Source organism: Myripristis murdjan, chromosome 18 (assembly GCF_902150065.1).
Source record: "Myripristis murdjan chromosome 18, fMyrMur1.1, whole genome shotgun sequence".
Classification (NCBI taxonomy): Eukaryota; Metazoa; Chordata; class Actinopteri; order Holocentriformes; family Holocentridae; genus Myripristis; species Myripristis murdjan.
Genome location: NC_043997.1, coordinates 16,806,816 through 16,950,994, shown reverse-complemented (window position 1 = coordinate 16,950,994; position 144,179 = coordinate 16,806,816). Strand labels below are relative to the sequence as shown.

At 40.8% G+C, this 144,179-nt stretch overlaps 3 protein-coding genes across 4 annotated transcripts; 2 read left to right on the top strand and 1 right to left on the bottom strand.

Moving 5' to 3' along the window:
* The first annotated feature begins 55,830 nt into the window (after window positions 1-55,830).
* On the top strand, window positions 55,831-61,375 carry LOC115376365 (5,6-dihydroxyindole-2-carboxylic acid oxidase-like). The gene is made up of 7 exons (XM_030075904.1): window positions 55,831-56,396; window positions 56,625-56,947; window positions 57,695-57,899; window positions 58,751-58,918; window positions 59,137-59,316; window positions 59,465-59,611; window positions 59,711-61,375. Exons 1-7 carry the CDS (start codon window positions 56,042-56,044, stop codon window positions 59,896-59,898), a joined length of 1,566 nt encoding a protein of 521 aa, XP_029931764.1. The 5' UTR covers window positions 55,831-56,041; the 3' UTR covers window positions 59,899-61,375.
* Window positions 61,376-61,900: 525 nt separating this feature from the next.
* Window positions 61,901-67,301, top strand: lurap1l (leucine rich adaptor protein 1 like). The gene is made up of 2 exons (XM_030075905.1): window positions 61,901-62,580; window positions 65,673-67,301. The coding sequence occupies exons 1-2, from the start codon at window positions 62,371-62,373 to the stop codon at window positions 66,060-66,062; spliced, it is 600 nt and encodes a 199-aa protein (XP_029931765.1). The 5' UTR covers window positions 61,901-62,370; the 3' UTR covers window positions 66,063-67,301.
* A 21,856-nt stretch (window positions 67,302-89,157) lies between these two features.
* Window positions 89,158-143,766, bottom strand: mpdz (multiple PDZ domain crumbs cell polarity complex component). 2 transcript variants are annotated; one of them, XM_030076912.1, is made up of 51 exons: window positions 143,648-143,766; window positions 141,468-141,574; window positions 140,544-140,629; window positions 139,642-139,656; window positions 139,045-139,211; window positions 135,411-135,572; window positions 134,842-134,981; window positions 133,371-133,584; window positions 132,753-132,875; window positions 132,197-132,397; window positions 129,690-129,792; window positions 129,003-129,091; window positions 127,945-128,164; window positions 127,042-127,119; window positions 126,638-126,717; window positions 126,226-126,372; window positions 125,509-125,679; window positions 124,571-124,759; window positions 123,954-124,163; window positions 122,707-122,868; window positions 121,479-121,628; window positions 118,235-118,558; window positions 117,729-117,840; window positions 116,667-116,865; window positions 115,893-115,934; window positions 114,346-114,453; window positions 113,519-113,599; window positions 112,929-113,106; window positions 112,591-112,701; window positions 110,948-111,034; window positions 108,374-108,433; window positions 106,967-107,138; window positions 104,905-105,101; window positions 104,613-104,704; window positions 103,428-103,506; window positions 102,549-102,617; window positions 101,722-101,817; window positions 101,553-101,627; window positions 101,264-101,465; window positions 100,850-100,995; window positions 99,434-99,517; window positions 97,136-97,329; window positions 96,516-96,530; window positions 94,921-95,068; window positions 94,115-94,201; window positions 93,897-93,993; window positions 93,297-93,460; window positions 92,235-92,339; window positions 91,780-91,874; window positions 91,054-91,177; window positions 89,158-90,875 (listed from the first exon to the last, which is right to left on the bottom strand). In XM_030076912.1, exons 3-51 carry the CDS (start codon window positions 140,557-140,559, stop codon window positions 90,729-90,731), a joined length of 6,327 nt encoding a protein of 2,108 aa, XP_029932772.1. In that variant the 5' UTR covers window positions 140,560-140,629; window positions 141,468-141,574; window positions 143,648-143,766; the 3' UTR covers window positions 89,158-90,728. The 2 variants fall into 2 exon arrangements, with proteins under 2 accessions (XP_029932772.1, XP_029932773.1); XM_030076913.1 differs by lacking the exons at window positions 122,707-122,868; window positions 141,468-141,574.
* Window positions 143,767-144,179: the final 413 nt, after the last annotated feature.

Below are 144,179 nucleotides of genomic sequence, written 5' to 3'. Positions count from 1 at the left end.
GCAAAAATACGTACATTTCCAAGGTGTCGGTTTTCTTTGGCTTAAAAAAACTATCACTAATGGATTTGTTGCAATCCATGTTTAGATTACATTATCATACAGTGGAAAAAACACCCTTTGTGAATAAGGCATCTGTGTGAATGTTGTAAAATACATTGTGTGCTTCTGATTATCCTTCGTGTTGCTACAAAATGCTTTTGCAATACCTCGGGGAAGAAGTTGTAGAATTAAGTTTATTCTATACCTGCTGTCTGGTGTAACAGCTCTTGAAAAATACAGTGGATTGACAAAAGATGTAGCAGAGGTTTAGTTTCGCCAGGGGCAGCAACCTTTATTCTGAAACAGAAAATATAAAATGTGCCTCTCGTTTTGAGGAGTGTAAATAACCCTTGGGTTGCCAGTGTCAGCTGTGACTCGCCTGTTTCTAAAAAGACAATTTCAAGGAAGATAGGAAATGTAGAATGTGCTACTGCTGTGTAAAAAGCATGCAGTGATGTTACCTATCTATCTATCTATCTTGCAGTTGTAACTTAGCATCAGTACTTAGCATTAATCTTAAAATGGCAACTTTGTCACTAAGCTCTTATGAATCAAACCAGTCAAAACCAAGTTCACTTTTTGGTCATTTACCACATATATCTGTGACATATGGTGACGAATGAGGAAACTGACCCTTAGGGCTTCTTGCTCAATGTCAAGGTCACCAGCAGTGCTGTCAGACCTACAAGGAAAAATCCATTACTGAAGCAAAGGGAAAGGTGCAGTATTTGTCATTCTCAAATGAACATCAACTCCTCCATCCCAATTGATTAGGAGCTTCCCCTTGGGGAGTTTTATCTGAATATAGCAAACTCAATAGCCTTCTATTCTGAGGGGAGCCATGCAGTGGGCTGAAACGTTCATTTCCTTCAGTCTGGGAGAAGCTTTCAAGGCAGATGAACTATAGGTGGGTTTTCAACCAATGCTTTGTATCTGTACGCACCACTGCTTGCGTCTTGACCACTGAAGAAGATTTGTAAGGATTAAATTTCCAGACACAATCCTACAAAGATTCAGATGCAGCTTTCTCTCAGTATGTGGTACTGAAGATCATGACTTGATCATTATTTATCGTCCTCAAATGGTGTATCTATTCCATCCATGTCCACTACTATCAGGATTAATGGAGTGATATATCTTGATATAGAAATGACAGAGTGCCCTGAAGCTTAACACATTTCTAGTTGTACCAGCAAAAGGACAATAGGAAAGAGACTGGATCACATATAATCTCTGCAGTTCATGCCCGTATTAACAAATCATATAATTTTTTTATTGAGTCTTTAAACATTAATTTTCTTTAAATTAGTGATGAAAAGCTGTCATTGTGGTGAGATAACAGTACAAATCAAATCAACTTGCATTCACATTTTTGTTTAATCAAGTAATATTATCTTGTCATTTAATGTGTTGTATGCAAGTACTCACCCAACTGGCATTTTTAATTGTTTCAGGAAAATAAGCTTTTCAGACTAGATTAAATGACTTGATATCAGAGTCATTGCAGTAGCGATAATACAGATAAAAGATATAATTTGAGATACATGTACACTGTCAAAAACTCCATTGGTAGCAAAAAAGAATATCCCAGAAGTCTAAAAGATTTAGTGACTGGTCCGCGAACCTTTTTTATAACAGGCCTATTGTGTAATGAGATGAAATGATTGCAAAAGAGAGACATTTAAAACTGGGTTACACTGACAATTCCCTCTGAGAACTGCTTTGACAAACATTCAAAATTTAATCTGTTTATATTTAGCTGCTTCATGATTGAATAATGCACCCCTTTTACATGCAAAAACAACTGCAGGGTGTCAGCAATGATGAAAAATGGATACATTCTCCATAGTTCCACAAAAAAGTTCTCCTCTGCATCTCTCTTTTACAAACTCCGCCAACCAAATCCATCATTAACAGCATTAAATCCATAAGACAGCAACCAACCTGAGAGAGAGCGAAGGGAAAAGCCAGCAGAATAGCTTACGATTAATTCCATCACCAGCTAAATCCGTTTGTAAAGATTTATGGATTTGTAATTAGCATAAACATGAAGGAGATCGATAACAATGACATTATCTCTGCTGAACTAATCGGTTTATTCACACATCAAAACAATACGGAGCAAATCTTTTGTTTGAAGACTTATCATGCCTACTGTATGTGGCTGTTAAGACACTTTGACAACAAAGTGTTACAACGCCGAGAGCCCACACAGATTTGTGATGGCTGTAAAAATATACGTTGTACATGCAGATATTAGGCTAATCTCATGTGGCATCATGATATTGGCTGATCCTACTGTCAGCTGCACTTGGAAACGAGGGACGAAGCCCACAGCTTTGGCAGGCCCTCATCGTTATAAGACCATTTGTTCCACTTAGAAAATGATTGTGAAACCGTGTAAGCTGCAGCCACCTTGCAGGGAACTCTGGGACTTTGTCCTCAAGGCAAACTGTCCTAACAGACCACTAAGCAGATCCGGAAAGCAAAATTAAATCACTCTGTGTTTCCACTAGTTGAAGTATTGAGGAATTGGTGTGTTATCATGTAGAGAGGACCACTCTGCAGTGACCGCCTTAGTGAAAATTTCTGCACCAGCTCGTGATTGACAGTGTCATCTTGTTGTCAAGTGGAACTCAAGGGTTGGATTCCCCAACAGCTCGAAGCCTGCAGAGAATTGCCAGGGAGCCAGCAGGCACTTGTGTTTTTAATAGAAACCATGGTCAAAAAAAGATCTGTCACTTCCTCATTCACTATATGGGTGACTTCTGGAGACCATTAGGACTAACTTTTCCCTCCCTTAAACCGATTCCCCAAAACTTTCAGAGGCACTGTACTGACAGCACTCAGAGCACCTGCTTTACCGGAAGATTCCATTTTCAGAGCTATTAATTGAACGGGATGACTTGCAAATGTTATGCAAGAGCATCTGTCCACATTTACATATCACAGTGTGCATGTGTGTGTAGGTGTCTGTGTGTTTGTGTGCATGCATACACGTGTGTCCATGTGACCGTGTACCACACAGACTGTGATATGGGCCAAATGAATTTTATACGCTTATGCAGGATTGAGTAATTCATCAGCTTCCCATGCTAATGTTGGTTCACCTTGTTTTGATACATGTTATAGATTATATGATGAGGAACATGAGCGAGAGATATATTTTTGTGTGTATGTGTGTGGAAAAGAGGCACGGAGGTGGGACATAAATGAAAGTGTCTTTGCTCTGTGTGTGTAGGTATGAATGCATCAGAGAGACAAAGTCAGAGAGAGGCTGAGTAAGTGAGTGAGTGAAATAGAAAATGAGACCCTTGATCGTGAAGTACAGTGCGCAGTTATTTCATCCTCAAGTGAGAGCCACTCCATCTCTTCCTCCGCTGCACGAGTCTGTTTCACTACAGAATGTGTGCAATTACGCCTTGGCCATGAATAATGTTCCAATTATTAACACAACATAGCTGACATTGTGTGAGGACAAAATGCGTTGGTTGGTGAGCTTGACAGAGAGCTCAAGGAAATAATATTTTGGTATAATGGAGGTGCGTCTATGACTATTCAGATGTTTCATTACACTGAAGCCACTGGGAATCAGGCATTGACCTTAAGGATCAGCCATCAAATAAATACTTCCTTTGAAGTCAGTTATCCCTGCTACGCTGTCTGTGTTGCGCTGCACCCGATGACAGCAGCCATAAGATAAAGTAAATTAGTCAACGATCAGCTCATGTAATGACTAATGAAATGCAATCTACATCTAGCATTTTCAACTCGCTAAATGTTGTAAACTCTGCTGACCTCTGTTGATGCCTGCATCAGCGTCCTCATCCTCAGCGTCCCACATGCTGTCTTTCATAGGTTGTAGAAAGCTCAGCATAGTTTTTAAGCTCCGGTGAAGATACATATGAAACTAGACAACCTAGAATCCACTGGCACCAAGCATGTCATGCTAGGCCATCAGCAATAATTCTCCAAAGTTAGGCTAAATTTTGGCCAGGAAAGTGTCTCTTGTTGTCTCACCTCACCTGACCATGTTTATCAATCTCGAGTGGTCAAAAATGGTGTCAACCCAAATATTGTTGCACCAGGTTATGTTTATTACAGGTTTAGAAAAGGTCCTCCCACCCGTACTCCCTTAACATGGGTCTTAAAAAGGGGTGGAGTGGAAGAGGTTAAAAAAATATAGTATTACTTTGCATAATGGATCAGGAACAGCTCATGTTATCGTGGAAGTAGACCATATATTGAAAGAAGTAGAAATGCTGGGATCAGAATGCTGTGGAGTTGGCTGCTGCTGTGTGTGTAGATGCACTTCCTCTGGTGCAACTTCTCTGTTAATCCTTTGTTTCTCCGGCAAAATCCTTCCTGCAGGTCAAGCAATTAAGTTATTTGCTATGCTATTTAAAGGGAAAAACAAAACAAACACACAACAAAACCCTCCCAATATCACATCCATCTCCGGCAGTTCCGATATTACATCCTCTAGTGCCCACGTAGTAAGAACACTGAAGTAATTGCTATGTTCATTTTACTAGTTAGAAATTAAATATAAATTCTCTGCTACACTTTCTACACTTTGAAGAGGCAAAAATCAGATTTGTCAGTTTGCATAGTAACCTCCTGTAAGTGAAATCCAACTTTTTCTGATCAATTTCCAGCTATTTTCCTACACGAAATTCTCCTTCTGACTTGTTTCTTTGCACTAGGAAATGGTTGGGCAGCAGAGCCCACAGACGAGATAGCAAGCTGTGGCGACTTGCCACGGACTCGCCTGTGTTTGCTGACTCAGGAGAGCCCATTAGCATACAGCTGCCATTAACCAGACTGCAGCTGCTGCCACTGCCTTCTTTGGTTTGCTAAAAGGAAGAGATGGTATGTTCGGCTAAGTCTCCCGGGTGAGACGGGGAGTCATGAGCCATGTGCTCACGGTCTTCAGAGACCTTTCCTAATGGTCTCTTCATGTCCTGGTGACTGATAACGCAATGTTATTATAAAACACCGCTTCCAAGGCTGAGGGATGATCTCTTGTACTTATGACATGATCTATGGCTCAAAGAAAATGTGAATCTTGTTATGTAAATTTGGTAAAGCCCTCTGACACACACACACACACACACACACACACACACACACACACACACACACACACACACACACACACATACATAAATCCTACAAATGTTAATAAATAATGGTCAATATGGTTTGGTCCTAGCACACGCAGTTCTCTTCAACGCTGCCTTTGAATTGATTACTTCTTGTTCCGACCCACTCTGAACGCACCATTCTTTCATGTCTGGTTGAAGCTGAATCACATTCTGTCAGGGCTGAGGTGGTGTTGCAGGCAGATTGCTTATCCGTCAGGATCACGGCGGACACAAACAGGTTGCTGATGCTGCTGCTTAAACCTGTCTCAGTCAGGCCGCGATCATCAAATCTGTCCCTGTCTCCCATGATATATTGACAGCATTGCATTTGTCTCCCCCTTCCCTGCAAGCTGAATTCCTGGCCAATCGTGCGCCCGGTTGTCGGGCCATCATAAAGAATGTATGACAGGACCTTAGAGCGGTGAGGGATGGCTTCGGTGAAGCCAGAAGGGCCGTTGAAGATGGAATGACGCAGGTGTAGCGGCAGATGGCAGCTTGACTTACAGCCTTGATTCGTTTCACAACTACCTTGAAATCTCAGAGTTTAGATGGCATTTGAGAAGTTATTGAAATGGAGACCGAATGGATGGAAAATTGGTCATTTGGTTGAAGGAAGGACAGTCAAGTTCAGGTTCAGTGTCCAAACATTTGAATACCATTTTTGCAGCCTAATACTGCCAGCTGAATCTTAATCTGTGAACTCATCAAGATTTAAATAATATTACTTTTTAGCAAGTGGAAGTTGAACATATTTTTTTATTTGTTAATGCTGTTTTATTCATGGCCACCAGAGACCGAGAGAAGAAGCAGCTTTTCTGTATAACAAGGGTGTAACAGTTTCCCAGAATCTGTTGATTGGTCATGGTTGGAAAACCTCATGCTACAAGTTCTCCCCACAAATTGTGATCTCAAGAGATGGACCCCAGACCAGGATCAATCCAATCACCAGGCTGGTGACGTCAAAACTAATTAAGATTGCCCTGGTGGCACAATGGTACCAATCTTTGCTGGGTGGGCCTGGAGTCAGTGTTGGCTACCCCAAGGTGATTTTTCTTCCATTGTTTGAGGCTTAGAGACACCTCCAGAGGGATCCCTGGAGCCAAGACACTATTATCTGGCTATAGTTTGGGTCAATCACACTGTCCCTCTCTCCCTTTTTTGTAGAAGTCCCTCTTCAATTAATCTGAGAGCTAGATCTTTTTATGCTCTCCTGTACAGACCTCATCAAAAAGAGACTTTTTCAAAGAAACTCATAAGCAGCTGGCTTTCTGTGTTGAAAGCGAACAAAGAGGGATTATGTCATGTTGAGTTAACCTTGACGGGAGAAGATGTGACTGGATGACTCTGTTTATGTCCACATAATGTAGCAGTGTAGTCAAGTGTAGAAAAGTCAGTATAATATGTATAAAAAAGCAAAACAAATATATCAGTAAATTCTCCGCTATAAAAAGAAACTAGAATAGGACAACCTTTTTTTTTTTTAACTAACTCAACTCAAGGTGTTTCACAGTTAAATGAATTCACAATCAATTTATTCGATTCTAATGCAAAAATTTAGACGTGCGTACAGTTTTTCAATATTGGCAACCCAAGCCAGCACTGAAGTCATTGCCAAGGTAAGTAAATAACAGCTGTCTTTGTGCTAACATCAGACTCAGTGTGTTTTTCAGTGGTCTTGTTGTTCTTGTTCTGTAGAGAGAGCCAACAAACACGCTTGCTTCCTGTTTGTGTGTTGGCTTGGTTAGACCTGTACAAAGGACAGTCCGACTACACTGAGTGATCTGAAATTTCAATTAAATGTTTTTTTCTACGTATCGATCAAACTCATTATACTAATTACAACATTGCAAGTATTGTTTAAGTGGGCAATAAATGTGAATCAACTCATCACGATAAGGAAAGTGGGAAGAGTGGCATAAATTTTAAAGCTCTAGTCCGGACCTTTTACATATAAATGCATGTTAATTATGTTCTATCTAATGCCAAATAAGCTGGCACAATGATTATAAAAGCCATCATCCATCAACAAACCTTATCACTATCACAGCTATTGAAAAGCTGGTGTCGGTTGTGACATTCCTGCACTGGCTGACCTTTAGTGACGTGCATTTCACAATTTCTACTGCAGTTGCAAATGTGAACTTATAGCACTGCTTATTAACCTTCCCCTTCGCCAACCAGAAGTGCATTTTTCAAGCAGCGTTTAATTTATAGCCACAAGAGGGAGACATATCATATGTAACGGGAAAGTTCCATGTAATTTTAAACAATAAAGTGTTGCTTTGATCACTGTGAGAATGTTTTTCTCCATGAAGAGACCACAACAAGGCTTATTTTCCCAAATTTTGTGAAATGAGCATTCAGTCATTTTCCAAACCGCTTATCCTCATAAAGGTCGCAGGGGGGGTACTGGAGCCTATCCCAGTGCTCAGTGGGCGGAAGGCTGGAGAAACATCCTGGACAGGTCACCAGTCCATCACAGAGCAGACACACACACATTCACACCAAGGGGCAATTTAGTGTCTCCAGTTCACCTATCTTGCATGTCTTTGGACTGTGGGAGGAAACCGGAGCTCCCGGCGGAAACCCACACAGACACAGGGAGAGCATGCAAACACACAGAGAGGACCCTGGCCTGCCGCCCAGGAATCAAACCCAGGACCCTCTTGCTGTGAGGCGACACCACCGTGCCGTGAAATGAGCATATTGTTTTAAAATGCAAATGCAGGTGTCATGCATGAAACCATGAGAGAACTGCATTTCCCCAACATGAAAAGACATATTTCATGTAAGAGACCCAACTTGATACAGGTAGTGGCCTGGCAGCACAGTAAACTAGCATATTGAATGGGCATGTACTGTACATTTGCTCTCAGCTCCAAAGGTTTGCGTTCAATTCCCAGCTCCCACCATGCAAGGTCCTTCAGTTGAAGGGCAGTCCTCCTCTCTAAGCCCTGTTGCTGTGACTGCTAGCTGTTAAATCTGCTGATAACAAGAGTGCCATTCGTGGATGGCAAAAGTTATATCAAATGGCAATCACGCAGAAAGAGGGACTGCAGCGTTTACAAAACAGTAACTTGCACCACCATGGAGATGAGACAAATTGAGACCAAATTGGAGTCTTCATCAACTACATTATGAACTTCTAAATTAACCTTAAAATGCCCCGATCCTAGCACTTGCACAAAATGAAAAACTGCTTGTGTGTGTTGTAATAACATAAACATTCCCTCCTTAACCAACCTTGCTTACATGTAATCAATTCAAAATAACCTTGAAAAATGCAAACAAGGCAATTGTGTTGGGGTGATTAATTCATTTCTGAATCTCTCTGCCTGACTGCATGTGGAACACAGTAAGATTAATTTTGTGAATTTATGTATTTCGCAAAACTGCTTTGGGAGTGCAAAGATGAATGTTTATTTGGAAAGAAGCAGCCAAGATATAATGTTACTCTCTAGCCTGTGCAGTGTACACACACACACACAGTCGCAGTCAAAGTTGTTTTAAAGTCAAATGGATTGTAATAGGAATCCGAGATGCACTCTGTTCCTTACTCTGTGGAATAGGTAATGTGTAGAACAAAAGAGATATGAATAATTTATTGGCCATTGCATGCATTGCGGTCATACACATACAAGTGTTAGTTTCCGAATCTGTGTTAAAAACTCTCTCAACATGTTTATGACAGATTTAAAAAGGACTCCTAGAGGATTTGTTAGCGCGAGTTTAGTACACACACGTATATACACACGCTCACTCTTTCCCTATTCCCTATATATTATTCACTTTTCACCGCTACATATTATCCAGTCCTACATTATTGTATTGCATTGTATCTGTCTTTTCTTATTGATGTAAAATTGAATTTCCTACAATAGAAACAACACAAAAAGGAGAGATAATAAGTTGTTTGCAACACATTCTACATGCACAATACCAATCAAGCATCACAAAGCTACTGACAGACAACAGCTACAGCAGCGACCCAGCTCTGTGAATAGTATGTGGCTAAACACATCAGTCAACCTACAGGCGTTCAGAGTTATTATAGTTTTCTTTTTTTCTTTTTTTTTTTTTTTGTTCACAATTCAGTTTAGTTTCAGTTACTTTCTAGTCAGTGGGTTTGCTTAAATCAATTTAGTTTTTATTGATTAAAAATCTGTTTTTTTTTTCAGTTTCCATTTTATTTTATTTTATTTTTAAGACTTTTTCTGCTTATTTTATTTTATATTAGTTTGGTGAGTACACAATAGCATTTTCATTAGTTTTTGTTTTTTTTTCTAAGATCTAGTTTATATTTTTTTATATTTCAGTGAACTAATTTTTTTCACTCTTAGTTTAGCTTGTGGTTTAGTTTTAGTTTTAAAAGTATAATAACCTATGGGCCTTTAGCATGCATGTTCCTGCACAGTGTCTAACCAGGATCCTGAGGTTTTTCGGTGTTTATAGTACAGCTTTTAGCTTCATCTGGACGTACAGAATGATACATGTTCACTGCTGAGAGATGTGATCTTTCATGTCGAGGAACTGGGTAGAAAAGAGCAAGAGCTGTATCCAGGCAGTGATGCAACAGTTGTCTGGCCTCTCGAAAGACTTTGTCCTTCCTCTGTAAACTCCGTGAGAATGTAGAAGCACTTGCAATTGTTTAAAACAAGTCCGTTTCTTGAGCCTTTGTGAAAACTGTCAGCTTTCTCCGGCAAACAATGGAACTTTGGAAGACCTTAGCAGTGGCCCGCAGTGCTTGTCTCACACTGAAGCCTTTCTCCATGTTCCACAATGTGACTGAGGAGTATTTAGCACCCTCCTCGAGGCTTTTGATACTGTTTATTGAATTCTCATCGGGGTTACTCCTTTGGATTAAAATTTAAGTATGCAATTCACTCAAAAGGCTGTCTGTCTTTGTTCACTCGACAATAAAGATATGGCTGAGTCAATACAACATGTCCAGAGTTTTTGATAGCCGTCATCAGCATAGGCATGACGGTGTCCTTTGATGCCTGCAGGTCTTTCTCAAGTGAGTCTGATGCGTTGTGGCCTGGTTTGGACCAGGGGTGCTGAGGCGTTCATTGCTAAAAAGTGAAAAGAAGACTCCAAAGGAAAGTAAAACTTCAAACATCTACTGTTTTATATCCTCAGTTATGGCCGGCATAGCATATTTCAGAAAACTGAGAGTGATATTGTGTGCATCAAGCTCCTCCTTCTCGTCACATAGATGCACTGAAGCATTTGATTAGATTGATCAGTGGTTTTCCAGCCACACACATGCCCTGTCCATTAACTAAATCAAAGACACCTAGTTATTTTGCACAAACCGATTTGTTTTAACTAACTCACATGATTTTTACTGTCCAAAAGTAATAAATCTGGCCTTTCAGTTCATTTCTTTTTTTGTTTCAACCACTACTATGCATCTTCAGAAATGATGGGCTTCATTTATCAGTATTTCTGTAGGCCTTTGTATAAAATATTGAAATTTAATCCAACACTGCACCACAACCTATGTAAACCCCACAATACATGCAAGCTGTTTCCAGGGACTCATTGTGATCTAATTAGGTGGAAATGAGTGTATGTTTCAATGTATATTAAAAAAGCTGCCTGTATTTGTGCATTATGCTTCCTAAATGAAGTTTAAACAAGGAATCACAAGAGAGACAATGTGGTATAGTAGCATAATGAATCAATAAAGAGCCACATTACAACCACTTCATAACAAGCTCAATGCAAATATAACCTTGACACACTGAACGTACTCTGCTGCTGCAATGTCTGTGTCATCTTTAAAGAAGCTCCTTTTCTCCACAAACGAGCTACTCGAAACATGCATTTTAATATTGTGCTGCTTTGTTTGCTAGCTGTGCTATAGGCTAATTAGGCTGCTCTCTGCATACAGCTGTGAGGGCTTGAGTGGAGTCGTGGTGGCCGTTTCCTTCAGTGAGTCGTCCAATCAGAATGCTCTGAATGAGATCACAAGGCAACAATTGGCTGCGATTTTTAAACAGGGAAGCTGGTGGAAGGCGATTGAGAGCAAAGGGAGGTGTAAGCATGACGTTGCATTGCCCTGGAGTTAAAGCAGTTGTCTGGTGATTGAAAGGTTCCTGGTTCAATCCCTGGCTGGTCAAGAGAGTGCGTTGAAGTGTCCTTGAGCAGTTCCTAACCAGAGTTGGAAATAACTAATTACTTTTACTCACATTATTGTAATTGATTCGCTTTTTTGTCGTTGTACCCCGAAAGTTTTGAAATCATATCCATCGCAGAGAACAAATGGTCACTGACAGATTGTGGAACCTTTCACAATAAAAGCTCAGTCAGCAAAGATGACAAGAGGAATCTGCTTCTACTTTGCTGGTTCTACTTTTTGCCATTTCCAGACTTCACAACAAAAGCTGCAGATGATCGATGCAGATGGTCGATGGGAGGGAGGACATTAAGATTCAAAAAATGTAGAATAAGTGTGATTAAAGGGTTTTGACAACAAGTAACATGTAGGCACAACAATCATATTATGTGTTAATTCCATATTTGACAGTTGCGTCTACAGGATGCTCACTTCAGTTAACCCGCTGCAATTTTGCGCAATGCACCTTTAAAAGAATCCAGTTTGAACTCTGATCCTTTTAAAGCTGAATGGAAAATATCTCATCTAACACTGTTTATTGTTTGGAGAAAGTAACTCAGGAACTTTTAAATGTGCTACTTTTTACTTAAGTAGATTTCCACAGCGGTACTAGCAATTTATCGTCGTCTTTCCACCACTGCCCCTCACCGATCCTGATGGGCAGCTTGGCACCTTACACGGCAGCCTCTGCCATCAGTGTGTGAGTGTGTGTGTGTGTGTGTGAATGTGAGGCCGACATTGTAAGGCACTCTGAGTGGTCGGTAGACTAGAAAAGCTCTACAGAAATGCAGTCCATTTACCATTTAAGCAAGCTCTGAAGTGACTGAAGAGGAAGCGGACAAATGTTTGCTCTCAGCTCAGTTTGGTCGTACAAATTGAAAACTCTCAAAGATTTGTTCATTTTGAATTATTTCTTGGTGAATCGGCCTTTGTGAGCGCCCAGTCAGCTTTTCACAGTTTGCATGAGAACGGCTTCCATAGGCCCCAGTCTTAGGGTTATACATAAAGGCACTGTTGGACAGGGATATGTGTGCTTTACATAATGCTCCATTGTTTCCCAAAATTTAAAAAAAAAAAAAAAAAAAAAAAAAAAAAATGCATGATTGTTGATTGTTTGAATTCATTCCACCTCCTCAAATGCCATCATTGCCATTTTTTTTTTTTTTTTTTTTTTTACACAGGAACAAACCAAATTATGTCTTCTTTATTGGTAGTTGCTCTTTATCAGCAAATTACATTTAGCACCCTTACCTGACATTGGAGCAGATGTTTTCACTGCTTTTGAAATTTTCAGCTGCACATTTTTGCCGTGTGAAACGACCTGTATGTGCCTTGTATGTATGTAGCAGCCCTAACAATACAACTTGAGCACAAACCGAAAATGCAGAGGTGTATGTTTTAAACGACAATCTAAAACCAAATTCACCGGATAACCCACCGAGCCCAGTGAATGAATGGTGTGGTAGCACTGTGAAAATGCATTGCCTTTTGCTTGTCATGATTGTTAAAATTTCCATTACCATGACATCCATGACCTTAAAAGCAATTAAACCGCAGGGTATGCAGGGTATTCCGAAACACTAGGATGCGTTCCAATTTCACGTTTTAAGTAATCATTGTCTTTGTATTCTAATGTTTTCTGAACGTGCAATTTGCTCAGACACTCGTCTGTCGAAAGGTCCGGGTTTGCTGCCTTCTGTTGTGCTTGCAATCAAAACATCCTCCGCCTGCATCCATACAATTACAGCTCCATGATTCCAAACAGGCAGAAAATGTAGCGAAATCATTCTTTATTTTTTAATGAGACCTCATGTCATCGCACAGTGGGAAAACGCAACTGTCTACGGTGGCGGTGTCTCGGAGTTGCTGAACAATGGGATTTTCAGGTGTTTCATGTGATTAATTTTTTTCAGTTGATTTGACAAAACTCTTTTGCTGTGTGGAGAAAAGGTTCAATATGATGTGACCGTAGCTCCCTCGGCCACATTGAGACCTATTTTTTTTTTTTTTTTTTATGTAGAAACACTATAATGGGGACTTCATTTTTTTTTCTTTCGGGGCTATTCTATAAAAAGAGGCCAGCATCTGAGGTCCCAGTGGTACCTATTACAGCAGCCTAGTAGTCATTAATCACGGACAAGTAAGCATTTCAACGCAGCATCCGCCCAGAGTTTCCAATAGCCATTCATTAACAGTTTCCACCATCATCTCTTTTCTTAGCGTCGGCCCCCTCCTCTCCACCACTCTCACCTGGGCTCCATGGAGTTGGTCCTTTTCCTGCTGACATACCCGCTTTTTTTATTTCCTGTATTATGTAGAAACTGTGGGAGAGGGTTTGGCTCACTCTTCGGGGCTTTTATATTGTATGAGAAATATCTTAGGCTGGGCGTTTTTTTTTTAGAAGTTTTCCGTGACTACATTGCCTCACTTGATTCCTCGCAGCTAGACGTTCAATGGCCAGAAAAGCCTGTTCTTGTTACCTACAGTACCGCACAGGACTCTTGTACAAATATCGCAGTCTGCTGGATACTGACAGCATCATACTGTGAATGTTTTTTTGAGTCTTTTGTTGGATACATCTGTTTGGGAATATAACCATGTCTGTTTGATATACTCAAGAAAAGTCTTGAGTCTAGCTCTTCATGCAGCAGTGAGGTTGATCTTTTGGGAATTTGTTTGTTCCAAGTGAAAGCCTGTAAATACTTTCAGGCTTGCTATAATAAATATAACTTCCCATCTCGGCGCTCTGTTAATTAGGCATAAATTATGATAAAAGCAACAAGGTATCATTTACTCCTATCTTTGACAAGGCTTGCGTTCATATATGCTGCTGTTTCATTTTGCTCGGCATGGGGAAATAACCTGTCAAGCATCATGCAATAGAGTGGCCAGTGGGAAAATTATACCCATTATTAATGATCTCCAAGATCTCTTGAGGGCCTTCCATTATAATTATTGACTTTTTTTCTTTTTGTCTCATACAGTGTTATTACATTAAATTAGGCCAGGGTCAGCATCCATTAAAGTAGCCGCAAACTGTCTACAAAGAGTAAACCAAAGCATAAATAAAACTTTGTGGTTGGTGAAGGTATTTGCATCAATGGAACTGTCCAACTTAGAAACAGTACAGAGTTTTCACCCAGTTTTTTAATGCTTGTTTTCATGAGAGGCAGTAACTGTGAATAAAAGAGCACAAATGTTTATGAGCAGTGATCATTAAAACTTCAAGCTTTCAAGGGCCTTCAAAGTGTGTGCTCTGACTAAAAATATCCTCATTTGCCTTCATAAGCAATCCTTTTAATCTACGATGGTCGTTCGATGCAGCCTCATGAATGTTCACAGATTTTCACCACGAGTGGGGCACTTATGAAAATGCAGACAAAATATTTTATCTCATCTCAGTTTAGAGCAGTTTGCCCTCCAGCAAAAGAGCCGCCACTGTTTTAAAGGACCCACCTGATCGCACACAAGAATGGTTGTTGACCTTCTACTCGTCGCATTCGACCAATTGGCATTAGTTGGTGAGGAATATTAGTGCTGTCAGAAAAAAAAAAAAAAAAAAAAAAAACTTTCATTTTGAAAGCCTTATTTTGAAATAGCCACTATTTTTTTCTTTTTCTCATAGATATCAGTAGGGTTCATGAGCTGTAGGAGACATAGAAGGTCAACCATGTTCAGTAAAATTGAAAATCTGTTGGTTACTCCACAAGAGCAGCAGTATACAATTTTCTACTTCTGCTAATGCTTTAAAATATTACTCTCACGGTGGGTGCTAAATCTTTTGACAAATAATGAATACAAAATGAAGAATGTGGAAGAGGGTGTCTTTGATGGTCAAAAAAAATTGATCCTGACTGCACATTGGTTTCCTGAGCTGACTGATGAAGTGCGAGTCTCTACCCCACTCGCCGCTGTGAGTCGGGGAGGCAAGTAACTGCCTTCATAAAATAATTTGGCTGCGATTACGGTGAAGCTTCCACCTGAGCAGCACCTTACTTAATCTCAGTCTCCGGAGGAGCGATGACGCCAAGTGCTGATCAGCAGATAAGGAGGGGGATCCCTCCTCCTCACCTTACTTTGTGTCACATAGGACATTAACCTCGAGAGTTAGATTTCCCTCAGCAGCAGCCTAAATGATGGCTAATCATTTGTCGTCTGTGCTGTGGAATGCTGTGGGTGGGAGTCCACATTGATTAAATGGCAAGAGGGAAAGTGAGAGAATGAGAGGGAGCAGCCCTCCTCTCTCCTGACTGATGCAAATGATGGGTGATAGTGTGACAAATGGCAGAAACAGCTCATACGAGGTCACCTGAGGACAGCAGTGAAGTCTTAGCCATAACTGTGAGCATTTAATGACTCATCCTCTAAATGTGTTTGTTTATGCTTAGAGGGAATGCATAGAGGCAGACCATTTTCCTCCTGACATCACCAATTAACAGATTTTTGATTTCCTGGCAATTCTAAATTAATGTTATAATTAGCGCTGCGCAAACAAATCGATACAGCCGAGTATTGCGATATTAGTTTTCATAGCGCAGTATCGATTCTCTTGCCCCTTTAATGAAAATGTATCGTGTTTGCACTTCATTTTCATATGATGTTATGCCGCCGACATTAGGGCACTGGGTTATGAAAGTGTATTGTGCTAATTTTGGTTTCATAATTTGGAATGGGACTTTTGAATTAAACTGTTTGAGATAGGTCACGTGATTTATCATATGATGTGTACATTTTATTAGTCTATCCAAGTGTTATGCAACAGGTTGTATTTGAAGCCCTGTTTATACATTTTCGATCAGTTCCTTAGAGAAGGGGTCATCAGCCACATATGTTCAACTGTGAGATCAAGTCTCTCAAGCAAAAAAAAAAAAAAATTACTTCTTTGGGCCAAATTAGCCTTGTTTAATATTTTCACGTCTTTATCCTGTACCAGTGTAAAAAAAAAAAAAAAAAAAAAAAAAAATGGAAATCCATAATAACAACTGGATACTTAACTAGAAAATCCTCTCACTAGAGAGCAGACCTGAAGAGTGATGGCTAAAATCTGTAATTCTGGAAACACATTTGCAGAATGCAGACCTGATTGGCAGGAAATATTAATCAGCTTTAACCAGTTTTGACGCTGTAAGGCCGTGTTGCGATTGGTGCAAAACGCTTGCAGGAAGAAAAGCCTTTGGAATGGTTTGTCAGGCAAGCAAAAGCCAAAAAGTGTTTTAAATGAGAGCATGTGGAAAACAAATAGCGAACACAAAATGTTAAATGAGTATTGTGAGTTTGTCTCCATGCTTGCATGAAGAGCTGCATTCCATTCATAAGAGATGGGGATTGGTTTCAGGTTCGCTTGTCCTCGGTACTGCAATTCGGAGCACAACCAGCGAAGCAAGCGCAGCTAATAAGCTGACAGGTGGATTTATAACATCTTTAAAACCCACAGGTTAAACGCACATATTTGGGGTTGGTAAATCTAAATACCGGAATATATTTTTTCCTCCTTGCATTTTCAGAATTCATTAATATTCTGCAAGCTGGATGGGAGGTTTTGGTGGGCCAGATGTGGCCCGTGGGCCACCCGTTGAGAGTCACTGCTTCAGAGTATTACATGGGAGGTTCTTGCCAACACCCAGCCCTAGTCATCATTGTACTTTGCACATTGTACATTCTACTCTTCTCACTCGAAAATTTCACATCAGGCTTGTTTTCATGGTACGAATGTTACATTCTAAAAACACAGCTGACACAGAATTGGATGATATGAAGTTTCTCTTGTTGATGCATGATTAAGAAATCGAAGGTAAACAGCCCTATGGCTACATAGAAAATGGCACAGTCATTACTCATATCCTGGAACGAAATTAATAGGCCAAAGTCTACCATACTGCAGGTGCATGAGTAATGTAGGGTCTTGGCTGCTTGTTTGTTTCAGAACAGAAGCTAACAGTACTTGCCAATTCCTCGATAAATATCAAATTGTCTGGCAGCACATTTTGGAAATTGAGCTTCATGATGGGGTGGAAATTGCCAGCGGGGTGATGCATTGTTAAAGACAAGCGAGAACAGCTGGCGGCCTTTTCGAAGACAATCCAACTCTTGATGTTTCTGGATTTCTTGCCGGCGATAAGAGTCCGTTTTGCCCTCGACTGCTCTTCTCAGCAATAAACATTCCTAATTGACTTTATAAATCAAAGTGCATTTGACTCGCAGACAGACCTTTTTTTCTCGCACACATGCTTGCCATGCAGCGTGCAAAGCCTGAAACAATTTGGACAGGGAGTTTGCGTTTACGCAGGATCTTAACTACTGTGCCATTAGCCCGCAGTAATGATGCATGCCTGCCTTCTGTTGGCCTGTCGAGGCTTTCTACATGGCACACTGTTGCACAGCGTATGCCCCCTCTTGTGCTGGCCTTAATGTGAAGCTTCAAAATCTGGAACAGTAATGCTGTAAGCAAGAAACTGAAGGTGCAACTGAGCTGTAGAGAACAAAACGGTCTGTCCTGTTAAGAGCACCGTGTATGTGTGTGAGTGAGAGAGAACAGCAGAAAAGATGGGGTGTGTGTGTGTGTGTGTGTGTGTGTGTGTGTGTGTGTGTGTGTGTGTGTGTGTGTGTGTGAAAGCCCATTGTAGTGCTTTCCAGTGCCGTCGGAAGGCTCACAAAGCAGCTTGACGACTGAAGACATGTTTTCGTTGTGCGAGAATCAACCCCTGCGATACACAGGGAAAATGCTATTTTTTACCCCCAACTGTTGTTTATGGGAAGCAAGTGTCAAAAAACACTTCATCCTCCAGAGATAAAAGAAATGATATGAAAAGTGTGCGCTCTTATTTTCGATCAAGTTGGTGTTTGTGTGAGAATTCAGAATTGTGCTTGTGCAATATTAGAAGCCAGCTTTAAGCTTTCAAATGTGAATGTGTAGAATGCATGCGGCACTCTGCAGGCTGGCAGATGGATTTCTCAAGTGAATTTGCTTATTATTAAATTATATCAACACATTGAGTTGTGAGGTGTGCGGCCTAATTACAGTTCTTTTGGAAAAACACTGTTCTTTTTCAAGCCTCATACAAAATTGAGGATGGGGTTGAGAATAAATTTGTGTCCTAAACTCAATGCAGAGAAAGAGCAAATGTAAGAGAATACATAATGCATGCGACTTTTAAACATTTGCAGGCGTGCGATTCATTTCTTTAGTCAATAATTTAATCTCCTTATTTGCTTATGAAGTCGCGGCATTAATAACAGCTTTCACTCATGTTGTAGTTATGCTAAGTAATGGGCAGTAACACATACTGTGCTCAAGTACATTTTTAAGTATCTGTACTTTGAGTATTTGTTTTTTGAAGGATAACCATATTTTTAAACCCCCAAACCGGGATCCTTAAGTTCACCAAGTCCATCTCAAACACACAAACATAGATATGCACTTATGCACGCACCCTAGGAGTTTTCATCAGGATGGGGGATGAGTATTTCAGCTTTCAGCACACCTGCCAAGTGTACCTTTCAACAGCATGAGCAGCGCCTCAGCAGATGAAAAATTGTTTTGTCTCTTGAAATCCACCAAAAGTTGCTGAAAACTATGTAATAACACTAGTAACACAAGTAAACACAGAACACAAGGATGACATTGGTGTAATGTAATGTATGTATTGATCATCAGATACCTTATAAAATAAAACGCCAGGTACTTGTCAGTGTGCAAAAGCGCAGGCTGCCAGCTAAATGGCTGACTGTGACACATGAACGCTGCCAATTAATCTGTGTTGAACATGATGTCGCCTGCTTCCGACGGATGTAGCGTCGAAAGTAGAGGTCAGGTTACCTCAATCCTGGCACCATTATATTCAGCAGAAAACACTGAACATTTGGTATATAATATGTGTATGTTCAGTTTAAATTGTACAATTCTGGACAAATTCTGGTCACCATATTGTTTTTTTTTTTTTTTTTTTTGATACGTATGACTAGTACTCCACTACATTTCAGAGAAAAATACTGTTCTTTTGACTGCACTGCATTTCTATGATACTTACTTTTAAGCACAGCTTTGAAGTCAGCTGCTGAATTTATTTTCTTCACTAAAATGCCATTGGCTGCACGCTGTGTTCTTCACAGGAGAAAAACCAATCCCAGTACCTGCTTTCAAATGTGCTTGAAGTGAAAGCAAGACATCTGCTTTCAAAATAAAGTGCCTCAATTCCATTTTGGTAGCAAAGCCTAACTCAAATAAAAAATTTCACTGCATTCATTAAGGTGGTTTCAGAGAGTTACCAGGTTGTGTAAATGCACTGTGAAAACAATGCAGCAATGTGTTGATATTGAAAAGAAAATGTACTTTTGAAGTATTTTTCCAGTACTTGTTTTCAAAGTTTCACTTGTAGTGGAGTAATATTTGACTTTACTTTGACTCAAGTAATGTGATTTTTTTACTTTGTCCACCACTGGTTATGCTGGAGAGAAGAAAAAAGCCATATAGGAACAATACCACATCAGATCATCATTCTATGAATTGAATAGTAATCTCCAATTTATGGCCCACACCCTCACCAGATACAGTCTCCAGTGCCATCTTGATGATCTGTGCCTCAGTGCTGTGGTCTCATGCAGCAATTATTACTTGGGCTGCCTTTATCTCCACAGCAAGTGCTCCAAATACAGTTTTCCCTGCTAAGATAAGGGCCATATAATATGTTTGTTGTGTCAGTTCCTGGAATTACCTGACTTTCCTATTTGTCTCTGACAAATGTTTCTGGATACTTCTCTGGATACAGCTCTGTATCTCTCAGCCTGTAATTAATCACCAGTGGTACCATGCTATCAACCTCCCTTACACTTATCTGGGCGTTTAGCCTAATGTAGACGAAGGAATTACATTTTGCCCTTATGATGCCGAACGGTTGATAATGTGCATGCTCGGTACAGAAGAGCGCTATTTACTCCTGGGATTTTCAGGGATGCTTTGCTTGTCGTGCCAAGTTATTTGGTTCCCTCCTAGGACATCTTAGCATAATAAATATTGCTGCAATTTCCGTGTTGGTCATTTAATTTGGCAAAACCTCCAAAAAAGGACTAATTTCGGAATGTAAACACTTGTTGCTTAACACTTCAGTAAACAGAAAATGCATTTTCATTGCAAATGGTACGGCCTACTCTAATACACTAATGGAATTGGCAAGCAAAACTATCGGAATCTATTTTAATGGCTTTTAATGCATTTTTTAAAATTGCTCTTAGTCATAGTCAATCACGGAGTTCATTCACTGTCACAAGCAATTTTGTCAGATTTAAAGGAGCACTGTTCCAAATTTAGGGTTGATTGAGGTGACAACCATTTAAATTCAAATGACAAAAACATGTTCAATAGAACTAGTCAGACAGATGATGAGAACCATATAGACTCACATTCATTTTCCACAATTTTGCATAGTGCACCTTTAAATAAGACTGAAAAAGAAAGTCCTACTTTCTTGCAAAGGTTTCCCTCTCGCATTATTCATATTAATGTTATTATTAGCATTATTTAATGAGAACAATTAGTAACTAAAAAGCCCAATTTGACACTTTGGATGCAGCTGCCATGACAATAGCGTGACGGCATCCCATCTGGACTGGCGGTCGTGGAAGACTGCAGAACTTCTACATGAAGAATATACCACAGGGAGCCAAACAATGTTGTGCATCATTGAGCTGTAACATCTTATTATCAGCACCTCTAAACTGCATTGAATTTGTCAAGCCTTTGGAAACTACTGTTTCCAGTGTTCAATGTTCCCACCTTTTGCCGAGACCAGCTGACAATGTGTCTTCCTGCCTCGGGAAGAAAACATTTAGTCCTCAACAAAAGATAGATTTTGTTTTCCATGTCAAGGACAGGGCAAACTCAAATCACAATGGTATAGTGAGATTTCTGAAGGACTAATGCTTCACAGTCAAGACACAGAATATCCAACCTCTGGGATTATGGTATTCTTCTTTACCAGTTCCCTAGAAACTAGTGTGGGAGTAATGTTATATAAACAAGCACAGAAGGTCATGTAGGAATCTTTACTCTTTTAATTGACATCACTGGGGCAAGCAGTCAAATTGCATCAGAGAAATTTGCATTATCTGTCCTTACATTAATACAAGCCACACAGGATTTCCAGTAAATATATTATTGACAAATGAATTTTGATAATGCCCATTGGAACATCCTGCAGCCCCAGCAAGCTGCTATCTCATTACCGCTCTCCCTGCTGCTTTTGATGCACCACTTACCGCTCTGAGAAAATCCCACAAATACAGTGTATCTTTAACAGCAAACATCAAAACGCTCTTCACGACACACCTTGCGACCCTCGTTGCTTTGGGCGAAAAGATACGCTGTAGTATCGACGCTCCGCTCCGCCGCTGCAAAGCTGAGCCTAACGTGCACCGGGGAGGGAGGACAGACACTGCAGCGGGGACCAATTTACATCATGACACTGTCAAGCTGGAGCCTCCGAGGTGATACATCTGGAATTGACTTGCATCGAGCGGTCTGAAATTATGCGCACATATATTTGAATATTATCACAAAATTTCATCCCGCGCCGCTCTCCAAAGCCACAGAGGCCTGGAAAAGGTTTCCACGCAGATCAGTCGGCGCTGCGAGTGTGAATGCTTTATGCAAGTTTTTCAAACAGGAACTTTCTTCAGCTCATTGTGATATTGTGGAGTCACAAGTTGTGACAGAACAAAGAGCAAGGATATTGTCTTTAAACCTAATTTCCTTCCAAAAAAAAAAAGAAAAAGAAAAAGAAAAACACCCGGATCAAAGGGCATACTAACTACACCATACTGCAAATTATTTCTTGACTATTTCATATTTGACTAACAAGCAATACTATTCTCTCATGTCCTTCATTTACATTTTAAAAAGTTAGCTCTTGAATATCAGATCTCTCCTAATGATCAAAATATGCGTGGAACCAGAACAAAGTGTTGTTACTATCATACCTTGTTATTTATTTATTTATTTATTTTATGCTTTTTTTTTTTTTTTTTTTTTTTTGAGAACATCAAGCCTTCTTTTGAGGCTTTTTCGCTCTGCTCTTCATTCAACAGCCGATTTAAGACTCGACCCAGTTTCTCCCAAGGTTCTCTACTGGGACACAACCCAGAAGTGTCATACGGCAGAACCAGAATAATAAGGGCTTCACTCTGGAAATAAAAGTGTGCGATACCCTGTTTATGTTGTACAGACAAGCATGCGAACACACTGTCATCATCCTTCGTGATTGCAGTCAATGATCATGACAAAACAGAAGCGTGCTGTCAATATAAGTACAGTATAATCCCACACACAAGTCCTGTTTTGAAGGCTAATTATGCACACCCTGCCCCTCGGATCGTAGCTTGATATGGAAATGACAGCCAACAATTTCATGCGACCCTGAGGAGTGTAATTAGTATTATAATATAATGTAATTAGTGTTACCAAGCCATGTAATCACACAAGGCATGGCACATCAATAGTTAATGTGCAAACTGGATCACAAACAACCTGATTAAATTTTCTAAGTTACTTTCAAAGAGCAAGAAGGAGCCTGCCAGCAGGTCTCCGAGGGACTTTAATGTTTTTACTGAAGTTAGTGAAGTACATATTGTCTCTAAGGTGAACTCAGCTGGCACAACTACCACTCACCCAATTATAGGAATGCTGATGTGTCTATGTTTAAACTAAAGAAATCAAGCAATATGAATATTTCAGATTACGTCGACCTTGTGGATCTAAAAGTGGAACCTTTGAAGGAAGTGGGTGCATCAAACAAATAGATAAAATGATACAACCAGTGCTGTGTCAGTGAAGGTCAGAGACTCCCAAACAAAAGTCTAGTTTCCATCGTGTTTTTGAGTGATGCACATGCTTTTATGTGTGTAAATATCATTGTGTCTTACTCAGTTGCATGATAGTGAGACTCAAATTCTTATTAGCGCTTTATTAATGCTAACGCTGATATGCATGAAGCATAATGAAGCAAATAATTCCTCTTGATGCTTGTTGTGATGTTTTAATAATGTCTCCAGCGCTCTCATTTCAGTGATGCGATTACTGTGGTTAAAGAAGAGTCAAATAAAGTTCTTCCGAGTTTGTAAATGGCATTTTTTTTTTTTTTTTTTTGTCAGCGAGCACAGGCATGAATATTCAAAATGAGCTGCCTTCCAGTTGAGAGAGTCGACACCTCACCTGGAGTGCTTTTAGAACGAGGAGGAAAAAGTGCAAAGTGAACGATGTATGTATGATACATTCACAAGCACAGCAGAGCCTCTGTTATCTAGGGCATCTTGCTGTAACTCGCACTGCCTGCCCGATTGTTTTGCAGTGTTTTCTCTCTCATAGCACGTTCCCTTTATCCAGTCTCCAAAGTGTTACAGCCATAATTAGCCTGGATTAATGAGGGGGCCACTTTTAAAACGAAACATATGAATATTAAAGGTGTTGCTAGACAAACACCATTTCATCTTTCATTGTAATCTTGCACAATACTCATGCGGGACCGCAAGAGGCACGTTATCAAATTCATTAAGGCCACACTGACTATTTGTGCCTGTGAATATTCATCGTGGGGAGAAACCACACAAGTGTTGTAAGCATCACAAGAAAGACCTATCCCATGTCCAGCCTAAAAACCACAGGTGATTTTAGTCAAAGAAAAGTGTTTCATTTGAAATTATTAATGTGATATAAGGTGTAGAAAATATTTAAGTGTCAGATAAGCATTCACATAAATTAGTCTAGATGAATTCTCTTTGTGGGGACTGATACTGACGCTGACTTTTTTTTTTTTTTTTTTTAATTTTTTACTCTACCATGCAGGATTTGGTATCTCCCCCTGACTGGCGCTGTGTATTGACACTGGTCAGAATGCATCAAGACTGCCCCCTCTCTACCGTTCCCATCACTTACAGATAATTAAACCCATGGGATACGATGCTGAATCTACAAAGAGATCAAAATGGCTTGGGGAATGAGGTTGTGTTGCTCTATGAAATGATCAGAGTACAAACATTGGCTTGTATCTGCTCACTCGGGCAACGGAGCCTCAAAGAATCCTCGCTAGGAAATAGTGTTTGAGGGAAAGTTAAAGTGCCCTTACTTTACATTTATATATTCTGTCTCTAAATAACTGTGCCGCAATCAGACGGATAATTTCATCGTCAAAGAATCCGGTCATTTTCTCACTCACTGCGCTCGGCGTATAAAAATCAGAGGGAGTTTCTGGGTGGCCTGGGTGGTGGTCGTCAAACCAGAAGACCTGAGGTGATGCTGTGTGTTTGCAAGCGGCCACCCTGTTTAATCTTTCCTGATCAAGACGCCACATCTCTACCCAGATGCTTAGGTTCCTCAAGGGAGGGAAATAAATTTAGAATTTCCCTATGGGTAATAATGAAAACATCACATTATGGCATTACTATACATGCACTCAGCATTCTGAGTAATTGCATCGTTAAAGTCTGATTTAGGATGTGCTATTTATATGTATCTTAATATATCAATCACAGATATCCCCGTATGAATGGATAAAGGGGACATTCAGTAATTTGCAATGGTTATTTTAAAATAGTATTAGTGTTAATAATATTGCTGCTGATGGGACACAAAAATCCAGCGAGGATGAATGAGTAGGAGTTTCCTCTGAAGCTGAATGAAAGGGCCTATACATTTCCCACAATTACTACATCTGACAGCGATAACTCCCTTGATGGGCCAACATTTCAAAAAGTAGTTCTGAAAACAGTCGCTGGCAAAAGAGAATTTCATATTAGTCTTTCTTCTTGTGTTCACTGTTAAGGCTTCCTAAAATGAGAACCACCGCCGTTCAGTTCCCAGAAAAGGTTGCTTTGTACTGTGTTAAATTTAGCATGACGGGATAAAAGTTAATTTCCACATTAAACAAATGTGCTGATCTCTGATTTTGGAGCAACAAACACAAAGCACTCAGAGACCAGTGAGAAGTGGAGTGAAAGTGGAACAAACTTTTCCTCAGAATCCAGGCCAATGCTTTACCCCTCTGCCAAGTCTTGTATTTTTTTTCCCTTCTTGTTTTCCAATACACAGTGATGCTGTATGATTAGTTCTTTGTTCAAATTGAGTAGAAGCCCACACACAAATGCTTTCCTCTTAATTGGCTTTTTTTTTAAGGATGAGAGTGGGTAGGAGACAGAATGGGAAAAAAAAAAAATCGAATAAAAGAAAGCTAAATTTGATCTCCAGCAAGTAGGAGCATGTGCGACTCCAGGAGGAGAGATAAGACTAATACGCTATCATTCAGTACGTGAGGCACTTGATCACGAGCATGGTGCGTCTTGCAAGTATAAACAAAAAAAAAAAAATCTTTGAGAGCTGGTGATACCTGGCCAGCAGGCATTAAGAAAGATAGTTCATGCGTTTGGCAGCAAGGATCCTGAGGGCCTTGGCAATTTAGGCCCAGTGCTGTTTGATCTATAGAGAACACACCATGGATGTCAGTGCTGGGAATGGTTATTTCCCTGGGGAGGCAACCAGTGGGGACTTGCAGTTGAATCCAAGAGGCTAAAAATATAAAGTCAGATGTGAACAGTGGAAAGGCTTTGAAATGCTAAATTAGTGTCCATTCCCCCCTGCCTGTCACTGATATATCTCTCAAAAAGGCATGATTGGCATCCTTTATGATCTGCTGCATGTGATGCCTTGATTTAATGTGTCGCTCGATAACCAAGTGGCATAACTTCATCTAGAAATATTAGTGTGAACGATTTGATGCATCCATTGCATGACTGGACAAGGACTAATTATCTGCAGTAATTACCACCCAGTTCCATTTGTGAAGCAATAAAATTGTGCTCTGATTTGTTTTGTGTTTCATCTCCAGCAATATTGGACGTTTGTTTTTGTTTTTCATAAACGCCATCAATTTCACCGCTAGTAGGAGTCTAAGCAAAAAGATCATTTCGCCCAACAGCTGGAGTTTTGTCTGAAATGGCCGAGCTAAAGCAGAATACATCTGCATTAATGTGCTATACCTTTTTATCTGGCTCTCATACGGCCGAAATTGCCTATCATTTGTAACCCTGCATGTAAAAAAAATGTTAGACAGATGCTTTCCTTATCTGCAACCTCTCCAAATTCTTTGTACGTTCCACCTTCTCTTGATTAAGAGTAGCCCCAGACACAAAAGAGCAAACACACTTATCAGATGGGGATCAGGGAAGAAAAATAACCCTCGCTGTGAAAGTGCCTCTCCTCCCCCTTTTCTGTGACTTCCCCAGCCGGCAGAGGGAGGGGACGAGCGGTCGAGGAGGACAGATAAGTGTGGGGATGAGGAACAACTTGTCAAGATGGTGGATGATAAACGCAAAGCTCCATGTGGGTGGAAGAACTAAGTGATGCCGCTCGCCCCTTGGGTGGCTTTACCTGTGTTTGTAACGAATGCAACTTGTGTCGCATTGGCATTCATCATTCAGACTTTTTGGCAAGGTTTTACCTCACATAAGTCACAGTTTGCACAGGGTGCGGCGGGCAAGGGCACCGCCATAAGAACTTCAAACGGTTTGTCAGCGCGCCAAAGCATGTTGAATAATAATGTAACTGACAACAGTGCAATTTCCTTCATGCTTATTTGCGACAAAATAGGCCTTTGTGGAAACTGAGCAGAAACAAGTTGTTAAGAAGTCAAGGGTACTTTAAAAATCCGGGCAAGAACACTTTGGGTGTTTGTATTATTCACAGTCTTTCAGTTAACTTTGAAGGGCGAAGCGATGTTCCAAAAAAATGACATTGGCAAGATGCAATGTGGTTTCACAGATCTAAGAATAAACCGAACTGTTGCCTCGCCGCGCCTGCAAGTTGAGATGCATTCGATTTTTATTTTTTTTCGCTAATGAAGTGTTGAGTAGCCAGAAATGAATATCACATGTCACCTCGTCTCACCTGCCCCTCTCGCTCTCTCTCTCGGCTTCTCTGTTTTTCACTGGGCTATATTCGCCTGCTGCTGCAAAATAAACACTAAATTAATCAAAATCATTGTTCTCATGGCGCTGAACATAAATATCTCACCCTTACAGAATTTGTCATTTCAAACGAAAGCAAATACTTTCAAAAGGATGATCATCATTTGTTTGACACTATCAATTATCAGCTAATGATGATTCTCTACATGAGGAATTAAAAGAAGGCAGCCGCTGACTCCATCCACCTTGAGATTTTCAGCATTAGGGCGCAATAAAATCTTTCACTTGATTAAAAATGTTTGCATGATTACTTCACTTATAGTAATCCTTGAGTCATTTTTCTTGAGTGACTGAAATATCTTGAGCGACTGAAATATCCAAGGCACTATAAATAGTTGGGTTGCAGGCTAAGGTTTAAACAACCCATACCCACATAATAAAGAGTTAATGAACTATTTGCCGAAGTGATGCATATTAAGCTCCGTTTAACCATCTGCCGGGCCGGGTCCCGACAGCCACTTGGAAGGAGTGATAGATTTCAAAGCGGGATGAGACATCAATCACTGTCCTGTGCTGATTGGTTGTTTGTGTGTGCGGCAGTGGCCCTCCATCTCGGCGAGGCGAAGGTTGGCTGATTGCTCCCTCTCCCCCTCTGCATTCATTGTAGCTACCTGACACCATGTTATACACCCAGTGCTGAGCTTGGAAATGCTTATTTACACTTCACTAGGCTGAGGCTTCACATGCGCAATATCATTTGGGTGTCTTGATGCTGAATTGGCCGGCGCGCTTTCAGTTAGGTGTGAAGGGAGCAGGTTTAGTAGTCCGGTTATTGCCTCCCTTGCTGTTTTTGCCCATTTATTCTGAGATAGGCGAGATGCAGGAGTGCTGGTCCTTTGTTTTGTTGGCCTGCCTGTCTTTTGGCCCATCAACTACGATAGCTGACTGACAAGTGGTTAAGATGTCTCTTTGCGCTTATCAAAAACTTGGCACATGCAGGTGAAAAGCTGCACTCCCTATCTACTTCAAGGCTGCAGCAGCACTCAGGGTGTGGAGCCACAGTGGAAGTTATTTAAGGACATCTGCCATTGTAATGCTGTGCAGCAACATTTATACAATCATCGCCTCTAATGCATGTCGCCACCAATCTAAATTGAGTCATAATGCTCGGAGATTAACAGATTAATGCACTTATTATGAAGTTTGCACCGACTAATGTTTGGTATTGCTGCCCCGCTTTTACCTGTGTGGTTTTATTCACTGTGCTGCATTCCATGCTGTGGCCGATTGCTGTTTCTTTATGTTGTTGTTGCTGCTGCTGTTATTTTTGTCTATGATTTAGTGCTTGTCCACTGTCTGCTCAATTAAGAAAAAAAGCTTCCCAGGTCTGAACATTGCATGCTATTACTTCAGGCTCTGCAGTATGTCTAATACATAAAGCCCAGGTGGTGTCACCAGCCAAAAAAATCTCTCTCTGGTAAAGTACACAGTGAGGAGAATTCTCCCTTTTGTGAATATTGCTTATTCTCAGAGGAATTTCTCACTGATTTCAGATGTGATTAACCAGTCTTTCTTTCATACAGCACGGGAGAAACAAACAACAGCAACTTGATAGTCTTTCTCTAAGTGAGTTTCTGGTGAGGTAATGCCTAAAACCTGACATCATTGTTTTATGACTGGTTCAGACTGGTTTCCCCATACACACACACACACACATTGAAATAGCTCCCAGTAAGTTTGCCTTTGGGCTCCTTATCTCCACTCTTTCCAGCAACAAAATTCTTCTTTCTCATTCTTGTAAGATGCCCAGTGTTTTTCCACTTGTCTCTGTGTAAAGGTGCAGAAAGTAATGATTACACAAGCGCATGAGATTATGATTACAAACAACAGCGTACTATTAAGAAAACCAGGTGAGATCTGCATATTTCCCCTGCAAAACATAACACTTTAATGTGATAATACATTACAAAAGCCTTTGAGGAAAAGTGAAGAAACTTCAAACTATTAGCGTTATCGGAATTATAAACAACAAGACAGATCGAGCATGTTTACTGACTCGATTTATTTGCCAGGCGAAGAGAAAACGCTGTCATATCACAATGCTCTGTATTTCGTCTTGACAGAAATAGCACACCAAAAGACAACAGAAGAGACTACAGATTGAATAGATTTCTTCAGGCAGCATGACTTATGTTGACATTGACTGTTTTCATATACTTCCATGTAGGCTATCTGTCCCATATGGCACAAGTGACATTAATTGCTAAAGGAATATTATTCTTTGGGTTTGGCTGGTTTGAAGAGTAATCTCCTGGTGAGTGGCACACATTTCCTTGTTTCCAAAAGACCGGAGACGAAACTTTCTGCCAAGGAAACTAAGAAGCGTAAGGCAAATTCAACAAAGATATAGTGCGGCATATTTGACTTAGTTAATGCTATAAATAAAGGCTACTTGTGTAAAAAATTAAGTGTGGGAAGATCTGCACACATATAATCCTGCTTATGTATATCTCATCCCCACACACCAGTTTTTCATTCAAATTGGCTTTTTTCAGGTTTAGGGGATTTCAGACTCTTCAACCTACTTACATACACTTACCATCACAAAATATCCACTGGGAATTCAGATCACGGGATATAGCAGTCATCCATCAACATAAATTCGCTCAGTGGGTAACACTGTCGCCTCACAGCAAGAAGGTCCTGGGTTCAAATCCCGGCCGAGGCAGGGCCTTTCTGTGCGGAGTTTATGCGGGTTTCCTCCGGGTCCTCCAGTTTCCCCGCCATCAAAAAAATCATGTACGTTAGGTTAATTTTCCAGTCAGTGCCCTTGACCAAAGCACTGGCTCAGAACTGGAGTTGATCCCTGGGCGCTGCACAGTAGCTGCCCACTGCTCCTTATACTTAGAATGGGTCAAATGCAGAGTACGAAGATCCCTACGGGGATTAGTGAAGGATAACTTTAAATTATTCAAAATACGTGATTCCTTTAAGGACAAAATATCGTCAGTGCATCAGTATAAAATATATATTCCATTACATATGCATCACAATGCAAACACACAATAAGCTGCAGGATTAAGCACAATCCTTCCATGGAATGTCAGATAACAGGCACAAACATGCCACTATAACTCTATAATGCATATTTTCAACCTGATACGTATAGAAAAAAAAAAAATTCACACCTCATTTTACCGCCATGCTTGCCAGCCCACATCTATTTCCCCAACAAAGTTACCATTATTGTCACTTAACTTCATAGCGAGCTTCACAGAGAAGCCGGCCAAAAATGTAATAAAACCGAGAGACGCTCTAACATTGTCACCCAGACATGATCTTTGCTGGCGCGGCAGAGCACAGCCCTCTTCATCATACATATTGAATGGTGGATTTCCTCAGCAGTGCATAAGAGTCTCATCATATAATACCACATATTTGTTTCAAATACTCAAGCTGTCAAGTAAGTTTGCATCAAGAATTCAACATTTCCAAAGCAAGGTTTCTGTAAATTTTGAATGGAAGGAAATGGTGAGGAAAAATGTTTACATATGAAATGAACAAGCTTCAAATATATATTTAGCTCATAGCTCTGCAAGTTTGGTTTTGTTAATCACATGTGCCATATCTCATTCTGTTAACACACTTTCTTGTCCTTTTCATAGTGTTTAATGCCACCATTTGCATAATTTTATGATGGTGATAGAGAATGCATAAACACCATTAAGCTCAAATTACAAGCCAATCATCATGCGCAACCTGAGAAGGTACATTTACTCATGTACTCTAACATAAGATGATGGAACATGGTGAAACATGACATCTTTTGTTGCTGCTGCTCTTTTTGGACCATGTATTTTGTGATCTTTTCTACTACATGCTATGAATATTCATTATTAAAAAAAAAAAAAAGAAAAAGAAAAAGCTGAACATGATTACTGATGTAGGTGCTTGCCAAAGATGATAATACGCAATGCAGAAAATATCATTTGTGTGCCATTCAAAACAGCCTTTGTACCAGACAATGAGTATGACCTCCCGTGTTTGATGGGTGCCAATATTATTGGTATAGTCTTAGCTGTAATGCCTCCTCCAGATGGCCCTTCTCAATTGAGCCATTCTTTTCCAACACATTGAAGCAGGGAATGTGGTGCACACAGACTCTGGAAAGCCATGGATATTTTGAGTGTTTTGCTGCGCCCTTCACAGAATTAGTCATAGGGGTGTGAGCGATATTAGAGTCAAATTAGAACCCTGCTGTCTTTGTAACCACATGAATAATTGAGGAATTTCTAATCATTATTCGCAAACACTGAGGCAGATCCACTGGAGAGGTCATGTTAACCACTGAATGACCTTTCCTGACGCAGTGAAATTTCTGTGAAGTCGATCAGGGCCTTGAGCAGAACCCTAGGCACCGGTATCAGTGCATAAATAATATAAAATTCATCACTATTGTCATGATCATAACAGCAAATTTCACTGTTGGCATCATAGTCCAGGAGGCAAGAGCGTAATAGCTGTAGTGGCAGAAATAAAATCTGTTTTGGTCATTTTGACCGTGGTAAAGAGTACTAATGGAGCAATCGATAGCTAACAGGGCATTTTTCCAATACTTTCGGCATGTCTGACGTATGAGTGACAGATTTGTAGTGCTTGGGAGAATACATTCATGTCAGCTGGCACTTCAACAACCCAAGCACAGGGGGTTAAGGGAAAATGAAGTGCTAATATCCCCAAAGGGCTGAGCTCTCTTGCTATGCGTAGCATCCCTGTCCAGATGACCAATAGATTCGCTTTAGTTTTGTCTACACTGCGTTCACAACATCCGTGGTTCCCTGCTGTTAAATCACTATATGGCGTCTGCCCGACTGCAACGCCCTTTCGTTCTCACAGGGGTCAATGATAATGATGAGATTAATTGACTGCAGTCTGGTTCAGCCTCTCTGTAAAAGAGGAGTCAAATTGAAGTGGCTCCCTAATTTATGTTTTGGATTTGTCTCTATCTTACCTTTTTTTGTTCCGGTTTAGTATTTTAGCAATGCTCAGAATGCAACCTGAGATGGGAGCTTCACGCTGAAGTACAACAGCTTTCAACAATAGCTGATGGCTCTGCACTCTCTAAGCACCCCCCCAAACGTACTCTTTAAGCATTTTTGATGGTATCGTGATGAAAGGATTACGGTCTACTTGATGCAGAAAATTTCTCACGTACGGCGTGCATGAGGTACCCTCTCAATCCAGGGAAAATCCATAGTAAAGAACACATAGATCCTGCTCGAGCTAATGAATGTGAACAGAGATCAAGTGCTCATTACACAATTAATCATAATCACTATCGTCATTACCACTGAGGAAATATAGGTTGGTTGGAATTCAATATACACTTCTCTTTGCCATACATAAAGCAGCACTGCAAATACTTTCATCCTCTGAACTATCACCTTTCAGGTTGCCTCATTACATGCCTTGATCTTTTATGCAGTTGGGTAAAAACAGAAGCCTTGATCTCCGGCATAACAGCTCCCCACGAACCGACAGATTGTTTAAAGATGGAAAGCGCATTAGATAGGCCTCATTAGACTAAAGTATTGTTTGATATTTTGATGCATTATTGACCGTGAAGTAAAAAGCAAAGTATTGACCTCATCAAAAGTGGATGGGGATATGACAGCATGTACAGAAAAAGGATGTACTCCCTTCTGTGGTGAGGAGGGGAGTACATCCTCATACCAGCGTGTGAGACAAATGCAGAAACAGCTTGATTTCGTTTAGCTGGACATTTCTGGTGCTTTGTTTGTGTTACACCTGCTCTAACCAAATGATACTGTCGTAAGTCGCACTCGAGTGTGTCTGCCTGGGAAATTAATGATTTCTTCAAAGGTACCGACGGATGCAGAATGATTTGTTCTCACATGTGACATTTTCTCCCCAACAACCAAAGATCATACCAGTGGGGGTGTAGGGGGAGGTGTGTGTGTGTGTGTGGGTGGGTGGTGGTGGGTGGTGTATCGTTTTCCTGGTTTTAGAGGCTGCCTTACAGTGCGGGGATGCACTTTTCTGACCTTATTAAAACTGTTGTAGCTGTTCTGTTATTTGCCTCCACCTGCTTGGTCATCATATCCACATTACTTAAAAACTATGTAAAGCCATTCATGCGTACAATATGAAAGCACCAATCGTCAGTCGTACAGTATATCATCACAACATCATTATCGAGGTATTTGGTGGAAAACATTGTGATATTTGATTTTATCCCCTTTGCCCAGCATTACGACCAGGCCAACAGGACCCTGGACTCAATATCTTGAACACTGCTGGGTCAAATTTGTTCAGCCTTTGGGGAATCATGTCTTTTCACATTGATATCCATTCCCCACAAAATGAAACTGATTGGCCCACCAACAGGCCAAAAATTCCCCCAGCTTCAAGCAGCAGGGTCTCACACACTGGACATCACACTTATAATTAGGCCCAAGGGAACTTAAAGGAATGCAATGAAACTGTTGAGTTATTTTTGATATAGTCACTCTTTTCCACTTTGTTGGTCGAGCTTGTGCTTGAACAGTGAAATCTAAGGCCAAACAATTATTCATATGAAGTAATAAGTAAAAGCAGTGTTATTTGTCATTTGTCCCAGCATACAAAATAACACAATGATCGATTTAGTTGTTGCAGTAAGATTCTTGTTTGTGTGTTCGTTTTCTCATTAAGGCAAGCTGTGGAAAGGACATTTTGAAAAAAAGAAATCTATTTAAAAGATAGACTTTCCCTCCATATTTACTGTAATTATTACACTGAATGTTTTGATACAAGCTGATACATTTTTTTCAAATTTATTTTCAGCGCATCTTAATCGTCTTTTGAAGGAAAAATCTACATATTTCCGGTTGTGCGTTTGTTATCTTTGGCTGGCTCGAGACAGGTCGCACAGGTGTTAGTAATCACGGTAGTTAGTAAATATGCGCCGCCTAATTAACATGTTGATTTTCATTGGCTGTCACCTGGACTGTCGCTGAGAATAAGGCCACGGTAATGTCAGGGTAATCACAACCCTGGTAAATTCATAAATAAGTTCAAATTACAGCAGCAGCTGATTTTGCTGTTACCATGGAGTTCTATGAATACGAGCCATTTGTGATTCAGTATAATGAAAAAATAAAGGAATAAGGCTGCTAAGGGCATAAGAGGATTTTGTAGAAGTATATTTGATTTCAATTTGCTCAGCAAATCGTGCTGTGGTAATGACATTATCTCATTAATTCTTTCTCCAAGGCAGCAAATTAAGACATCTATTGAACTCTGAATAAAACTACATTTGCAGCCCACACGTGACCTCCTACACATTGTCACGTTGTGATGTGAATGAAGCTAAATGACCCACACGCTTTCATTTAGAACAATGCTGAAAGTTATGTGGAAAAAAAGAGAAAAAAACACAAGAAAAAAAGGGGTTTCTGCTGACTCGACAGAAAGTGTAAGGTTTATTATCTCTGGCATAATTGCGATCATCCATCCACTACCATAATGATTCCTGATTCCTGTTTCTGCTCATCTCCATAAGCAGGTCATACTTCATGCAACAGCAGCACACTACATCATAGAAAATCACATTGTATTACATTAATTCCCTTCTATCAACAGTGTAGTGCTCCAGATTCAGAGGAACGCACAGTGTCTCTTTAATTGTTTACCCTCGTTCTGCTTCATTCTGTTTGAATATGCATGCCAGGGAAGAACACTTGTACTCCCAAGGATATATACTGTGAGAGTTTGGATCAAAACAGAACTGGCTTAAACTGGATGATGCTCAAAGAGGAGTTAACCTCATTTCTGCCTTGATCTAATTCAAAGCGTTTTACAAAGAAGGTGAACATCTTCAAACTCCACATACATTAGCTTTAATGTCAGAATTAAGCTAAATCTAAGTGTTTTGTTGCCAGGACACATCTCATCAAAGCCACATTGGATATCTTTAAAGTATCAATTTTACCAATTCATGAGCAATATAGTGCATGATGGGGCTGATTATCTGGAGGTAAATGTGATGTCATCTTTCTGTGTCACAGTAGGGAATAAGTCTCTACTCTTGCGCGCTGATGGGAAAAAAAAATGAAATGAACTCCGAAGCTGCGTTTATTGTAATGGAAATGTAGCATGACATCTGCGCTGCATTAAGGAGAGAGATCTCTTTCGGGAGAGCATGAGGAATGTTGAAGTATATGAGTTTGAATTTAAGTCGATCTTGACAGGATAGGAGAGTTTGCTTTTAGCGTCTCCCTCCGCTGAAATTTCATTCATCTGATGTGACTGACATCGATTGCCAAAGCGGCTCTTTAAATCTTTCTCTCTTAAATTCACTTTTCAAGTCCAAAGTGATGTTTTTTTTTTTTTTTTTTTTTTTTTTTTTTTTCCCACCGGGCAGTTCCACGATATGGTGACTCAAATGGAAAATCCACCCTATAACCAAATTTACATATCCATGTCGGTCTTTGCACAATAACATGAGCATGAGCGAGAATACAAATATATTCCCTTTGATAGGAACAACACAGAAGATGGAGACAAATATTGCGACTGTTCTATTGACAGTGAAGGAAAAAATGACTTTGTGAAGACATAGAAACACTACCTTGAGCGACTTTATAAATGCATCGGTACGTTTCTCAGTGATGCAGTGTTCTTGGTGAAATCACAGATTAAAGCATTTGATATATAATGGTTGAGCTGTCTGTGGTCACAGGAATACCTTTACGTGAACTCTAGTTGGTTTTCATTAAAGAATACCATTGAACTGCACTGCACTCAAGTTATAATTTGGTTTGTATGAATGTATCTTCATTATTGTGGCTCATGGAAACTGGTTTCATGAGTTCTATACTACGCTTTTTCTACTGTATAGAATACCCTTGTAAAAGCCAATTCTCATTTACCCTGTGACTCCAGTGTGTTTCAGAGTTTAATCTGTGCTGTTAAAGGCAGACAGGCACATACCTTCACTGCTGTGTAGATGATTATTCCTACTCAGATCAGCACCTCAGAAAAGCATGACTTTACACAGGGCACCTACCACCCAAGATATGACTCTTACATTTACTCCAGTGAAAGATTTATGACAGACCATGAGGTTCTGAAAGAGATGGATGAGGGTGGGCTGGTTCGTGAGCCGATTTGGAGAGAAAGGATACCAAGAACATTGTGTTGAACAGCTGACTGAGGCCATCTCTTGATGACTCATGTGACAAAGTGGGAAGTGTGGAGGACAGCGGATGAAACAATCCCTGTTTGTCTCGGATTTCTAGACCCCTGCTTTGATTTTAAGTCTATACCTTCAGTATAAAGTCAGTTTTAGTTTTGTTTTAAGTCTGTGGCCAATGTCAGTACCTGTGTTTCCAAGCAAATTTTAAGTGAGCATTTGAAATGTCGCCAAAAAGAGGTAAAAAAAAAAAATGCCGTTTTTCCATTAACTGATTTGAAGTGAATAAACCAGGCTACACAAAGTTTTGTCAGAAGTTGGCAGTATAAGCTATGTTACGCATGTCTGTGATTAACAGAGGGGAAGAAGTAGTGGTTGCGAAACGCAAACAAAACCAGTCGCCTTGGCCATCGACAAGAGAGACATGGATTGAAGTCTTCAGGAATTTGTTTCAGTTGGGCAAGTTGTAACTGTTCTTACATGTCAGCTAGTATTGATCATGTTTGATGCTGTCTGGAGATGAAGAAAAAGAAACGCAATAACTCCAATGCTGGACAACAGAAACAGCTGATCGGTCAGGTGAATTAAATGTTCGCTACTTCAGAATTTATTTGGCAAAGGTGTTTCCATCTCCCATTTAGCACATCAGGTATTTTTCAAAAGTTGGAAAAACCACCTTAAGGGCCCATAAAAACATTTTTTGTGAAATTGAGTACGTTTTCCTCAGATTTTGCAGTTCCAACCAACTGTTTCTAATGCCGTACTTTAAAATGTGCATAAAAACATGTAGATGGAAACATGTCTAAGGACTAATGCTCTTCCCTGCCTCAGCAACTACTGTATCAAAACACCATTGAGCCCCTCAGTGTCTAATAGTAAGAACTTGTGGGTTTAGGCATCTTAAAAGTGTGTAACTGTGTGAGTCTGTGTCATGAAAAAAAAAGCATTTATGCTCGGCAAGCTCTGTCTGAGTGGAATAGTTTTTCTAAAAAGTTGGTATACCACTTTGCTTTGTGTAGACCAAGATACATTATAAATATTTCATGGTGAGGTAATATTTACCACTGACTTCAGTCAAGATGTATGACAAAATCTACCTCAAATGTCTCCATTTTCAGTCAATTCGTGGTGCAAATACAAAACTGCGACAAGCACATTTACATGCTGCGCACTGGCTCAGTGGTTTGTGCTTTCACTTCACAGCCAGAAGTACCCAAGTTGGATTGCCTGTCCCGACCTGTAGCTGTTGTATGGAGTTCACATGTTCTCCCAAGGTTTAAAGGGGTTCCTCCTACAGTATGAAGACTTTCACTCCCTGTTTTCCACTCCCCAGAACCCAGGATTCTTTTAGAGACATCAGGAACCCTTACTCCTCTTTCCACCTGGAACCAGTCCCTCTTGTTGTCCTAGAGGTCAAGTTCTTGGCCCCAAAACAGTCCCTACAGCGGAGATAGTGCTCCTCAAGTTCCCTGGGGCCACTGTGGTGCAGATTAGGTGCTGAACAATCCCGACTGACTACAAATACGATGCAGGCAGCGTGAAAGTATCATGACTGCACATACAAATTATTAAAAGATCTTTCTGACAAGACATTGCTCAGCTAATTGAGAGAAAAACATACAGTTTGTCTTTGCTAGCGACTGCATGCCATGTCACTGTTGACCTCATCACTTCTGTATGCACAAGCAGTTTCTTCCTTTCAGCAGTTTCTTCTTTTCAGTTGTTGTTCTCCTCATGTCCTCGATCTTATTTGGGACCACTGTGTATCTCTTCTCCAAAATCAAATGCAACATCACAGAGGCACCGCTGCAAATAATCATGAACACAATGACAGCTTCAACATCTTGTTGTCAGTTGCACACAGAACGACAAGGCACCTCCTCCTTATTTGCATGAAATTTACTTTTCTCGGGGTGCGGTGGAATTGCAAACACACAAGGGCTTCGGCTGCTTGCTTTGCTTCCTGAAACTTTCCCCAACAGCAAGACCGAGGAACTTTGGAAAGTTTTTTTTTTGTGTGTGTGTGTGTGTGTGTGTGTGTGTGTGTGTGTGTGTGTGTGTGTGTGTGTGTGGAAAGGGGCATTAGGTTGATTGGATTCTCTAAATTGTCCATAGTTCTGAATGAGTGTGAGTGATTGTTTGTGTGCGTCAGCCCTGTGATGGACAGGTGTCTGCCTTGTTCCCTTTTGCCCAAATCATTCTGGGATAGGCTCCAGTCCGTGAGTCAGTAAAAAGAATTAAACTAGTAAGAAAATAACAGAATGAAAAATCATTTCAAACAGTAGCGTAACAACTGCAGTACAGTATCAGTTGGCACCTTCATTCATGTATATTCATAGAAATCAGCAGTCATTGATAAACAGAGACAGACATCAAAAGCTGTCTGTCCTTGCTTGACAGAGCCGTGATATGAACGAGTTACTCTTGCTCCACCAAAATACTCCCATTTTCTTTTTGACCCTGTCTGGCTTTTTGATGATAACTGAACCTTAAAAGGGCTAAGCTTATCTATCAGTTGATGTATTTCAAGGACAGATGTCTCAGAAATTGGAATACCTTGTCTGTCAATAAATGGTAGAAATTTTAAATTTCTGATCATCATTATCTGTTGTGTCTTTGTTCTCGGGGCTAATGCGCCCGGAATGCTTCAAAGGCATGTTAATCAGGGCCTGTGTGTGGATGCCAAGAGACCAATTAGACTTTTGAGCTGCACTTCAGCTTTCTCATTTTCCTGAATCCTGCTGCTCAAATGTGGTTTTAGCCCAGATTTCTTTTCCATGCCGATGAAATAGTTGACCTCGACAATACACTAAAATCTGGGGAGGAACTGGTAACATGGAAATGGCATGGGAGTACCTCGACACTACGCAGCAGTATTGTACATGCGCAACAGTGGGTCTCTATTTTAATTAACAGGAGATGGAGTGCTTTTGTCACCCAAGGCTTGTCGGAATGTAACGACTGATTGAGTTTGTACAATTCATTGAGTCCAACATTGTGAAAAGAAGTTGAGACTCCTCATATTTGCTGTGATTTATTGCCTTGACAACCTGGACTTAGTAATATTTAACAGTTGTGCTTCAAGGTCCAACTGCATGATACAGGAGGTGGTTTTCATCACTTCGGCCAAGGTCACTTTAATCATCCAGTCCCAAAACTCTGCCAACCAAGTGGTCGGGGCATAAAGCCAGTCTTCCTTCAGAAGTGCAGTTTGCAGAGAAACAGATGCAGGCTGAACAATGAGCTCTCCATCCCTCCAGCTGTTTCCCATTTCACTGTGGTGTGGACTGACGAACAGAGGAATCCTTCACCCAAGGAAGCTGTGTCCCAGTTGGCCTTAAGCAGCTCCAGCTTCCTCCTAATCATCATCCATCCGTCCATCTGCCACGAGATTGATGTGCCCCTGGATGTCGTGAAAAGCCCCAGCATGCCCCTTGTGTCCACCAACCAGTGCGGGCCTGCCTTTGCTCGGCTGGCACCGCGCTCTGTTCACACCAGGACAAACTTGATCTGACCAGAGGGAGGCTGTTGTGATTGATGATTCCACCACGTATCTTCAGCCACAGCAATCTGGCCAGGCCCGAACCGCTGTGCATATGCTTGTGAGCGCGTGGACGTGCATGCGTGTGGGTGCACGTGCATACAAGTGCCTGCATGTGACTGTGAATTACAACTGCATGTGAGCGTGTGACCATATTTAAGATCGAAAGCGATTGTGTGGCTCTATGTTGGTTATATATGGACAGTGTGTGTGAGTTTCACATAATGAGGCGAAGCAGCTCCAGTTGCTCCCTCGCTGTTTGTGGTGCAATTTCACAAGCATTTGACAAGCTCCGAGCGCGCTCGATCCCGTCTACCTTAGCAGCTTTGTTAAAGAAAGCTTAAAATGGCAATGGGTCCCCCTCACACCCACAGGTTCCCTCAGCTGTGGCAGTAATCAGTGCAGAGAAGTGCTGTCCACGCCTCAGCGCCCAAGCCACAAGCTTTCTGCTTCTTCCACATCTATTCTTTTTTTTTTTTTTTTTTTTTTTTTTTAAATGTCATCTCCCTTCGTGTTCATCTCCCATGGTGTTCCTTAGGCTAACAAACATCGAGGCATCATCTCATACTCCCTCACTATTGCAGTACATTGTGGATCAATTCCTGCTCTTTATGGTGAGGTTTAGGATTACAGGTTGACAGAGGGTAGATGCACTGTGCGCAAGCATGCAAAACACACATGCGCGCACGCCACTCTGTACACAAACTTACACTAAAAATGAACACATGGACACAGGCACACATGCAAGCGCGCACGGACACAAGCCAACCTTAATGACATAAATGGCATGTAATGGTGATGATACGGACCTGAAGGGAAACATAAATCACTGATGTAATATTTCTGGTGAATACAAGGGTGGAACTATTAATGAAGCCAATGCAAAGGGCTCCATCTACTGTTCTGTTATGTGTAGTTCATGTATCCTCCCACAGCCCTGGCTCACTCACTTCAGCTCCTTGCCCGTAAACGAAAAGGGACAGCCAGACTCAGCAGCGAGGCTTGAGGAAGTATAATTTATGCCTGTGAATTATGGATATACCAGACAAGTGAAGGCCAATATATGTTTTATACCATGCTCCAATCCATTTATTTAGGCTGGGGTTATGACTTGATAGCTGGCAGCTCTATTGATGATGGACTGGCTGATTTATCTGCACACGTCAGGCCAGGCCATCCATTAAGGCGCCTTGCCAGAACAGACATGTCAAATGTAGTGTCACCTGTTGTTTATGACTGAGTGAGCTCCGTCGACTCAGCTTCCTGCAAAACACTGTGGTTTCCCACTCATGCCGCTCGCCATCATGATAACCTCCTAACAGGATGCAATAAAGTCATCGTTATTCGAAGTATGCAGCTGCCCGAGAAATTGTACAGCCATTAAATTGCCAGTATGTTTTCGTCCCACTTCTATCAAATGTGCCCTTATTACTAGGACTCCAATAAATATAAAGTGCAAGAAAACTCCTCCACAAGCCATTGCTTGATTTCCTGATTTTAGAACCTCATAGAACATAATTTCTCACAGATAGACTGAGATGTATATACTATCCTTTCCCCTGGAAGCCATCACCAGCAATTTCCTTTCTCTTTCATCATTCTAAATGCGCCTAAATGGTTTGGGTGGGGTGGGGATGGTTGGGGGCAGGGGGAGTTGAGCGGCAATACCGCAACTTTGTGTCAGGAGGGGAATTTGGAATCTTTGATGCTCTCCCTGGCATGAAATGTATTTACAAATACCTTTGTGGGAGCCAATGAAAGGTTTAATATTTAATTAGGCCTAAGGGCATCTCACAATAACGGGCACACTTCTGATCAATGGTATGATGGAGTAGTCTTTCCTCTGTGTCAGATTATATGAGGAAGAATCCTGGCTCCCTCCTTTAGATGTTACTACAGTTACACGCAGACTGCACTTTGGGGAGCACAGTTAATCATCAGCCAATTACAATGCACCTCCTGGAATGCTGAGCAGCCTGTGTGAGCCGGCGTATTCCTGTTTGTATGAATACGAGACCGTTAAGGCCTCTGATTTCAGCGTGATTACCAAAATAGTGAACAATGATTGCAAACGTGTTTAGACTCTATTTGTGCCCAAGCTGATGAAACTTTTGTGATCCCCATGGAAAAATTAGGCATGAGATAGTGCATTGTGAGATTGAATTGCACAATCAAGAGTATAAGCTCACTATAGCCATGATTGTTTTTTTGGTTTTTTTGTTGTTGAAGGGCCCCTTTTGTTCACTGTTTTCTATAATAGCAGAGAGATCAGACTGCCATTGTCTGCCAAAATAAGTCTGAATTTCTCACTCACACACTTGAGTTTGGTAGACCTTCTTTTTAATATGGATGCATTTATCTCAAGCATGCTGCTCACTGTAATTTTTTTTTTTTTTTTTTGCGGGCAAATTTTGATTGAGTGAGTGTGATGATCCTTTCATAGGTTTTGTATTCTACTGTGTGGCATGGCACACCCAATTTTGCATTTATCTCAGTCAGCACTTATGTTGGATTATGAATATGATAATATATCATCTCCTTCAGATTTCAAAAATCTGACAGAATTTAGGAGAGAAATTTGGGCTTCAGCAATCCTAATTGAAGTTTTGCAACCAGCGTTGTCCTCTCTCCCCATGCTTGGTAGGTTCTGAATTCATATGAAATGCCAGAGACAATTCAGTTAGTCATGGATGTCAAACAGTTAAGCAAGATACATTTGTAATGCAGTTTCCAGGGGCAAATGATTTACTCCAAAGCCCATTGTAATAAAAAAAAAAAAAAAAAAAAAAAAACAGCTTCTGCAGGGCACTTGCAGCTTGATGAAATATGACATACTCTGCAAACACTGTCAGTGCAACTCTCATGAGTGTCAACCAGCCGAAACCTTTTTTGACACATATACCTTAGAATATATATTTTGCGCCTAATGTACATTTTGATTCAGATTTAGTATTTTTACACAGTATTATACTTAAATTGCATGGCTGATCTTTATTCTTAAGCTCTGGACAAATGATATACATGTTAATGCAGTGGGTTATTTTAGATGAGCAATTGACTGTCCAAGATGCATGTGATTTTATTTGTGTTTGTTAGCTGTCCTTTCTCCAAAGCTGACCATATGTTGAAAAGAATTGGGTTTTATGAAAACTGCCGTGGTAACCAGGACTCTTACTTTACCCTTTTAGTTTTAGGATGGATGCCTGTTATTCATCATCCCGAATTGGGGGAGATCCCTTTCTGCCAGCCTTTAAAAAACAAATCACACACATACAAGTTGAGATTCTGTTTCACTTGAAAGCCAATAGTCTCCCCCGTTAACAATTCGTGCAGCCAGGCTTCTATGATAGCAATGCCATTTGGATTGGAGACATACATGGTGCATGGTCCACCAATAACAGTTCCGCATACAAAACCTTGAAGAAAACTTCATGCCGATACGTGACAGCACTCATGCATTGAAAACCATTGCAGATACACCGTAATGCCCAAGAGTGAGTCATGGTGGGTGCTGGTGATGCTCACTGTACATGACTGCTTGGCCTTGGTTGCATCACCATCATAGCCAGTATCAGAATATAGAATTCCCTCGTGGATATTGTTGCTATATGATTACATAAGGAGGAAGGAGTGCACTGATGTCATGCTGGCAAAATAATGTGCCACAAAAGTGACCTTGCAATTTGCAAATACTGTTGCGACGGGATGTTTCCAAACTAATTTGTCAGGGTCCGTGTTGCAACACATCGGCTACCTTGGCAGTGATGCGATGTCACGGCATGACGAGCGCTGAAGATCAGCTATACCTCACTGCTGTGTGTGTCAGTCACCACACCTGCACCGTGGTGCCTACACCTGACACGTGTTGCCATCAAAAATACACAAAGGCTGAGCAACAGCTGTCCACCCTTAATGATGGCTGTCATGGTGTGAGCACACTTTCTGCTACTGCCGCTGTGAGATATTTCTCCAAGACTTTTGCAGTGCTGAAAAAAAAGGCAGTGTGTCACATTCTATGTCACATTCCCTATGACAAGATGAAACCTCTCCTGCTTTCGTTTTAATCGGAGATCCACACTCTACCCTGAAGCCACGCAGGAATGAGGTGAAACGTGTCCTCTGCTTGGAAACCCGTGTCAAAGTGCATCGATACCACAGAGACAAGACACAAAACATATTAACGCCCAATTATTGTAGCTTCAAAGAGAGATGCATTTAAAAATTTATAACAGGGCCATTACATAATTCACAATGGTTGGTTATATAAGCGGCCCAAATATGAAGAACAGATCGGGTATTGTCTCCAAAGTGTGCATGCGTTTGTGTGAATGAGCGTGTCTCTCTCTTTGTAACCACGCGCATGTTAGCATGCACCCGCTTGCTTTTGTTATATATGTGTCTGTGAGTGTATGCGTGTGCGGGGGTGAGGCGGGCGTGTACAAAGAGGACAAGACAATTCTGAAGGCAGTGAACAGTCCCTTTGAGAACTCAAAGTTGCTCTGGTGTCAAGGTGCTTTCAGTCAGCCTCGCTCCCTGAAGATGTCATCCTGCAATGCTCTGTCTCCTTGTTGCTTCAATTCAACATCAAGGCTGCTCTCTCTCAAGTATGAATGGCCGAAGCACAGCGCCAAAATTCCCTCAGAACTGTATTATATAAACAGAGTGTCCAAAGCATTAATGAATTAGTGTCCCTGCTTGCCATTCTTGTGTCTTCCACTGACGCAGGTTTAAGTGGCCATCTGTGGTTTGCCCCTTCAGTCTTCCGATTTATGTTTGAAATTGTAAATATTTAAGATTTAAAACATATCTCCTTTATCTTAGTCAAAAAAGGAGAATTTAATCAACAGTAGTCTGCATGGATTCCCATAAAAGGAAACAGAATTGGATAGAATTGGTAAATTGAATGTGATGTGGGATACTACAAAATTGCAAACGACAGTTACTAAGAGACAAGGGGATGGTCTGTTACAGAGATGAGTTGTACAAAAATAAGTGCCCATCAAATTGTCCTGTGAGTCCTTGGGCAGTGTAGTGCTCCAGTGAGACCCTGAGCATATTCTCGGGTCAGTCTTGGGTCTCAGTTTTATTCTTTCTCAAATAACTGAATTAATCAAGTCCTCGAACAAGAGCTTCTCCAGAATACCCCAGGGCAAACTCACAACTTCGCAGAATTTGCCTTTACTACGTTGCAAAGTCAGTTTTGCTTACAAGGGCATTGGGTCAGCTATATTGCAGAATTTTATGCACCACTGTCTTTGTAAAGCTTCTATACAAAACCCCCTCATATAAGTAAAATACACACTGGAGTCTAAGAGTGTTCCCTATTGGCGTACTCTCCCAAAGGACAGGTCCTACGCCGCTTGTTGATAGCCTAAGCAACAAGTTCTGAGAGTTTAAAAAAAAACATTGGGGGGCCTGAGGGTGCAGCATACTCCCTCATGCTAACTGCAAACACCTACTGCTGCTGTAGAGAGCTGAAAGTCTCTGTAACCTTACCTTCATAACAAAGCAAATCCATCTTTAAATTGAGCTTGTTCCTTTCATATATCTGTCTTTTGGCTTCAAAAGCAATCCGCAAAGGCAAGTTTGACAAATGCCTGTGCTCCATGAAGAGGTCCTTAATTAGTAAGAATCCCAGGTGCATAGGTTTTCAACTGAGGTCTTGAAATGCGTTCCTTTTCTCACTGTTTGATCACTATGAGCGCTTAATGCGATTCAAAGTGACTGCTTTTTGCATCACTTTGCAATTTTGCTTGGCATCGCTTTCCTTTTTCTAATTTTTGCTTTGCTCTTATTTTGTCTCATTGCCATTTGGTTTCATTTCTTCATAAATGTTGATGGTGTAGGCCTGTGTGTGTGTGTGTGCGTGTGTGTGTGTGTGTGGGTCCAAGAATTTGAGTGTTTGCACAATATCTAAGAACACCAGCAGAGCTACTTTAACTTCAATCATTTTGAAAAAGCCTCTAATTCTCACAGATGGCTGCATTGGAATTGTGAGCTCTGTACTGCTTTGACCAGGTAATAAATAAATAAATAAATAAATAAATAAATAAAATAAAACAAGAATACCAGGCAGTGTGAAGTCAGACAGCTCAGGTCTGGCCCAAATCTATCTCGTGACAGCACTTAAGCGCCTGTCTAGCTCGAAAGCTAAGAAACCGGTTTGCTCTTTTGACTAAGGATTAGAGAATGAATGGGCGACACAACAGGCAGATAGTGCTCTATTTTTTGGCAGCCTCTATTTTTGAATCGCTTGAAAGTACTCAGTAATGTGATCGCCTACAACTGGGCATTCAGTGTATCCTCAGCCTGTCAGAATTCACTTTACATGAGGATTGAGATTGAATAGGTATGTTAAACAAAATGACACCTCAGTGCTATCACATTGTCACTTCCAAAATCTTTAACCAGATGCAAGCAGTTTACTCTTACACACATTCTACTGGGAGTAGAGTTCATATTCCTCCGACTGCACTGACATTATCTGTTCGGTAAACAGAAACTTTTAAGCCAAAAAAGAAGAAGAAGAAGAGAAGAAAAATCCTGGAATGGTTGTCTTCATCATGTGTAAATATTTAGCATGTTGGGCAAAGTGGCAAATCCCCGGTTACACTGTTACATTGACTCTGTTGCATTACAATGAAATCCCCTCAAGCAAGAGGCATGTGTTATTATCACATCGGCTGTGTCACGCATGGTTTCAGGATTTGCCTTGGAAACTGTTTTGTAAAATATGTGAGTCCTCTCTTAATCTCCAAACAAAGAGGATTTAAATATGCACTGTATACCTTAAAATGACCACAGTATATCCATATTGTCATTACAATATAAGCTGTTGTGCTTATTCATGCTGTGCCAGGGTATTATTTATGTAGCATCCATTTTTATTATAGCTTGTTACAGTGACTAGCCATGGGCTGCCACGCTGGGTGTTCTTGCGTAGTTTCCCTTGTGGTTGAGCTTGGTTTGTTTGCCCTGGATTATGCTTCAACCCGTGTGAAGTTGCTAATGATCATCCCTTTCCGGCACTTGACATCAGTGCCATTCTACTTGCAGAAATGACACAATACACTCAATCTCTCTTCTATTATGATGGCCCAAGTTTTAAAAATGTGTGTTTTTTTTTTTTTTTTTTTTCCTAAAGCAAATTCCGACCCTCCCCGGTGCACACCTCAGCAAATCCTCGGTGTTTCCCAGAAACGTCCTAGGCTTCCTTTCCTCCTCCAGAGACTGACTGTGATTCCAATTACGAAGAAATATGTACAGGAGATGGGCGACTGTCACAGGTCCCATGGAAATTTCATTTTAATTAATCTTGGGCAGAAATTGGCAGCTTGGGCATCACGACACTCATCACGGCTCCCTGAAGTAGATCCAATTTTCTGTCTCAATAGGCATTAAATTAGCAAGAACATTTCCGCCGTCGTCACCCCTGCACGCATAACAAATGAAATACATTTGGCTCCGTGACATAATGGAGTGCTAACAAATGACTCGCCACCAGAGCAACGTACAGGGAGACGGTGGCAGGTGAATCGCATTTGCCAGGACCTCATCACATCTGGGAGTGTTTAAGAGAAAAAAAAATGTGCAGAAAGGCAGATTTGGGAGTATGGAAATGGAGGTGCGGACATTTCTGCTTTCTGTGTGAATTTCCTCCAGTTAGGATGTTATCAAAGACAGTTTTTGACTACTTCTGAGAAGACCGGAAGACACTATTGAATGATGAGCCCTGCGCGTTTCCTTTGAGATTAGCGAAACTACCTTGACTCATCCCCACGATTGTGGGAATATGCCAAGCTTGATTGACAATGTTTTGCCTTCACGTAGCGGTGGCTGCATAATGATAAGCATTATGGTCTGTGAAGGGCCCATTAGCAAGTAGCCTAGCCTTGGCTGACTGATCTATATCACATTTGAGATTGCTTTCATAAATTCAGTCTGCTTGTCTGTGAGTATTTCTACCCAGGAAAGTAGATCCACACCACCAGGATGTTATTATTCTCAAGGAAAGTTGCATTTTTGTTGCGTTATGTGGTTGGACCGTTATCCAAGATTCCATCAGACCAAAGGTGGCTTGCTCCAACAGATCAATGCGATTTTATATTGAAATGTTCTAATGAATAAATTTCCTTTAGTTGTTAAGAAAACCCCAAGCTACTGTGCACTTGTCTATGAGAGAAATATTATTCAGTGCGGGGAAATATTACCATGTTGCCAAATTCATTTCAGTAAGCCTGTGAAAAGTTGGTATCAGTCAGAGAGCTTTCATTACCGCCAGTGTGACATGGCACATCGGGGAGGATGAAATGACATTTTCTTAAAAACGTTCCGACCTCAAATATGACTGTAATCAGTGGAGAAAGAGTCAAGAGCTCATTTCAGATTTATTACATGTTCGTGTGTGCCTCATGCTGACAGGCTGAGGTGCTCTGAAACGCTCTTGCCACATCAGTAGCAGAGTCTCATCCACCCACAGAGTGAGATGATGTTGCTCGATGCTGTGAATGACATGTAAGTATCTGCATTACGGAAAAAATTCTCCCTTTTGCCAAGAAAGAAAATATATGAGATTTTTCAATTAAATACGTTGTCTGCAGGTTGTGCGCGTGAAGCTTGCCATCTGTCCAGAAGAGGCTCAGTGGAATCCAGGTCAGGGAATTTACAAAGCCTTGTCCAAGGCCTTTGATCTTCTGTCTCTTTCTTCCAATCCCTTTGTTCATGGTGTCTGTGGGCTTTAGGTAGCTGCGATGGGAGGCAACGTGTGAGGGGACATCTAATGAGAGTATCAGTTGGACCAGCAGTACCAGGAAAGATGAGGAAAGGTGTATGTGCTGTGCGCCTCCATGTACGAAGTGATTGGACGACAGCACACAAGCTTTGTGACATAAATTCAACACTAATAAGAGCTCGCCGAAATACCACAGTAGAATCAGTTATATTGTGAAGTATAGTATAGTTATAGTTGAGATTTCAGGAATGCAACAATGGGGCTTTGAAAATCATGTATAAAGCATAAGAAAACTTAAACTAGTAAAGCCAGGGTAGTGTCAACAAGCATGGACACCACAGTAAACCACGGTAGTTTAATGGTTAAGACTGCAACAACCATGTTGCTGTGACATATCATCGTAAATCCCTGGTTATCATTTTAGAAACTACAGTGAACCATGTTGAATTTTCATGGAGATTATCATCGAGCTGCTTTGCTGTTCGTTCATCAAATCCGACTTGATACGACCACTAATAGTGCCTCGCTGGATTGCTGAGTAACCACTAAGCCCCCCTGTCTTTTTCACAACCTCTTCCTTACCCAACGTGGGTTAACTGAGAATTAACTACTTTGCGGCGACACTGTGCAGTACATGCCTCAGCACAGCCTTAATCCCTGTCATCATCCCTTTCTTTCTGCCATTTTAATTGGGTGAGGCTGGCACAAGCTTCCAGCCCAGCCACTTCCCCGCGACATCCTGGAGCGATGGCGGCATTCCTCACTAATTATCACTTCTGTCTGCGAGGAGCCACAAGACTTCCGGCTCCGACTGAAATATCCTCACCTCTGCTGTTGACTTATCAATAGCTTCTCTCATTTTCATATATTGGTGAGAAATCTATGAGGTAGAGCAAGGGATTGACATAAAAATGATGCCCTTTCAAGAGGCTCGCGCAAGACTAATGACTGTTAAAAAGCAATCAAGCGGTAGCAGCAGTCTGGGCGGTAGATCTCGGTATTTTATTGCTAACGCCCGGTCATGGCACCTCTGCTGTTTAAATTATTGCTATGTAAATCACCTGAAGTGCCTTGATATTGGAAAGCAGCAGATTTAAGATGCTGGTGCATGTGCTAAGTAGACAGTATCCCAATATTCAAGGGGGCCTTCGTTTGAGGGACTAACTCCTGCTATTCATCAGCATGTCAGTCTACCTAGAGCTGGCACTACATTCTGAGAAGTTCCCCTGGCGGAACAAATGAAGTTCTCTCTTCCTCACGCGGTTAAAACGCTTATTCTGAATTTCTGCGAGCCGCTGTGAAGTACGGCCTCAAAGTTCTCGACTAGTTAGCAGTGGAAACATTTTTACTGTAGCTCTACCTTATTGCTCATTCCTCTTTTCTGTCTCGTGCTTTTCCTCAGTCTAAAACCCCCTCTGAACGTTTATTCCAATGTGGGGGAAAAAAAAAAAAAAGTCTTTGACACTTTGGTATTTGCAGTGCCAGGGAAGAAATTTGGACTATTAATGTGCAAATTAGACATTAACAGGCGGATTTGTAATGGCAGTGTTTTGTCCACTGTTGAAAGACCGTCACCACCATCTATCGGCTTTGTTTAGATAATAATTTACCGTGCTTTAACTATAAAATGCACTGTCTTAGCTTTTGATACCAGATTTGACAGAATACATGAGCTAAACAAGACTCTTCAGTATATTTTAAGACTATAAAAGTTTTGAGTACATTAATAATATTTCTAACCCAGGAGGTAAAACAGGCATATCTTGGTTTAAAACCCTCCTAAGCACCTGCCTGTTTTTCAAACATTAATCAAATTCTTCAAGATGACATGACAGCATATCTAAAATGTAGAAAGTGGAATAAAATCCATATTGTATCCATAATTTCCAGTGTCTGTAGAATGGAGCAGTCCCCACCCAGTTGTTCTTGTCTTAAAGTGGGCACAGATCTTTACATGAACTATCACTGCTCTCTGCTGGTTAAAATGTTATATTACATTTGAATACACTGGCACTGAGAATGCAGTTTTTTGTGAGCAAGGTGAGGTGTCATTTTTTTTTAGAAAATGATGAGCGTTTCATGTCTTATTTATTTATTTAGTTTCCCCAGCTGTTCAGTATTTGGGTATATAGGGACTTTGTTTATTTGCTCCATATGCACTCAGTATGACAGGATTTGAACAAACCTATACTACTAACCGTCAGCATGATTACCTTGAAGAAGCGCTATTTTCAGTGGAACACACGACTGCTGATATGCTTAACAGAGATGCAGTGTATTATGCTTTATTCTCTTATTCCCCTGCTTTTTCATTTGTTTAATTCCTATGCGGTTTAGTATGAAGCCTCATATCTCTTTGGTAATCAAGGATGCAGGCTGGTTCCTTTTCAGCACTAATTCATGGATCAAATCAATTTCAAGGTGTATGTATGAAATTTTGTCAATATGAAAGTGAAGCGCATACCTCTATGTCACATTATTGCCCTAAGAATTAGTTTTGAAATTTAATGTGACAGGCAGGTAATAGATCCATAAAATACATTCTCTCTCATTTTCTAGTGACAAAATAAATAAATTAATTAAGCAAATACATAAATAAAACCTTCAAACATTAGACCAGCATGGTTATTGTATTAGCTCTGCTGTACTGTTTTAAAAAATGTGATATGCATGCAGTTTTTAAAATGTGGGCAAATGTGGTTGAATCATCAGTTGTATGAACTTTTCTGCCTCAGTTGCAGCCGTTTTCCAACTAAAGGTGTCCGCCGTCCAATTAACTTCCATTTACAGGAGGATCCGGCGAACAGGATCCCACTGCGCGTGTTTCATTGCAGCCCAAAGTGCATCGTTACTCATGGTTTTCTGATGGCTATTTTGTCTATGCAACCTTGCACTGCGGGGACCTCGAGAGCCATAAAGTGAGATATGAAAGAACTGGATGTTGTGTGCAGGGGCAGAATAAAGGGAGATAAAACCAACCCCCCTCCACCCCGTCTGCCCCAGGGCTTCAGTCATGAGCCCTCTTCACTCTGTCAGCAGAGCATCCCGCAGGACAGCCCTCCATTCACTCTCCGCTAATAGGAAGTGAACTTCCCACACCATTTTCAACTTTTCTCATCGTGACAAGGTTTTCATATTCAGATAATGAAATAATTACTAGCAGATTACTTAGAAATTCATAAGAAATGGCAGTTTCAAATTATGTTTAAATTGATATAACAGAAAGCGAATGGAGCCCACCTCTGGGACGCTCTCTCAGTTTCACAGTGGAGGGCTTTAAAAAGAATAATTTTTACCTTCCCTCCTTTCCCAGGTAATTCTATTACTCCACATGGCAAGCACGCATCCAAAGTCGACTATTTTATTTCTGAAATTGAAACTTTTAGTATCATGGGTGATTTGTTGTGTGCAGGGCAAATTGTGATGTTCATCCGTCAATATATCCAGCCGATTGTGAATTAAAGTTTGATCGCAAACTTACATTTTGCAGAGCGTTTTATAGATGCCGTTGAGAAGCATCCACACGCCCTAATCATGTAGTCGCATAATCACTCTTTCACATGCGCCCACAGAGATTTTTGTCTCAGGTTCGCCCCGCTTTACTTGATAACCAGACGAACGTGATGACAGGCAGTAGCTGAAATCAAACGGGCGGCATGAGGATGGACTGTGAGGGGAAAGAGAACGAGGATGACAAGGACTTGCAGGCCCCGTCTCAGAGGAGAGACAGTCATATGAACAGCTCATATATCTCCCTCCTAATGACTCCCACTGTGCCATTTTGACCAAAGGCAAGGATTACCATTAAGCCCCAGTCACATCTTCTCACATGATCCTCTATCCTGCACAAGGTTTACACACACACATGCACCCACACACGAGCACACACAGAATAGTGGAGGAGCCGAGGAGGAGGAGGAGGAGGGGGGTGGGAGGGTGTAGCGGTTGAGCAGCCCTCAAAAGAAAGGTTGGCTGGTCAGTCACGGGACGTATGCATGAGATAGGGACATGTGTATGACTCAGTTCAAAAATGAGTCTGAGTTTTTTTTTTCTACCTTTTGAACAATGTTTCCACAGACCAAATCAATTGATAAAGTCTCCTATTGTAACCAAGCCAACTGTATTTTTTATTACAGCTAGACATCTCACTGGCCCAAAGCGAACAGAATGGAAATTGGTAAACATAAGAGCTTTTCACAGACTTGATCAAAAGACAATCACTAAATACCTGGCTCTGCCGCCTCTGAATATATGAAATTACAAACACTGCAACTCAGGTCAATACCACTTTAAATGATTAACCACCCAGTGGAAGAACATTATTCTGATAAATTACATACATTTAATTTAGGGGCACTGCAGGACTCAGCTAAGGTTAGATGATTTACTGTCATCAAGAAATACATTTTTAAAAATCTTACTCATGTGGATGAGGTCTCGAAATAAATGATGTTTAAACGATCGTACAAAATCTCTTTAGAGTCATGATACTAATAGGCCTTTCCCTGCTGCTCACGGGGAACCTGGGAACTTACAAACATGAGGAATGCGGTTGTGTATTTCATGAGAATGGGCTTAGGGCTAGCTTTGTGTAATCCTCATCGTCACGCCCCAATTATGAGACGATACATGCAGGCCGGTATTATGATAACCAACGTGAACCACATGTGACTGGGTTAAGAATCTCCCCTGTTGGCTTTGTGGACAACATGTTAGAAAAACATGAGAGAAAAGAAAGAAAAGAAAAATATCTGCTTCTCTTGGTAAACTGTTTCTGATGCAGGTGCTCGTTTTTTTCCTGTGATTTACCTGTGATGCAAATTCTGAGGCTGAATACTTTGTACCTCACTTTTACCTCCAAATCATTAATGTTGGCAGCATCTCTGATCACGTCTTTTTGTGAACAAGGTGTTGGCCGCATCCATGTTTCATGACTAAACTGCGTAACTTTCAGAACAAACCGCATTAGACATATCCCTGGACAAATCATTTGACAACTAAATTTCTTCACCGTTTCTTTTATTCAATATTTGGCTGCCAGCTGCTCGGGCTGTTTAACTATTGATGGTCGTCATACCTTAGTGGCGGCTGTGCAGTTTTCAAGGAATGTTGGTTCTCTTCTACTTTGCTTTTTCAAAAAAGAAAAAAAAAGCCTGCTCTTTGAAGTGAAAGCAGACACATGGTTATTTAAAGCTGAAAACCTGACATTGAACTTTTTTTCTCTCTTCCCCAAAAGAACTCAACTCCATTTTGCCCACCATCATTTGATGTGTGAAGATGTGAGGCAGCTGCTTGCTAATTAGTGAGAGTTGATCCCCTTGAGGATAGATGGTACTGTGTACGTCCTAGTTGTTAAGAAATAATGACTAGCAATTAATGCAACTACACAACTATTGTTTGTAACATCAAATGCCCTCTGTGTAACCTACTGCAAAGCTTGCAGTGTATTATGGGAAGAATGAAACTGCTATTACTGATACGTTGTAAAATCAACCCAACCTTGCCCTAGATTTTGACCCTTTGGGGTTATTGCTGTAGCTTTTGTCAACAATAACAGTCAGGGCTTTTCGCCCATCACAAAATAGTCTTGAGGTTACAGCGGCGGTGCGCCAAAAATCAGAGTTTGCCACCGGTGTCAGCTGCTTAGTAGCAGAATCAAAGGTTTTCTGATTTTCAACCCACTCCTCCAGATGCAAAACAATGAAGCAAATGAGTAAACAGTGCATGTCTCAGTGGCTGGAGGGGTGATCGGAGGTAGAATTCAAATTAATGTTGCACAAGCGCTTCATAATAAAAAAAAAAGGCAAAGTAGGGAACGAATGCTGGAAGCAGAAGAGACTGTTTTCATATTGCTATAACTCACTGTAATTGAATGCTTTTTTGTACTTCCTGACTCCACTTTCAACTCATCTCACTGTAAAATATTATCTTGTAAAATATTACTTTGACTGAATGCTGATGGTTCTCTTAAGTCGAGTAGCCTTTTTTTTTTTTTTTTGGAAGAGTAGTTAATCCTCCTACAAATGTGTGGCCTGTGACAAATATTAACACTTGCCTTGCTTGATGTTGGTGCAGCAGCCACAAATGACTGTAAAGATGGAGCACTGCACTGCTGGAATAAAACATCTTTCACCAACTTTCCAGCCTGTGAAAGTAGCCGTTGGCAGTATGCTTCAAAAGTCATAACTCACCACTGTTCATTATGTGTCCAAAAACACACCAGGAAGCAACAGTTTATCATAAATCAAAATGAATACAAATATATGATTTGGGAGCAGAAACAACCGAGGCAAGAATCCATTCTTGGGAGCTGTGTTTTTGGTGGAACACAGCCCCTTCTTGTTTCTGTGTCTCACGTGCCTATGGCAGCACAAGTAGCCTAGAGGTTTTTGGTGCTCACAAGGAGAAAGGTGGGGGTGGAGGAGCTGGTGCTGGAGCAGGGGAGCAGAAACCTGAGAGGTCAAATGACTTGAAATATGATTTGTTATATGTGTGCATGAGCCTTGGAATCTTAATAACAAGAGAAATGATTGTGGGTCTTTTTTTTTTTTTTTTTTTTTTTTTTTTTTTTTTATCAATACACTGAAACCGACAAAGTATTCACAGATACAGAGTCAGATTTGAAGTAATGACAAAGGAAAAAAGTACACTAACTGTAGTAAATGCTGTAAGCAAAAACCCATATTTTATTGCTAAAGTAAAATGAAGAAATCTGAGTCAAATTTGATTATTTAAGTGGTATGAGAAACACCTGTTAGTGTGCCAAGGCCCCCATTTTATTATAGGCTTTCACCTCATAGCAAATTGATTTTCGTAGTGCTCATGAGGTGTGTTTGAAGGTTGTATAGGACCAATCAATTAATCATAAATAATTTTGCAAGTAGTTTTTCCATTTGAGAAATCACAATTTCGCCAGCTTCAGCCCGTAACAAACCTCAAGTCTACTTAAGAAGAATAACAGTGTGCATGACTGAATCACACTCCCCTGCCTGATTTCCTTCCATGTCCAGCAGGAAATATGATGTTATGTGATGGGATCACGCGGCAGTCAGAAATCTGGGTAGTCATGCGCTAATCCGGTATTTAATGTTGGAGGCTCACTGGTGCGGGGCAATTAGAAGCAGGGGTCTGGGCGCTTGGGAGGGGATGTTTTGCATCCACTGAGAAAGTTAGGGCTGTGGTGTTGAAGTGATGGGATTTTGAACTTGATTAAGTGCACAGTTGCAGACGAGGTACTGATTTGGAAGTGGGACAGTAGTGGCGCAGAGTTGATTTGGAATCAGCCGCACCCGTGCGTAAATTTGGCAACTTGTTTTTGGATATGTGGAAGTGCGGCTTTTTGGTGCTTTTTGGCGCGGTGGCAGTGAGCGCCCAGTTCCCCAGGGAGTGTGTGACACCAGAGGGACTCAGGAGCGGAGAGTGCTGTCCGTCTCCCTCCGGCCTGGCCACCGACCAGTGCGGCTTCAGCTCGGGACGCGGACAGTGTGTGTCCATAACGGCGGACACCCGCCCGCACGGCCCGCAGTACCCCCACGACGGACGGGACGATCGGGAACGATGGCCTGTCCGGTTCTTCAATCGCACCTGCAGATGTAATGGAAATTTCAGCGGCTACAACTGCGGCCGCTGCAGACACGGATGGACTGGAGCCAACTGTGACCAGCAGGTCCCTGTTGGTAAGTGCGCCTTCTATTATGCAATTTTATTTCTGATGGACTAATGAAAACGTCAGCTTTGGTTATCAAATGTTACCAAGTGCCTTAAGAAAACCCGCATAGGAAAATGGCAAGAAATCAGCCGGTTACGCATTATTATAATTTCATCTTTTGTTCTGTCATTAAAACTGAGCCCTCAATAACGCATGATTGGTTGAGTTAATCCCATTTTCTCCGGTAATCCCCCAGTAAGGAGAAACGTGATGCTGCTCAGTGCTGAGGAGAAGAGGGCGTTCGTGAACGCGCTCGATCAAGCCAAGCGCACGGTGCACCCGGACCTGGTGATCGCTACGCGGCGCTATCCGGAAATCTTCGGGCCGGATGGCAACACCGTGCAATTTGAAAATATCACCATATACAACTACTTCGTGTGGTCCCACTACTACTCAGTCAGTAAGACCTTCCTGGGTGCGGGGCAGGCCAGTTTCGGCGGAGTGGACTTCTCGCACGAGGGGCCCGGCTTTGTCACGTGGCACAGGTACCACCTGATCCAGCTGGAGCGCGACATGCAGGTGAGGCCACTGTGGAAACAATTATATCAACTTTTCCAAAGAGAACACGTTTTAATAAGCTGAGAAGAAGCGCAGTATGTGTCAGATCACAAACACCAAAGTTTTAGCCTCCCAGGATCAAACTTATTTATGAAGTTCTATGAGATCAGCGCACTTTAACACCATATCACTACCCAATGGTTTTCCCCCTGCATATTTCTTGTATTTAATCATCTGCCCTAACAGCTTCACAGGCAAAGAAATCATAATTGACAATATAAATTCATACAATAACAAGCAAGAACCGCACAAAATGTTTTTTTATGCGTTTTACAAGCTCAGATTTAATCAGCTCATATTAGCCATTTCTGGCTTCTCTTCTTACTGACATAGGCTACTGTTTATTGCATTTAAAATAAGTATAGCTCCTAAAATGATTATTTCTACAAATGGTATTGAACAACCACATTTCCTGTCTTGCAGATTTCATTCTGTTAATTAATAGATGGATCGCTTCCAATACTTGAACAAAACACATGGTGCATACACTTTATGGACACTTTGACATCATAACTGTTGGCAGCACTTTGAAATATGGCTCATCTGTGTGTAAAGTCTCAAACACTCTGAGTTGTAACTACACTTTCAGTCTATCAGCTACAGAAAATGTTTACTGCTTACATCTCAGGCCAAAATCTCTATTCTCTGCATTCTAGTTTAGCCATTCACCAAGAGTGATTTAAGTGTCATGTTATTTTGAATGACCAGGATATGCTGGGAGACCCATCCTTTGCGCTGCCGTACTGGAACTTTGCCATTGGTGGAAGCACATGTGACATCTGTACAGATGACCTGATGGGAGCCAGGAGCTCCTTTGACGCAAATGGCCTGAGCTCCAACTCTATCTTCGCCCAGTGGAGGGTCGTCTGTGAGGGTGTGGAGGACTATGACACACTGGGAACCATCTGCAACAGTAAGACCATTGCTTTTGCTTTATTTTCTTTTTCTGATTTTACAGTGAGCCTCCATGGAGTTTCACCAGGAATACCAACACTTGACATAAACATGAGGCATGAAAAATCAGATAAAGTCATTCCCTCTCCATATACACTTTAATACACAGAAAGCAGTTCGAGATGCTGCCAGTTATATAAATATTTCTCAGAGGCAGAGCTGCTCTGAGGCATAAATAAGATAATCTCATTGGTTGATTTGGGCCTAAGTGGGCGGGGCCAAAACCACACTAGAGCCTGAAGCCCAGTGAATAAAGTGAAAGGTAACACGTGATATAGGCTTGTTAGTAGTCTGAAGTCTAGCCCTCTTTTACTGATAAACCAGTCTAGCCATTATCTAGGTTATCTGGTTTACTGTTATCCTTCAGAGATCATTTAAGACATCATCATGAATTAATGGCTCATTGCTGTTTCTTTTTTTTTTTTAATTTATATTTTGACCAAAGTTTTATTTTTGCTATTCAAAGTTACCAGTTATGTGGCTTGCACTCTGGAACAATGTTGTTCTTTGACTCTGCCCATTGAAATTTTACTCAACTGATAAGATGATTTCTGCATCCAGAGCTTTTTTGAAAGGTTTGTATGATCTAAAAACTCGAATCTACAAATGTTAAAGGATTTTCACTTTGCAAAATGCTGGCCAATGTAACAGGTGTGTGAAACAACATACAAAATATGGAGAGATAAAGGCATTGGCACATCGCTCTATTGTCGGTAAAAAGGCATTTTTAAAATGTAACATAGCACTCTGTCAAGCACATCCACTTCTCCAGCTCTTTGAGATGGATTTCTTTCCCCCATCTCCTCCCAGGCACCGAGACCTCTCCTATCAGGAGAAACCCAGCGGGAAACGTCAACAGGCCGATGGTCCAGCGCCTCCCTGAGCCCCAGGACATCGTTGACTGTCTGCAGGTTAACGCTTTTGACACGCCGCCTTACTACTCAACCTCCTCTGAGAGCTTCAGAAATACGATTGAAGGTGTGTGTGTTTGTTCATATGAGCGGTGAATTTATTGTATTTGTCTGGACTATACTGCATAGCATGTATAATATGCATATGCATTTGGCACTGGTCTACAGCCTGGAGCCAGATGGATGGAAGGATCTTGGCACTGGTCTGCACCAATTTATCACATATTCTAAGTCTCTCTATCACACTGCTTTTTCTTATAATTGCTGTTTGAATTCTGTGGGCAGGCTACAGCGCCCCCCAGGGGACTTATGACCCCGTGGTGAGGAGCCTCCACAACCTGGCCCATCTGTTCCTGAACGGGACAGGGGGACAGACTCACCTCTCCCCCAACGACCCCATCTTTGTCCTTCTCCACACATTCACTGATGCCATTTTTGATGAGTGGCTGAGGAGACACAACCCAGGTATTTCAAAACCAAATTTGACTTTCAAAACCACTGATTTCCCATCTGTTCCAATCAGTATTTGCTCAATGTAATTGCCTTTTTTTTTTTTTTTTTACCAAGCAAGTAGAGGCTGTTCGGCTAATGTTACTTTCCCATTGCTTTACAGAATCAGTGGTGTATCCCACAGAAAACGCCCCCATTGGCCACAACAGGGACTACAACATGGTGCCTTTCTGGCCGCCTGTGACCAACGCCGAAATGTTTTTGACAGCCCCCGAGAACCTTGGGTACTCCTATGAAGCTGAATGGCCAGGTAGGACTGCTTGTATTAGCGGCACAGTTTGTAATCATCCAATCCAATTTGAATACATCCGGATGACAGGCTAGTAACCGCTGACTTGTATCCCTCTAGGTCAACCTTTTACTCTGACTGAGATCATCACCATTGCGATTGTCGCTGCCCTCGTGGTCGTCGCAGTCATTTTCGCTGCCACCACATGCGCTGTGCGTGCCAAGTCGTACAAGATGGAGGGCCGCCAGCCTCTGCTCGGGGACCAGTACCAGCGCTACGACGATGACAAAAGCCAATCTGTCGTCTAGGATCTGTGTTCACACATCCGCCTCGGCTACATGCCTGTTATCTCTCTTTACTTTTGTACTGACACACAGCCACACAAGTTTGATAAAGCCCAAATCTGGAGTTTACACACATAATGCATATCAATAAGAACCATAATATACATTATAGTCATGTATGACGCAAGGTGCTGAAATCAAATAATCTTTTTTGCAACATTTATATCTCAGCATGACTAAAAATGCTGGTACATTTTATATTTATGTTTGAGGAAATGACTTGTGTGAACAATCAGGTTCAAAACAGTATATTTAAATCTTGCTTAGCAGTTATTAGCAGTCTTTTTGTCACGTGCCACATCAATCAATTTTATAAGGAGAAACATTTCCACAAAAATGAATTGTAGACTTAAAACGGCTTGCAAAGTGGTGTACCAAGGTCAAGCTTTTCCACAGGTAATCTATTATTGAGGTTATTTGAAAGAAATGACTTTATTCCAATAAAATGAGCATAAATGAAGCAGGTATTGGTGCGGCAGTGGTGCCACAGGTGGCACTGCACTCTGACTCTAGTCAGGCCTTGAACAGAAATTGGCATTCAACAATTTGAAATTGAGATTTCCACATAGTGTGTTTGATCCTGTCTTGTATCCTGTCCTGCAGGCTATTAGCCAAAATAAGGTGTTTTTAGTTTGTTGTATTGCTTATCATTGACTCCCAGAGTGCCTTAACATGGAAGAAAATAGATTCCAACAGGGACTGAAGATGTTATGTGAATTTGTAAACACATTTTAAAGCAATTCATTAACATGAAATAGGCTAGCACACACAAAAATTATATATATAAAAAATAACCTTATAATCTAGCAATCCTGCCTCTGCTTGAAGATTTCATGTTTTTATACTTTCTTTGAGTTTTTACAGTTTAGTTTAGATGCACAGTGACAAAACAGGCTATAAAGCTGTGACAAAATGAAAAAAATATGATATGCTACAATCCATGTAACAGCTAAAATTTGCAACCAAGGATACACAGGCTCTTGTGCACATACAGGTATATACAGCCACCCATCCACAAGCTGGAGCTGTGACACCCACAAGAGGGTGCAACAGTGCAGCCTCTGAAACTGCTCCACTCCTTCTGGAAGTCTGCATTTGTTGAGTGAATTAAAGTTTATGAACATGCTTTTTTACATTATGCATGTAGATTGTTATGATCTGAGAGGGCTTAGCTGTTTGCAAATTAAATCTAAAACGGGGAGAATCAATCCTGGATGACAAGAAGGAATGAAGCTGTAGGCGCCCGGTGACACTGACACTTGAGGCTGCGGTGCTGTGAACTCGGTGAACTACGCATTCCTGCGACGCACAGTCGATAGACAAACTTTATGTAAATGCCTGGGTTATTTGCCTGCCCTGTTTTCACATTTATACATTTACCAAACGCTGTTGGGTCTGGACGCACATGATTTGATGACTGGATTAAACTTTTTGTCTCCAATTGCTGTGGTTTCTGCTGCTTTTGCACCGATTTCGCGCAGCGATGTTGAAGTGACAAAAACACATTTCGATACCTGTGTTATGTTGCAAATGTACGTCGATGTTAAAAATCTATACTGATTTTGCTTGTCTTTGCAGAAATACATAAGCCATGGAATATATTCAAATGTACCGCGTCAGAATTTATTATGGAAGAATATATCACCTCTAAAATATTCAGTCATATCAAAGAGTATACATCCCAAAATGAATTATTTATTCAAACACTAATTTTAAAACATAGATTTTTCATCTCAGGATAGATTATGCACACTGTACACTCAGCTTTATTATAATTAGATCGAGTTATTCATAGGCTACGTCAGACTCTGTTGAGTAAACTGTGTGGCCTGTTGGCCGCGCCCTCTGTGGCATATGGTGGCGCATAACTTCCCATAAATATTCCACTTTATTAATCTTTATGAGTCTAGCCTTTTGCCCAGTGAGTGAACCCTACTGTTCACATTTGTCTCCCAGGTGGCTTAAGGGGGAGGCAAATGTTGTGCAGCAGCCGGCCGGTCACACCTCACCTGTGTGGTGTCTGGTTTCAGAGGAGAAGCTCCTCTTGGGAGGGTCCAAGCGGAGCACGTTGTCATTAAAGTGTCTGTCCCATCTGCTGGCCATGCACACGCTACAGTGCGATGGGAGGTGTAGCTCAAACACAGGCGTTGGTTGCTGTGGACAAGTATTTGTAGGTAAAACTCTTGACCTGAACTTTTTTTTTTTTGTCGGAGTGCTGGCAGCAGTGAGAGGAGTTTGTGTTTTTGTTCCTGCTCCTCTTCACTGCCTCGTCTTCTTGCTCGGTTACTTTGAAACTCCCAGGATACACAGTCTCCGTCCGTCCTCTCTCCACCGAGTCACTGGGACTATTTCCGAGGTCGGGGCCCCGCTAATTTGCCGTTGTGTCTCCTCCAAGTCCCGCAGTGAACACGTATAATTTCCACCGCCACTTTAAACATGGACGAGGACAGCGCCGTGCCCGATTTTAAGGATATCGAGATAAAGCTGGGGCGCAAAGTCCCTGAAAGTCTCATCCGCTCTCTCGTGGGGGGGAAACACCACGACAAGCACGAGAAGTCGGCGGCGCCGCACTGCGTGAAGAACCGAGCCAACTCCGCCGACCTGAAAAGACTGGAGAGCAAAATGATGTTCCTCAAGCAAGAAATGGTGAGTTTTTGTCTTGTTCTTTAATTGAACGAGGAGTTCAAGTTAAGGTTAGCGTGTGCTGTAGCTAGTTTAGTTTGTTTGTTTTTTGTTGTTTTTTCCCTCTCAAAGAAGCTGCCAATATTGGTCTCCGAGTGAGCCATACGTCCAAGTCTACAGCCCATATGGCGGACGAGGCACAGCCAAGAAACTGTGGCAAAGACCCATGTTTATGTTCATTTTAGCCTTCTATTCAAAGTTCACCGACTTGTAATTGCAAGGGAGGTCACTTTGCCCCATGGAGGGACTTTCTTCTCCTGTTGAAGCCACAAATACACACACACACACACACACACACACACACACACACACACACACAGGCTAGCTGTCGTTATTATTTACTAGAGGTTTATTTTTGGTGAATGCTGTTTGAATTGATATTTCAGGGGCTGCTGTGGTGCGTTCAGGGCAGCCCAGTGCGGCGTGCACACAGGAAATTCCTGCGCTCCGTCAGTGCAAAACAGGTCTTTGTATCAACATGTGATTAAGTGTAAAAAAGCGCTGATAAAGTGTCGTGGCTCGTTCTCCTAGAAAGTCTTGTGAAACCGCCCAGTTGGTGAGAGCCATTCACACCTGTTCACCACACTATTCAATGCGAAGAGCTGTGGTTGCGTTCACACAGTGGCTGAAAGTGACCCAAATCTGATTTTTTTTTCTCAGATCTGATCTGTGAGCCCACATGCTCACATACATGTTAATAGAGAATGTCATCAATACCTCCATCATCACAGTGAAGAAAATAGAGGCGCAGACACTCAGTTGTTGAATTGTTTGCTATGGTAACAGTGGTGTGGTGGCAGGCTGCGGGCATGAAGGCATCTTCCCATATATCTATTAAATCTCTCCTTGTCATCGTTGCTGCTGTCCTCAATGTTGTGTCTTGTCCACCACTGCTGAAAATGAATGAATAATGGCGCTCTGACAGAGATGTGAGCGTGCTCAGTGAAAAAAACAAAACATGAATTCTGGTGTGAGCATTCATACAGCTGTCAAGTCAGCAGGAATCGGAAACATATCTGATTTCAGACCACATATGAAAGTGGCATGAGTCAGAATTGAAAATTAAAAAAAAGAAAAAGAAAAAGAAATCAGATCTGCACCACTTTTTACTGGCTGTCTGAATGTAGCCTGTGCTGTCCAGTCGTCCTCACCTCAGCGAGTGGCCCTCTCTCCCTTGTGATTCACACTAATCAAACTAATTCGGCCTACTTACCCACCCATTCATCATTATATGGCTTTATTTTCTAACACATGCTGTTAAAAATTCTACTGATTTTTTTGCACAGCACACTTGCTTTGAAGCCATATTAGCCCTTCTCAAGTCTAAAGGTCACGGAGGGTATTAGGATTCCCGAGCAGATGGCCGAGGTGACCGAGTTTTGCAGACTACAGTTGGCCTGCGTATCGTGACCTGACTTGTTAAGGACAACTGCTGTCGTCGGACTGAGCCTCCGTCCATGTGCTTCATTTTATATTGATGCCTTTGTGTCATCTATAATGCAAACTATAACACCATGCTTCTTTGTTCAACTAACATTTTTCCAGCCTTTCAACATTTATATCATGCTGAAATTGAATCTTTTCCATCTTGAAAAATCCCTGTCATTGAGAATAATTCCATCAGTGGCGTCCTGTTGCCACACATTGTTGATGTCTAATTTGGGCCATCTTGGTCTTTTATGCGGCCGTCACTCCTTAACCTACAGCTTAATCTCTAATCCAATCAGACAGCTCTTCTGTGGTGTGCCTTGTCAGGTTTGGCCCACTACCAGACATTCACACCCATGTCATATGCCACACCGTAATGGCGGCAGTGTTGTGTTTTGCTTGAAAGTGGTTGCAGCGTATCAAATGAGCAAATGAACCCTGACTAGCTCTATTCAGCAGGTTAGTGCAGCCCATGTCGGGCCAAACTTTATTGGCTTCATATGATGACCAAAACATCTCATCTTGTAAGTTCAGTAACACAACCCAGTACACAAAATATAATCATCCTGTGATATCCACCCACTGGTTCAATCTTATTAATTCGCGATGGCTGTTGGGAGTGAAATTCCAATATAGCTCCATCTGCTTGGCTTGCACTTGTGCATAAAGCGGGTGGCTGTACTCACAAAGCAAACACACTACCGGCATTATGAGCTAAATAGAGGCTGGGTGCAAATCCACTCCCAAGAAAGGCTGTTTTATCAAGCCAGCTGTCTGGAACATTGTTTCAGTCCTGTCTGCCCCCATCTGGCTTAATTCGTTTTGACTGCGGTTGGCTCTTACCACTGTCCATTTACACATTTCACTGGGTGTTTGTCACCAGCTAGAGGCAGGGGGAATCCTTTTGAGTGACACCACAGGCTGCTGACCACTTCCATCCCCAATCAATGGCATGGTTGTCATGCAAGGGAGTTAAATCAATGGCCATACTGTGTATGGTAGGCTTATTATTCAGTATCCTGCAAACTCTATAAGTACACATCCTTTTCCGGTGCCATGTAATAGTCTTTTTTTCCACAAGAAAGTCTAATAGTATAAATAAAAAGATCAAATGGCGCACTATCCATTAGAGGGAAATGGAAACAGATGTTTCTGTTAATAAATAGCAAAGACACATTTTGTGTGTTAAAGGGGAATTTACTATTGCTGTTTGTGCTGTGCCTGCAATGGGAATAAGAATCATTATCTTTTTATTAATGCCTTATCTTACACATACTTGTTGATTAAAAATGGACCATTACATCAGTATCGGCTGATATTAGGTTTAAAAAGCTAGCCTATATCAGTATCAATTGTGAAACTGGCACCTGTTACCTTTTTCTAGCAGAATCAATTAGCACAACTGGAAAATTAGCAACAGTTAAGAACTAACATGGCCATTTATTTAAAAACAAGGCTTGGGGATCTGAAAACAGACCTGTCTGAAAAGCTGAGCCTGTTTTGCACCTGTATTTTTATTACAGTTATTACAGGTGTGAATATATTGGATCTTGGTATCAGCTGTGTTATATGTTGAATCACCCTCATGTGCCCCGTACTGATGTGACTCCTCTCCCTCCAACACCCAGGCACACCTGCGAGCCATCGACGTGAAGCTGATGCAGCAGCTCATGACGATCAACGAGGGCATCGAATCCATCCGCTGGATGATCGACGACAAAGGAGGTGTGGCCAGCCAGGACGGCAGCCTGACGGGCAGCTTGTACAGCCTATCAGATAGCCAGGACGGGGCTTCACTGCGGGGCAGTTTCAACAGCTTGAATGACGGCCAGAGTGACGGCCTGGACGGTATATCTGTAGGCAGTTATCTGGATACTCTAGCGGAGGACCTGCCAGACCAGCCCTCGCCCACGGACCTGGACCGTTTCGTGGATAAAAACGTTATCGACGGCGACACTTTCAGCAAATCGCCACTGAAACTCAGGGTGGAATCAGACGAATACTACTGCTTTGGATAACGATGATAAGCTCACAACAGTGATTGCAGAGACTACTGAGAAATTTTGTGAAGACAGATGTACAAAACATACATGTTCTTCACTTATCAAATTTACTTGGTTGACAGGATTTTCTTTTTTTTATTGTGAGTTTTCCTCATTCTCTGGTTTCTGATGTCATTTCATAGTGACACCCAAGTCGGTGGAAGTTGCTGAATGACTCGTATTACTCTTTAGCTTTCCTCGTTTTGTGAATTTAAAACACCTTATCAAACCATTGCCACCAAACACAAGGGAAAAAGTTACGTTTTTACGTCTTAATATTTTATCATGCAGATTAAACTGAAAAAAAGCTCCATTATGCACTAAATTTGTATTTATTGCTTATTTATTGTGAGGATATTCATACTGTTCTAGCTTAAAAACATTTAATGAAGAATGGGTTGATAAAAGCATCAATTTCAGGACTAATTCAGCATCAAAGTTATGCATCCTAGTGGGAAAGAGATTTCCTGCATGCTGGTCCTCTCTCGACACACACCAGTCCTGCAATGTAAACATCTGTGGAACTGCATGTTCCTTTGCACAGTGTGCTAAACTCGGCTTGGACTTTGTATGGGGTCAGCCAGAAATCATTTGATCTAAGTAATGGAGTAGACTAGGATTTAGCAGCCATTTGGAAAATTATAAATTTCATGCTGTGTGGTTTAAGAGGGCATAAACTCTTAAATGTGGCAAAAAAAGTGGTTTGTCCAAGTGTTACAGCAAGTGCAATTTGCTTCCATGCCAAATTTTGAGCACCATCTATATTTTGTTCAGCTTTTACGTTTTCATTGTAATGTTTTGACTGATGGCTTTTCTCAATGTAGAACATGTAGTTTTAACCACAAAAGAGATCCATTATTTTTTCCAAAGCACAAATACTTGATTGATTGAGTACCAAAGCAACTTGATTGTCTTACAGATAATTTAGGCCTTAGGCAACAGTTGTTAGTACCATATGGGAGATTTATTCCTCATGGACAGATGTCAAACACATGTTGGCTCATAGTGGGAACATTTTAAAGCTACTTCACTGTTGTCAAAATGTTTGACTGAAGTTTTAACAAGAGCTGTTTTGTTTTTATTATTTTAGCTTTAAACTCCATGTCGATTCATATGCCATGTGTGTTGTGTTACATGCTGCCTACTTTTCATTGTAAATATTGTTTTCCAAAGTTTCTGAAAGGCATGCTGGGGAAATGAAATAATATATTGCGATTCTCTTGGTTCTCTTTATTTCTAAAAACAACCACTCGCATGCAGTCTCCTAACTGACAGGTAATTGTATATTTTCGTGCCCAAAAACACATTTTTCTCCGACCTCATCACGGAATTGTAATGATACAGCACATGAACTTTGTGGTTCTTGCCTTTCTTGGTGCGTTTAAGCTCGAATAATCTTGTAATTATCAAGTCCCAACTTGTTGTGCCCCTGTGTAATGTAGCATGTCAAATTGCCCTCATTAACTTTGTTGCCCTACTTCACATGACTTTGAGCAAACACAAAACTAGGAAGATTAAGAATTCTAAATTCAGGAAACGATCATTTGTTTTGGCAGAAGAAGGCCATTTGGGATAATATTTAAGGGGCACAGCAAAAACCATCACAGATTAATTCTGTTACCGCACAAAGGCCCTGGAGTGTCTTTTATCTTTGTACATTGCTTGGCCCAAGTCAGTTAGAACAACACCCACCAAACACTAGGCAATAGGAACAGAAAATTGTCACACAGCATATTTTATTCTATGTTTGCATTTTTATTCATCTCATTGGCTGCTTTCTGTCTTTGCTGGCATAATTGAAGTTCCAGACAGGCAGTTTTAAAGGGAAAGTCATCACTGGAAAATTGCATTCCCAAGTGTCCATGGTCAGCAAATTATTAAGTACCAGTGGGGTGCACTTCACAAGTTCCTAGAGTTTTAATTTCTCGTGACCGTGGGCCTTGGCTGTAGAAATATTGCCTTGTTAGTTCAGTCGTGTTTTTGTCACTTGTTAATGGGATTGCCATTAAGCCCTCTCACCAGTGGTTCTCACCGCTTTTCAAATTTGCATCAATCAAAGTAGAGGTAGAGCACTTTGTCAGTGTTTTGCGGGTGTTTTACGTGACAGCCCTCTCGCATATGATGGAGCGCGCAAAGTACCCACCGGTTTTAGTATTCATGGAAAGACGGGACGCGAAGGACACTTTTCATTATTCATCAGTTCCGCACAGATATAATCGCTCAATGTAGCCAGGCACATTAAGCATACTTGTAACTTTGTTTCACTTGAAGTGCAAAGCAGCTTTATTTGGTTTACGCTGCCTTGCCTTATCGCTCCCTCCCAGAGCTTTTGGCATGCTTAAGCTCCCTGTCAAGCTAAACCAAGCTGAAGTCACTAACCAAAGAGCCTTGTGAACGGCAGCATGACCTCTGTGTCACCAATTCAATTAAAAGTACAAAAAGTCTCAACTGCTCACAGATTTCATGTCAACAGATGTAACCATGTAATCATGGACTGGCACTCTGTCCCTCAAGGAAAAATGTTGAGACTGGAGCTAGTGGTCCTTGAAGTAATTGGACATACAGAACAGGTTCTGCAAGTTTATGTTGTAATAGCTCTTGAGTCGAAATTCCTCAGAGCAGCATGGTACACTACACATGAACAGTAGTCGCCTCTTTGGTCTTCCCTTGGCCAAATGAATTTTCTTTTCTCTCATTAAAGGCAGATCTTTAACATCTTATCAGAGACCTTTGTGATGAAGACCAGACTTTGTGATGATCTGTGCCATCTTTCATCAAATCATTCAGCGTCAAGTCTGAAAATACAGGCACAGCTTAAGCATGTCTTTCTTGTTGCAAGTACAGAGTCTTCACCATGAAGATAAGAGGGAAATAAACAGCAATCCTCGAAATGCAGAGTTTATTTGCAAAAACAAATGCCATTCCTTGAGAGAGAAACTGACGATTGTATGTAATGCTTCACATAACATACTTTGAGTCAACAAATCTAAAATTTTGTTGCAGAAGCCATGATGCCTATGCATTAGCCTACCAATGATTTTTTTTTTTTTTTTTTTTTGGTGTAACCGCAAAAAAATATGGTAAATTGATAAACCTTGAGGTATCTGTTTTTGCAAATGAACTCCTGAAATGATTTACACAGTTTAACCTAATGCAACCAAATTCTGATACCAGAAAGACACCAGAAAATCCTGGAAATAAGTTCATTAGTACTGGACACAGAATTGGTTATCTCCTGCGAGCCCCTTTTTCCCCACTTGTTTCAAAGCTGAATTTCACTTCATAAGATTTCACATTTTTTTTTCTGCATCGTCTTGGCGTTTCACACAATAATCACACTAAACAAAGTTTGTCTAATCCCTCTGTCACCAGTTACAGGCACCCTATTGTGAAGGACATGCGGGCCTTGAGCATAGCAAACAAACGGAGAATCTGCTGCGGTCCCCTGAGCTCTGGAGCAGAGTGCAAAACAGTGATTCATTCATTCATAGTCCCAAGTCACTTTTCTTGAGCACAAATAATTACACAGCCATACAGTGGAGAGAGAGAGAGGGGCTTCCAGCAGGGATCCATTAGCAAATTAGACACTGGGGTCGGCCCTTTGCCACAAGATGAAGGGAAACCAATACCGTCTGGTATCTGGGAATCTGTCACCGTGCTACCCAGTGAACACACAGGATACAGGATATGGGTTACTGGAGTAGGTTTGGGGGGGATCAGAAGAGGCATGGACACAGTGGACCCCCTCAGACAGGAAGCCACAGACACTGAGTAAATAGACAATTTCGAAGTTAATTTAGACCGGTTTAGTTAGGTTTTCCCTCTGTGGGCACGGGGATTCGCTTGCAGAGCCGGGCCTGCTTAAGCTTATGTTACTCGTGTCAGGTTTCCAATAACTTCACACACTGGAGAATGAGGCAGAGATCGCTGTTAGATGGAAGAGATTGTATTCTCTATGCATTATAAGCTTAAGAAGTGAATGTTTGTGTCCTGACTCATGTTCATCCCATGATAGCTTTGACGAATGCTTTGCTGTCTTGATAGATGTAGCACATTAGATCCACGGTGCAAGCCTTATTGCATTTCCAGACATGGGTATAAGCTCCATGTTGGGAGATTTATGAAGCTGTGGAAAACGTAATAAGGCCCGTCCCTTTGCATGAATATCTTGTTTCGTCTAGGAAAAATACTTAATGAATGTCAAGGTTAGCCACGTTCCTAATGTTGTGTTTCTCAGGAGATTTTCTGCACTGCCGATGAGATGATGCTGCTCGACTTCAGCTTCACTGAATATTCCCATTAGATTACTGCGTAACTGGAAATCCTGGGATCTGCCTACCTGATACATCAGGAGAAAGCCCCAGTTTGGGAGCTGAGGGTTTCTCATGAGTTCCCAGTTGGCCTCTTGCCAAGCTGCAGACCATGCCAAACAGTCTCATAAAACTTTGTTGGTCTTGGGGACCGTTATAACCAAATATGGCAGGGGAAGACACAAAACACTTTTTTTTTTTTTCCCTCAGTGCAAATATTAGAGATCAACAATGGTGGTTTCTCACTGTGTAAATTCCTTCGCTGAGATTTACAAGAACAGCCTTTGTAAGATACTGTTTAAAAAAAAACCAAAAAAAAAAACCTCTGAGAATACAGAAGAAATCCAAATGTCTGGAGACTGTATGTGTAATTGTAAAATAAATATATAACCCATGCTTGATGCAGTAATTATTTAGTAGATGTAGTTCTGGCTATTATAGATATTACAGATCGCCCCATGAGTCTTGTTCTGAACTGTTTCCCTCGCAAATTTGGGAGCTCCATGGGAAATCTTTTTAAAATGTTAAGTGTCATTAACTTATGCACTCATAGTGTCGCACTGGCTCACTGAGTTTGAGGTATGTATTCTCATAACAAAGCGTAAGACGGGGGTTTCAAACTTTCTCATGTGCTTGGCCGGCCCCCATGTTGATGTTCATGAAGCCACAGACTCCCATGTGAAGTGATTTTGCCCAACAGGAACTATTGCAACAGCCGGTGTAATAACAACACTAATTGTCCCTCACGAAAATGTCACATGTGAAATACGCCTTTTGTGTGCTGTCTTCACACGATTAAAATTTTCCACATGTGAAAAGAAAATTGGTCACACAATCACGTGGGATTAGCATTTTCACATGTGACTGGCCTCTCAACTTGAATTTCCATGCGTGAAAAAACATGAAATCATATGTGAAATATTTTGAAATACATGTTTTTATGCTTTGTTTTTTCACATGTGAAATAATAAAATCACATGTGGTTGTACATCATGTGTTCCAAAACCACATGGTTTATTTCACATTATTTGTTCGTAAGGGCTAATAAACCATTAATTAAAATTAATAACAACGATTTGCACTGTATACCGTAATAATCCACTTAACGTAATACATTTCTTGCAAACATAATAAATGATACCTACCATTAATATAATACATTTTTTCCTGTTAATGTGATAATAATTACATTAGTGGGCATTACATTGAAGTTGCATAGTTGCATAGACATCTGTGAATGGAGAAAAGTTATCTGTTGCATTTTCGCTGTTAACTAGTTATCATTTTAGCTATTACATTTTTGAAAACTGGAAATTTCAACCTTTGTATTAATGTAATTAATCCCAGTTTTGTTCTAATTATGTGATAAGAAGTCTAAAAAATACTTAAAATGAGTGGAAGACAGTGCTGAAAAAATACAGCACTGTCATAATTGTCAGTTTAATTAACATTAATACAATCCATTCACCGTCCATTCACCGTTTAAAGACTCTGAGTGAATTTTTCAGTTTGCAACCTGTAGCGAATATGACGAAGGACACCATATATATATTTGTGTGTAATAAATGAATGTTTGTTTTCTTTTAAAAAAAACCTATTGAGAATAACTGAGTGTAAAGGAGAAGCACTCAAACACCTCGTTCATGCAAATGATTGGGTTACAGCTGTGTATTAAATTTTGATTCCTATTATTATCGCTTTTATTACATCTTTGAAAACCGAAATATTGAGGCTTCCTGTTAATGTAATAACCCCCATTAAATGTAATTATTGACATTAACAGGAAAAAATGTATTACATTAATAGTAGGTACCTTTTCTTACATTTGCAGGACATTTATTACGTTAAGTGGATTATTGAATTGTTATGATATAACAGTTTAATATATTGGTGGAATGTTATTACACTACCAGTTGCAACAGAGACCCTGATATGAAAAGATGTTTTGGTTAGTTTCAGGTATTAAATCATTTAGATCTCATACTTAAACACAGACAAATGGTGAGACTCAAAGTGGTGAGACTGAACAATGTTAAAAAATAATTTGTACATTTTTGGGTAGTCATAGCAGTTATTCTGTGTAATTAGACTACTCCTCATTTGGCTGATGACCCCCCCAGCAGTTCCTCAGGGACCTCTTGGATCCCCGGACCCCACTTTGGAAACCACTGGCATAAGATATTCTTGTAGACAAGCAAAATGAATGTATGATGTGCACAATGAATATTAGTCCCTGCAGCTAATGGAACTGGCCACCCCATCTATCTGTGATAGTGCCACTGCAGAGGTCCTGCTTTGAAAACACAGTCCAAAAAGTCATATTTCTAACCCATACAGAGACTCTACCCGAGTTAATACTATTTCTCAGTGTATTAAGTCGAACTTTTCAAGAGCCAGGCTGTTATTATCTACAAAGAGAGAAAGGCTAAGACAGTGCTGCTCGGGACCTTGATATGGATTCCAAAATTTAATTGCTTTACCAGAGTGAATTAGCATTTTAATAACATTTTTTCCCCTGTCTCTTTTCAGTTCCTGGACACATCCTAGATGCAGCCGCCAAAACAATGGCCGGGTTTGACACGACACACTCGCTGTTGCAGGCTGTAACTGGCGGAACCTGTATGCAGTGTGACCAGTGTGCTAATGTCAACATATTTCTCAACCGCTGCGCTGTGTTTCCATGAAGGTCTGCCTATAGTACCTGGAACTGAGGATTAGCTAATTTGTCTTTATTAGTCACATGCCAGGGTGTGACCTTTACTCTCAACATCAGTTGAATTGACTTGCAGTCCACTTTGAGCTGAGTCAGAGGTTAAGGGATGGCTTTTGTCATCACCTTCAAGCCCTCATCTAAACTATGGGCTCGGTGGTATAGTGATTTATGTGCAGCTATATTTAATTACATAAGAATACTCTGTCCTGATGCAGCGTTAGTGATCTCATGGATTGTCTGAAATCCCTATCAGTAGTAGTACTTTTGTTGATATATATCTGTCTTTTCAAATTTCTCCTTTCTCTTTGTGCTGCACCTCCAGCATTTCTATCACTGTGAAGTCTTGTGGGTCGTCCTGTGACACCCCGGGCCGTGTTTGATGTGTGTCTGGGACGGGTGCCTCTCTCCCTTAACCACACTACCCGACAGAGCCGGCCGAGATTAAACAGCAGGCTACATCAGCCAGGAAGCTTGAACTGTCAGAGAGGAGAGAACAAAACAAACCTCTATCCAATTTGATCTCTTTTTTTTTTTTCACTCCCTCTTTCTCTCTATCTGGGCCTGGAAGCCTTTCTGTGGCTATATTAGGAATCAAAGGGACTTCTACATAAGGCACTGACCCTGTCAGAGCTTTTGAACTTTTGCTTGGCTGTTTGACAGCCAACTTGTGAGTCAAGAGAGCGAGAGAGGGAGAGAGAAAGCATGTGTTATCTGGCTTGCTTTGAAGTATGGTAAAATTGTGGCTTCCTCCAATTATTTCAACCATCTTGCAAATCTGTCTTCAGGGTTACTATGTCATTCTCGAGATGTGTTTGTTAGGCGCGTGGTGCGAGACTGGAAGGTTTTACAAACAGTTTTCTCCGTGTTTCTCACGCTTATGATTCACTGACTAATTTTCTTTGGGAAATGCAGTGATATATAAAAAAATGCTTATTTTGTGCACATAATTGTTCAAATGCAAACCATCCTCACGCAGACGTAAACAGTTTCTAGGACCATGTCACACTGATATGACTGGTTATCTGAGCAGCATTTTTCAGTAAATACTGAAATGTAAAAGATGTACAAAAAAAGAAGAAGAAAGATGGGCACATAATTGTTCACATGTGAACCTTTTTTTTCCTGCAAGCGGTGCCAGTGAAAAAGAATATCCAAGTAGCTGTCAAAGTCAAGTTTCTTGTGATTACTGCTAGTATGTTTCTAACTTTCTCAGACCTTACAGAGGATTCTGCTGAGGAATTTCATGATGAAGTCAGTGTTGCCTCAAGCAGGGCAATCACAGCAAGACTGTGCTGTCCTCCCTTCAATCTATTCTCTATTTTGCCAATCCAAGAGCTTTTTTTTTTTTTATACATTGCCTGTCTTCATTAAATGATTATTATTATTTGTCCCAGAGTCCCTTGTCAAAACAGGAGCCCATCTTCCCAACAGGCCTGTCTGCACTCTCTCACAAACTGTCATCTGTCCTGGGAATGGGATGTGATCCTCTTGGGAAAGAACAAACAGTGCTCTTCACCATCACGGCTCTTCCCACGAAGACTCTCCATTAGCACGACAGCAACTGTAGGGGAAAATTTCTCTTAAAGTGGCGAATCATGTCACTTCTGTGGCCTGATATTCTTTTGTCTTCTAATATCTGACATATCTCTTGTATTGTGCAAAAAATGTACGTGTAAGTTTAATCATGTCACTGTCTTCTTAGCTGTCGCCCAGCTTTAATCTCCCCTCCATCAGTATATTTCTCGCTCATACTCGATCTTCTAGGTGTTTCTGTCTGATCAACATGAGATGTGTGTGAGTCGGACGATTCGACACTGCCAAACAGACAAAGCCGTGCTTGTCCGTCTTCTTGGCCCTGATGTTTGACCACAATGAAATCCCCTTGTTTGACCAGGTTGCACTGATGTGAAGGGGGAAAAAAAACAGCTCCCAGGGCCATCCAAGTTCAAACATCCAAAACTGCCTCTAAAACCCTTCTGCGTTTCAAAAATGGTGTAAGAAGAACCTTGAAGATTTCCCTTCAAGTGCTTTGGTTCAAGAGGTAAAGGACCTATAATATCCGGGGGAGATTAGGATGCAAAACTGGCAAAGTTTCTTTGGCACCCTCTTAAAGCCCTCTCATTCAAATCCAGAGCTTCAATGAAAACACAAGATCATTTCTACTTGAGTGGGATTTGGACAGTATCCACTGCGGCGGTGTAATTTTGTAAGGTTTGAATTACCGTCAGGCCCCCGTCTACCTGAAGGTTTGCACGCCAAAAAAGGAAGCAGATTTTGAGTTGTTGTCTTTATTCATATTGAATCATCTGATATTAGATCTTAAACTGAGAAAAATTGTCGGCACTGAGTAAACAATAACTCCCCTAAATATCTTCCTGACAAACTGTTGTGTAACTGTTGTGCAGATGTTGCATTTCACAGAGGCTTTTGTTAGAAATTATTCTTAGATTACTTTGAAACAACCCCAAATCTACAGTAATAAAACTGCAAAGGATTGATATAAATGTCCCAACACTTGAAGGCATATATAATTTATGCAAGTCTATTAAACACTTCTGTGATGGTTTTCATAATAGACATAGGTTTTATTCTGCTCCACCGATTAATCATCAACATTCAAAAGCAAATGTCATGATTGGAGTGCAGATCAACCCCACATGTGGCCCAGGAACAGATTGTGATGAGACATGGGTGGTGATGGGTCAGGATCATGCAAATTTATCTCAAGGACTATTGCTTATTTGTTTCAACATGGAAACAAGATCAAATTCTAACTTGCATGTAAAGCTGGTGGACTAGAGGGATGTTAGCAGGAAGTGATCTCACATTTTTATAACTAGTGTAGATAAAATACTAACATAATTACATGCATTTTGATAATATGAGACCTTTAAAGGGATACTGTGACATTCTAACTTACCCAGACTAAGACAAGATCTTCAATAGCATTTTCACATCCAGTGATTCAGTTCCTATGGGTAGCATTTTGTATTAGCTCAGCATAAAGACTTGAAGTCTATGGGAGTCATTAGCCTAGCTCTGTGTAAGAGAAATAATAAATGGTATTGAACATCTTGTTTCCGTCTGGGTAAGATGGAAAACAGCCATATTACCTAAAACACTGGAGTAATCGTTTTAATGAGGACTGTTTGGACTCAAATGACAAAAAAGTGGAATAGGCATGCAAGTTGATTATTGACTCTACGTGGTTCTCTTTGTTAATCCATGCCTGAAATTTCATACTTATTCTACAGTTCTTGTCATTTGAGTCTAAAGTCTAAATGTCTTATTTTTCATGCTTTCAGTGATTGCAGCTTTAATGTTAATTGGGTGCTAACGGTATTCAAGTTGCCAAATGTTTTGGATCTGTTTTCAGAGATAGATTTTTCCACTCCAAATGAACAATGCAACCACCGCTGCGGCAGAATGGAGTTTAAATCATTTAACATGAGTTATTGTCACAGCAGTCAAGGACTCTGCTCTTATGTCCCCTCACAGAAAACATTAAACCTGGCCCGCCGAACAGTTGGAAACCCACACCACTGTAATAACGCCATGCTTTTGTCTTGGACTTGTCTCTGATTACCGTAGCAGTCAACCTCCCAGCCCCCACATACATTCCCTGTGGGGATAGCCACCTGTCCCGGCTGACTCCTGGGATGCCCCCCTGGCCTAACAGACATCTCTTTGTGTTGGTGGGAGTAAAGCCTCTTAGCTGGCCGTTACTGATAGGACTCAGGAGACTTCTTCTCTCGAGGAGGAGTTACAGCCCTGTTTTCGAGCTGTGTGGTTTACCTCCTGTCTTTATTTTCCAATAAGCTGTTTTCCTGAAGATGTTCATATTTTTTCTACAGTAAGGTTTCATTGAGCCCTGAAATTGCCAGTGTTGTCCAAGCAAACATTGCTCCCAGTCACAATGACCTCAGCTTCAAGGTATTTAACACAGGAATTAGCTTTACCTGCAGCCTGACCAGACCAAGCTTTGCAGCAGCCAATATTTGAGATAATTGCACTGAGGCAACTGGCACTTTCTGTGAATCATTACCTCTGTACAGGATCATCACTTGCATCACCGGTGCACTACTCGCTGACAGCTTGTCTACTTATGTAGATAGATGGCCTGATTTTTTTTTCTGCCTCCACCTTCCCTGGCTGTTGCAGCTACATAGGTGAGCATGTTGTACGTTTGCTTACACTAATTAAGACAAATTGCCATGTGGATTGCTGATACGGTGTAAGTGCCGGTGGGGCAAGGGAGTTTTCCTGGCCGTAAAAGATATGGATCCATTTGGCTGTAAATTGCACGGCTAATGGCTGTGGCAGCATTTCCTGGTCCATTTAAAAAAGGAAAAACTCTGAAACCTTCAATGTGATTATAAGCTTACAGAGAAGTGCTGAATTTCTGCTGATGAAATCAAGGGCAAGCGATGCCAAAACTGTCAAAAAGAAGTTTGCCGAATGCTCCTTACAAAGATATTCAGCTCCATCACATTATTTTAGTCTTGAGAAGTTTGACCTCCAAAGAATATCAAAAAGGGGATAAAACAAGTCTGAGCCCCCTTTTTTTTCCAGTGTGTGTGAGAAAAGAATGGGTTTTAGCGATGTTAACAAAGCTTTGGCACTCCATAGCCAAGGACAAAATGAAATTAATACATCACAATGTTTAATTAACTTAGAGGCAGCAATGTATCATTAATGTGCTAATGGACTGTAGCTGCTTGCTCTTGTGTTATGAAATTTTTAAGTGCTGCATGGGAAATCTGAGTGTTGGCAAGTGATGGGACATAGCAGGAATTCCACCACAGCCCACTTATGAAAACAGCAGGGAGATAGATGCACGGCTATGTGGCTTTGCTAAAGACAGTTTCTTCACTTGATAACACTTTGCTGTGTCATAAAGTTACTAAGAAAATGATTACTTTACTTGTAGGGGAGAGTGGGGTAATTTGTGCCAAGGGGCAAGTAGTGCCACCCCTGTTATCTAGAAAACTATAGAAGAAGTTGGTCATGTGACCACATATTTTTGAAGAGGCATCCATTTCACTCATCCTGCAAAGAAGGGAGACACATGGCTTGAGAGGAAAGCACATTTAAGTTCAAAAAACATTTTTTTGCCCTCCAAAGTAAAATTTCTATGATCAAGGTTTTTTGATTGCTGTGTTTGAACAATTATAGAAAACTTTGAAAACAGTTCACACAGGTTTTAGTACTTTAGTAAGCTACACCATGAGTCTATACAGTTAGCATGATGTTAGCTCAAAACAGCTGGGGGATGCATTTTTTTCAAAATGGTGGGCTTGGGGTAATTTGTGCCAAAGGGCCTTGGGGTAAATTGTGCCAGTGGCACAACTTGTGATTATATACTATAAATTACTTTATTGTATTTTATTGTTATTGTACATTGTCTTCTTACCTTTGATCACTAAAACTATTCAGATTCAGATGAAGATGATTTGCAGGTGTTCATTTTGGAATTTTTATTTTGTTCTGGGTATGTGTTCATGTGGCGCTAGGCCCTGTTATAGAAAAGTGGCCTGTGATCTTGTTAAAATAATAAATAAATGTTAAATAAATAATTTTGAATTGAATTTGCTTTGCTTTTATATAGCATTATCATTTATGAGATTAAAATGATCTGTTTTACTTCAATTATCAATGGCACAATTTACCCCAGTCTATTCTCTCTAATGGCACAATTTACCCCGCACTGGGGGCAAGTTGTGCCACAAAACCACTTTTTTTTCGAAAGCTATATTTCTCAAACAGTTTATATAAGATCCAAAGTGATTGCTCCCAGGGATGCACAACATCCTAAACTATATGTGCATATTTTAGTTGGAGGCATTACTGTAATCCCCTCGCTTTAAAGGCACTTTAAGTAAAAATTGGCACTATTTACCCCACTCTCCCCTATATAATGCAAAGCTGCTTTTATATCACTTTTCACAGTTGGCTTAAAGGAGTTTCTTAAATATTGTATTTCTCATTAGGGAGAGGTCATCCTTTACTCAGATCCCTTCACACTCTTAGGATTTCAGGAAAAAAAATAAAAACACAGTTCTTCCAGTCAATTGGGTGCCTGTATTTGCATTATTGTGTTCAAAGTATTCTAATGTGGCAACCAAAAGAGCTGGTCAGTTGGTGTTTTTTCTCTGGTGAGGTGCTATTTCACTTACATATGCAAGCTTGCACGCAGCCAGCCAATTAGAATAGAGTAAAAGGTATTGAAATACAAAGAAGCGTAATCCCTGAGCCTGATTACATTTGCATAACAAAACAATAGTCATTACTCACAATAGCGTTCATCCCTGAGCAAGGTTTTGATTAATTTTTTTTTTTCCGACTCGCTAATTTCACTGTGAAGCACTGAGGATTATTTGGCTCTGATTTCCTGAATGCTGCTGGACCACGGCTTTGTCATGTCTGACTCGTGATCAAACGCCTGATGTCTAGACTGAGAGCACAGACAGGCAAATATCACTTGAAACTAATACCAAAGTTGTGGAAAAATCTGGCAGAATTAGCACGGCAGGCATTCTCTGCTGTTTTTTTTTTCCCCTCAAAGAGCATAATGCATTCTGCAGAATGTGGTGCAGCGATCCTGGAGCAAGGAAGATCTCGTACGAGGATATGTAAGACACATTAGAATGTGAGACAGGATAAAACATGCTTCTCAAGACCGGTTTTGACGGAAAATAAAAAGTTTAAATGTAGCCAGCGTCATGTGAAAGTGTCCCCGTATATGCCGTGTGTGAGTTAAGTCCTGCAGCCATGTCTGTTGGCAGCTCGCTTTGCCTGCCTGTCAACACACAGAAAACTGCTGACTTTATTACTTTCCTAACAACAGCATGATTCGGGCAATGACAGTATTTATTCAAGCAGCCACTAACTAAATCCTCCAAGCTGCGCGGCATCGTGAATCAGATTAATGCCATTTTATTGTAGGAAATTATGATGGATGGAGATGCCTCTGTCATGCGATTTGCCTGCAGGAAACTAGATCAACACAACGGGAGTGCGTCAATCATGTCTTGTCTGTTCTTAAATGCCAAGTTCATGCAAGTCTGATGGAAACTTTGTTGTGAACTCTTTGAGTACCTGACAGGTTTGGTGTGATGAACGCATTGTGGGCCATGTCCTCGTTTCTTACACTTTCTCAGGCCTGTGCTGAGTGAATCTGCTCCTAATAACGCAGCTACAAGTGTTACGCAAGCATGTCAAGGTCAGTTCTTGTATTACGGAGGATCGATCAACACTTTATGTTGCATGTGTGTGTAGAGACAAACAAGCAAGACCCATTTGTGCACACACAGACACACTCCACAGCGTTTGTTTCATGCGTTGTGTGACTCTGTGTAGGCATGAACCGGCCCACACTTCAAAATTCCAGTCATTGCCTTTCCATGTTTTTGCATGCCAAGCATGGGATCCTGCTGCATGCATCTGTAAGGGCCCATTATAACCTTTTCGCCTTAGGTGCAGACTTAATCATGAGTACTTATCTACGGAGAACACACGTCATCACCCGCTTATAATTTTCTTTTTCATTACAAATGACAGTGAAACTAGTCATCAGTGGAATGCAGTGTTGAGCTTTACCCATGAACGCAACTCTGCCTTTCTTTGTTGTTGCTCTTTCTTTCCTTCACTTGTTTTGATATGACGGCAACAGAAAAGATGGAAACTTATCTAAGGGATGACTGTGCTCTTCTCATTACAGGCCATGATTACGCTAATTTTCAACAACAAATTCCTCCTATAAACTCATTCATATAATAGGACACATGGAGTGCCCGTGATCATGAGTAACGAGGAGCCGGAAATGTGCAGCGGCAGCAAACGCTTTAACAGCTCATTACCGAGCCATGCATTGAACCAGGAAGAGCAGGACCATGTAAACATGTTTTAAAGCACCGTTGAGGCCTGTTGTGGAAGAGGGCCCTTGCTCCTCGCCCTGCGGGGCATCCTCGTAAATCAGGCAGAGGAACTGGATTTAAAGTGCAGCACCTTAAGCACTGTCAATAAAGTGTAACGTTTTGGAAAGACCAGAGAACAGCTCGCTTTACAGCTGTTGTGGATGAAAAAATGTATGTTTAAAAGGCTCTCTTTTGAGACAACCAAGTATGCATATAAATTTAGTGCCTGAAAAGCCTTCTAGGTAATTTGATGCAAACCTGTTGCCACCAGTACACACATTTTACGCACTGTATGTCTGATCAATGCAAAGTTCAGCTCATAAAGTTGTAGTACCTGAAATCTCATAACTTTGTTCTAAATTGTTAAAGTTATGATGCACGTGGTTATTGCTGCTTCAGGGCCGCCTTCAAGTGTGGGAACTTGGCTGTTTGGTCCAGACTGTTTTTACTCTTTTATGGTTTTGTCTAAGAATGTAGCCTTGCGAAAATGTCCTGAAATCCCAGGGTTACACCTCAGCAGCGTTATCTGGCACCCTCAAACCATCACTGGAATACTGCCCAACAGATAAGATAATAGTAATAAAGCAGCACAAACCCTGCAAAAATACCTCATGGGCTTTTATACGGTGAACCATTCAGTAATATTACAGAGGCTGGGTTTTATGACTCACAATCAAACCCTTGTAATAAGGGCGATTACGGGTTATGGGGTGGGGTTTCATGTGGATGTAATGGCGGCATGAGGCAGTCAGTGACATATAAAAAATACACTAATGTGCTATTTTGTCATCAACAAAATCAACAAAAAATTCACTAATGTGCTATTTTGTCATCAACAATAGCTTTGAACGGGGCATGCCAATCTTTTAGGCTTTCAAGTGCTGTCAGCTTTACACGATTTATAGCCTTGCCTCGTCTTCAACCAAACTTCAAAATTTGCAACCGCTGTAGCCCAGTCTTAAATTGGCGTTAAAGCCGAGGTTGTAATTCCTGGATTGATAACAGGGCCTCGTGAAGTGTCATTCTGAGACTGATAATGGGGACGCAGCATGAATCAAAAGTTTGACATTCAAGTCAAACGCTGGGTGAGCACCACTTTCAGAAAAGGTTATGCACTTCATTTAAATTTGACTCCCATTTTGATGAGGCGGTGCAGGCGCTGCTGCTGAATGAACGGGAACAATGGGCACAAACAGGGAAGCCTGAGGCGCAAACTCACTGGCTCCTCTTTCCATTCTCTCCTGAAATCAATGGGATGCTTTTATTTTTAAAACCACTGCAGCGAGATGCCAGTCAATAATACAGGCCATTATCAGGTGGGGAACAACACACTGCACACTCTAAATATAGAGCACTGGTGTACCAGAGTGTTCATGTGTTTTGCAGTCATGAGAGGACATTGCAACTTTGTAGTGTTAAGTGCAAATCAAGTATTTCATCAGTTGCAAAAATAGATGCACTGCAAAAATGTTTTTTTTTTAATCTAAAGTCATGAGTCACTGAGTCTCATCGTCACTGTTAAAATCTTGTTTTTCTTCAAACAAAGTAAAAAACATCTGCCAGTAGGATGAGCTAATCTCACTTGCATCCCATGCAGTTTTACTTGTTTTAGGAGTTTTTCTGGGAACAAGTATAAATATGTTGAACCAAGGCAGAATAAGGCAGATCAGCCCACTAGGATCAAGAAAATGACGCTTGATTTAAAAAAAAAAATTCTAGAAACAAGTGGATTAGCATTGGAAACCAGTGGGATTATCTCATCCAACTGGCAGATTTTGTCACTTGATTGAAGAAAAAACATGATGGCAATGAGATTAAATGGCTTGTTCCTGCGCTATGTGTTCATGCACAGTTGTGATAGTCTAAATAGTCAATAAAAAGAGAAACCTGGAATAAGGTGAGCGAGTGATTGTGCAAATGCATCCAAACCACAATGTGCATCGATTGAATTCGTGCTCTCTCTTGTCTTGTTGGAGTGACTTCAGCTGAAAAGAATGTGTTCTAGTTAATTTCTTGTCTATTAATGCTTGTGCCGCTCCTGTCATGGCCAACCCAGGTGACTCTTCCACCCTCGGCTCAGCAAACATGTCATTGCATCACTTGAACGGCCGGCTCATGAAGCAATGACTAAACATTGCCTTATCAGGGCTTCAGCTGTGGTGATGTAATGCACTAGGACCCGTCGCTATAGTGCAAACATACCAAGAGAAACACACAATGTGTAATTAAGACAACTGCAGTGCTTAGCTCAGTGTTATCAGCCAGGTGACCAGAGGTTTATAGGAAGAGGCAGACCGCGGTTTATGACAGAGATTATTGAAAAGTGCCTTCTTTGTTCTATTGTAAGAGCCTCCACTGCAAAAAATATCCAACGTAACAAGTCATTTAGTCATTTTCCTTCAACAAAGCAAAAGTGCCTTGCCAAAAAAGTTATTTCCAATGCTAATCAACTTGTCCTCCAAAGATTCTTGAATCAGGTGTCATTTTCTTGATACTAGTGGCCTGATCTGGCTGATTCTTCCTTGTTTCTGTTCCCAGAGGAATTCTGCATTGGAAACAAGTGGGATTATCTCATCCCACTGGCAGATTTGTTTTCGCTTGTTTTAAGAAAGAATGACGTTTTTGACACAGTTTTTGAGACTAAATGACTTGTTTTCTGTGTCAGCTGTGCAGTTAATTTGGATTGCAAACATGTAATATCTGATGGTAATGGAATATTTGGTGCAACACCAAACATTTTATCTTTGTGTTCCCTCACTGAACGCCGCCTTTGTTGTCATTGTAAACGCCGTCCTCACGCTCCACTGAAGGTGAGGAGGAAATCTGATCCCCGGTGATGTCATCGTGGCTCTGGTTACCTCCCTGCTTTATTTTACAGTCAAGGAACATAAGATGTGCCGAGCCAAAGCCATCCTCAAAAGGAAGAAAACCTCACTGTAAATCACCAGAGCATTTAGCGCCGTGCTTGTAAAGTGTGGCGCTAACATAATTTGGGGTTATGGAGTGCAAGGAAAGTATTTGTTTGTTAGTTTCTGATTGTTTACTCAGAAAAATATAATGGTTATGATCTATATAAGGAAGGCTAGTTATATGTCATTTTGTTTGTGCTGGCATCACACATGACTGAGCAAATGGAGATTTGTGCACACTGTGACACCATAGCTGCAGGTCTGGGCCCAATTTGTTCTGCATTTTTTTGTTTTTAATCTTTCAAGTTTTGAAGTTTTTTTTTTTTTTTCTTTTTTCTGCCATGAGCAATAATTAGTCATTCCAGGTCTGAGCTGTAAAACTTGCAGACTTGTTTACCAGCCATGGGAATTATTCCCTTTAGGTGTGGTTAGATGGGTTTTGGATGGTTTCCCATTATGTGTTTATCATTAATCCTTACATGAATTAACACGTTATGATCACAGTCTCATGAAAACTCAGGCACAGACATAAATAATGAACATTATAGGAACGACTTCCAGACATTCCAGTGGTTATTGATCATTCACTTGCAATTTCTCAACTGAAAACTGGGTTGGCTTTTCATTGTGCCTGGCATGCTGGTCTCACATGTCTTCAGCTTCTTTTGTCACCACTAACAATCACCACCCGGCTCTTCTACTGAATCACCTTTGTGTTAAGTGCACGGCAATTTAAAAGTAGAAGATCGATCCTGACTTCAGCAGTGTGGTGGATTGTACCAGCCTATGTTGCAGTAACCTTTCTGACAGTTTTAAAGGGGTAGGAAACTAATACATGCAATTTCTCATTAAAAAGTATTTTATTGCCATCATGTGGTGTAAAAAAGGTCATGACACTGCAAGACTCAGCTTTCCTTTCTGAGCGAGACTTATCGGGTTGATTTTTCCCGAGTCCAATGAGCGATTGATCCAGGAGAAATTAAAGCGTGATCCAATCAGAGCATGACCTCGGTTTTTATTCCCCCTGACCCTTCAGATGAACGTTATCCTCTGCCAGGTTCAGCAAACAGTAGTGAGGAACAGTAAGTGTTTTCCTTTCCAGTGAACCAGCATGAAAAATAGCAGGGCCTAGCCTTAACGTCCCTAGTAACACGTGTGTTTACCCTGCTATTTCATGTCAAAATGGCTTCTGTGAAAAGGGGCTGTTGCTGCACTGCCAGCAAAACCAACAAATGGGATAAATGTAAAACCTATTTTATTACAGTTATTGATTTTTAGGAAGCCTTAAATCTTGGTGGATGATGAATACAGTTCTCAGGAGTAACACTAAATACAGAAATCCTCAAGTTTAACTCAGTCCCATTGAGAGAAAAACTAGAACCCTCAAGGCAGAAACTTTCTTTAAGTGTTTTTCCAGCCTCTGAAGTTACTTTCCCTGCACAACTGGTGAATGAAGACATCTATATACTTCAACAGAACACAGTCTTAAGGGATTTTACACCACTTCCACTGTGGAAACTGAATTATGTCTAGTGAGGCCAGGCTTCGACGGGTGACTTTCACGACCTTTAATTTGAATTCTACAGTCAACCCACAACTCAAAGCGTAGATTCTACATTAATCACTGTAGCCATCTTGGGTTCTACGCTGCAGTGAATTTATTTGAACTAAAAATGTATCAGCCTATGTTGGTACACTGGGACTCTTTCATGTAAAGTCTGATCCATGCAGGAGATTGTAGAGTCCTTCCCATGACAGGATCTATTTTAACATTTCCACAAGACTCATCAGGTGCTCTGGAGTGGAGGTATACTGCAAGTTTGAGACTTTTATTGAACCTGTGCCCACTGTTCCCACGCTTAGAAAATATACAGTAGGCGCTCTGTTTGACAGTTTGACATGCCAGGGCAAGCCTGAGAATGACACAATGACTTTTTAACACTAGCTATGAAAATTTGCTCTGAACTGATTGGTGACTGTGGCAGCACTATACACGGCGCTACTTTCAAGTGAGGACATGTCTATATGGAGCGCTGTACAGTGAGCCGGCCGGTTTTCAAACATCACGGCTGATCATTGTCACTCATGGAGGGAAAGGATCAAAATGTTCCCTTCAAAGTACAGCTCATCCAAAATACAACAAAAGCCAAGACTTTCCCATTTACCTCTAGCGCAGTCTGTGCAGTTTGCCGATGTTTCCGGTCTGCAGCCATGTTCCCTATCTCTCTGCACCTCAATGGATGGATATTATGGAGTTCAAACCATTAAAAATTTAATTTGGTGCAACAATAGCATGGGTACCTGACATAATCCATGGCTGAGAGGGTTGGTGGGAACTGTTTTCTGCTGTAGAACAATGGCAAACTATCTATCCACCTCTAATCCATACTAATAGTAGAGATATCCAGTTTGTATTTTGGGTGAACTGTGCCTTTACGCTCTCATATTTCAGAGTCATACATTTGTGGTTTAAACTGGATGCGACAAAGCGTCAGTTTTACTAGGCCTGTTGATACAATACAGATTTGCAACATAAAGCATTTCTAGTAATTATTAAACTCATGGTAGATCATTAGTATGTGACATATGCACCGTTAAGACATTTGCTGTCATTCTTTTGCATAGAACACGCATGGCATTGCAGGATGAGTCTAAATCCATCCATCCATCACCAACCAAGAACAAAAGATTGCAGCGTTTGATGCTGAACATGTGCTTTGAGTTTCCTGTTTAGAAGTGAGATAATTTCTATCGCTTCCTCTCTGTTGGCTCTCTGGTATTCAGCTAATGCAACCAAATCCTTATTATCGGTCCGTAGGCACAAATGTCAAGCAGCGGTGGCATGACGCATCGCATTAGGCATGTTCACTGAGTCATCGTCACCTACTTGTTCGCTACAGGTTTCTGTTTGCTTAACCTCTCGATGGCCAATGTGCAGTGGAGCAGTTTAACTGAGTCATGATGATACTCGGTTCGGAAATGTTTGAACAGGCGGCGACAGCTTGTTTCACAGGCTTCATGTGAAGCTGTGGGGTCAAACACATTAGTTATGGGGTTGACGTTTGTGCGTTCTAACAGGAAATAAAACGGGAATGCCGCTGTTAGAAGTCGAGTTTATGAGGCCAGGAAGGGCTTATGTCCATGGGAAAATTCCAATACATCATTCATAGAGCGCTGATTGACATCTGCATTATTCAGTCGCTTTAAGTTGATTTGGCTTTGGTGCCATTGTCCCTGAAATGTTACACCATCTGCTCGCAGTCACGCATGACCTAGTGGCAACATCTGATCTTGCATCTAAAAGACATGTGCAGACAAGCCCTCTGTAAACCAGGCAGTGTCTCCTAAACCTGGACAGCGGCTGGGGAACCCACAACCCAACGGGGCAATTAAAACAACAGGTGCCTGGGCTAGCTCAGCTGTCCGATGTATGGGGTGTGTAGCATGTGGGGCTCAGTTAGCAGCAGCTGACACCGCTGCCCACATGCTGAAAAAACAGGGGGTCAGGAACATGACCCTGAGGTATGACACTCTGCAAATTTACAGATTGGAGCTGTTGGAGCCAGGAAGTGTTCTGTTGTTCCTGTATGGCCTTAGGTGAACAGTCATTTTATGTGATATTTTATTGTTCCCCAAAGGGAAATGCTGTTTTGCCTAATCAGTATACAGGGTGAGCCACAGAACAGGAATCACGGCACTGTAAGAACGTCTTGTTAAAGTACGCCGCAAAAATCTCCACAGCAACAAGTCATTTCAACCAAGTGGGATGTGGCAATCCCACGTTTCTAGTTCTAATCAACTTGTTTCTGGAGTTTTCTTGAATCAAGTGTCACTCTCTTGATCCTAGTTGGCTGATTCTGCCTTGTTTCATAATATTACATACTTGTTCCCAGAAAAGTTGGAACAAGATTTGAACACTGAATCTGAGACTAAATGGCTGGTTTCACTGGATATCTTTTGCAGTGTGGTGTGGATGCTTGCAGACATTTGGAATTGAGTCTGGCTCTTCTGCTTGAAAGAAACTACTCACTCTCCTATCCAGGGTGCTAGTTGAGGTTTTAGGCTTCAGCAGACAGCCTATAATATCAAATATCTCAATATGTATGGTCATATGTGATGTCTTCTACAAGAGATTATAGATTAAAGAATGGATTAGAGTAATATAAAATTGATGATTTTAAATGTTGGGTTGATGTTGCAGTGGTTGAATCATGCCCCTACCCTCAGGGAATACTGTGATAATACTGAATATTAACAATATTTTGGGTATCACCCAAGCCTAGTTTAAGCCCCACACTATCTTGGTCATCTTGTCACGAGCCTTTGTCTCATTCTTCTGACTTATTGTGCCACTGCTGCACCATCCTAATTACTGCTTCCAGACAGATGCCTGATGAACACAGTGGACATTTTCACAAAGTTCTGCATGTTATAGTCCAAATAAGGCCCACAGTTTGTTCTTTGACACAGCCTGCTGAATCTGAACAAATGCTGTATCTCATTAGGCAAAGAATTTGCCCTTTTGAAATGGCTTGCTTGACTTGTGCGAGTAATTGGTAGGCCCTATATTTTCCGTAAACTGACTTAAGATATGGTCTTCGTGCATGGGACTTCACAGAAGCATGTGATAGGCTGTGAAACAGCTGTGCTTGTCAGCATGCAGACAGATGGGATGCCATATTTTAAGAGCTCTCCCTCTCTCTATCCTGCTTTGTCAAGACTCAAGTGACAACAGAGAGACTATTCAACCAAGACCATACGTGCTGTTCCACATTGCTTTATTATCTGACAGTAGATCTTAATTCATGTACTTTTCAAATCAAATGTAATTTCAACTTGATTTAGTATCTAACACAGATACATTTGCCTTTCATGTAGCATTGACCTCCAGCAATGGTAAATTACATTCACAGGAAACATTTCTGTCCCTCGTAAACTATGTACTTAGATAATAAATGGCAGATGTGATGTATTCTGCACAATATCCTTCAATAAGTGGTGGTTAGCATCAGCACCCGCTGGTGTACATTTGATAATACAGTAATTGCTGGGCTTTACCTTTCTGATTTTGTAATTTAGTTCTTGGTTAACATGGGTTTACATCGGTTTCTATCAACTACAGTTTAAGAAACTTGCATAAGAATGGTAACTGCTATGTACAAGCAAGGAGCAATAAAGAACATTTAAAGACAGTGTAAGAATGAAGTGCACTGAGAAATTAAGTTTGAGTTTGAAGGTCACTTTTATTAAATTCAGTGGGTGAACAAATTCAATACTGTCACACGGACAGTGCTACAACCACCATTAATAAGAACGGGAACAGACCCTTTTTTGTGAAACTAGCCCATAAAATAGCCGCCTAATCACTTCTGATAGCAAACACTGGAAAAGGACTTTGTCTGAGTGAGTGATCAGGCCGCTATGAGCTCAGGCCCTTAATATATAATCCATAAGGACAAGTTAAGCAATACACAACAACCTCTTGTCCAACAAAAGCTGAATAACTAGTCCGTCCTTCAGTTTTCTGTACACGTTCATGAAGTGAACATTAATACTTTAAAAATATGAAAATACTGTGACATAATACCTCATATCTTCTGCATCTGCATTAGCAGCACTATATTTCAGTGAGTAGCTCATGACCACACACTCTTGTGGCCTAGTTTGTGTTCAAAACCACACTTCTTAGTCCAATGACTAAGACAAAGATTTCACACCTTTCCCTTCAGATAAATGTTAACATATTTATAGTAATATTAGACCTCAGATCCTTCAGATTTAAATTAAATTGCTCACTGTTTTATGGCTACTTTTACTAAAGCAACAGTGACTTTATATGATCAACTGATCAGCAGCAGTTACAGCAGCATCAGCGTTTCAGGAAAATCAAAGTATGATGAATTGCCGACAAAAGCGCCACATAAAAGACAGATAAAACTCTTGTCAGCTAAAAGAGCCATTGGCTAAATCCTAGTATTCTGTCACTTTGCCTTAGGGGCATTTTGTTGCCCTTTCATTTTCTGAATTTAGTGAAAGTCCCTCCATTATGCTGACCTTAGACTCTACTAAGTGTTGAAAAATAGGCCTCTCCTCAATAGAAGTGTTCTCTGACAGCACCTAATAGCGCTCTCAATTATAAAATAAAATAATCATCAACAATTCACAAATCTGAGCATAGAAAACTACAATAATAAAAAAAGATCTGAGCCACAGTGTCCAGTGAATACTTCACTCCAGAGCCGTGGAATGTAGAAGAGCGTTTACTGAACTTCCTTCCAAAACTATTTACAGCCTCTCTGAGACTTCATATAACAACTAATTAACACTCTATTACCAACTCTAGGACCATTTATTTCAGCATCCATATATATATACCTTAGATACTATTTTCGGAGCAATTTGGGTCACCATTTGCTGAAGTGATGTAAGCTCTTTTATCACATGGCTCTTCAGTCTACTCACAGCAGGCTCGCATGGGTGTAAATACGGATCACAGTGTTCAAAGCTTTGATGAGCAACAAGCTTATTCATACATTACAGTGTGTGGCTGTTCATACTTCAGTGTGAATATTTTCATAGATGAACATCTGCTGAGCTGAATGTAATTATCTATATGTGACATAATGCTGCCGTGAGTTCTCTTATTGCTAGACGTGATCGCACATGCAAGCTGTACTGCTTGTTTTCACTACCTGTCTGTAAATATGAGTTCATGTTAAGTGCAGTAAGGAGTGTCTGGATTTTACAAAAAGCAGTGACTCATTGTGAGTGTGTATGTGTGTGTGCGTGTGTGTCTATGACAGCACAGTGAGTGTGACAGTTCCTTTGGTCCTTTTCAGGATGCCAACTGCCTCTTCATGGGTGACGCTCTCCAGAGTCTGCCCGTTCACAGCCATGATCTGGTCCCCTCGCTTCAGACGCCCGTCCTCCGCTGCTGCCCCCTGCATACACACAGGATTTGTGTCAGTGCTTGACACACAATGAGGTGTGTTACCAAGATATTCTCTTAAAAACACAATAAGAAAAATACAACTATCTAGATTTACAAAAAAAAAATCGTCCAGTAAACTTGCAAGTTATAATTCAACCTGCAAAAAGAAATCCAAATATGCCGCTCACCTTTCCGAAGACGGTTTTCACATAGATCGGCAAGTCTCCGTGCGGGCTGCCATAGCCTCCAACTATACTGAAACCTAATCCATCTGGTCCTCGGTTGAGGGTGATGGTCTTATACTGAGGCGGGCTAGTGGAAAGACATACAGACAGACTGACATTAGATGGGGAACATGGATCTGAAGCTGATAATACAGGCAAAAAGGCAAATGTTTATAGCAAATTTGGGGCAAAATTTGCAAGCAATTTTGCAGTTTGTCAGACGTAGCCAAGCTTGGCAGCTGAGCAATCTTTGCTGGTCACGTTGCTACATCAACCAATCAGACACAAGAAAACTGGTCAGGTGACCTGCCAGAAACTGATAATATTTCCAACAGATGGTGTAACTAGAGTGAACCCATACTTAAAGCACATTACTCAGGTAAGACTCTGTATACATTTATGCCAGTACTGAAATAAGTCCTCTTAATATATATATTTCCAGTGTGATTTGCCTAAATGATGTTGGGGACAGAGTTGGCTTCTAGTAGGGTCGATAATTCGTTATTGTTAACTACATTCAATAAGTCTATAATACATATTATGAAACCTTGATAAATTACTGAAACCGTTACTTTTTCATAGAGAAAAAGTTTCATAAAGAATGAAACTTAGATAACAGTGTTGGCAGTGTAGTGTTAGTGTCTCTTCTTTCATCCATTTCCAATAGCTGATGCAGTATGTGGTTTGTACCCCAGGTCATCTTGGAAGATGCAGCTTGGTGTGAGGCCTCCAGCTGCCTGCTCCTGAGAGGGACCGGTCACAGTGCTGTCACCGCCTGCTACTACCTACAAGCAGTACACACACACACACACACACACACACACACACACACACACAGAGTAACTGTTATGTTGAAGTCTTGTTTTGCTATCAAGATAGAGCAGATTGCTTTGTGTGTGATCTGCCCCTTGATAACTTACTTGCACCACTGTGGAGGCCAGTTTTATGGTCCTTCAAAGTCTAGTGCAGGTAGCCTTCAACCGTTCTTTTCAGGTGAAAACTGTACCCATAGATAATGTAAAAGATAGCCCAATCCTTCAACGACAGATTATCTAAATGTTTCTGTATGTTTATCTGATAATGTGTGTATGTGTGTGTGTGTGTGTGTGTGTGTAAGAGAGAGAGAGAGAGACAGAGAGAGAGACCTGCAGCTCTATGGTTCCCGTGGCGTTCTTGAGCAGAGTGACAGCCTGTGTGTGGCTCATGCCTTCAGCAGAGGTCCCACAAATACTGACGATCCGGTCCCCTATCTGGAGAGGCCAGAATGCCATAAAATTTAAAAGGTTGCACACTCAGTAAACTGCTTGGCACATTCTGCAGAGAAGCTGACTTTCAGGGCTTAGCAAGGATCAACTTTGCCATTAGTGGGGAAACTGCAGAGGTGGCTCTATGCCTGGGTTACTTTACCCAGCCCCACTTAGTGCTACATTAGTAATACAGCAGGGCTTGGGTTGGAAAAAAACAGCAAACAGCAGCAAGGACTGTAAAAAACATTTAAATTTAGCTCCGCCATTGCTGTTTATACACTTTAAGTCTCCTTTTGTAACAGTTTCAGATGTGCTTTTCATTGCCTGTACAAAGATGTAGCCTTCATAGCAGTATCACTTGCTAATTGCTTGCTGAACTGCTCTTGCAGTGTTACCCACAGACTTAGGAGAACCCTGCAGTCCAAAACAATAAGGAACATCCACAATGGCTTACACTGTAGCCGAGGCATTCATTCACTATGCAGTACAAAAGCAAAACTATGCTTGTGTTCAGCTGAGTAATTTCATTATGCTGCATTCTCATCTCTCATTCTGGCTGCAAAGATAAAGCACCATGAATATACTATTCAAGATTCCCCCTATTCATTTCAATGAGGCCTTCTGTTCTGTAGGTCTAATGATCTGAATGCAGGAGTGGGAGATTTATTGTCCATGTTGGCGATGGCCATTGTCCTCCTCCGATCTGTCTAGCACACAGCTACAATTGTCAGTTTGTCTGTGGTTTTACTGCGAGCTTGAGGTCACTGCTAAAGGCTGAATACTCTTAAACTAGGAAAGGATTTAAAATTTTCCAGCAGAGGAATGAGATCGGCTGTAAATAATGACGCACGTTTGAGCCTACACGAGCATTATTTGCATGCAAATTTTTGAGTTTTCCATGCTGTTGGCAAAATGAAGGTTACTGAGCGTGAGGATGGCTGGAAAGCTGTGAATCCTTACTTTGAGTTTCTGGGTCTGGGCGGCGAGACCAGTTGGATTCATCATGGCAATAAAGATGGGCACATCACCGAGCGGGCTGCCCACTCCGCCTGCTATACTGATGCCTAGAGAGTCAGTGGGGCCTTTGGTAAACTCAATCGTTCTGATGTCCTGGTGCTCGAGGGCTGTGGGGCAGCACAAACACACACGCACACACACATACCAATAATGTCAGGACATCTTGTACCAGGTTTTAAGAAATCTACTTTACTTACTTTACCTCACTCATATGCTTCAGATGTCACTGACAAATATTTCCATCTTAATAAGTCATTTAATCTCATATTCACTCTTAAAATTTCATTTTTCTTAAAACAAGTGAAAAAACTGCCAGTGGGATGAAATAATTCCAAGTGTCTTGATAACAGTTTTGCTTTGTTTCAACATATTTATACTTGAAAAAAAAAAAAAAAAAAACCTTAAACAAAAGCAGCAGATGTTTTCAATTGCAACATGTAAACAACATGTGTCTTACCTTAGGTATGGATAGGTAACCATGATTTAATATGAATAATACCAAAAATATCTGTTAGTTTGAAGTATGATATTCAGGGTACTTACATTCCAGGCTCTTGCTTTGCTTGTCAAAGTCACCGTGAAGGTTTCCTGATTCTGAGCGTGAGAGACCGGCCAACTTAGAGCTGCCTGTTTCACTCATCTGAAACCAAGTCATTCAATACTGTCATTTTCTATTCTTTGTTTTGAAGAACCAGATAAAGGGAAATTCTATTCTTGATCAAAGTGTTAAGATCAGAGCTGAGGCCAAAAAGGTTAATTACCTGACTGGTCTGGGACAGTCTTCTCTCAGAGTGGAAGGGTCCAGCTTTAAACCTCCCCACTTCCATTTTTATGGGCCCCACACAGCACTACAACCCAAGACATAAGATTATAAAAACTTGTTGCCTCAACAAATGCAGTTTAGAGTCAGATATCAACACAGACAAGCAGCTCTGTGAGCATATATACATTCAAACACACAGATAACACCAGCACTGACACTGAAATAATGAAATAAACTTTATTAATCCTGAGAGGAAACTGAGGTGTTTCAGCAGCAATGAATAGTATGACGATATAACTGAACACCAGAATAGTGTCATAACACTTTCATAGCCTCCCCAGTCACCAGATCTAAACATCACTGAATCTTTATGAAAAGGTCTGGAATGCGAAGTGTGAAGTAATTTTCTTGATCTTGACCCTTCGACAAATTGTTTTTCTTCCCGAAAATGGTCCAGTATCCCACTACACACAGTTCAGGACCTTTGGACCTGCCTTCCAGGAGGGAATGAAGCTATTCAAAAGGCCCAGGCTTCATATACATATAATGCTAGGTGTTTCTAGTATTTTGTCCACCAGCCACGCTCATTAAACAGACTGAAAATTAAAAACACAACATTGATCATGCACATACAGAGCTCCTACTGGCTAGAAAGAAATATTTTAGAATTACAAATTTACAGCCACGGTTAAGCATATATGCAGGGTGTACTAATGTACATGTTTGGCTATCTCACAGAGCAGATGTGCCATCCACTAATTATCCTTCAGGTCCTTCAGTCAGTAGTCAGTATGGTAGATGTACCTTGAGCAGTGCGGCCACAGCCTCCTGAGTGGCTGACCTGACGTCCTCCCCATTGACTGAGAGGATCTGGTCTCCCTGCATCAGACTGCCATCAGCGTCCACCACCCCTCCCTTCACTATGTCGGACACAAACACTCCTGTGTCATTCCTGGTGGGCAAGGAGGAATGAAAAAGATGACATTAAGTCATAAGAGCGGTACCATTTTTAGAGACTGTCTTATATGTCCTTCTCTCAGTTAAGTTCACACTGAGGTTAAAAGGCAAGTAACTCGTCTTTCGCTAATAATAGCCCTTGACTGGTACAACTGATTGATAGGTGCTGCACTGGTCAAGCTATTTCAAAAAAGTCTATCAAGTTCAGTTACTGTAATCTCGGAAACCCATCTTTGTCTTGCTTGGACTTGCTTGTCTTTCATAGTGTGAAAAAAATCACACTTTCCCCCACAACTAATCCTCCAAATCATGTTTTCCATCTTTTCTCTTGTATGTGTATAATGTTGACAGTTTGCAGTTTGTCATGAAAAATGGAAGTAAAATGTAGAGGGCATGGTGTTACTTGGAAATAGCGGGTGAAAACTGGTACTTGTTATATTCCCAGAGGAAAAGGCCTCTGGGAATATAACTTATTGCAGTAAGAAAAGAAGAGGACCTAGGGCTGGCCTACGCCTTTTTCCGACAGCACATCACTATTGTGGACTGTGCATTTCTGAGGTGCCAATCTCCACGTGGATTAAGATGAACATAAATTGAAGCTGTGAGGCGAGGCAACTTGATCCTGCTCCGTCCTCAGCGCCAGAAACACTTGGCTGTCACAGCTCTTCACCACTAACTGCTAGCTTGTGCTTTCCATTTTAGCCAAAGGTTTAGGTTTTGTGTTATGTTACTGTCTTTTCCATCCTAGTGTTTCAGTTGTTTTTCCGCTTGTGTAGCAAACCATTGTGAATTACCGAGACACAGGGAAAGTTTAAGAGCTAGGTCAAAAGTCAGGCTACCAACTGCTAACCGAACGAGGCAGAAGAGAAACGGATGTAGTCTTGGAGGCTGCAGCAAATCCTGCTCTTCCACTGTATTTTCTTAACTGATAAATCCACTCAGACTATTTCAACACAGACACAAGGGCAATCACAAAAACACTGGCATGTAAATGCACTCCAAGATAGGAACAAACACATCAACATTTACACATATGGACAGAACCAGACATCATGGACAGGAAGACAGAAAGACACACACAGACACAATCAGCAGTGCATGTGTATTTATGCCGGAGGGGCCTGACTCATTCCTGAGGGTTATCCCAAGAGTCAGATCACCCACCACGCTCCACACACACCTGACTGACAGCAGCAGACTGACACAGCCTGAGGAGCAGCAGGACAAACAAAGATGGGGAAAAAAAACACACGCAGGGAAGTTCCTGCTGACTACATATGGTTTTGTATGCGTCTGGGTGGTGGATTCTGTGTGGAGTCCTGGGTGGTTGCTGGAGCACTGGGACGTGTGTGTGGGTATGTTTGTTGATGCAACTGTGTGCAACTCTAAAAAAAAACTTCCTAGTTCTAGAAGGCAAGTTTTTTTTTTCAAGCACTATTTACCTCTGTTCCCGTGATCTGCATTAAAACAACGAACACACAAACATTACGTGCAATCTCTAGAAGGCAATTGCACTAGATTTCACTCAGCAGCAAAGACAAAGTTATCCAAGTGTTAAATGATGCTTACACTAATTGGACTCAAATAAGTAGCCACATACTAGCTTCTCATCATTGAGAGAGGAATCCACATTAAAAGTAACTGCATGTGTACGGCAAAGCACATTTTGAGAGCACTGCAGTAACATCTTAATTTGATTCTCCTACCTCTGGCCCCAGCTTTTTGCACTTAGTCCATACTCACCATAACGTGTACTAATTTTCAATGTAGGATAGAAATATGTATCACTTTACTGTAATGCAGCCTTTAAAACAAGTAACACTCATGCCATATTACAACATTTCTATACCCCAAATCCCAGATGATATCTAGTTTCTTATCATGATGTTGATATAATATTGACATATCGAGTTCAGTGTATGCATTATGATTATTTATTAAAATCTCACAAGATAGTTTGGTCACCTCTCTGTGACAAGTATTACCCCAGCTATTGTGTACGGTATGATAATGAGACCATACAATGCAGTAACATTTTGGAGTTATGGTAGACTTCTCTCACCTTCTCCCTACAATGCTGAGGCCCAGGCCCTGGCCAGGCTTCTTGTTCAGCTCCACGGTGAAGGCGTCCCACAGGTCCTCCTCCTTGTACTGGGCCTCGTCCCTGTAGACGGTCAGCCGGACCCTCTGCGGGGTCTGACGCAGCACGTTGATGGCCTCATCATGTGTGGCCGCACGTAGGTCAATGCCATTCACCTGTGAAGAGACAAGGAGATGGCTTGTGTGTCAGCAATATGAGGTCATCACATTGTGCTAATTGACGACTTCTTACAACAAGTGAGAACAGCAAAGAGAAATACATAGAGAGAGAGGAAGAAATATATTTAAGGGACAATATTTTAAACCTGAGCCTTATTTTCCTAGTTTTTGCCATTATTCAAAATTTTGTCCCTCATTTTACTGTAGGGCTTTATGAACCTCTGTTCAGTCACAACTATTTACATAGGAGACATGATTTTATATTGAAAGGATGTGCTTTTTAATCACACTGAATCACATTTGAATTTCAACTGTTGGAAACTGCACTGGGCCTCTTAATGTGCAACGGAGAGCAGCACTCCCTGCAAAATACATGTACGGACATCTCTACAGTGAAGTGTACAAATTTTGAATACAATGAATCACTTATCACGATGAATAGATAGAAAATCAAGATTTCTCACAGCAAGGCCTTTAGAAAAATGATCTTCAAGGAGTCTCTTTTCTGAGTTTAGCAACCAAAACAAGTTGTCAGATGCTGACAGCTTGACACAGCTTAACTTTCGGTCAGTATTGTTTGTGAGCAGCCAGTGACGTACAAACTTTGTTCTCTGTCCTTTGTGTAACACCATTGGCACTGCAGCTACTAATCAATGAGCTTCAATCAGCCAGAGGACATGGTGTGACTGATGTGGTTACTGGAAATCTATAGTTCTGGTAGCTCCATTCTGTTTTGTGCACCTGCCTATACACTATACTAAATGAAATTCTCCTTAAAAATCAAACTGTTGAGATGTCTACATATAGGATTGTAAGTGGAGAACCACAGGGTATTGTGAGAAAAAATGCCAAGAGAGATTGCATTCCCACAAAAGACAAGCCCTACTGGCCAGCATTAACTTGATTGCTGTCTTGCATTGGTTCACATTAAAGGGGGGAAATACCCCATTACTTTTATCTGTGGGCATGCAATATCTTTTTCCCATAGCAGAGCGAATGGTCTGCTAATGGCATTGGTTACCGCTCTTTCACTTTTCCACTCTGACCCTACTGCTGAACACAACAGCTTGGCTTGGGGCCAGAAGTGAATAGCAGAGGTCAATTAAGTCTTCGGATTTGTGTCCGTGTGTGTGCGCCTATGAATTCAGGTCTGTACCGTAACTAACCTCCTGAGCTCCACCTCTGCCCTCCCTCTGAGAAAGCCTGGGGTCAAAGGAAGGGCGACTCCAAGTGTAGCTGGGCTGATGTGTCACTTAACATGTCACATAAGGACGAATACTAGTTCCTCTGCTCTATTATATACTTTTTTCCTGATGTTTTAATCATATTGGATAATTTCATTCTTGAGTACACTCTTTCCCTGGCAACAATTCTTTGATTTCCACACCTAGTAGAGTTGAATTAGAGATTTTGTGTGCTATTAACTGCACACAAAAACTGTGTACTATTTTGTGCACTATTAACTGCAAAAATTTCCATCTTAGTAAGTCGTTTAGTTTCATATAAGTATCAAAAACTGTTTTTTGTTTTTTTTTTTCCCTGAAATCAAGTGGTAAAATCTGCCTTATTTCCAATTTGCCTTATTTCAAATGCAGTTTCACTTGTTTCAGGATTTTTTCTGGAAAGAATATGATACAATAAATAAATTTTAAAAAGTCACAATGAGGAAGATCAGCCCACTAGTATCAGGAAAATGACACTTGACTCAAGAGTTGATTAACACTGTAAACAAGTGGGATTATCTCAACCAACTGTCAGTTTTTTTTTTTTCATTTGTTTCAAGAAAAAATAATTTTTAAATGATTATCTATATATCAGACTAAAATATCAGACTAAAAATGGAGTTTCTTGCAGTATCCATAATGGAACTCATATTTCTTGTCAGCTTCAAATGTGACTACATACAAATGGGGACAAGATTTCAGCTATTTGCAGTCTTTCAGGAGGCCCTGACTGAACCTGACACACAAATAGTCTTAAAAGTGGAAATGGTGCTTTCATGTCAAGCTAGAACTCCTCAGGCAATACTCAATAATTTGAAACATGTTGAACACCTTTTTTTATCTAAGTCACTTCCGATGCTGATTATACTGTAGCGCACCTCTAAGATTTGGTCTCCAGCCCATAGCCTGCCGTCTTTGGAGGCTGCTCCTTCTTCATAAACTTCATGGATAATAATGGCTCCCTGGAGAGAGAGGGAAAGATGGGGAGTAAGTAATGGACAGGAACAGAAGAGAAACAGGTACTATTTCTGAGAAACGGTAGAGCCTCGCAGGGGAGATAGAAGGTGAAAAAGGGATGATGACAGGTTATGATGGAATAAATGACTGAAGGAGACACAGGATGAGATGGCGCAGAATGGAGAAGAATCATATTGGCAAAAGAAGATGAAGTAATGGTCGACGTGGTCTGTTGGGAGAGAGGAGGACACTGGGTGCCAAAACACATCTAGGCAGAGACAAAATGCTCTCTTCAGACGTGTGCGTGTGACTGGCCATCATTTTAGATTACACTTTCTGCGAGTGAGATATATGTGTGTGTGTTTGCGGCTTGCAGTGTAAGTGTGTGTGTTTCTCTGCATTCCAGCGTGAGTGTCATTTGGGGTTCAGAGGTTACATTCCAGGGCTGGATATTGTCTGCTGTGGCCGAGGCCAGACAAAGAGCTGCTCCCCCAAGCCTGACTGAGCAGACAGAATAGATGGGCTGAAGAGAGGAGGAAAAGGGGAGGAGAGAGGGAGGAGGGGGAGGAGAACAGGCTCTGACAACATCATTTCCTACATTCCTGAACCTCCACGGTTATTTCAGACCTGAGTTAAACCACCACTGAAGCTTCCAAGTGGGTGGCATATCCTCGTGGTTTGTATTATCATGTTGTATGTCCAAGTGTCAACATTTTTAAGCAAATTATGAGTGTGATGAATCTACATACAATCGCATAACTTATGAAATGCAGTCAGATATTGAAAAAACCTTTGGCTTAACACTGATTCAATTCAATTTGCTACTTCGTGATGCTTCAATTCAAGTTTGTTAAACCACAACTGAAGTCAACAATTGGGTTCAGTGGTTTTGGACAAAATTGTATATCCTTTTATAAACACATGCCATAATGTACGACTATCCTTTTTCTTCTGAAATTTTCTATAAAACATAAACAAAAGCTTTTTATACTGATTCAGGCAAAGTCAGACCAATTCATTTGAATTTATCTCTTTTAGCAGAATGATTCATCATCAGTGCATCAATGCAATTAATGAATCATTACACCTCTAGCAAATACAAATTCTGAAAGGCAAGATTTCAGATTGTGAAGTACAAAATGTTTTGTGGTAACAATATTTAACTAGTGTTGTCAAATTAATTACCCCTCTATAGAACTAGACCATAGCCCAACCACTTATCCCCAATTTTTTGTGACTACGATTGACAGTAGGCCGCTGTGAAAGTGCTCAGATCAAAGCAGCCCTTTGATACAGTGATAGTGTGCCATTAGCGGGTCGTATTCTTTGTTTCCTACCAGCAGGGTGTCGCAGCCTCCCACGATGCTGAGGCCCAGGCCCGTCCGGCCCTTTGAGATGTCGATAGTGGTCTCACAGCCAGGGATGATGGGACAGGTTGCAGGATCAGAGGCCAGGGTGGCAGGGGTGGATGAGCGACTTGGGCCTAGAAAGGGAGTGAGATGTCCCAATTAAAAGCACTGTGCACTGTCTATTGATTTCTCTTAGCAACAGTGCACTAACTGCACAAATGTAAAAACAAATGTACATAGTGTATCCACTTATATAAGTGTTACTGTTGGTGGTAGTCGTTTGTCTTCTTAACTACTCTCTTATTACGTTCCTGATCAGTTAATATAGATCACAATACATACATAAGTCTTTTTAATTAATTTTGATGTAGTAGATCATTATATTCTAGTAAGCTGGCTTACTTCTGATCGGTTCAGTTTCTGGTTCGGCCAAGGTAGCTGTGGCAATGCTGGACAGGCTGGGTAGACTGGTAAAGGCTCCATCTGAGCCTCTCCTCTCCTGGCTGGTTGACTGGGCATAGGAGGAGGAGGAGGAGGTGGGGGTTTCTGCTGTAGAGAAGGTTAGCTTCACTGGACCTTTGGCTTTCCTCAGCAGAGAATTGACCTGGAAGAAACCAGAATATCTAATCAGACTGACTCTTTGAAGGTAATGCAAGGCGGTGAGAGGAATTTATTTCCAGCGACACTCTACCTTTTCCACAGAGTAGCCCAGCACTGATTCACCATTCACAAATATGAGTTTGTCCCCTGGTTTGATGCAGCATTCCTGCATGTAGCAGATTATAACTTGAATTAGTAATCTTAAATGCAATGATGTAAATGTAATGATGAAGTTTTTCTATGCAATACATGCTACATACTTTGCCTGTGTGTCCTTTCACTTCAGACGCACTCTGAATTTCAACTCCACTGCTGGTGTCCCCCTCGACAAAGGTAATGCCAAGACCACCTTCCTCCTTTTGGATAGAGAGCATCACTGAATAAATGTGATTTAATCAGGTTCCATGTTGTAAACTACAGTAGTAGTGATGCTAGCCGTGCAGACCGACCTCATTTCTGTTTTCATTCTGACTTGTCTTAGCTTTGACATGCACCAAATCAGAGAACTATGCAAGTTCTCCACAAAAAAGCATTGCCAAAGACAATTAATCTCTGGAATAGTAATTAGCCTCAGCTCTACCTGGAATTCTTCACAGTGCTGATTGTTTGTTCCAAGAGAGGAGTTTCTGTGCATGTGTATATGTTGTATGTATCCTTGGGCTAAACAGATGCTAGCTTTATGCTGTCATCCCCTGTTGCTTTATAAACCACAGGGATTGTCCCACACTAGGGCTTTCATCCAGGTGCTTTGGCTTTTCAAGCTAGGATATGTTCCTGCTTTCTCTCACTTTCTATGTTTCTGTTACAGGCCCTTTGGATGTGCTGTCACCATGCTGTTTTCTCATTCACTCACTGGCTTTGTATACATCACTGTCCTAGCTGACAATTTTCTAGCTCATTTCTCTCTTTTGGCAGCATGTCAGACTCAACTGCATCTGTCTGCTCTCTCTGTTCATCTTTCTTTCCCAGTCTGTCCATTCCTCTTCCATTTCTGTGTATCTCAAAAATGAACGATTCTCTATAGTTTTGTGACTCAGCAAATTTAGGATTGTCATGTGTGTGTTTTTTGGGTGTCAGTGTATCTCACCTGCGGCTGTACAATGTGATGCACATATTTTGATGTGTCAGCATCAGCAGTAGAGGCACTTGATTCTAGCTGTAAGGAAACAGACAGTAGTTAGCATGATGCAACAACCATCTAAATTTAGTTTGTGTCTGTGCTTGTGTGTTGGTAAGTAAGAAGATGGAGAGGACAATGTGTGTTTTTATGTCTACACAACCACTGTTTGTGGTTTCCTCTGGCTTTTTAAGTGGCCTGGGTGGCAACATCACCAGCTGGCTGAGTTACACACTGGCACGGGAAGTTGAGAACTGTGGGACCACACAGATTGACTTTTGGGATTGGAGACAAAAAGCTACTGGAAACAGTTCAGGAGCTCTATGCAAGGTACCAGGGGAAGACAAAATATTTCTATATGACATGATTAGTCTCAGTATTTCACTGGATATTTCTTTGGTGGCTAGAAAAATACTTCAATGACCTAAAAAACTGGCACTGAAAAAACTGTTTCTTGTAAAGGCACTGAAAAAGTTTGAAGGTATTATAAGTAATAGTTAAAATGTAAGTGATGCATTTTGCTAGATGTGCCAGTTATTCTGAGTTTGATTTATTGCTGTTTGAGGTAGAGCTCATAATTTGCACACTGTGCATGAGTTTGTATGTGTGTGCATATGTGTGTGTAAGTGTGTGTTTGATACTGTTCTAAATCTGTAATTAGAGCTAGTTGCTACATTTGGAGACAAAGTCGCCTTAATTTAACTTATAAATACATAATTGCACATCTGAGAGAAATTTTGCATTTATAATTGTTTAATGCTCAGGACTGTCTTGTGCTATTGTGAATATAAATAAATGTAGTAAAATTTGTACATGCGCTCATGAGTGAGTGTATGAGCACACATGTACCTCAAAATGGGGCTCCCCTGTGTCCCCCTCCTGCTCTCTCACCGGTCCCACGGCCATCTGGTTCAGCGCCTCTGTGTTCCTGTTCCAAAGAGTCATAACTCACATAAACCACTGCGCCACTGCCTCACCATGACGCCTCGGCTCTGTGTGTGTATGTGTGTGCGTGTGTGTGTGTGTGTGTGCGTGTGTGTGTGTGTGTGTGTGTGTGTGTGTGTGTGTGTGTGTGTGTGTGTGTGTGTGTGTGTGTGCATGCGTCTGGGGGAGGCAAGGAGGTCGTAACTCACAGGAAATACTGTGTTGATTAGAGTGTCACTTTTAGGGCGTAAGGACAGGGGTACAAGTTATGAACAGAGTTAAGTGGTGTGATCCTGACAAAGACGGTTCAGAGTTGGGTCAAGGCCTCATGGCTGTAACTTCAACCATGTTTGACTTTGTGCTGATATGCCAGAGGATGAGATACGGCGATGTTTTCACACCCAAATCCCGTTATCACACTCAATCCCACAATCTGATCCTGTTATTATTATTATTTTTTTCTTATTGGCAAATCATTTAAACACAGTTAGAAGAGAACTTAATAAATCACTGGAGAAAATGTGGTGGAATAGTAATTGTTAAGCTAACGAATACCTTCCTGGCTGAAATGTGCAAGGGATAACTGAAAGGGATCAGAAACACTGAAAGTGGTGTTTTTTGAGGCACAAAATAATAATAAAAAACATGACATACTTACATACAGGTAAAAATGCAAATGTAAGACTGCTTTTCTCTAAAATAAACTGCTAACTCTCTTTGAACTGAGGTTAAAAATCAAGTAGATGGGCATCACTGGATGTTTTATAGTGGTGTGTTTAATCAGATTGATTTGATAGCTGTTCTTCCTGACCTTCCCCCTCCCTCTCCGCTACTCACCATGCCTGCACTGCATTTTTCAAACTCTTGGGGGAGGCGAACTGCTTGTAACATCACAAACTTACTATCATCAAGCACTTCTTTCTTCTGAAACACAATAGCTCCCTCTATTGGACTTTATGCAGCATTACAACAGACTTGAACTTTGCCACTTAAGGCCAGTTTTCATTTCAAACACTCCTAAAATGAAGCAAATTATTTTCTGACAGTGACAGACCTGATTTCCATAGCATTATGTACATAAACACCATTAGAAAAAGGTATTTACTATACCTGATAAAGATGATTTTGACTTTGGATGGAGAACTTTTAATGATGGAAGATGCGTTCTGGTGACTGTGACCATAGAGGATCTGCCCATTGATCTGACAGGATACAAAAAACACACAAAAAGACTGATCACAAAAAATTAATGTGATAGAAAGCAGTCATATGAAAAGAAAGCCTGATTAAACTTTTGATTCTATGGCTTTAAATCTTTCTGTTTTTGGTCTGTCACAGTGGCACGCAAACTTTACTTACAAAACTCACTTCATTTGAGAAGTGCACAGACCAAGTGGCTCACCTCCAGCAGTTCATCCCCAACAACCATGCGTCCATCCTCACCAGCTGCCCCATTGGGGTCTATTCCCACCACGAACACACTCATTCGGGAGCGGTCCCTGTTCCCAGCCAGGCTGAGGCCCAGTCCCGTCTTGCCTTTCTCCAGCTCAATCATATACAGCACCCCTGGGAGGCTGCCATAGCGCTGGATTATCTTCTCTGGAATAGAAATAATGGCAGACAGAGAATGAGTCTGTAGAATGAAAGTCATACTGAACAGCGCCAGGTTTGTTTTGAGCCTGAGCTTCCATTTCAATTCATTTCATGTGGTTCCATTGCTAAGATTATGCAAAGGCATGCAACGCAAATGGTAAAAAGTTTGAAATGTCAGACTGCCGAGTTTGTATTCCCAAACAGTTCCTTCTCTCCATTTTCTTCACTCTAACCATCTATCACTTTAGTGTCCATTGTTATCCTTTCCCTTTCTCACTCCATCTCATTCTCTTCCACTCCCCACATCTCCGAGTCTTTCACTGTCTCTCCATTCTTCCGTCTCTTGTGTTTTAGATGGCCAGTGTTCAGAGCAATGGGCTCTTGTGGTTTTGGGCTCCATGCCACTGTCGAACCATCAGTCCCCTAGTCCTCTACTAATCTCCAGAACTCACCTCCCCAGGACCTACCTCATCAATCTTATCCCCGCAGGACAGACACTGACAAACACACACACACTCAGACACACACAAATTCACCCCAGTCCCAGGTGTTTGGAGGCTGGAAGTCTGCCCTTTATGCTGGCTGACTGAGTTGAGTGGCATTGAATTTGACTGAGTCTCCTTGTGACGATGAGTTTCCCCTACAGTTCACACTACCAGAGACTGCATGATGCTAAAAGCTTCAAAGGGACAAAGAGTCCTTCAAGTTTTGATGAGGTGCAGCTACCTTGAATATGCCTGTGTATCACAGCACTTTTATTGCCGACTGTGGATAGGCTCAAGTCAAACATGTGATGTGAAGGACCTCTAGTGGCACCTAGGTAGTAATGCATCATGAAGCAAGGAAAAGGGTGACTAATACGGTACACCTCCAGTGATTGATGCTATTCAGCTGAACATTTCTGGACTGTGCACACTGAATTTAAGTTTGTGTTTGGAGTGCAGTCTCATCTAATTCTTATTTAATTGTTTCTATTAGGGTGCATTCACATGATTCACATTTGGAAAATGTATTCAAACTCTGGCTTGTCAGCTCCTTTGGCCCAGGTAAGAATAATGCCAGACTTTTGGCTTGCACCAAATAACCATGCTGAGACTGTCTGAAAATGTAGTTATTTTGTAGTTATCTTTCAAATTAATTGTGCTGTGGTTCCTGAGGTCTGAAACATAACCCAAGTCAATGGCATGAAATATGTGGTGATACTACAAAAACACTCATGTTCAGCTGTTTCTTTAGGTGTTCTTTACTTTGTTCTTAAAATTACAACAAACAGCATAAGCAAGTAATTTAATACTTTGCTACATGTTACAGGGATGTGAATAAGATTTATTTCAACAGGCTACAGTAACTTTGTCCAGTAAATAAGTTATTTCTGAGTAGGGCTGAGCAGTTAATCAAAATATTATTCAAACTGCAATAATGAAAAGTGCAATATTCAAATTGCAGGAGCTTTTTTTTTTTTTTTTTTTTTTGGATAAAGGTAAAATGTGAGACAGAATACCATTATAAATGAAGTACTGTTGTGCTACAGAAATGCCCTGGCCTACAAATCACATTCTGCAGACGTAAGAGAACATGTTTGTTTTTTTCTGTGAAAATGAAAATTATGATGCAAAAATGATCATTCCCACTGAAATCGTGAATCATATTGCAGTCGCAATGCCTGTCAAAATAATTGCAATGTGAGTTTTTTTTTTTTTTTTGTTATCATATTCAGCTCTATTTGTGAGTCCATGTGACTTTTGGTAACAAGCAAATGGTTTACTTGTAACTGGGCACTGTAAGACAAACTCTGGACCAAGGAAAACAAACTATCCACTATAGAGAAAACATATTATAGGTGTGATAGTGTCCTAAGAGTGTGAACTCACTCCAGCTGTATCCAAACTCGTCCTCCACCTCCTCGTCCTCCTCCTCAGTCTCAGCAGGTCTGTCAGGGATCTCTGTCAGGGTGTCTGTATCTGTCTCTCCCACATGGGGCACCACAGGCAGGGAGATAGGAGTGGTGGTGGGGGAGGCTTTCCCAGCTTCCCGCTTTGCAGGCTGTCACGCCATGGATGAAGTTGGAAAATTGTTTATTAGTGAAAGTCAGAGAATAGAGAAAGGTTTTGTCTTTGGATGAAAGTGTGAATCAAGTTGTTGTTAGATGTACTTCTCAGAAAAGGGAGGCACTTGAGAGGCGTTTATGTAATCAATACGAGTGATGTGTTCTATTTACACTAACAGCTTGACCAATTTTGTCAGAAGTTGTTAGTGGTAGTCTGAAAAATGACAGCTATGCGATACAGTTATGTGGAGATGCTGGATCTTCCCAGTTGAATAAACCTTAAGTCAATCAAACTATTTAAGGGCCAGCAAAAAAATAATCCTTCTTTATACTTAAAATGATGCCTGCACAGTCTCAAAAATTAAATCATTCTTCAAATCAAACACTTGCCCATCAGGCACTCACAAGGACACTTACCTTGAAACCAAGTGGAACATAATCAAAAGCACACTTTTGATTACTTTAATTATCTTTTTGGTCTCACCTCAGAAAAGCATTTTGATTCAAAGCTTAGAATCAAAACATCTGCTTTTACAAGCCACGGAATGGAGTATTGATTCTCATAAATCTTGCAGCAAGTGACAAAACCCCATTAAAAAGCAAGGCCAAAAAAGAGAAAATTGGTGTGGCACAAAAATGCACAATAGAATTCAGACAGGTGGAAAAGTAGTTGTTAGGACACCGTGTATGCATGTACGGCATGTTAGAATATATTCAGTATATGAACCATGTCACCATATATCTTGCCGCCCATACATGCATACACTGAAACTTAAAGTGTAACACACGTCGACTCAGAGACCCACAAACCTTAAATGGAGTAGGAGTGAAAGGGTTAGTTGGGGAGAGGCGAAGGAAAAGTCTACTGTGACTGTCACCCTCCTACAGAGAAGAGACAAATGGTAACAGCTTCATAAGACAACACATTTATGACACAGTTACTCTGAATCTACTGATGTCACTCAAAACTCTGCCAAGTGTTGCAAAGACTGGGATGCTTTTAACAACACAGCTCGGTTTTATGGCCGAGGGTCTGAGTGAAGTCACCTACTCTAAAAAGACCCATTTGTTTTAGTGAATTTGATCTGAAATAAACTTGCATTTCAAAACACTCATTATTGAATAGTTGGTACTGTGGTGAGCAACACCTTCCAAAAAGAGTTTGAGACTACAACAAATACAACACACTAGATAGGTGACAGATGCATAGAGGGGAACTGGAAATACCAACCTTGTCCTTGTTGTCACTGGTAGCCGCAGCTCTCTCCTCATTGGAGTCCACTGGTGATGACTGGTGTATACAAGACAGATACAAAGGTAAATCAATCTAGTCTAGATCACACAATCACAAAAATGAATATTAAATGATTTTTCATCACATCTAGAAAGCAAATCATAATATTCATTTGCATGTACATGGATAATCTTATGATTTTGTTATGATTTGATCCTATACAAATAAAACTGAATTGAATGACTGATTCTGTATCATATTGAGGCATAATGCAAACTAGTAATCCAATGGTAAGTGTTCTGAATTACTGAAACCAGTCCCATGCATCATAGGCCACAGCCTGGAACTGCATCCATTCATAAAGTAGATTTTTTTAAAACCAAACTTTGACTTGTTTCCTTCACAAGTATTGACAGCTAAGCTTGGAAAGACAGGACTGTGACTTGTCCTTGGTCAGGCACATATACCCAAGCATGCCAAAACACTGAAGTGTTGAGTGGAAAAGGGCAGCCCAGTGCCGCATTTCAATCCAAACTTGACCATTTGTCCCCTATGAAGAGACTTCAAATTTTCTGCCAGAACCTCTTATACTTTATAGTTCTTCACAGTTGTTAGACTATTTTCAATCTTATTGAATCGTGTCTTTGAACTGGCAGTGGGAAAGAAACTAGGGACAGAAGGAGAAATACAATGCACTAAAAAGCTTTGACTATGGATTATATAATTTGCTTCGTTCAACAGGGAGGCAGACAGGCACAGAAGCAGAGGAAGACATAAAGCAACACATGCTGATAGACAAGGAAAAATATTTACAAAAAGTGTGCAGGCAAATAGGTATACACACACACATCCATGCATGTTTGCACACACATCATCTCCCCACACACACAGAAATGTACCAGATAATATAAGCAAGTATTTTTATGCCTTAGGCAGATGATTGCCACACAGGATGAAAAATGAATAATGTGGTATTTGAAACTCAATTTTGTTTAATTTAACTTCTGTTACTAATGGCTGGCCAAACACTAAATGAATTGCCCTTTTGTGGTTAACTGGAGATGAAAACAGGTTATTTTGAAAATACTATTTGACCCATGTTTGCGTATAAAGAGATTCTCCGTCGCTGACTTCTTCACTCACCTGCAGTGGCTCACTGTTAACAACTGACAGAAGTCAAAGGAATACAGGTCAAGGAAAAATAACATACACACACACACACGCATACACAGACACATGCAAGCAGACAAAGACATGGCGTAGCTTTCTAACCTGGGGGAGGGCAGGTGCTAAGTAGGTTTGATTAGTGCAGCAAAGGCTTGACCCGGGGAGGCTATTTAGCTGCAGAAAGGGCAGGGGCGGCTTCTAAAAGCAACACACAGAACCAACAGCTGACAACTTGAAGGATATTTAACATGATGGCTGAGCACTTCTGACAAAATTGAATTGGAGGCCATCTGGGGAAAAAACGGGAGTGAATGGAGGACAGAAACACCTCGGGTTTTATTCAAATGAGCAACCATTAGAGCAAGCAGTTTCCTTGTTGAAAGCCATTTTCTCTATACCCCAAAAAAGAAAAAATCAAAGCAGAGCCTCTTCCTCTGAAATAGTTTAACAAAGTGTTTCAAAGATTCCTCCAGGCTATCTTGAGATTATTCACTGCTTACAAGAGAAGGATTTGAAAACTCTTAAAGGAAAACAGCATGGATGTGTTATTATATTCACTAGGTGGCCCCCAGTGGCTATATTTAAAAAAGCCGTTTACTGACCTGCCTATAGCACTTAAAGATATTATCCAATCACAATATTTTCTGCTCGTTCAGTTTGCTGTTATCAATTCAAGCTGAAAGATGTGTGAGCAAAATACAAATGATGGCTATTCATCGGCAATGAATTTATAGCAAAGTGAAAAGCTGTCCTGTATCTCCTGCCTCATTTTTTTTTTTTTTTACCTGCTCTTCTCCTTTGAGTTTTTGTCATCTGGAGTGCACTTTATTTTGACAAGCCCTGTAGCCGTGAAGGTGTGAATGCTATGCTTATTTGCTTTCTTATTGTTCAGTTAATCATAGGTTTCTTTGCAAGAGATGAAAAGGAGATGACAGATGAAATTGTAGTAATCCCTGAGGTTGAACTGCAAAGGATCTTTAAGTCTGTTGTTAAATGTCAACTTAAGACTTTCCTAAACCAGCTGCCAAAGCCAATGGCAAAACTGAATTTTCCACTTGCTGACTCTTTTGATCAAAAAGGTCAAGGGTCACTATTTTGGGTCTTGTTAGATCACTGTAGTGCAGAAAATCCAGGGTTACTGGATATTACAAACAGCCTCCGGAAATACCGTTCTCTTTTTTTTCTCCAAGATGGAATCTCCAGTTTAACTTTGTCTCTTTCCCTTACATAACGTGTGCACAACAATGTCTCAATCTGTCTAAAAGAAGGAGGATTTGGCTAATATTGTAAGAGACAGAAAGACGGGGCAGGAGTGAGGCTACCTGAGAAATACAACAGAGATGGAGTGTGATAGATAGCTGATGGAATAAGAGTAAGAGAGACAGAAAAAGCAAGACAGATTACCTGACGCTTGCGATGTGGCATGCGTGTTAAAGCGGTGCTGTATTTCTCTACAGCAGGCGATGCGGGTGGACTATATACTGACTCAGGCTGAGAAAGCAGTGTACAGGAAGAGAGACGGAGGCTTGAGGCAACTCATAATGTAATAACTGCACATAAGGTAATAAAAAATGCAATACAAACTCATTCTGGATAGTACATAATAGCCTTTTGGTGGGTAACCAAGTAAATTATTATGTTCTATGCTGCTTATTACATTAGAAAGTGTGTTGAAATATGTAATGATTTAACAAGAAGCCAAAATTATTAATAACAACCTGTCAATTTTATTTTGAATACCGCGTTTGATAAAAAAAGGTTTTGTGCAGTTCTACTCTCGTTCTTTTTCCTTCAGTGCTGTTGCAAAAATATAAAAAATTAAATAGTGAAATGCTAATAATGTTGATCATTACTTATGTTTCACCCAATATCACATTTGACTAACAGTTTGGTCATTATTGATACCCTCTTGTGTGTAAATCTTACTAACTGTTGGTTGTGTTTGTGAGATGTTGTTTTGGCATTAATATGTCTGCCATATGTTGTTGTCCATTAAAGATTTTATTGATAATAAAGTCACCAAGGCTTGGTTAAGTTCTTCAAAGAAAAGTTAGGATTTTTGTTGTTCTTTCAGTTATTAATCTGCCTATTTCAAAAACCATCAGACTTTGCAGAGTTACATTCAAGTGTAGAAGTGTTGCTATCGAGAGGCAGAGTTTGATTAGAATAATAAAAAGAGCGTGTCCTCAGCAGCCCCATTAGAAGTCTCTGGCAACAGATCTGATTTCAATTTCAATCATAACGTTTCAACTGGTCAAAAAATATAGTCGGATTTTTCCCTTTAAAAGTTTCCACTTCTGAGTATCATGTTGTGTTAAGCAATCAGTCATCTGAGGTGAATTCCCGCCTGTCCTTGTATCACAGCTCTTTAGGAGACAGATTTCAACTGTGGATAAGCTCTCTAGTGATGCAGCGAATAAAAATATGGCACAAATAATTTTGGATGATTTTCAAATTAAATCCTCTCGTTTGAAGATGTTTCACTGACCTATGAAAGGTATATGCAAGTGGTCACCCCACATATTGTTTGTCAGATTTCTCAGCAAGCTTAATTTTTTCTTGAGGATCCATGAACAATAGGGTTGATCTTTATATTATATACTAGAAGCTTATATTGCTTCTTTTACTTTATTTTACATTTTCATTTGCTGAGACAGTCACAGCTGGCAAGCATGTAACTAAGGCTAAGGTAGTTTTTAGTTATTACATGTTGAGTTGCTACATGGTTTAATCAGTTAGCGGAAAACTGGGAAAGGCATGTGGGAATATCTAACAGATGACAAAGCATGAGAAATGATTGACAATGGGGATGTGATACTGGAGCCAGGACAGTTGCAGCAGGAAATGACTTAGTCATGTTTTGAAGCCTAAGGGCATATTTGAACAGCAAAAGATGCTGCAAATAGTCCATTACAGTGATTTTCTATGAGTCGCAGATAAAATAAAACTTAAATCTCTTAAAAAACAGACTGCCTAACGAGTAAATTTACTCATACCACATGTTGTTGGTCATCTCCAGATTATGAAGCAGTTATTTGTGGTCTTACCCTGGGCCGGTGGATAATACTCTGGACCAAGAAGGAGACCGGGTTGCCTGCCCTGCGTATGGCCTCCACTGCCTCCTCATGACTGGCGTCTCTTAAGTCGACTCCATCCACCTGACAAAGTAATAACCCAAGGAGATTATCAGGTCAAAGGTTAGAGGAATCTCAATCAAGCTGATGGACTGTGTAATCTTCACATGCATTAGGAACCATTTCCTGCCAAAGAATACCCATACCCAGTTTGCAAGTGTTCTTTGTCAGGAAATAGGCCGCAACAGCACTGTGGCCCCTCAGGGTTTATTTGATCTCCCTGAACCATGTCACCTGAAATGTTCTTCTACCTCTACTATTCTGTCTCCAGTCTTCAGGGTGCCGTTGCGTCCAGCAGGACTGTCCTCCAGGATGTGTTTGATGAAGATGCCCCTCATCACCTCTCCGTTGCTCAGTCGGCTGCCCATCCCTCGGCCCCCGACAATGCTGATACCCAGGGATTTGCCTGCTTCTCTATTAAGCTCCACTCTGAGAAGGAGACCGTTATTATGCCACGAGACTCTTGCATCTTCCAGTTCAAAGCTGTGACTGCCTTGCTAAGGTGATACCATTGCACTGACAAAAAGTGGTATATGGGTGTATGTGCTGATGCTGGGCAGAAAATAGGATGCTGGATTTTATCTCTGAAATCTACTTCCTCCTAAACTTCTCTGAGTCTCAATGGTCCATGCCTGTAGCCTAGTCGTGTGCTTTTGCCTTCCCCACAACAGATCTAAAATAATAGACATGGAATAAAGAAAACATATTTGCACCCCACGCTTAGACAAATACATTGATTTTAAAATCACAAGGACATGTTCAGCATGTTTTACGGAGATGCGCAGATGCTGAGATCCACATTCTACAATAATGTGAGCCTATTTGCTGTTCAAGCACTCACTTCCTTGGTTGGTTCCAGTTGCCGTATGAGGCACTTTCCTCTCCCTCTCCATCTTCTCGCTCAGGGAGGCTGGGAATATCTCTAATAAAAGTGACAAAAGCCCCAGCCTTAGTTACACTGGCACATTCAAAATTCTGAATCATGACATTTTTTAGATTGTCAGGGGATCATTAAAGTAAATGTGTTTTAACGAGAAATCTTTAAAACTCAAACCAGGTTTAGGTGAAAAAGCACACTTCCTGATTTTTAATTTAAAGACCCTTGACACAAGTTGAATGGAATTCTGTCCCTTCAACATCTTGGCAATCAATTATACCATGATAGTATTTTTCTACTATGAAAGCTCTATTACATAACATTTCATAACATTACATAGGGTATCTGCGAGATTCAGAGAGCCATATTTTAGACTTTTCAAAAACTTTTTAATGCTACCTGTAGTCAAACTTAAGGCTACTGAAATGAATAAATTAAGGAAGAAAGACAAAGAAGAACTGCCTATTTCCAATTGCTTACAACTAATGGAAGCTGAGACGGTTTGAAAGGGCAGAATAAAAACTGAACAGGAAACAGCGACATGAGGTCATATTATGCTTAAAAACTCATATAGGATTTATTTGTCTTACTACATCTGTTGTGTATGAATCTAAGAGTCGATGTTGAGTTGATGCCATGTTACAAAAAGACCTCTGCTCACTGGAAAAAAGACATTGTAAAACTTTTTTTCTTACCTTAAATTTCAACAATTTATATATAAATAAAAATCTGACTTAAAGACTTGTGGACAGCCTTTTACAAAGTTACTCTGATAGAGAGTGGGGACCTACTTTGAGCCTGGGACGTGGGTTGGTGCTGCTTCAGAGAGGACATCATCTTTAGCCTGATTTAGACTGGCCTTGTACTCCTCCAAATACTCTGCTGGTACATATGTAATACTAAACACACACACACACACACACACACACACACACACGCACACGCACACAGAGAACTGTCATCATCCCAGCCTCTCATCTCATATTATGACAAAGTCATGACACGGGTGTTGGTTCTCCTTGCAAGCAGATATGCCAATCGTCATTACAAATTAACATCTTTTACCAAAACATTAGCACAGGAGAAAGTGCATTCATTTGCGACCAGATAAAACAGCATCAAGACCCGCCTTTTTTAAGCAAAGTAACCCCTTTTATAGCTGTCTCATTTACATTCAGAAGCTCTTCTGCTTTTCTCCGCCCCATCCAATTTAACTGCATGCACAAGATTGCAGCAAGAACGAGCTCAGTCTGTTTCTCATGCAAATGCAATCTGCCCATCAACAGCCCAAGGTGAGAAGTCAATGAATTATATATATGCTCTTGACACTTGACAGTTCAAAATGGGTGTTTGCCTTGTTCATAAATGTCTGAGCAAATAAAGTTTGCTGCCACCAAATGTGTGATGAATATCTTCCAAAAGATTTTATAAAATATTTGGGGGTGTGTCAATTATTTATGCATGAGTAGTTTACCAATATGTGATTAAAACATGAACCAAAAGCTAGTCGACAAAATCTGACGTCCATTTGGTGGGCCTAATTGCAAGAAATTCACAATCACGTTGATTCTAAGGCGCACATCAGTACATCTGAGTGAAGCTGACAGAGCTTAAACAGATGGGTTGATTTGGTTTTTAAACATGATGGCATGCAGGCACAGAGGAAATGAACCCCAATCAAGTGATGAAATGGATGAATCAATTCATTTAGAACATCACAACATGCAATGCGAGACTCGGTGGAGCCTAAATACCAGTGATTAATCTAAAAACAAATTAGTGAGTTATTAGTGGGATAGGTACAAAAAAACAAAGAACATTTAAATGCAGTCTGGTAATCACTAAAGCAGGCTGTCAAGGCTATTAGTCAGAAATGAAAGAAAATGAGAAATAAGTAGCAAGGAAAGTTAGAGACCTTAGTAAGTCAGTGATGCAGTCAGATGAGATTTATCCAGATATTACTTTGAATCTGTGTGTTAAAATGTGCACTGACAAGTTTTAAAGTTTTGTTGCCACATCAAAAACCTAAAAGACAAATTTATGATACATATTGTTAATACTGAAGTGTATTATCAAAGTATAATGAAATTTTTAATTAAAGAAAAACTGTGTAAAATGATATTCATACATATTCATCATTTTTGGTTTGTTTTTGCCATAGAGCTCAATAATAAAAAATGAAACTGAGTTGAATTAGAACTTGAAACTTTTCTGGATAAAAAACATTTTTTAACAGACTGCAAGAAAGCCCAGCTGCAGATGGAGAAAATGACAGTAGGAAACCAAGATGGCAGATTTTTGCTAGCACACCACCAGCGTGGAAGTTAGCCATACTCACACATAAAAGGGGCACAGATCGTCCTCAGGTGCACAAGCAGATCTAAAATGTGAAGAGTTGGGCTTTTATGCACCGAAGCTAACAAACTGCCAAGTTTAGCTCAGCAAGCAGAACTTGCAAAATACCACATCAAATTATGCCTCTGAGGTAATTTCCGTCAAAGGGTGGGAGGAATGGAAGTGATTTATTCAAACTGACTACTACTGAAATAATTCAGTGCAACCAAAGGGCAGAATTTGTTTGTATTGCCTCTTGCGATTCCCTAGATAACTGATTTGGGTTTACAAAAGCTTGTCCGACTTTGAAGTCAAGGTGCTACTTCAACAGTTTCCTGTACATCACCCTGTTTACAGAGAGAGGATGGGGGAGATAACTATGAATTCACATCCATAAATGTATAAGCCTAACAATAAATGGTGCATTATTAGATATATTTTTAAGGTTTATAGATTAGCCTCAGTTCAAATGATGTTGTTGTGCTGGACCATCTGCAAGTGACTAAAAAAAAAAAAAAAAAACTATAACTACAAACATGCCAAAAAGTGGAAAACTCTGCTAATTTCTTAATATAGCATAATGTACTACAAAAGTACAAAATATCACTCTACCATTAATTTAGATGATAACAAAGTACAAGAATCACCAGACATATTTCGCTCAGTCATCTACTGTCTGCAAATGTGTACAGGTTTGTTTTCTTGCCCACCTTGAAGTTGCTAAGCTTTCTCTACAAAAAAATCTCTGACTACAAACAATTCAATCATGGTTCCTCACCCAAGGTCCGGTCCAATGAGGGAGTGCCGCCGAAGCATGGCACGAGCCTGAGCATTGGACAGGTTGGCAGTGGGCTCACCATTGATGGCCAGGATGAGGTCGCCCACCCCCAGGCGTCCATCACGGCTAATGGACCCACCATGGATTATACTGCGGATCAACATTCCCAAACCATCTTTCAAGGCGCTCACCGTCATCCCTTCAAGGCAGATCACAGAAACACTTACAAATTAAACCAAAATGAAACATGATGAGCTGCAATCTGCTCATTTTAAAAACAGAAAAAATGCAGTTTAAGTAGCAATACATTTTAAGTAGCAGAGTCACCACTGACTTTAGGCAATGGTAGTCAGGAAGACTAAAAATCTCTCCAACAGCTAGATTTCAGAAAATTAGTGCTATCTAGTGATATTTTCTGCTCCAGTGATTACAAAACAGCATCTTGCCATTACAAAATTACAGAGTTGATTATTTACACCAGAATGTAACAAGTACTCCCAAGCAGGAAAATTAATATCACTTGATATCACCAGCAAATCTTTCTGGCAACAATTGCATTATCCAAAAATTTGATCACCAATTATTTTTAATGAAACAACTTCAGGCTGTTACATGACAGAATTAGAGACTTGCTCATAAGTATAATCTCTATGACTTTGAAATGACCTTAAGGGACCTTTCTAAAGACTTCTAAAGAACACTAAAAGCCACTATAAGAGATTATCACCAATGCACTCAAAGATTTTAAACAGACAGTGAAGTGCCCTCATAACATCAGTTTGGGGAAAACACGGTTTCCTCTGACCAAGGAACAGCCCTGTGGGCAGGTTTTGAAATATGTAACACCCCAGTAGGCTTTATAGCTTTGGAATGACCCTTTAAGATTAGAAGATGCCCAAGATCCTTTCAATCTTTTTGCATCAAATCTGGCATTCATAAAGCATGGCACAGAAGAAAGGCCAATGCTCCCTTCAGTCTCACAACCTCATTTACACTTCTGTGAAGGATGTGGAGAAACTAAAAAAGAAATAAATGAAAGGATGTGAACAAATTAACACAAACCGAGACTGGAGTTGCCCTTGACAACCGTGATGGTCCTTTCAAAATTGCTCCCTGAGGTCAGTATTTCCTTGTCACCATCTTCTGCTGATTCATTCACATCAGTCTCCCCATCCTTGAGGACGATAATTCAGTAGAGTTATTCATCAAAGTAAATTAAAATCTTTAGGCTGGAGTCAAAACAATTCAAGGGTCTCTAGAGGCAGGTTAGGTAAAGAAGATAGGCTGTGTTGAGGAATTTAAAACAAATAAGCTTAGAATTAGGCTGATCTTATGTTATAGTCTCACATATGTCTGGTGAGATTTCAGACGTTACTTGGATGAATTAAAAAAAAAAAAAAAGAATTTACAAGAAGATCAAGGATTATTATTCTGTAGCTATTATAATGCACCTTGAAAGAACGGTGAAGTTTAATGCATAACAATCTGTTTACTCAGCCATCAGTAAAAATGAATACTAATTCAATCCTTCATTCCATATTTATAGTTACTTAGAAGGAGGTTTTTACCTTCATCAAGACCTTAATTTCTCCATCGTCTCCAAAAGAGATGGTGGGCTCCATTTGAAAGTGGAGCGACTCCAGTGATTCCTCCTGAACATTATGGGTCCCCATTTCAGCGAATGGGCTGTATGAGTTTGAGAAATCCATTGGTTCCACTTGGGCCGAGTGCTGTGGTAGGTACTGATCAGAATTTCCTAGCCTTGTGTTAATTGCTCCAACGTGACCTCTTAAACTCGGAGGGTTGAAAGGGGCTGACTTCTCTGGAGAAAATGGTTCAGTGTTGTCTGCGAGGCCAGGACAATCACCCAGTAAGTCCAGGCGAGCTGTCAGCTAGGATAAAACAAACCACAGCAGCCAAATGAATGTTATACTCTGTTAGGTCGACAATTGTCCAACTGGGGGGATTTCATCTCGCTCAGTCACCATTCTACACTCCTTGTAATGAGCCATAGAAAAGTCATCGGCAGCAAATGGAGAACAGCAGTAATTACTGATGATCCTGGGTGCGCAATGCACGAAATATAGGTTTATTATAAGAGCACTTAGACTTCAGCAGGACCAGACCGGCCAGTGATCAATCTTGAAATGCACTTTCCTTAGGGGCCTTGGATAGAAGTATAAAACTTGAGGAAAAAAGGAAAAGAAATACGCAGAGGAACCTAAGGCAGAATAATGAGGGTCTGCAATAAGCAGAGTTGAGAAGCAGAATAAAGCAATAAAATGGCCGTTTCATGCTAATGGGGTGGTGGAATTCTTTTGGGGTACGCTGGGTTGTGATGTCTACAGGTATAAGAACTGCCTATTCTGAAACTCAGTCAACTATCCATAGCAATGTTGGTCAGGTGTGACAAGGACCTATATTACATTTGAATAAAATGAGAAAGATACAGACAGGTAACACTGAAAAATGAACCACAAAATCCAGCATGTACAGTACATTAACAGCATATTAAAGTGTATAGTACATGACTGTATAGTAAGTCAGTCACATGGCATGCTGAACCTATGAAGAGGAGAGGTAAAAATAAAGACAGGCAGAGTTAAAGGGCTTTTCGCTGAACTGAGAGAGAATAAAGAGAGAATAAATACATTTTCTTTTGACATTTACCCATTAAATGAAACCAATTAAGTTTAATTTTTTTTACTAAAATGCTTTAGAAATACTCAAACAAGGCCCCTAAAATCATTTAAAAATTATAAGTCACCACAAAATACAAAAAAATACTAATTTTCTTGTCTCTGTCAGTCAAAATGATGAAATTTGTATATCCATAAAACACACATTGAGCTAGCCAGTGCATGTTAGCCTTCTCTAAACCAGCGTGATCAAACAATTATTCCAAACAGCTCAACTTCTTTTCTGAAGCAAAATGATTGTTCTGTACGTTCAAAGGACATACAGTATAATTACTACAGTATTTAGTGCAAGTTGTTGCCCGCTTGTGTGCACCCACACATCACTTGTGCACCCACTCTACTTGATGTAAACATGTGATGTTTCCTCATTCCTTTGTTTACACTCCTAAGCGGAGGTAATGCACACTCTTAAGACGAGCATCTTCTTGTGTTGGCATTGCCTGACATGAACTTCAGTTACACCATCAGATTCACAATGCACTTGCGCTGCTGTTGCTGCTGCCTCATCCATCTGTTTGATTTATATATCCATAAATACTTTTCTTCTTTTCAATGAAGATAGATGTGGGTGCACACAAACATGAATGCTTTTGCAGGTTTAGCCTCGTGCTAGACGCTGGCATAAAAACAGATCTTGCAGAAACAGTTAGGGTGCAGAACTCTTGAATTATACTGTGCAGGTTGTTTGGACTGTTTCTGATCATTTCTCCCATTTTGGAACCATACAGAACCAATCACCATTTACCTCTGTTGCTTTGAAGAAGGCTCATATAGGCCTGCACAAGGTATGTCGCTGTGTGTTACGTGGACATACTGACATGAGGTTGATTAGATAATGACAAAATTTACAAAATTTCATTTTTGCACTATTCCTTTAATGAATGATGAAATGAATCTAAATCAGAGTGAGAAGTTATATTATTTAGATTTTACCACCAGCATTCTGTCTGTTACATTATTCATTAAGTCTGAAACAATATTTTAAAAAGGCACCTACTCCTATAGTATAGAGATGAAACTACAGTGCCTTAAAAAAGAATACACATTATTCTTATAATCTTGGACAGTACAATTAATAAATGTGTGCATGAGCCACTCTCTCCCAAAGCTAGAAACTAGAACTCCAAGAGGCCAGGGCTCCAATTTATCACGTCATCATAAAAAATGCGGCTGTTGCTCCACTGCCAATGAATTGGAGGCCGATTTTGTGGACTGAGTGTGCTTTTTTGAGCTTTTCCACCCAAGTGAGCTTTATTTCATCGTACTGTAAATAGGAAGCGGAGTAAAAAGGCATCCCTATTCCTCAAAAGTCACCCTGGGTATTGTCACCATGGTTACAAAGTTGGTCCACCGTTTACCATCATCATTAGAGTAGATCCAAGATTCAACAATAGAGTCTTGGCCCTTAGTGCATACGTTTGGGAGAGACAACTTCATGTTCACAAATAAAGGCTGAGTCTTGAGTGAGTCTGGGTGCAGATCTCCACACTAAGCTTCCTATGACTATGTCCAGCACTACTATTGACTGTTTTTTGTTGTCTTGTTCTTCTGTTATACAGATCCTTATTTGTTGAGATGGATTTGGATGAGTTTTGAAGCTGCAATGAAAAAATAAAAAGTACCTTGCCATGCTTAGCTTTGGATTCCTTTTCATGGCTTAGTGAGACAGGGATAACTAACAACATCAAAACCATGGCAGTTAGCAATATACACACACACACACACACACACACACACACACACACACACACACACACACACACACACACACACACCTTCTCTATTTATGCCCTTTATAATGATATCTGTTTGGAAGCGGTGCTAAATCTGAAGGATTTTTTGCGTACACAGAACAACAAAAGGCTATAGCACCTATACCCATCATGTGACAAAGTCAATAATGTTTTTAATGTCTTAAAATAGCTTCATGACATTTTGGCTCTCTACAGCAAGTAAGCAAAGATTAATCATTACATGCCTGATATTTCATTGCAACAAAGGGCAGTACCTGTTGCAGTGACATTTAATAAAATGAGGGAATAATTTCAAACTCTGCTTTTGGATTCAATTTTGCATGTCACTGTGCACTGTGGTACATGAGGTGGTTGCCTACCTTAGGCGTGGAGGAGTGCAGGTAATCCAGGTCTGCACTACAGGTGCTACCATGAAGAGCGATCATGGATGTCTGGAAAGTGTCATCCTCTATCGCAGAGTAACTATGTAGCATCTTTTCATCAGACAGGTCTGCTTCGTTGGTGTCGACCTGTGATAAGGGATGTCAGTGTAACCAACTGGAATACTAAACTGTCCCTTATTGTTGGTCACTGTGATGCACTATCCAATCACGGATTAGTGTTGTCATGCAATGATATGACACCAGTCTCACTGATGAACCAAGAGAGGATTGGTCAAGGAGAAAAATCCATTTGTTGTCTAGGGGGGAGAATGAGAAGGGGTGAGAGTACGGGAAGAGGAACTGAGAATTACTTACTATCCTACACAAAAAGTTGATGCCAACCTACTTTTATCAGAGTTGGGAAAAAGTTGAAATCCTAAAGGAACAAAACCCATTTAAAAGGCATTACATTGTGTCGGTCATATCATATGGGCACATCAGTTCAGGAAATGCAGTTTCTTAATCAAATTTCTATTCATATTTATATCTTAAACATCTGCTTGTCGTACATGATTAGTTCCTAAGTGTATTTTTGAAATTGCTCATCTGCATTTGAACTGCTCACTTGCTGTCAGTTTCACACAAGGAAAAAGGGACTGTGGTGACCAGTTCTCTTTTGGTATTAATTCAGGATAAATGTCCCAGACATTCAATTTCCATGAAGGACAGATCGATCAAACAGACTATTTTCAATTCACTGCCTAATGAGAGATCATCTGAGTGGTGGAGAGTGCTAAGGATTGTGAAAATCTGCTGTCACCTACAATTCTCGGCTACAACTTTTGGCAGGAGTGAGAGTAAATAAAAATAAGAAATCAGTTTTTAAAGAATAAACTATGGTGACAGTGGCGGCACAGCTAATCGAGAAACTAATACCTTTTGACTTAATTTTGACTTGATTTTTACTTGCTGATTGAAATTAATACATTTAAATATTGATAAATGGCATCTGCTTTTTTCAGATAACTATTTAGGTGTGCTAGCTGTTACTTGGACATGCCTAATCTCCATTTGAAATGCCTCCTTGCTACAAATATTAGTTGACCATTCCTCTCTTGGACAAAATTGGTGGGAAATAAAATGATTGACATTTTTTTCAGATTTTTTTTTCCACTTGTTTCTGACACCCGGATTGATTTGTCTGTTTCCCCAAAAGCTAACTAACCAATGCAGGCTCTGCTCGGTACAGGATGCCATCGGTCAGCCCCTCCTCCTCTCTTTCTTCAACCAACATTTTGGTGAAGACAAGTGAATGCATGGCTGCTGATGATGAAGAACTTTCCTGCTCATCATACGGGTGTGGAGAAAGGGAATATCCAGATATTCCCTAGGAAAGTGGAGAAATTCCTTGAGTGTCTCCAGGTAGGAGTTCACATTATTTTTTGGATCAGATTAATTTTTTGTGTAGATTTAAATGAAGTAAATAAAATGTTAGTTATAATGTTTTCAGATTTAATATTTTCAAATGCCTGGTGCATTTGATTTCAACAAAAGAGACTATACTGAAATTGATCACACCATTTTAAATACACTCTAAACAGAAAGGATGTTTAATATTTTCAAATGTAAGAGGAAGCTTATGATATTGATTTTGTGTAGCATGCAGTCCAGACAGATTTAAAGAAAGTAGGAGGGGGTATTGCAGGATTACACTTGTCAGACTCAATTTTGAGAAGCAATACAACAAAATACCCCTCAGAACTATATTCCACATTGTGCAGGAGAGTTGGATAACTCCACAGAGGCTTCCTACAACTCTGTAATCCACCTAACCTTGGCAGCCCAGAGGTCTCACTGTGTAATCCAGTGGCAGATCCAATACAAGAGAAATGCAGCTCTAAAGCTGAAAGAATGCAAGCATTTTTGCAGAGAGAAATTTCCCACACAAAGAGTACAGATGCCTAGAGCAATGAACATGCTGTTGGACAGACCCAATATTTTGACAGGTGCCCCGGTGTGTTTAAATGTGCACGGAAGGTCTGTGCTCTTTGAAAATTCAATAATAGAGTAATATCAAACAAAGGGCACAGTGTATTTTAGGCTGCTATCCTCTTTCTAAAGAACTGTGAGCCGAATGCTTAACAATGCAGCTGAACTCCAGTGTCTTTTCTGCATGAAAAATGAAAACTCTTGGAAGCTGAACCCTCATGACTGGATACTTGGTTAGTATAAAGACAGACCCAATCAATTCCCTTGCCAAAACATGCCAAACAAATTACACACAACATTCACAAAAGCATCACATTAGAAGACTCTTCTCAGTAACACAGTAAGAGTCACACTTTTCTCCTCCCATCCATTTACACATATCAAGTCTCAAACACACATAGCAGAGACAGAAAGAGTCTCCTTTTGCACTTGTCCAAAAGAAGATAATCAAACATATACATAATAATGATAATAAGTACTTACAGGCAGCGGTTTAGCCACCCCTATTTGGACTTTGCCGAGTTTAGCACCCTTCAGGGCCTGGACAGCATCCTCCAGGCTGGCGTTCTCCAGGTTAGTGGTGTTCACGAACATGAGACGGTCTCCTGGCAGCAGCCTGCCGTCCTGCTCTGCAACACCATTGGGAACCAGAGAGCGAATCACGATCACCGTCTTGGCAGGGTCCACTGGATCCTGTGGCGAGGTCGTGTCAGTGAGGTTAATGTACAAAACTGAGGAAAGTTCCAGTGGATACACCCACACAGCCATAAACCTTAAGTACGCAGTTTGGTAAGTTTTATTATGGTGTGTATGATATGTTCTCTTTCTTGGTGAAATGATTTTATTCATTTTAAAATAATTAATATGTATATTTGAAAAATAAAGCACAGATTTTGATCTATGACTGTGATGAGGATGTCCTTTCTCAGAAAACAGCAGCTAAATGACAAATTAGATCACAATAATTCCATGATACAAAACAATACAACATCGTGCATATTAAGTATATTTATAATGCACTATCTGTAGGAAAACAATACCGGTCACCATTCGAATGGTTGAACCATTTTTTATGAAAGCTTCTCACTGAGAATTCCTACCTGGTAATCCAAAATGCTGAATCCTAATCCCCCTTCTCCCTTCTCTAGCTCAATATCCTGGATCTCCGACTCCCACATCGCCAAAGGAGATCCTAGTGCTTCCTCGGTCACATTATCCTGTGCCGCCACTGCTGCTTTTTTCACAATGGAGTCTTCAGGAACCAGGAAACTGCCGAGGTCTATTTGTTTCTGCAGAGTCAAGCACCAATCCTCAGTGTTGCAGCATACATTCCTTGCTTTAGTCCCAACCCATAGGCTGCTACCCTCTAGTTGTGTTTCATAAGTTTCTGGCAGGAGATAAAAGGGAAATATCTTTGGGATGCTAGGGCCTCAGTATGTTATCACAGATAAAGCTGATGAGATGAAAACCCCTCCCGCATCGAGAAGCTGCTTTTGAAGTCTCATATTTTCTGGTAAATGTTGTCAGCAACTGCTGTTGAGGTATTACTAGATGGACTGGCATTAATAAACTTTCAGCCACCCCTGCTTATCGCTAAGTCTTAATCCATCATGGTTGGCAATGTGAAAAGCCAATGGAGCGACTGACAGCCTGGGCTCAGCTAATAATGGCTGATGTGTGATGGAGGAGGAGGAGGACTTTACAATATTTCTCTCCAATCATATTCACTGCCTGATATGCAGGGGCGGGAAATTTTTTTCATGATGCATTACTGTATGACAGGAAGATGCAGCACGTTTCCTACTGTATTTGTAATGCACCATCTGCTGCAATCATCAGCGAACAATGCCACTGGTGGAATATATATGGTCTGCATGTTAACTAGCCATAACAAAGTAATGACTCCAGGAGTCTCTCCAAGAAATCACTTAAAAATATTCCATAATTCTAAATGATGAGCTGTTCTGAAATTCTGTACCAATTTAAAAAATCATCTTGATGATTATTTTGCAGCTGTCCATCAGTGCCACTGCATTACCTTTACTTTAGACTTTGTGGACAAAGCATCCAATTCTGGCTGCGGAGCGTCCATGTCAGTTTGCAAATGAGGCGCCGGCCTACAGCAAGCCATATATACACATAGTGGAAGCTCCTTCAAGATGCTCACCACTTCCTTATGGCTCTCACCAATCAGAGATATGCCATTGACCTAAGAGGAGACGTTTACAGTCAGCTTCAGTCACAAATATGGGTATGTACTTTGAAGAAAGGTAAAACAAAGCAACAAACCTCTAAACCCCCCTTTTTTCCTACTGAATACCACTGGAGCTGTGCTGAGATATATCTCCCAGTGACATCAGTGGTTTAATCTTTGTCTAACTAGTCATGGAATAGCAAAATTAACGAATGACAAAACAGTACCAGAAACAGAGTACAAATCACCCATCCCAAGTTTTAAACAGTGTTGATGTGATTTTGGATGGAATTTTCCTTTAGATAGATAGATAGATAGATAGATAGATAGATGACTTTATTTGTCATTCACACCATGGTACATGACATGAAATATAGAGACTCAGGTCCTGGTTACAACCTAATTAAAACTTTAAAATGAGTGACTATTATCCTTAATCATCCAATGTGCAAATGTTTTCTAAAAACAGTACAGAAGGCATTAATGAAAAATAAACTATATGAAACATCCAGGTCAACATTTCCTGTTGATTTTTTGTTTTGCCCTCTAAAAGACCTCTACCTCAAGCAGTTCATCTCCACTGAAGAGTTTGCCACAACGTCCGACAGGTCCTTCTGGCAGGACAGATCGGATGTAATGGTGCCCGCTGTTAGCTTCTAGACTGATCCCCAGGCCGCTGTTCTCACTAAACTTCTCCACCTGAGCCACCTGGCATGGGAACAAGGAGCCACATCTCAGCTGGCTTGTGTGAAAAGCAAGTTGGCGTAAGGTTTTATTATTTTAACTACAAGTCTGCTAATGATGCCAGCCTTCCTGAAGTCATGCTTCCTTTAAAGGTACATGTTTCTTTTTTTACTATCATTTCATTTTAGTTGGCAAATTTATCATTATGAAACAGTTGCCTGGCAACTAATTTCTAGTGAGTGCAATCTGTTGCAAGACAAAGAGGAAGTCATCTGAAACACAGACTTACTACAACTTCGTTACTCGGACCCAGAATCTCCTGCCACTTGTTAATGAGTTCCTGCTCTTCAAAGGCTGTGAGTTTGATCCCTTGAAAAACATCATATACAACATTCATTTAAAAACACAAAAAATCATGGACTGAATACAAAGGTGACAGCAGCCTGCAATGCAATCTGCCTTCCTGTATTTTGGCAAAGAACTTAACAAGTTAAGGGGGCAAGACCCACATCAAAGAAGCTTTCATCTGGCAATATTACAAATATAAACAGCACCCATCACTCTATTTCAGATAATTCTTATGAACAAAATGTGTTGGTCTTCAGTCTTATTTGAACAATGATAGCTGATATCTATCAAATTTGTATCCAGTATCTCTGCTAGTGTGCTTAATACAGGATCTCAGTCTCCTACCATCTCTGTCCTCTGTTAGCTGATCCCTGACTGGGCTGACATCAGATCCGTCAGCCTTTGACTGGAGCTGCTTCTCATCTGTAGTGACAGTAAACACAGAACCAACAGTAACAGACATTAGCATGCAGTGGCACAGACACCAATATGCACTAGCAAACACAGTATATGCACACAGCTACCTGCAGGATGAGCACAAAGTCATCTTCCCACCACAGGCACACATAATCAAAACATACATCACAGCTTGGAGTGCATACCAGCAGATTTCTGCTTAAGTCCGTTTCAGAATTGTGATCGTGCCCTCTCAGACGCTACAGTAGGTATTATGTGCTCTGTGAAGCACTGCATCATGCGTTGATTCATTTACCGCTGGCTCAATTGCAGGCTTCATATAGTTCAAGGTCTAAATGACAGGCTGGAGGGCTTGGGGTTCTATCTATGGGAATGTGGTTGTGGTGAGGGGAGCTAAATAGAAAGGAAACCATCTGATCCCGTTCCCACCCTTATCTGGCAGAGTGAAGTCGTAATGATATCTGTGCCCAATTAAGGGCACAGCCTCACCACATTATAACTGAGTTGATTGGCATCATGGTGTTGATGCCAATTTGGACACAGAATACTGAATGTGAGTGGAGTCAACTTGTTTGACATAGCTTGAGAAAGTTCTGTTTCCCAGCAGTACCACGCACTAAGACCACTTTTACTACACTGATAAACTGCCTGAAATTCATCTTTGGAGTGGTATTTATCTCCCTTCACTGTTTCTGTGAGGCTTGTGTTTGAGCTGTCTCCACACATCAAATGATGCAACTTCTGACAGGATGATGAGCAGCGAGGGATGTTGCCTCTATCCTCATTAAATTTCACCACCAACCCACAGTGTCTGCTTTATCCTGACTCTACCTTGAGCAGCCTCCTCCAGCTCGAGCTCCCTCATGACTGTGGCAGTGGTGGGGATGGTGGTGCAGGGGGGCAGGACGGTCACGGTGGGGGCCACAGCGAGGGGGATCTCCTCAGGTCGGAAGCCCCGTCGGACCAGCTTAAGGTGAACCGTCTGGCCTGTGTGCCGGAGGACTTCCACTGCCTGCTGATTGGTGAAGCCCTGGATGTTTACACCATCAACCTGCAGAGGGCAACCGTTTATACAATGGTGGATTAGACAAGGGGCAAAACAGCTTCCATAGACATTCTGAGAGTGCTGAATTGCTGTCTATATTCATGGTTGGCATAGTTGAAATTGAAATGAGATTGATGTAAGTGATTATAAACACTGGGAGGATGTAGGCACCACTAGGCTTAGAGAGAAACAGAATGCTGCATCTGTGTGTTCCCATCTGTTTTAGCAATTCACTTGCATGGATTTTAGATATTTAGACCATTCAGGGTAGTTAAAAGCCATGTAAACATGAATAATTCAGACTAAGTGGACTGTCCATTAAGTGTTTTATTCAGTTCCTCTGTCCCAAAGCACATGAGCCTTGAAGTTTAAGCCTTTGTATTATGTCTGGGACAACTTGAGGTACAAAAACTCAAGCATATACTGACACACACGCGCACACACACACACACACACACACACACACACACACACACACACACACACACACACACACATACACACCAATACCCTGAATCAAACGCAGAGTTTTTAAGAAGTTTAGAAAACACAAGGCACAATTTACTCATGTTTCCAATGATGTGAGACGCTGCACGAAGTTTAACTTAATTGTTAATGTGCTGCAGGGATGAAATTAATTGCACTGTTTTTTATGTAGAGTCACAAGTAAAAGCTGTTTATGAACTGTCAGCTCATTCTAAATTATTCAAAATTATGCATCTAATAATTCCCCTCTACAATGAATAATTGTGATCTCTAAAATAGATGTGATAAAACATATTTTACCATATGACACTGAAAAGAGAACGTAGTGATAGCAATAGAGCATGAATGAGGCACTCACAGCTATGATCTGGTCTCCCACATGAATACGTCCATCTTGGTCTACAGCACTATCTTTGGTTATACTCTTCACAAAAATACCAGAGGGCTCTAGGACGTAAGAACAAGTCACAAAATAAAAGAAATGAGAAAAGCAGGCATGTAGTGAGACAGGATATTCCTAGAGGATCAAAGGAACAAACAAACGAATGTTTTCCAGTGTGTTAAAACAAAGACCATGTTTGAAGTGTATTTCAAATGTTACATAACTCATTAACAATAATGTGCACATGGTGTTCTTCTGCCAAGTTTGAACAATGAAGACAACCAACGGCTCAACTTTGAACTCAAAATGTAGGATAATTCTTACCCAGTTCTGTATTGACTATCATAGGCTCTAAGAAAGGTTTATAGCCTGAACGACCTGTCTGTTGGTTGTTATTGGTTGTTATATTCTACTTGTCAAAGCAGAAGAGGGTTCCTGTATTTTCTTGTTGTGGACAGACAATATTGAATTGTATTGTACATTACTATATCATTCGGTAGGTGATTTGTTAGCAAATAACCAAAATGCACCCTCCTTGTCAACTTATTCGGTCAACAACACTCATTCTTGATTAAGATCCAGCCCATGATAACATATATTATTAATCGATTAATCATTTGGAACTTGTAATTTGATGGCTAAGGCAAATCTGCCATCTCTCACCTAAATTTTTATCTCCAACATAGCCTGCAATGGTGATCCCCAATCCCTGGGCGTTCTTGGTCAACCTAACATCAAAAGCTTCAGCCTCCTCTTCCTCATAGCCCTGTTGAGAAAGACATTAGAATGACAGACCAATGCCACCTGATTAAAAAGTTACAGCAAAAACTAACAAATATGGGCATTATGAAAACTCAAGTCATGGCACTTCAGTTTCCCAACTCCTCCACACGGTAACAAACATTCATTCCACAACTTTCCATCAGCACTGAACTCTATGATTAATGAGCACTCTGAACATGTCAGCCACCCAAAAATACAGCTAATGTGTTTGATGATGAAAGGGTATATTATGCATCAGTCAAAGAGTGAGTCACTGAAATGCATTCATGTGTAAATAGGGGCTGAGTGTTGATAATAGCCCTGAAATCACTGTTGGTAAGTGCTGTTTGTAAGGAAGTAATGCAGTCTCTGCTCTACAAAGTCTGAGTCACAGGTGTAACCTGTAATTCTAATTTCCTTTATTCTAGACCTAGGCTGTCAAAAAAAGACACATAGATGGAAATGGAGATGAAAGACCTGAACTTTGGGGCTGATGTGTTTCTGATGTAAGTGCATTTTATGTGTGATCTCTGAGTGTGTGTAATATATATAGTAATCAATCATTGTCTTGCCAGGTGAGTATAGAGAATCGATTTTTCTCGAGGGATATTCAAACTCCTGATATTAAACTGAATGTGACACAGTGCCTGATTCCAAAATCAATAGAGGGAAGGTATACTTCGGCTGTCTTATAAAGGGGTCTTTGCACGGGAGAAGAGGCAGAGCATAGTGTCAATTTGTGTGTATGTCAAGATGGCAGAGAGGGTGTTTTAAACTAACTGGTCCTGATCCAAACAACCACTGAAAAGAAAAAACAGATAACAGCCAGACCTGACCAGGAATGTGTTGTGAGTCTTTAGCAAATACCATGGCAACCAGCTCATTCCATCATCTATGCATAAAGTGGTGTGGAAGTTCGGCTCAGTGGGAAACTGGCAAACAGTGAAGTGCTGTCTACGTGACATGAGGGAGGATCACAAAAAAGTCAAAGCTGCAAATGTCGACAAAATCATCTTAAAGCTACCAGATGCACAGTGTAAAATGGCCTAGTTTTGAAAAAAAAAATATCACTCAAAAATCATCTGTATAAAGTTTCTTACTCTAAGAGATACAGTGGCTCCTATGGATCTCCCTCCCACAGTGTTAAGATGATCATACCAGGTGGATAAAGCATGCCTTTGGAAATTTATCATGATTAATTCTATGCTTAATTTTAGGCTCAGCTACTGCATTTTTTTTTAGCCGGTTCAGCTGGGTAAAGACTGTGTAAGAAGCCTACACTGCACATTACAAAGTACACTTATGAAAGTTTATTTGGGCTGCCCCAAATGTCATAACACAGACTAAGGGCTCTAGTTTCGCAGACCTGGCGAGGCGGGGGCGTAGCGCAGATGCGCTTCGCCAACTGGGTGTGGCCAGGCGGATTTTCCAAGTTTGGCATGCCATGCTCGGTGGCGCAAGTACTCCGCCGTCCCTCCTACCGGCGCAAGGGAGGAGAGAAGGCGTGGAGTGGGTTTGACACAGCCGATTCACATTTAACCAATCAAATGAGCCCCTGTCCTCGCCTTTAAAATGCGCTGCGCGAAGGCGTAATGAAAGTTTACACAACAGACAAGGAGGTCTACTGCCACAGGCGGAGCGGAGCCCAGGAGACAGGCGTGGAGCGGAGACCGGCGAGCAGTGCGGACACGTCACCAAAACCTCACAGGCAGGCTTCCGGAATGTCAGGCACATGAACGATGCAATAAATACCGACAAAAAACACTATTCAATGCTACGATCACAATCAGCACATACATATATCTCCATATCAACTGTCCCATCACCACTGATGTCAGATCAAAGGAGATTGGCACCGTTTATGCTGATTGTGAGGTTTTGGTGATGTGCGCCAGTCAGCCAAACTTCCACTGCGCCAGCCACGGGTTGTTTCAGATGACGAGCTTTTGGCGCACCTCAGCGAAGCCTTTTGGCACGAAACTGTCACTGCGCCAAGCTGAATCAGTTGACACCTCCCCCCGCTGCGCCGCCACTCCCATCTCGGCGCACGTCCGTCTGCGAAACTTGGAAACTGTCCGCCTCTCCCGTTTCGCCGGTCGAAACTAGCTCTGCGCGGGGTTCGCCTCACTGCGCCACCCCGCGCTGCGCCAGGAAACTAGAGCCCTCAGAATGAATTGTGATTTCAGAAAGAACATTTGAATAATCAGTCCAAGCAATGGGGCAACTTGTTCTAAATAATAAGCATTAAAATTCTACATTCCTAAACTTGGGTTTAAATGTCAACCTAATAAACAAATGTCTAAATTTTCAAATAGCTAAGGCCAGCGCTAGAATATATCCTGTGTATCAAACTCTCATATACTGTACGTCTTGATGTGATGACGCAATGACACAGTAAACCCACTCACCAGTTGTTCACTGACAGTGGGCAGCATCACTGGCATGACTGCAGTGACAGAAGGATTCTCGTCCACAGGACCCCTGGTGACGACCAACTTCACTCTGTTGCCACACTGCCGAAGGACCTGGGCCACCTGCTCGCTGCCCATGCCGTACAGGTCTGTGTCACCAATCCTCAGGATGTGGTCCCCACTGTGCAGGCGGCCGTCCTGACATGGACAAGGCAAGTTACAGTTAAATTATTAATGAACAGTTATATTCAAAGTGTTATGAATGATTCCTTTTAGCATGGGTGGTTTCAGTGGAAATCAAGCCCCTGAAGAAGACTGTAACAATCAATGCTTATTGAGCACTGATGCTAGAAAACCTATAGGCTTGCTGAGAATCAAAAAAAAAAAAGGACAACACAAGACTGAGTGACAAATAATTGTGGTATTGTGCTGAATATCAGTATATTCACCTGACTGGACTCCATCATACTTTGCAGTTTTCACTATGCAAACAATACTTAACTCTTCTGAGAGAATTAAGTGAGAAAGAATAAAGATGCATCCATGCATTCACCTGATCAGCGATGCCTCCTGGAAGGATGGTTTTGACGATGACCCCAGTGGTCTTTCCTCCCACAATGCCGAAGCCAAGGCCGGTGCCATCATTTACCAGCTCAATGGTCTCCACATGCTGCCACTGGGTTAAGCGAGAGAGAAGCAGCAATATGACAATTGAGGAGTCACATTTTAGACATTTTAGCTCCCAAACCATTAAAATAATAAAGAAACAAACAGCCAAAAAAATTATGTCTGGATTAGTTTTACAGTTATTTTTAATCAAGGTATTGTAACCACCTTCGGTTCTGTACTGAATTGCAGAGGACCAGAAAGTATAATACTGCGCTGGCTGTACTATGTATTTTACTAATACATGGTACTGCCACACAGGGCTGCAGGACACAACAGAACTGTTGTCATGGAAAACCGTATCTGTATGAGCATGTGTGCACATATGTGTGAATGTGATGTTTCCATATCATGCGCTTTATTTATGTGAAAACAAGCACGAGAGTATTCTTCCTGCATATCATTACTACACATGTAAATCATTGGATGTATTGCCTAGTGTGCATGTGTGCATACATGTGCTAACTTTCAGTGGCTTGGCACTGGTGTGTGAATATATTTATACCGCGCTGGAGTTGGCAGACAGAGTGCTGGCAGCAGACGGGGTGCGGGACACCACAGGGCTGGCCAACTGAGGTATTGGCCCCCTAGCCACTGTGAGCTGTACCCTCTCTGAGGCACTCTGCAGGATGGCTATGGCCTGCTGGTGGGTCACTGTCTGGTCCAGGGGCTGCCTGTTTATGGCCAAGATCTGATCGGCCTCTTTCAGCTTCCCATCACTGTATAGAAAGGGAGCATGTGATAAGTGGCTGAGGGAGGGGTACAATGAATAGGGGGGCTAGAGTCTTTACAATTTTATCTAGAACTGTCTTTTAAGTAAATATTGATATACCTGATTAGTGATATTTGAGATACAGTATATTATATAGCATGCCCACTGTCTATGACTACTTGAGGTATACATTAACTTAGAAGTGCACAATGTAAAATCGACAACACTCAACTGACAAAATTGTGGAATAAGCATGAAATTTGATGGATCTACACCGACTGAGTCTACATGGTTGAGAAATAGTGTCTACATCTTGCACTACAGTGTCTTCTGTTGATCCAAAGGGTGTGTCAGCTCCCAAAAAGCACACTTGATCATAGAAAAATATATAGCATACGCCTGCACATGGGATGAAAAAAGAACCTATACAGGAGATTATTCAAAATATGTGCATATTTTCTTTCTTTAACCGCATTGCCAACGTAGTGCAAACGCCAAATAGATAAATTTGCCTGACTTGAGAACAGCATGAGCCAACACATGCCAAAACAAGCTGATTAAAGAAAAAAAAATCCTATTCAGCCTCTTTTTTTCACACCAAGTCTACTGTATCTCAATCTACATACACAGTTCTCATTGTCATTAAGTCTCATTGATGCTTATTGCAAGTTTTGGTCGGTTAAATCTAAATTGTTCTTAGTTCAGTCAGCCCTCACTTTTGCATAGTACACCTTTATACAGTTCAGATAAATTATCATTGTCTCAGCAAATTACCCATGTGAGCTAAGATGTAAACAGGTTTCTGGCCAGATTATGTCTTATCCTGCTCATATAAGGCTACATGGGCTTGTACTTTTTAGTTTTGGTTCCCAGGCCCATAATTTTCCAATGATGTTCCATAACTCAGTCACAGCGCTTCCATGACCTAAAAATGTTATTTCTTCATGGTTTGTTAATGTTGTTTTTCAGCCCAGAAAAGTTCTAAAGGGGTAAACAGTCTGGTTTCCTCTAGAGCTGGGCTTATTGTGGAGAAGTGAACTATGTTTCCTAATTCTTCCTGACTTACCAAGATAATTTATCAACACCCTGACTTTCCCTGTCTAGAATAGGCCTATGTCTTTCTAAATTCCATGACCTGCAGTGAAAACACTAACCAGCTCTAAGCGACTTTTACCCTAAAGCTAACTGGAATGATGAATTTTTATGATATAATCCTTAAGTATTATTGTTTTTAAGGATTTTTGGCTTGTTGATGCTTCTGTACCAGTGAGCCACACTTCCTGGTTGAATCTCCTGTATGAAGATGCCAAGCTCCCCGCGGTTCTCGCTCTTCAGGCCCACCACGCTAAAGCCCAGACCCCCTGCCACTGGCTTCAGAAGCTCCACATGAGTCACATAGCGTCCCTGTGTTATATTGAAAGATACAAACACACACACACAAACACACATACATGCAGCTTAACCCCTTGCTGCTTTGCTGTAGTATCAAAGCCATAGGCAGTCCTTACAAGTCTATTTGAAGTGTCTCAAGAGAGAGGGGCGCTGTGTGCAGTCTGATGCTCTCGTCTTTGAATGTCTTTGGATAGTTAGTTTGAGTTAAACAAGACCTGTTTGAGGTAATCAAGAGGTGTTTACAGATGAGGTGCTGAATTCTATGAGGGTGAAAATTATCAAAACATTCTAAGGCAGCAGTAGTAAATCTGCTGGGACCTCAGAAATAGACTTGAAGAGAGCAAAAAGTAAATATATTATCTTATCATTACACTGGTATTTACCTCAATGAAAGGACACAAACGGAACTAGTGATTGTTTCTGTTTCGCAGCTGACCATACCTGTGCCATAGAGTGAATAATGTGATCAAATTCTTCAGCTGATAGCTTGCCATTCATGTGTGGAACAGCTGAGATATCTGGGTAGGAAAGGTGGCTGCCATTGGGCTTTGCTGCTATGGCAGGGTCGCCAAGATCTCCACCAAGTGATGATGGGATACTTCCCTGAAAACATAAGGACAAAGACACACAGTAAATGCAATGGAAAACTGCATATGTTTTGCTGAGGGACAATGCCACTAAGACCTGTCATTCTGACCTCAATAAGAGGTAAAATACACAACTGTCACATAGCATCTGCATCTAAAACAGTGTTGTATTGTGTGTTTGGTTTTCCAGTTCACAATGCTGTATAATAGCTGCGAATTTTACCCAAGTGCTCCTAGTAATTACTAGAGATAACCCGACCAAAGACAATTAAAAGTTTGGACTAAAAAACATCATGACTCATATTATCCCAACTGTGAACGTAAACATTTAGCAAGTTTAATTTTGGATACCAAAACCTTGAAGTCTGTGTGTCTAAAAGCATTGGGATGCCAGATAGTGTGTTATTCCAACATGATTAGCTGGATCTATGGCAGCCTAATCCTTTAGGAGATAATAGCTCTTAGCTGATGTTCCAACAATGACTCTGCTCCAAATACAATATTTCTATCATGGTGGGAGAAAAAAGCATCACTGGCCATCTGGATGCCTTAATATGCTTGGGTTTTAATTACTGCAATGACTTTACTTGTGTGACAGATGAATTACATGAACGAGACAACTATATAAAAGAGTGTTTTTCGATTTCATTAGCCAAAGGGCATAATGTTTATGACCGCCGAAATTCGATTCAAAAGGACAGACATAATGCATAGCAATCATTTTATAAACACTCCATTTGGCATATGGCATCGTCAAGCTAAAGCTGTCCTTTTGAACTTGTGCATTCACATCACTTGACTGTAAAACTTTCAGAGCTTTAGAAACACATACTGTAATTTATGCCATCTTTATATACAACTCAAGATTAGTCCTTGTAAACAAACCCTGGATATGTTAGCACTGTACATTGCAAAGAAAACCCTATGGGCTAGGCTAAGTTAGTGTAGCATGCTGCTAAGTTGCTGTCCTCATGCATGAGCTTTGTTAGCAGGGGCCTGGCTAAGAGGATTAAAGTTCCAGTTTGGGTCTTGCACATTTAAGAAATTGTTTCTGCCCCACTTCACACAGTGGCGGCGGCCTCTTTCTCATTGGAGAGCAGGCCTCATCACCATAGCGACATGAGCTGCGCAAGGCCTAACTAGGAGAGCCAAAGGACAGTGTGTGTGTGTGTGTGTGTGTGTGTTTGTGTTTACATGTTTAGCTCTTGTTTCACAACGAAACACAAAACGTATCCTGTCTCCAAATTGGTTGTGCTTAAGGTGGTCAAAAAAGTGCTGTTGGGCTTGGAAGCTCTATGACAAACTGAAATGAAACTCAGATATTTGTTGTAATTTCTGAAATGCCTCTTCTCAAAGTAGAAGAGGTTTTGCGAGAGATCTGAGGAGAATTCATGATTAATGATTCCTTGAAACATTATGTTTAGTAAAATACACACACACACACACACACACACACACAGTTTTGATATAGTTACAATACACATGGGAATGTAGCACTTCTGAAATAAGCTAAATCTCTGGCACACTAAAATACCAGCAGGGTTTTTATAATCTGAATTCCACAAGGGGTACAAAAGCTCCAGCATCCCTGCCTCCCACTGCATAACTCACATACTTTTACTCTGTCTCAAGCACTTACTGTGGCCCCTTTGCACATATCCACCGTGACTTAAGAGCTCTTTTCTTATGCTCAAATGTTCCATTCTCAAAAGGGTGAACCAACCTCAGAAGAGTCCCTGGCTTTGACCAACTATCTCTGCCCATGTAACAATATAATATCTGGCTCATATGAACCCTGACAGCAATGTGGCCACAGCAACACGATTGGGGATGGGGATTGAAAGACTGTGGGCAGAGACAGGGGTCTGGACACAAGCCCAAAACACAGAATCAGTGAGGTCACCCAGGAAAGCAGAAAGCAAAGGGCAGTAGGAGTGCTGGACAGTAGCACTTGCATGGAATATGGAAAATACTCTGACCTTAAAGACATATGGGCAATGCAGGGATTTAAATCTATCTCAGGAGTACTTTGTGATGTTCTGGTTATCATGCAACCACTGAAAACAGGCAGAATACAACTCAATTTTATCTTTGAAACATGCTCTTCCTGTGCTCTGGGACATTTTGGTCTGTATTTATGACCACTCAGTATTACCAATCATTCATCTTGCCCTCTAATCTTTAACATCACTCTGACACACAGGACAGGATGTTGACTGGATAATGGGGATAAGAGGACAGTTTCTCTTCTCAGACTGTTTGCATGATTATAATATAAAGCTCTTTGGAATATTACAGTTACAAAAAAGTGTGCTGGTACAGTATTTGTTGACTGAGTCAACGTTCTTGTCTTGGCTTTCCGTTTTTTTGATTTAAGCTTTGCAGTTTGGTTTATCCTCATGCATAGAGATGCAAACACTAAATAACAGTCTTTGTAGAAAGTCCTTTCAACCAATATCGAGTCTTATGGTAACGTTTCACCTTTGAGAATTTACTTGAACCAATATCTGAGGTGCATCACTCGATTAGTTATCAAGGAAATTCTATTTTGCAGTGAATTCTTAGTTTATGAAGTGTTTCCCCTCTCAACTCAGAGCTAAGTGAAGGTAAAGGTTAAGTTTACTCACATTCTCGCCCCTTAGACCCACTTTATGACCTTTCATGAGGCCTTAGTATGCTGGGAACCACACATCACTCATCCACATTCAGCCAAGAGGACATCCTCATGTAAATGTAACTTGTTCACTGTCCCCTGGCTAAGTTTAGAATGATAAATACCTCATTATTTACAAATTTAAAAATTACAAAACTGTTTTAAATTTTAAATTTCAGTGGATGAAACAGTCTTATAATTGTCTTTATCACTTTATTACAGATACCTGAGATGACATTTGCAAATTATAGAACAGTGACAAAAAGCATGCTGTTCAAGGACCAGTATCACTTATGCTCATGTAAACTCCTGCTGTAGAGGTAAGGCTGATCCCAGATCAAGAACCGAAGAGTTTTATTGCAAAATGTTAGAGTTAGAGTTAAAGAGTTTATAAACTCTGATTTGAATCCACAGTTAGGCCTATATTCACTAAAGAAACACATGCTCTAATTGGAGACAATGGCTTTTCTTTTTTCTTCTGAGGTGTGAGAAAAATCCTACAGCAGAATTGCTAATGTATTCTAAAAAAAAAAAAAAATACTATTGACAAAAAGTTGGATCAATTCAGAGCATTTCATATAAGTTCAGGTTGAATTCTATTCTATTCTTCTCATTTCTTTCAGCAGATGATTGATGCTAGTCAAACAGAATTGATAACCAGTGGACTGATGCAATGGATGAATCGCAAGAAACAAACATGATGTTCATGATTCAATGAGACCAAAGGTTTAAGGGGCAGTGCTGTTAATAAATTTTGTTAACCACAGCCTTAAGGAGGACAGGAGGGCAACATTGCATGCAAGAATGTATATAGGCATGTTGCTGGTGGGGCTACCTGGTCTTTGAGGTGCTGGACGGACTTCTGCAGGGCCAGGATCTGGTGGAAGAGGGGGCTCTGCAGCACTGACTTGAGCAGGCTGAGTTTCTCCTCTGTGGGCACCTCCCCCCGCTCCTTTAGTTTGGCCTGGAGACGCTCCACCGCCTGCAAGGCACGCTGTGTATCTGCAGGCCGTCACATATTTCAGTGACAGCACCGGCCAGAGTGAGAGAGCAGAGGGAAGGAGAAAAAGACACAGGGAGATAGATGTGAAGAGAGGTGAGGGGTGGAGGGATGAGGACACAGACATGTCAGTACGTGGGCAGAAACAGTGAAACAGGGAAGGGTGTTTTGAACTACCCTCATTTATTTATATAAATGCCCTCAGTCAGTGTAGCCCAATTTTAGGTTAAATCATTTTTTAATCTGGCTTGCCTTCAACTTGCAGAAATGAAATTTTGCTCATGTTTAGCAATGTATATGAGGATGAGGGATAAAGAGAGAGAGAGATAGCGAGAGAGAGAGACACAGAAAGAACGAGCAATAGAAAGCCACATTTTGCCACTCATAAGCTTAGCTAAGGTTGGCAGAGCTTACAATATCAGAATCATGTACCTTCAGGTTTTGCATCTAAAAAGAAAATTTAAAAAAAAGAGAAAGAGAGAGAGAGAGAGAGAGAGAGAAAGAAAAACTCAATTTTCAATGCACCGTTCACTTTCAGAATAGCAATGTTTCCTCTTTTTGCCTTTGAGTAAATGCTGGCTTGCACAAGGCCCAGAATAGGTATCAGAAGGGGGGGAGGCAGACAGAATAGAGCCCTCCACAGTTTGCTTGCTGGACCCTGCATAAGCCCCACAATCAACCAACTCAAGCCCACACTCCTGCTCTCCACAGAGCGGCTTGTTAGTGAGGATGGGCCAGCCTAACATCATTTGAACAAAAACGAAGCAATTTCCGAGGCTCACCAACTGTGACTAACACCTAATAGGGCGTGCACAAGGTCCAAAGCATTTTTTACACCGAGAAGCCTGATTCTCCGAACAGAGGCTGTAAACAAGCCAGTAATGCTGGAGCCATGGCAGAGAGAATTTTCTGTTTGCCACTGGTACCGCGTGGGTAACTGTACTGTTGTTTTGGTTGCCCTTGCCTTAGTGTGCATAATGAGTTATAATAATAACAGTAAATACAACCACAGTATGGTGTATATGTGTGTGATTATGTGTGTGCATGTGTGTTTTATGAGGGATAGTGTGGTTTTGGGACAAGGCAGAAATATGGCACAGATAACTGCAGGCCTGACCCTATGGCAGGGCCTGTTTCAGCTCATTGGCAGATGGGCATGGGAATAAAATCACATTCTGTTGTTACCGTGCAAAACCCATGAGCCAAACACATGCTTTTGTGACTTAATCATTAAAATCTTCATCCTCTAAAGAACCAAAGTTTCCTCAACCATGGACTTCCAACAACAGAAAATGTGATATAATGTTAACATCTTAAAATAAGGGATGACTTACCCATTGTTTCAATCATTTTGAGGACTGTAAATGAATGTGATCCTTGTCCATTAAAAATAGCTTATTACTCTTCCCTTTTTCAAGGCCTGCGAAGTAAAACACAATGTGTCACACAACAACTTAAAACAACACACTCCAAGTGGGAGGAAATGCTATGGCACAGGCTTTGTTAGCAGTTTCCAGGGCTGCATGATAGCGATTAAAATAAATAAATAAATAAATAAATAAATAAATACATAAATAAATAAACACACACATAGCAAGAGAGTATGTTTGTTAAAAAAAAAAAAAAGAGATCACATTGCTTAACATTTAAAGTGTTTGAAAAAATGATAAAGATTTCATTTTTTGATAATGTACAATTTGAATTATAGGGAAGCTGCCAGAAACTGGGCCCAGCACCACCCACCACCCTGATAAAGTAACTGCAGCCTCTTGCAATTTGGAAAATTGACTACATCATAACATATATTTTTTTTACTTTTTTTATTCATTTTTATTCATTGTGCAGCCCCAGCACATCCTTCGATGGTGAGCAGATTCACTCATACAATATTTAATTAATTTCACAACACACTCTTGATTTACAGGAAGCAAGAGGAATACCAAGAAAGCCTCATCCTCCTTTGAAGCCAACTTCTTAAAAGTCCTCTATTCTAAAGGTCAACATGGAACGGATTTACTTCCTTGCTGTTGATTGAGCCCTTATTAGACTCTTAGAATGCTTCACCAAAATATATCACCGCCAGATCACAGTACTGAAGAATTGCAGGCTATTTGCAGAGTGTAGTCATGCAGTAGGACTTTACAAACAGACTACTATTGGGCATACATCAAGGTTGTTAGGTCCCTTATATTTGACTAATGCTCTTATTGATGGATTAACACTTGGCAATTCCCATTCCTGGCAACTTCATTAAGTACCTTTGGCAGTGGTTTTCTGAGATGTCTGCAGCTGGCATACTGTTGAAATTTGAACCAGTACTTCTTCCTGAAAGTTCTTTAAGTGATTGGTAATCAGTTACCTGAAACTAAAGCATAAGACTGCTCTTACATGATAAATTTGTATATTGTGTTTCTTTTTTCCCTCTTAAATGGAAAATGATAAGGACTATTGTTGGCTGAGTAATTTCAAAACTCGGGCTCATGACCCCAAGTCTGAACTATTTTATTTGAACAATGAACAGGAAGGCCTCATATGAATAAAAAAATTGCATTTAAGTTACTTAAGTTACAGGTATGCATAGACACAAGTGCAAGCATAGTCTTTAAGAGTCTGAAGATTTTATTAACTTTTTTTGACATATCATAACTCCAAAAATATTTCTATCATAACACAAGTAGATACATGCCGTACATGTATTGTATTTTACATGGATAGCAATGCATGTAAAACTCAGGTGTAACTGTCACATGGTAGCACGTGCCGCTGTTAATGGATTAGGCCTTTAAGACCTGATGAACACATATCAAGATGGTTATGGCCTTTGTATTACACTAATACTCTTATTAACGAACTGCCATCCTCCAATTGCAATTCCTGCAAACTTCATGACTGACCTTAGAAGCATGCAATGTCTAAGGCACACATTACACAATTTAAGGAGATTGGTTAGATAATTAAAGGCCCTGATTCTTAGAATAGCATGACTCATGGCACAAGATCACCTCTATGCTAGTTTGTTTATGTTTACTTTACTGGAGTATTTGTCAGTTTACTGGCATATTTATTTAGCAGTTTTGGTTTTTGCCCTCAAACTGGCTGAATGACATTTAATGCAAGAGTCATTTGTATTTTGAGTCTGTCATTGCTTAAGTTTGTTTACTTTATGTGAGGGTTAGGGTTATGTTTGTAAACACTACAAGTGGACAGTAGCCTACTCTAATAGCCTAATTTTTAAAATCATAAGCCACAGACAGACTGTTTCCAACACTTTGATCATATTTGTTGCATCACTACATCAGCATACTCAACCAGTATGGATGCTATGCATGGATGCACTGCATCCATGTCAATCAACTATGCACACTGGATTTCAGTCCCAGGGGAAACTGTACACACCCTCATCTCTAATGAAAAATCACAGATATTGCTATATTATTCCTATCACTTAATTTTGAATCATTTTTGTCTCATGTGCTGCTACTACAGCATTACTACAATCGTATCAAACAATATAAAAATGTATAGTTTTGCAGTGATATTGGCACAGTACTCTCCTAATTACCAATGCGTTGGGCCTATGTTTTTTTGTAAGGGAGGGAAGGATACGGGTGATTCACTTTTTCAAGTGCATTTATTCCTCAGTTAAAAACGCACCGACTCGTCATGATTCATGGCTGAGCTATTATGTTCCTATGGGACAGACTATAAATAGGCTAATATACGAGGTTGTTTTGATCAGCAACTTCCACAAAACACATGATATTAACCCCAAGGTGTCATGCGCTTTGCTGAACGTGACCGCAAAATAACCCCCAAAATAAGCGGCTGACAATAGCATTTAGTCATGCAGACCCCCCTCCAGAAAAACAAACAATATAACGTTAGGCTATCGGTCGAGCAATTCCTCGTCATATATCGCCCCTGTGGTCTACGCAACAGTCAGCTCTATTAATATGAAGTTTTAGCTGAATATAGACCTACGCTTGTTGTGAAGTAAATCCAGCCTAGTTATATACGTGTTATTATTTTGAATGTACTCTCCAAGGCACTCAACGCAATCCGCTTTTCTCAACTCCTCCTCCTTCCCATCTCATCCATGGAGCAAGGAGCAACAGGCTTCCGACGAGACAACAAAGAACTTAGATTATATCCCAGTTTGAATGCCGAAAACACGTACAGCGCCTGTTTAAATTCAGTATCTAACATCTTTTTTTAAAAAAAAATGTGACAATAAAAATTTAAACCATTTTCGGTCTCGTTTTACTTTTAAAGTGACCCAACGCGACAACAGGCGTCTCACAACGTTGCCCCCTCTTAATCGACATCGCAGCTCGCACAACTGACGCTTGCGACGCGGTACTTTTAACACATTTTCCAAACGTTGGCTAACATTTCTCCTGGCGAAAGTTGTTTAAAATAAAAAAAGACTTCGACTTACATAGGCGTTGACCCTTACTTTCCCAGTGGAGAGTGTGTTATCCTGTGGTAGTCCGGCTAACGGCACACTAGACGGCGCACAGACAACGGCTTAAAGAGAGGGGCGTAGTGTAACTCGATCCTCTATGGACATTTTCAGCGGTAGCGACACACACGGTTGAGTTGGGGTTGAAGCGCCGCTTGCTGGCTGCCATGACAACTAGGCCTGGGGGACAGCCTCAGCTCTGGCTCATACCTGCAATCGCGACTACAGCCACAGCATATACTTTTAAATTAAAGCCACTTAATCCAAATCTGGTGCAAATCTGTCCCGACACCAAGTAATTAAAAATCCAAAGGGGCTCGAGCCCTATTTGAGATTAAATTAGGTAATAAACAGTAGGAGGAAAGCACGGATGGTTGTACCACCTAAAAGTAATTAAGCAACCTTAACAAATTAATACACGCAAACTATACAGTCTTCCCCCGTTAAAAAAGTAAACCACATTTCATCCTCTCTTAGAAATTAAATTGTCCATTTGATCAGACGGACA

Bases quoted from the DNA above. Each gene is read 5' to 3' on its own strand.
- LOC115376365 (XM_030075904.1), top strand. From the start codon at position 56,042: ATGTGGAAGTGCGGCTTTTTGGTGCTTTTTGGCGCGGTGGCAGTGAGC. The intron at 57,900-58,750 runs GTAAGACCATTG...ATCTCCTCCCAG, and splicing joins ACTGGGAACCATCTGCAACA to GCACCGAGACCTCTCCTATC. The intron at 58,919-59,136 runs GTGTGTGTGTTT...TTCTGTGGGCAG, and splicing joins CTTCAGAAATACGATTGAAG to GCTACAGCGCCCCCCAGGGG.
- lurap1l (XM_030075905.1), top strand. From the start codon at position 62,371: ATGGACGAGGACAGCGCCGTGCCCGATTTTAAGGATATCGAGATAAAG. The intron at 62,581-65,672 runs GTGAGTTTTTGT...TCCAACACCCAG, and splicing joins TGTTCCTCAAGCAAGAAATG to GCACACCTGCGAGCCATCGA.
- mpdz (XM_030076912.1), bottom strand. The intron at 132,876-133,370 runs GTATAAATATAT...CGCTTAACCCAG, and splicing joins TGTCTGCCAACTCCAGCGCG to TGGCAGCATGTGGAGACCAT. The intron at 101,818-102,548 runs GTGAGATACACT...TCTATCCAAAAG, and splicing joins ATCACATTGTACAGCCGCAG to GAGGAAGGTGGTCTTGGCAT.